The sequence below is a fragment of the Ambystoma mexicanum genome, chromosome 6p (assembly GCF_040938575.1).
Source record: "Ambystoma mexicanum isolate Mex_15411 chromosome 6p, UKY_AmexF1_1, whole genome shotgun sequence".
Classification (NCBI taxonomy): domain Eukaryota; kingdom Metazoa; phylum Chordata; class Amphibia; order Caudata; family Ambystomatidae; genus Ambystoma; species Ambystoma mexicanum.
The window spans coordinates 997,234,298-997,378,476 of record NC_090935.1 but is presented as its reverse complement, the minus strand read 5'-3'; positions in this window follow the sequence as shown (position 1 = coordinate 997,378,476).

Genomic DNA, 144,179 nt, shown 5'->3' with positions numbered 1-144,179 from the left:
TTCATCATGGCAGTATATAGGTGCTATTTGTTGGCGCACCTTTTGGCGCACATTTCTTACAGCCGCAGAGACGCTACCGCCTGCTTTCTTGTGGCGGTCGTGTTTGTGCCTGTGCGCTGGTTTGAGCGTGCGCTTTTTTCCCCTATTCTATTCCATGAATACGTGTTGTAGGCAAGCGTGTGGGCGTTCCGCGCACTTGTGCCCTGTACTTCCCCCGTGACGCCCACGTTTTGGCAAGTTGTTCCCCATTCCGAGTGTTACGCCCGTGTTCCGCCTACTTTTGTTGCGTGCGCCGCACTATGTGCGAATTTCGCTGTGGCCTGTGCGATTTTCGCTGTGACCTGGCGCACGCTGTTAGATGGCCTGTGCGCCAACGTGCGCCGTGCACTTTTTTATCGCACATCCGCTGGTTTTCTCGCACACGGCCTTCCATGAATCGACGTGCGCTGCTTTTCGTGCGATTTTCGCACTTGCACTGCGATTTTCGCTATTCCACTGCGATTCGCACGTTTTTGCCCACTTGCGCCGCGCTAATTATTTCATGAATCGGCCTGTGAATCTGTTGGTTGTCTCCATGATCATCAGTCTAGCTCCAGAGCAGCCAGAGGCAATGAAACTGCTATCCTGAACTCCTGTGAAGATTTGTGCTCTCTAATCTTGATTCCAGCTCTCCCTCTGTCCTCATCCTCCTTGACCTTTCCTCTGCTTTTGATATGGTCAATCACGCCACCCTGATCAATTGACTCCATGAGAACCTGGGCACCACGGACCAGGCCCTGGTGTGGCTGACCTCCTTCCTCCTGTACCGACCCTCCCAAGTCCAATTTGGGTCCTTTCTCTCCACCACCTCTCTTTCCACATGTGGTGTCCCCCAGGGCTCCATCCTCTCGCCCTGGCTCTTCAATGTCTATCTGGCCCCTTTGGCCCATCTGATCTCCACTTTCTCTTCTAACTTTCAGTGTTATGTGGATGACACTCAGCTCTCTTTCAGGCTTCCCTCAGCCTCCTTACCTTCCTCGCTCATTTCTGACTATCCATGATTCAGGATTGGTGCGCCTCCAACAATCTCTGCCTGCATGCCAGTAAGACTGAGATCCTTCTCATTGATACCCTTGCTCCTGATTTCCCTCTCACTCTGGCCGCCCTCCCTGGGCCTTCTACCCTCGCCTTCCTGTGAGGCAAAAAAAACCACGCTCTCCTTCTCTGCTCACATCACAGACTGTGCAAAGAAGGCCCACTTACAGCTGCACCTCCTCAGAGGTGTTCTATCTTTTCTCACCTTCCCCCTGAAGGTCACCGTCTCCAAAACCCTGGTTCTATCCAGGCAGGACTACTGCAACAGCCTCTTTCTCAGTATGCCTAACTCTACTCTTCATCCCCTGCAACTGATCCAGAACAGGACTGCAAGACGTATATTTGTCCTCAAGCCTGGCTCCCGGTGGCTGCAAGGAACAAGCTCAAGACCCTCTGCATCATCCACAAGGCCTTCTGGGGCTGGGGCCCTCACTATATCTAACTCTCTCTGCCTAAATACCTTCTTTCTAGAGTCCTTTGCTCAGCTACTTCTAACTCTCTGAGGATCAGATGCCTCTCCAAGAACAGAGTGGGGGTAGATCTCTCTCCTCTGCAGGTGCCTCCCTCTGGAACAGCCTCCCTGTCCCTCTCAGGCTTGAGCCGGACCACCTGAAATTCTGGAAGTGCCTCAAGACCTTCCTTTTCTCTGCTGCCTTCTCTCTTTTGCTTCCTTGCTAACTTACCTATCTGCTGCGCCAACTGGTTGCTTGGTACCCTCAGAGTCTCACTGGGTACCAGGCTCCTCCATTACCAGTCTTACATGCACTGCCTCCTCGCCTACCTCACATATAGGTACTATAGCTGTAACCTCTACAGCCCCCCTGCCTCCTGCACTTACCCATGGTGCCCTGATCACACTTCTCCCTACCTTTCCCCCTGCACTTTTCATTGTCACCCTTGCACAATCTGAATGTCACAAAGCCTAGTAGGATTGTTTGTATTGTCTTCCATCTGTCTCCCCTCTCTTGTCTTGTGGCACCTAGAAACACTTGTGTACAGGCGCGTTTTAAATATCATATTATATCATATCAGTGTGGATGGACATGTTTGACAAGATAACTTCATATGCTGAAGCCCTTTGTGTGGTTGGAGTGGATTTCAGTCACTCAAAAATTGCAAACACTGCTTGTTTTACATATAACGTTACTGAGCAGCCCATGGCGATTAAGGAGGACTTTTCAATGCAAAGGCTGCAGCGGCCAGGGCTTGTTCACAAGGAAATCGACCCTGCATCGCTGAATCTGGGTCAACACTGCTGTCATGACCTGTCCATTGGAATGTGAAATCAAATAGAATTATTTTTTATAATCAGGTGTTGCTAGTACTGGTACATTGCTTATGGCATTCTTTAGTTCCTGAAAATATGTAATCATTTCTCCTGTCCATGTTGCATGCTCCTTTGCTTTTCTGTGCTTCCTTGAGTCCCTGCAAAGGAGGATTTGTGTAACTAGAATAGTTGAAAATCCATGACATACAATAGTTACACAACCCCAAAAACGGCTGCATTTCTTTAGCTGTGGTTAGCTGTGGTGTATTCTGTACGGCCGCTGCTCTCACTGGGGTAAGACTTTTTCCTGCAGATGATATAATCTGGCCCAAATACACCACCTCCTTCTGACAATATTTCATCTTTTTCTTTTCTACTTTGTATCCTTTCTCTGCAAGCAGTGTCAGCAGTGTCACTGCATCTTCTTTACACTGGTCTTTGGTCATGCTGCACATTCTGAGATCATCTACATACCGAATAATGGTGCTCTGTATGTGTGTGTTATGCAAGTCCATGTGGAGTACTCTGTTGAAAATGCTGGGGGCCTCAGCGGAAGTCTTGAATGTTGGAAACTTTGCCCACGATACGTAACCCTGTGAGGTATTGATAATCAGGGTGCAATGGAATGGAGAAGAATGCATTTTTTCAAGTCAATCACAGTGAAATATACAACCTCACTCGGTATGTTACAAAGGACTATGGCAGGATTTGATACTACTAGAAATTCAGTTTCAGCAATATTATTCAATGAGCGGAGGTCCTGTATCATCCTTGACCCTTTAACTGTTTTGACAGTATATATTGCCATATTGCGTGGGGTCTCTGAGGGTACCATGATACCCTGTTTCCATGATCCCAGAATTGTCTCATGCATTCCGTAATCTGCTTCTCTAGTTAATGGATACTGTCATACTTTGGGTAACACTGGACCCTGCTTTAACTTCAAGAGCCCTAGATCATGGGGATTGTCCATCAATCAAGTGCTTGGTACCTTTGCCATATCTTACTGTACATATTTATTTATTGGTCATTTGGAGATCATCTATGTGGGCATAGATTTGACAATAAGTATAGGATATGATACGTGTCTATGCTGGATCGTTATTTGATAAGGAATGCATATCTCAACAATTATCTCTCCATCCTTATCAACATCTTCAAAAAACTGCCCATCGAACGCCCCCCTTATTGGATTGGTTGGGTCAATGCACAAAACTGTATGCCACTCATCTCCCTCCTCGTCCATCCCTATTACCACTGTCTTATAGTGTGCAGTCATCACCGCTTTAAAATCTACAGTAATAATGGTATCTTGATCTTGGTGAACTGCTGGCCTGAACAAAAATTCAGATGCCACTCTCCATGGCTTGTTTCCGATGCTAGGCATCCAACTCGACACTGTTGCTCCATACAAGAACAAATCCAGGGGCAGCTCCATCACTATCCAATGCCTGTGTCACTGCTACAATCCTTGCATAACAAATTCCTGGTGTGGAACACATTACCCTTTCTTCTGTGAATGAGATCATCATATAGAATTTGCTTAGCAGGTCGCTACCTAATAAATTCATTAGTGTGTCTGCTGAAAATAATTACAGAGCTAACACCTCTTGAGTACCTATCTTGATGGGTAAATCTTCTGTAAAGGGAACCAATTATTTTTCCACAGAGAACCGCTGCATGTCCATTAGCATTCCTGATAAGGCAAAGCACCCTTCCTTTATGCATGATTTTGTTGCACTTGTATCAACCACCTAAAAGGGGTTACTCTTCCGGGTTGGCAGTGATTGACAGGAATGGGCATGTCAAGGCTCTTTGTGGGCTGTACTAGTCTGGATAAGTGTTCGACACTGTAAATAGGAAGGGCTTTCCTCCCATCACACTTGTCCCTGTATAGTGTGTGACAGTACTGTTTGGCAGAGTGTTTTTGTCCTGTGGTTGGGGTGCTGACTGTTGTGATTGATGCTGTACACATGCTGGTGCGGCGTTTGGTGCTGGGGGTTGCATTTGTTGCAGTACTGACACCTGATACTGTGGCTGTTGTCCCTGCTGGGGTGCCTGTATGTGACCTGGATCATGCGGGGTGCTTGTAGGCATCATGCCCTATGGTGGCTGATATGTAAGCAGAACCTCTGGTTTGCTGGGGTAGGCACGGGGATCAGAATAATACACTTGTCTATTCCTACATTCTTGTACAAAATGCCCTATTTTTCTACATGACCAAAACTGTCCCGGCCCTCCAAATCTCAGTCCCATCCCTCCAAATCCTCCTTCTCTACCTCCTGTAACCCCCCTCTTCCTTGTTGATAACCTCCCAGATAACCTCGGTTATCAAGATAACCTTGGTGACCATCCATACATTCCAGTGCTGCCATCTTTGCGTCTACCTGTCTTACAGTTGTAGTCATAATCACTGCTCCTTCTATACTCCTTTTCTAATTTTTTCTGCACTTAGCTTCAACCTTCTGTGCGTTATCCCCCTTCCTCCTTCTCTTAGCTTCACCTACATGGTGTACTATAATTGCATCAATCTCTGCCCATCCCTTAGCGCCAATCCTAACCACTTTGTCCAAATCTTTCCGTACATCCTTTGGAAGTCCTTTCTTTAACATGTGATAAAATATTTCTATTTCTTTTAAATTATTTTTAATTTTCTTAATTTATTATAGTGCATTATTAGATGTCTTGCATCCCTTTCACACTTAAATATTGCTATAGTTTTTACCCATGGTAATCCTGTCTCATTACTCCACATCTCATGAATTTGCTATATATATTGCGCAGGATCTTCGTCTGGCTTCACAGTACACGCCATAATCGAATATATATCCAGTGTGTTGGGATACGCTGCCCTTAAGGCAACCCATACTTGCACACAACAATCATTAAAGTGTGCTCCATCATGATTATCATCACCCAATTGTTCCCCTGGATAACCCGCCTTCCTCCTAATATCGTCTGCTTGTTCTTCTAACAATGCAGCAAACAAAATGTTCATATGTCCTACTGCTTGTGTAATGCCTGCTGTCTGTTTTCAAGTGCATAAATACATTTTCCTGCTCCTGCGGTGAGCGATAGCAGTGCATTCAAAAAAATGTTTCTATTCATGTGTGGCCTGGGTATGTATTGTGCTCTTCCGTGGGCCATTGTGTAGCAATGGAAGCTGTGTTGCCATCTGCTTGGCTGATAATGTTCGCCCCTCCCTCACTTCCCTTTTGCTACCATCATGCCGACTGGTCATTCTCTGAGAAATGGACCCAATAAACTATCTACTCTTGGTGTCAGCATGGGTGGCATCTCTTCCCCCTGCTCCTCATCTGTTGTCTATTCCTCCTCCTCTGCTACTCCTGCATCTCAATCTGTTCTAATCAACTCATATTCTAAACTGTCTGCACGCTGTGGCCTTGCTTGATGCCTTTCATCATTGTGGCTTTCATCCTTCATTTTGATGTGCAAGTCCCTAATCACTGTGCTATCAACTTGAAATATATATCACCTGCTCTCCATTTATCTGTCCCTAATGGCGCTCTTCGCCCTCCTCCCTGTTCCAACTTCACTCTCGCAAGCTCTCCCTCTGTCCTTCGAAGCGTTGTCTCTCTGCGTCCCATTCTTTGTCTCCATAACTCGTGGGTCTCATGTCACATTTGCTGCTGAGGGCTGTGGGACATTTTCATATGCGGTGGGGGATCTCTGTTGCTGGGCTACAGGGGGCACATACACTGGATTAGTATAAGCTATGGCTGCTTGCATGGGGTAACATCCCTGTGGGGCTGGTGGGGCACTGGGTTTGTAGGGGCATCACAGAGTGTGGGCGTAACACAGGGAGCTGGGGTTATAGATTTTCATCCCTTAGATTCATCGGGTACATCTTCTAAATCCTTCAATATCCTCCAGTGCTTGAGGATGCCCTGACTATTCTTCAACTTCCTGCTTTTATACCTCGCAGCTGCATATATGTGTGCACATGACCCAACATGTCATTATTATTAGTTCCTTCTTTGGGCCAAGGTTTATACAGCCCTACTCTCGTACCAGCGACCCACTCGCAGTTTGTTTGTTTGTTTATTTTATTTATATAGCGCATCAGACCCAGGAGTAAAAGGGCGCTTATAGACAAGTTACAGAAGGCACAGTATATGTAGAATTTACAGTTGTACAATCTGTGGAGGTAATATACAATATATACAGTCAGAGTAGTTAGGGTAAACAATTGAAACATTTGAATAGTATGTACAGTATATACAGTATGCGTGGTCTTAGTCGGGCTGAGGATAAGTTTATTGTTTGTCCAGTAGCCAACCAATGACTAGCTTCCTGAACATATGGAATGAGGGGGCAGACTTGATGTTCAGCGGTGGTAGTTTACTATCTTTTCCCGGTACCGTGGAAGTGCAGTACACATATATTCAAGTTTGGTAGTGATACACATGTTTTCCTCTGGTTATCGGCTTGTTACAACTTTTCATTCCCCTGAACACTGGTCCAGCAATGTTGTTCTACCCATGCTTCGCAACACTGCACACACTCCTCATTCCCGCTCCCCTTTATTCTCACCACAGACATCTTACACCATACCTCTATTCATACCACTCAACAACCACCACTCCAGACTACAACAATTCAATAAAACACAATTATATACACAATGGTTTAGACCCTTCCTCAGCCCCATCTTCGAGATGAGGGAATGTATCTCCTTACTCCCCTTTTGCCAGGGAAAAGGATCCTAGGTTCACCATATATTGGACCTACACAACAAAATCACACTTATTATCGCAATGGTTTAGACCATTCCTCTGCCCCCTTACCTCTGGTTGGGTGAATGTATCTGCTTATGCCCCCTTATGTTGGGCGAAGGGATCCCAGGTCCTCTATATAATGGACCTCTACTCTATTTTCAGCAATGTCTTTCCCCTGTAAAGGAGGAGATCCTGTTTCCTCTCTCTTCTCTTTTTCTCATACTATACTACTGTGATGTCACCTTTCCTCTGGCCACTTCTACATACAAAACAATATATATATTACTATGTGGTCTTTTACAATCCACATGCTCACAACCACTCACTCCACACGCACTCTCCCTTTGCTGTTTTTTCACAGAAAGGTGCACTTAAATCTATGCATTCTTCCAAGCTTCTCCAATAGAGGGTCCCCATCAATGTGCCTGCACAACTGGCCACAGCACCCCACTCCAAGCAGGCAGGCCTTCTGGCAACACAGCACCAGTGACCCTCTTCAAGTCATGCACGGGGGACTGGTCATTGCAGATAGGTGCCTCAACCATGGATGCACGGCTGGGACACCCCCGTCCTAACAGAGTCTGGGATCACGTCAGGGGACACCAATTTTGCAGTGAGACGTGACCCAAAACCTGTACAATAAAAATAAGAATGGTGAGGTTGACTCTGCTTTGATAGAACAATGGGCCTTCTCATTATACCAGATGCAGCGACACAAACAAACTGCACCTCCAACATTTGGCTACATTTACTGGCATCACCACGCTCCCGACACAGCTGCCCCTTATCTTCTTCAAGCACCAGGCATCCAGTAATGACGTGATCAGGGCACCAATCTTGGTCTTCAAATTTAAGGATGTATCTGCTTTGTTTATGTATCTAATTGTAATTCAAATAGGAGGACCGTTCCTTGGGTGGGGAAAGTAGTGCTTAAAATCTTTGCCTGGCCTGTTGGCATCACAAAACCTGTGCCCTGTTCTCATGAATTTGTCCTTCAAAGGGCGCATCCCTACATGTCCTGCCCGCATCTAACATTCCATTCCAACCACCTGAAAGCTCTGCCATTGATACAATTAGTGTTTATCTATGTAGCGTGGTTGCCTCTGACTTCGGGTTCTCTCTTGGGGAGTAGAACATGGATTTGTCTTGAGACTGAGCTAACTACAGCCGCAACATCAGGGCCTTCGTTGTTCTCATTGGGTTCTGAGACCTCTAATCCAATATGGCGGCACTCTTGCCATGTAGATCCACTGACCTTGCGTTTACTACAATACCTTTCTGACTCCATCTTCCACCTCCTTCAGCTTGCTTCTTGCACCTCACTCGAAGCATAACTTTGTGTACGATTTCTAAACACAGGGCCTATAACACACAACCCTATCTATAGCCTCTCCAACCACAACATTGATACATTTGTGTTCCTACATGATGTATCTATTATGTGTCAAAGCTAACTACAAGTGATACGTGCACCTCCTGCCGCACACAACTAAACCTGCTCCCACTATGACACTAATAGGTCTTTCTCAGCCCAAATCTTTTTGCCTGACGCTGTAACTGCATCCTAACATGCATGCCAACAAAGTCCACAAAAGCCAAAAACAGCCTAATACCCTTAGACAAGGCTTTAGTCTTAAAATAATTAATTAAAAAGCTGTTATGGGAGGTACCAATTCCCTTAACAAATTCAGTCTGAAAAATTTCAAAACTTCTAGTTTGGTCAATCCACTGACAAAACTGTTCATGAACAAGGGATGCAAATATCTTGCTTGGTACAGGAGCGCAATCGAGTGATAGTTCCATGGATTCTGTCGATCTCCCTTTTTAAATATTATAATTTTAAAAATGTATTTAAAGCAAGTATACTAAATGGTTGAACTCAGAACGGCCTTCTCCGTACAATGTACATACCAGTCAATAAACCTTAAAATTCTCACAAGGTATTTAAGAATAGGACTTCTTTCAACACCCATACAATGTTGCCAGGATTAGCTAGATCAATTTTTTACAAACACAAAAGCTGGTTAGAAAGGCCAAGGAAAATAAAGAACGGAGACCTAACTCTAGTTGAATTACTTGCACCTGAGTACCTTGCCAGAGGGAAAGCAATGCATTTTTGGCACAAAAGTGCTTATAGTAATTACCATTGATAACAGAGCAGAGGACATGGGTCCTTTACAATCGAGTGAGAGAATGTGCCTTGAAGACCAGATGTTGCAGGGGAAGGTTGAAACATAAACCATGGATGAGGACATCACAGAATTACATAGGAACAGGATGGTGGAGGAAGAGCTAAATTAAGGATGGAGGGGTGACACAAAAGCGCTGTAGGGTTGTCCATGAAGGATAGGGAGAGAGGAAAATAACGCGATGCAGTAGAGTGCTAAGAAACATGTTCTTCAGAAAGAAGGACAGCTTTGAGGTTGGATTTAAATAATTATAGAGTTGGAGTAGTTGGAGAGGGAGAGAAAAATCATTCGAGAGTAGAGTAGCAAGGAGGGAGAGCTAGAGCGGAAACGAGAGGGATCACAGGGAGCTCAAGTGGTAGCAAGGAGGTGATTTGAGGTTGATATTAATGAGTGAGGAAAAGAGTAGGGGGTGAGATGAACAGATAGGTAGGGTGGGGAGAGTTCATGGATAGTTTTGAAGATGAGGAGAAGACGTTTATAATTAGTCCTTTGTTTCATAGGGGGCCATCCAATCAGGCGACAGGCAGAGGAGGTAGAGGTAAAGCCAGAAAGGTTGAAAAGTGTGCGGGCCGTGAAGGTGAGGACTTTGTGGAGGGGTGAAATAGCATAGTTGGGAAGACCATAGAGTAGACTGGCACAGTAGTCACATCTAGAAAGAACTAAGGAGGAGATTAGATGTTTAGCAGTATTGAAAGGAAGATGATGATTATTTCTGATATTGAGGAAGTTGAGTTTGGCTGCGGTGGTAGATTTGGAGATGAAGAGCAAGAAGTTGTGTGATGGGTCGAAGCGGAATCAGAATAATGAAGGTATCCAGGAGATATGAGAAGAAGAGGAAGAGAGAGCCAATTTGTCTCGGAAGTAGAGAACTTCATTCTTAGTTGAGTTGAGCATGAGCTAGTGAGACGCCATCCAATATTTGATGGTTGAGAGACAGTTTGACATTTTTTACAACAGCTTGTCGGGTAAGGAGTGAAAGGAGAAGAAGATATGAGCGTTGTGAGTGAAGAGTAGATAAGAGAAGCCGTAAGTGGCGATCGTGGCACCAACAACTGAAGTATAGAGAGTCAAGGGAAGGGGTCCAAGGAGAGACCCTTGGGGAACTCCAACAGTAAGGGAATGAGTGAGGAGTCAGTTTGAAAGCACCTTGAAGGAAACTGGGGGCAAGTTATGGAGCTAACCAACCAAGGGCCTTTTCTCTGATGCTAAGGAAAGATAATGTAGAGACAAGGTAAGAATGGTTGACAGTATCGAGGGGAGCCGAGAGGTCATTAAGAATAGATGAAACGTGTGCATTCTGTTGATGCCTACCCCCAGAGCACCAGGCCAGGCCCTGCACCCCCGGGAGTAGGCATCACGCCCCCGGGTAAAAGCCCAGCGGCCCTTTATAGGGGCTCTTTGGACTCTGTCCTGGCGCCGTTGGCGCCAGGCTCATGTTGGACATCAGTCCTTGGGCCATAAGCACCAGGCTCATAAGGGGAAGTGTTTGGTGCACTTACCTGAAGCAGACCATGCTGCACACTCACCTGTTGCTGACCATGCTGCATGAAGAACCAAGCCAAATGAGGCTTAGGAGGGACTATTTTTCTGAAGGAACTATTTTGTTACTTGGGTGGGGCTGTGGAAGAATACTCACCTGGAACTTCTTCCAAGGCTATTTAAGCCACGCCCAGACAGCCACACGTGCTTCGTGTTGTTCTGCATCCCAGCAGCTGAACGCTCACTGTGTCTGCTCCTGCACCTGGACTCCAGCCACGCCCGCCTCGAACCTGGAACACCTGTAAGGGAATAAGAGAAGAGAAAGGTGAAAACCAAGAACTTATTCAACCTTCTTACCTGCATCCGGAATCTTCACGCCAGCATTCCTGAAGGAAGACTTCCATTTAAAAGCACCGCGTTGCTCGCTGCAGTGCCGCGCTTCACTCACCTGTTCCCGAGACGCCGCCCGGCTCCATTGTGGCTCTCAGCACCAGTCGCCACATCTCTGCACCTAGGGGAGAGAAGAAGAGACAAAAGGTGAGCAAGGGAACACAAGAGGAAAGCCGATTTTTCAGCCATATAACTTTCCGGCTTTTCTTGGTGAACCATTCCACATCTCGGGTCGGCGCCGCATCTCTGGCAGGTACCGCACCCCGGCCCCTATGGTGAAAGGACAAAAGACATTACTGGGGAATTATAAAGACATTTAGAGGGGTCACCCTCATCACTAACTCACCTGATTTTACCACCGGCAATTTAACCCCTCAACGCATCGCCTTTGTTCTTGTTCTGCACCTGAAATCAAGGACAGAAAAAACAACATAAAAGGAGGCTCACACTTGAACTTTTGCATCTTCATACTTACGGCGTATCGCTCAGAAAAGTCAAGTGGATTTGCCAGCGCCATTCTGAAAACCAGTGAAGTAACTGGACGAACGCGCGCCCCTGCACCAGAAGCAGGATGGAGAGTTCATCCTTCCAAACCATAAGTTAATCCCCTTTCTCATCTGCAGAAGGATATTCCTACAGGCCAGACAAGCAAGATTTGGGGGTCCTGTTCAGTCGGTGGTCCGAATTCTGCGCATCACGCTTGAAGAGGCCACAGCAACACAGACCAGACCAGCGCCTCCGTGGGAGCCAGGTGAGCGTTACACATGCTGAGAGGAAGAAATGAAATTGCTGACATTGAGGCAAGCTGTCTCGATAGAATGCAGAGGTCGGAAGTCAGATTGAAGAGGGTCCAAGAGGTTGCATCAAGGAATAAATATGACTCTCTCCAGAATTTTGGAATAGTGTGGTAGAAGAGAGACAGGGAGAAAGTTGACAGGACAGTTAGGATCTAGACCAGATTTCTTAATGAGAGGGATGACAGTAGCTGCCTTACAGCATGAAGGAAAAGAGAGATGTTGAAGAGGAAAGCAATGTGTGGAGCTACTCTGGGAGCTAAGACAGTGGATGAGTGGGGGCACAGGATTGGTTGACCTTGAGGAGTAAGGCAAACATCTCATCAGGGTTGGTGGGGGCAAAGGCAGACATAGTAGCGGAGAGGAGGTTGGGAGTGGTGGACAAAAGTGGGCAGCAGGAGGGGATAAAAGGTAATTAGCGAGGGCATCGTGAATGGTAGAATTCTAGATGCAAAGTACAGAGCAAGATCATTTGCAGAAACAGTAGCAAAGATGGAGGTGGGTTTAAGAGGTGAGAGAATTTAGTGAAGAGATTCTTGTAGGCATCTAAGTCGGAAGGATAGAGACAAAATGAGGGAGAGATTGAAGTCACGTTTGCCAGAGTCAGAATTATAGGAATTGTCTTTAAGAGCAGTGAGATAAAGTTGGAGATCAGAGGAGTGTCTTGACCAAGTGCAAATCTTTCTCTGCATTGTTGTTTTCAGGGTGCGGATGAGAAGTGTAATCCAGGGGCGTGGAAGGGAGTATTTAGGAGTGAGTGTAGTAAGAGGATGGTAAGAGGAAATGGGAGCATAAAGAGCAGTGGTAAAGTTAGTGAAGGCTTCTTCAGTGGATGGAAAGGTGAGTTCAACGTAGGAGAGAGTGGTTCAGAGAGGTAGTCAGGGAGTTTGGAGTAGGGAAACTTGCGCTTGGTAATAGTTGTAGTAGATGGAGCGAGTGAGGAAGAAGCAAGCATGGAGATTGAGGCAAAGATGATAGAGTGATCTGAGAGAGAGATATTAGAGGCAGAGATATGAGAAGAGATGAGATAAAGGCCAAGGGAGTTTCCATTTGAATGGGTGGTGTAAGGGTGCAGGAGTACGAGTCTGATGCAGTGGTGGCATGTTTGTGGCAAAGACTTTTATTTAAAAAAGAAAAGAAAAAACCTATCTCACCCTATTTCTATGAGGGGTCGCCCTACCTCAACACAAATACCAAGGACTCTGTCTAGATTGTCCACTAAAGTAAAATGTCCACAGTCCTGTGTCGAAACCTCTTTCCGTCCCTTACACTCTAGACTAACTAAGGGAAATTGGGTGTCTTTTTGATCCAGAAGGATGCTCCTTTGGTTCTGGATACAGATTCAAATGTTCAGTTCTTGATGAGAAAATACAATGAGAGAATCTTTTAACTTAAAAGTTCTTGGTCTTAAATGCTCTTCCAAATGTAAACAAAAACACAGTTCCCAAAGGCCAGTGGCTCTTTTCCTATTTTCTTCTTCAATTCACAAACGTAGTATCAAGTCTGGTGTACTATCCTACCAGACTTGACTGTAGACATTCATATCACAAAACGCTGTTCTCACGTTTCAGGTGGGTAGGAGTCTCTTCCCCTGTTCTTTCTTCAACTCATATAAATGTAGCATCAAGTCAGGTTTACTAGGCTGATTGCAGAATTCCTGAAAATGTCTCCTCTCTTTGAAATGGGTCCTTGACCCCTTTAGTTTAACTTCTGGCACCCTTCTTTCTCTCCTACATGTGTCCCAGATCCTTCGGGGCTGTCTCAGGGTGTCCCTGATTTGTGCTGTAGCTTGTTTATCTGTTGTGAGAGTCTTCATATGATTCGCATCAGACCAGATGCGAATCCACAACAGTAGTGGTTTGATAATAATAGAATCTTGGTTGGAAAATAGGCCCAATTCCTTGGGGACAGTAATATTTGGGGAGCTGCTCGGTAGGTATAGAAGATGCTCTAGAAAGCTGTTTTCCGTGATTACAAGAGCACCAGGTTTACAGCTCAGTGCCAAACAGAGCCCCCGAAATACCTGTGCTCTATAGATCTCTGTGGCTGGCATCACAGAATTTCATCTTGCTTTGCTAACAAATTGCAAGATGCCATTGCATTTTCTGCCCTAGTTGCATCGTTGGGTCACATGTTTAGTCCATCTCCCATCAGTGGAAATTTTAATGCCCAGGTAGTCAAAGTTATCGACTTCTGTGACAATCTCACCTTTAATATCCAGGGCCATAATACATCGATGACCCTGCAGATTCCCACAACGCATAGCTTTGGCTTTTCAAAATGTACTTCTTGCCTCATGTCTCACAGAAATTTACAAAATGCTCACCCTGTATCTTAAACCCCATTGTGGTGTGGGAGATAAGCACAATATATTATTATAATAATGATGTATGCATGGGTAGAACATGGGAAAATGACTTGATATTTGTATATGTAGATGGCTCCAACAGGAGCAAACAATGTGCATGAAAACTCTTAGAAGATAGAAAATTAATACTGTTATAGTTTGGATTTTGGAACAATGACATTTTGATTGTTGAGCTTCCCCTGAATCAATTCAGGATGTTTCAAACCATAGTTCAATTCCAGAAAAGTTATTTTCACTAGCCAAGTCCCACTCCGGGTAGAACTTAAAGTTCCTTTCATTCAATATGTCGTTCACTTGGCAAAGCGACTGTCTCAGTTCAAAAGGTTTTTCACATTTGCAAATAATAGTTAAAGTTTCCACAACCTTCTGCTTGGCAAACCAAAAAGACTTTCTCTTCACACATCAAGCCTGAAGTCAGGGTAAATGCTCTCTGAAGATCAATCACTTGTTATCACGTCATATTTCTTCTTTAGAAACAACATCTTAGTCAGGATGGTTATACAACAGTTCATTTACAACTTCTTTTCACCACAACCTACTACCACATTCACAGTGCTCCAAGTTATCTTCATCCTGTTCCTTTCGCCTGACGGGACTAACCACTATTTGTCCCTTTCCTGGTTTACTCTCCTGTCAGGATAAAATGCCTACTACTGCAACTTATACTCAGTGGTAAGGCGTGTTAACACAATTGGCATACAGTTTCTTTCTCCAACATACTACACAAAAGGACAATAGTCCTCACATTGATCTGTTTGCGATTGGCAATGCAGGTTACACTTCTCTCCCCCTTGCTCCCCATTATACGGAGGTCTTCTATCCTGCTGTATCTGATTTTCCTTTACACATCCTTTTGGCTGTTGGTAATGTGGTTTAAAACTTCCTCCCTAAAGGTATCTTGTTATGGGAGTGTCAAATTCAAATTGCCTTGGTGTCACTCTCAGCTTTCTTTGGCTTTGGCAATGTAAGTTACAATGTCCCCCTTTTAGATATCCCTCTTCAGGAAAGTTGTATCTCCTTTGTTTTATAATTGTGCCTCTTTGGATTTGGCAATGCAGGTTATAATAGTCTCATATTCGACATCTCTAGATAGGAGAGTTGCGCCCAGTTTACTTAGATTCAAAAGTTTGATATTCACAATTACTCAGCGGTCTCCTTCAGAGCACCCGGGGTCACTTGCATCAGGCCAACTCACTGGTCTGTCCTGGTGTCTCCTTTTGACATGCTAGTTTTGCTTCTTCGTGCACGGGACTCCTGCAACGTTTGACAGCTCCCGCCAGCCTGCCGCTGCTTGTGCTGACCGTCAATGGAGCTTGCACAACCCTGTACGGTCACCGGTGAAAACCTTACACCGGACTGGGTTGCAGGATGCAGGGAGGTTCTCTCTGCCTCTGGGCTGCCAGCCTCAATAACACTTCCTGCTGTGTGGCCCCTGCATTCACCAGGGATCCTGACCTCCACCAAACTGCCCTCAGAGTGTCCTACTGTCAGTACAGCAGCGACTCCAACCTCTGCTTCTTCCTGCTGCTCTTCTTTGGCCCGTGCTTGAAAGGCCTTTAAATGCCTAAAGGAGCCGCTCAGGTGTGGGCCATTACAACAACTAGACCGCACATTACACTTTGGTATCTCTGAACCCCTCTTCCTCGTCTCAGTAATAGGAGTATTATGGGACTAGAAGTCCATAATGTTCCTAGTTATTTTAGCATTAGAATCATCAATTTTACAATAGGCCATTAAAACTGTATGGTCATTAGGGAAATTGCATTCTGCCTGACCCGGGTCTCCTCCCATATGATTCTCCCGCATAGTACCACCCCTAGGGTCAGGATCAGGTAGCGGTTGCCTTTCCCTGGCCACATGAGAAGAGTTCTGGGCTAGGGTTTTTGGGATGATCACCTCTGATTCATCACAGCAAGCAATAGCTTGCAGGGTCCTAATCTATAGGTGCACGTTTGTATCATCTACTATATGTCCATGTGTCTCAATTTGGACTCCGCTCTACTCCCTACATTCATTCAACAATTATACTCTGCTCAGTTGGAAGACACCATCTAAAATTTATGAGAGCCTCCCCTATTTCAAAAGACTACCTTATGCAGCCACAGTGTCTTACCCATTTCCTCACATCATCATGAATACCTTGGCACTTCCCTTTTTCCCCAGGGAGCTGCTACGACTGGTTCAGCAATAACAAAATTCCATGCTGAGCATTGTTTTAGTGTAAGACTGTGCATCAAAGTCTGACAAAATATACCCTGCAGGATCAACTTGGTGTCCAATTTAATGCTACATCCAATTTCTCTGGATAATTTACCTACAATGTTCGTAAAATATTCTTGTACCTGTGAAAAGCCCCATATTATATGATACAAATCTGCTTTTTCCAACCTGCATCCCAAACATTGACTGTCTTCTGTTGTTAAGCGGCTTCACTTCAACACTACAGCTAAGTCAATGCCTAGTCTGGGATGCTGAGGGAAACCCTTATTGATATATTTTTAGGTCCAGTTCATGTACTCTGGATTTCAACCCTTATATAACACCCCTCTCTTAGAATCCCCCTGACCCCACTGAGCCAAGAAGTAGGTCGCTTTTGCAAATTTAAAAGGTTTATTTGAGAAATATAACAATATATATCTATCACACTTTTATAATAAATTAATATTGGATATCACACTTAAAATATGACAGTGATCAACAATGGATAATGTTCTACTGGTAAACTGATTTGGTTACTTAGAAGTAGTATAGAGGAAGACGTAGCTGAAATGCTTTATGGTTTCAAGGAAATGCAAGGTGGAATAAATGCAGTACAGAAAATAAACTGATATGGTTTCACAAGCGATAATATGTTCACTTTTCCCCTGGTGGCAATTCACCCCCCCCCCCCTATATGCAATGCAAGGAGATGGAAGTAACACACACTGGGCCTCATTAGGACCCAGGCGGACTTCGCGGTGCTAAATGCACCGCGAAGCATGGCGGAAAGCCGCCGATAGCGCCATGGGGGTTGGCGGATTTACCGCCCCATTCCGACCTCGGCGGAGCGGTAAATCCCCAATCCCCATTCTGCCCTTCCCCATTCCCATTTTTGCCCCATAGGGTATAATGGGAGTGGGGAAGGAGTTAATTACGCCACCGTAAAATACGGTGGCGTAATTAACAACGAGGTCCCGTAGCGCCATGGTTTTCTCCGCCTGGTAAAACCAGGCGGAAAAGGCCGCCATGGCGCTACGGGAACTCGTAGTATGGCGGAGAGGTACGCCATGCACTACGCTGGCGTAACACCCTCTCCGCCAGGGTCCTAATGAGGCCCACAGTCTTCAGGAATACAATCAAATACAATACGGAATTCAGTCCCCCCCCCCAACAAGCTTAGACAACAGGTATGCTTTTTAAAACACGGGCAAGAGTGCTTTGTAATGTGGTGGCAAGGAAGTGAAAAATGCTAAAATTGCTTTTAATTACCTATAGGAGGTTCAGGGTGAGTGGTAGACACTTTAAATCAGTTCAGGTCAGCCCTAACAATGGTTCAGGGATGATTATTAGGTGGCAAACGAATTTTAGCAGTTCAGGCAAAAGCGGCTATCTTTTTACAGATGATGAAATCAGGCCAAATTGCAAATCGTGGTGAATTTTGCTTGTTGGAAAGCTTCGATTCTAAGCTTTCAGAGGAAAGTTAAATCTCGTTCCTAGGACAAACGGTTCCCGAGATACGGACGATTTTGTGAAGGTAGTTTTTCGGATTTAAAGTAAACTCAAAATGACAGGTGACAGCTTGCAGCTGCAGAATTGACAGGTGACAGTTGTGCAGCTTTAAAAATGACAGAATGACACACACGATTCCTATGAGGTAGTTCTAAATAGGTTAAAATAGCTTGAATTAGATTATTTTAACTAAGAGATTGGTTCTGCACAGTTCTGCTAGGTACTCACAATATAAATTTGAAATAGGCCTCGTCACGGATCTGGTCAACACGTCCGGTGGCGGTTCTCTCTGCTCGGCGGGTCAATCAGGGGCCGGTTCTGCTCACAGTGATCTGGATCTTGCATTGGGCCTTCTAGGTTCAAAGTTCTGTAGTCTATGGGTCTCTGGTTCTGGTCTCTGTCTGGATGGGATGTCGGCTGTTAAAATGCTCCGCAGAAATGGAAAATGAATGTCTCTACCTGTCCCAGCAGTCTCTTTTTATGTGTTTTGGAAAGTGGGTGTGTGCGTTGGTCATAACTAAACCTGCCCCTCTCACTTATCATTGGCTAATTCATCCTCTCTCCCTTGATTGGGGGAAGGAAATGTGAGTCAGAGTGATGCTGTAGGTTTTATGGTCAGAGGAACCTCCCCTTGTCAGATTGCACACAAATCTATTTCTGACCCAAACACATATTTATCTATGTACCATTTTTCTTATATTATAGGTCCAGTTAACATATTTACTGTAGCACCAAACCATTTGATCCCTGTCTTTGTACGATGTTGTGTCCACTGATGACAGAATTCTCCCCTTTTCATCCAGATTACAACCTCTAAACTTTTCCAGATTTTACACAAATGTGCACCAGGGATATGGGTTACAGATGATAAAGTGTCAGATTTTTAACATGCATACATTTGGAGTAACAACCTTTTTTCCGCTACTATCCCCAGAAACATACCACAGGGTCCTAACACCTCTTAAAATGTGCACAGAAAAATCACAAGAATAATGATATTATTTATATAATTTTGACACGTCCGTACTATGAATTATCCATCTTTTTAAGATTATGCCCTGGTCAAAAAGGGGTGTGGCATCTCACATCACATGGTGGAATAACTGGTTTATCCACTTCTCCCAAGCTCAGCTGGCTCTCACAGGCACTGCCCCTCCCAGTTTCTCCCAAGAGGAAACCATTTTACAAGGCTTTGTTCAACCTCCCTTAATTCAATCAGAGAGGTGTGATCTCCTTTTGGTGTGGGCAACAGGATGCAGCCAGGCCTGGGAAGAGGGGCTGAGCAGGTTTCTCCTGTCGGGGGTAGTTGTCAGGCAGAATTCAGCTAAATGTCACTTTAGTTCCCAGTTTTCTACATTCAAATCCAACTTACATGCAGCTATTTTTTATATATACATTAAATAATTACTTCCTTCAAGTCATTTCAGAATATAGTTTTACATTGTATCCACCTCTTAGCAAGTCTTTCCTTGGCCTGGTTTCGGTTCATTTGTTCAGTTTTACACAAAAGTCTGGTGGTTTTAAAACGCCGACTTTCTGATAGTGGTGAGCACTGGTACTGCATCCATTTTTGACATTAAGAAAATGAATTCCCCACAGTTCTGGGTTGCTTTTGGCAATCAGCATTGCCATTCCCAATGGTTTCAGGCTACTGTGTGTGTAGCCCAATGGTGGTTTTAGGCAGTGCCCTCCTGTGCTCACAACATAGGCAAAAATGGGTGGCAGCCTATTCTTCATGTTTTCCCTGTGCACTCTCTGGGGAGTTCTGGCCATCATGATGTTTTCAATGCCAGTACTGCACAGTTTTATGGTAGGGCTTGGCTGCATGGGTAAAACATCCCACAAGCCCCCCCTCTTGCGATGGCCATTCTGACTTTCACTGATGGAACTCGCAAGATCTGGGATGTTCGCCTCCTCTTCTTCCAATTCCGTAGATGGCACAATTCAGCATCTTTTCCTCCCTCCAGTCGATCAATCAGTTCTCCTTGCTGGTCCTGATGGGAGGATTGGGCGGTACCCCGGGCCCCTCGGATCTTCGCCCCCGGTCCCTGGGCGTCCTCCTTGGCCAGTCTCCAGGTTTTCTTTCTCCTAGGACGACAAAGGAAAGTGACAATACCTATTCATAGACATTTCTCCCCCGCTATTGATATAGTGGGGCGACATATACATTTTATACTTTAATAGACATAGCATTCCAATTTTGAAAAACAAGATATAATTCAGAGCCAGTGGCTTACAAGCATCATAATATTTTAGAGACTATATGTGGGATATTTTAGGGTTGAAACTGGATTACTCTGAAGCGGCCCCTTCTGGTGTTGCAGAGGACTCCTCCAGTTGCTGCAGAGTGTGCCTGGGATGGCAACACTTTAACTGATTTATATGGACCCACTTGTCTTCCCCCTCTGCCAAACCGCCTTTGGGGATGCGGATCTTGTAGGCCACAGGGGAGATTTTGTCTATAATTTCAAATGGTCCCTTCCATGTAAGCAGACATTTTTGCTGTTTGGCCTGGTTCCTTTGGAAATTGTATAGATAGACCCGGTCCCCCACAGTATATTCCTTCCTGGTGGTCTTCAGGTCGTAGTGGGTTTTCATGCTATCAGCTGATCTTTCTAGATTCCGCTGAGCAGAGGCAAAAGCATGCTGAAGGTGTTTCCTTAAATTCTCCACATACTCATGAGTTGTGGAGGCATTTATCAGTGTCTGCTCTTGGGTCCTGTAGAGCAGATGCTGGGGAAGCACCATCTTGCATCCGGAAACCCCTCAAATGGTGACATTTTAGTTGCAGATGAAGGGGTAGATCTGATGGCCATTAAGACCAGAGGTAATCGGATATCCCAACTTGGCCCAGAATCTGCCACAAACTTTTTTAATATGCTCACAATGGTTTGGTTGTATCTCTCCACTGCTCCAGAAGAAGCTGGCCTGTAAGCAATGTGTAGCTTCCTTTTAACCCCCAGTATCTCCCACATCTTTGTCATTACTTCACTGGTGAAGTTGCTACCTCTGTCTGACTCAATCCTTTGAGGTAGACCAAAACGGGAAAAGATGTGGTTAATAATCAGGGCAGCTGATGTTTCTGCCTTGCAGTTTGGGGCCGGGAGAAATTCCACCCACTTGGTAAACAAGCATGTAACGGTCAACATGCACTTGTTTCCTCTAGACGAGCGAATTACAGGGCCTACAAAGTTGATTTGCAAATCTTACCATGGCAGTGTCATCCCCCTCTTTTGGAGAGCGCACGGTGTGTGAGGGATGATGGATGAAATTGTGCACACACAAGACACCCCTTCAAGTATTGGTCGAGGTCCTGCCCCATGTGTGGCCAGTATGCAACCTCTCTTAAGATTTTCAGTGTTGTATGAAACCCCCTATGACCGGCGGTGGCTGCATCATGGGCGTGACTTAACATCAGGCTTCGGAATGAGGTAGGGACCACCCACTGATCATGGCCAGCTTGGGATTTCCTTACCAACAAACCGTTGTGGATTCGGAACCTTTTTCGACATTTCATCAACACTCTTAGGTACTCTTTTCCAATGTAATCGGTATCCGTCAGGGGAAAGTTCTCAGGGTCCTCAATGTGTTGGTAAAATTTACCAATAATTGGATCCCCCTTCTGAGCTGTAATTAAATCAGCATCAGGGGTCTCCTTACTCCATTGTGCAGTTGAAAGATCATTGTGAGCATTTGTCTGTGACCTAGTGATAGCAGTGACCTGGATTTCCCCCAACAGGGACTCTGTTTCTATTAGATCCCCTTGGATGGCCCCGGTTTTGGCCAGCTGATCAGCTAAGTCATTTCCAGTTTTGTCTGGTCCCTCTACCTTCGAATGACCCTTGATATTTTTCCAGTAGATGGTCATCCCATTCGAGGTGACCAGATCATCAATGTTTTGGATTAACTTCCCATGTTTCAAGGGTTTATTATTAGCACATAACATGCCTCTGGTTTTACAATTAACCAGGTGCTCCACAAACCCGTTCCGTACATAATCCGAGTCTGTGATTATGACCAGTTCGTGGAGTTGATGTTGGACAGCGGTGAGGATGGCCTGATGCACAGCCATCAACTCTGCCACCTGACTACTTCAGGGACCAATTTTGTATCCAGCGGAGGGTTCTGGAAACTCATTCACCCACAAGTTATTTTTCCCCGTTGTTGTCAACATGGTAAGAGCATCCATCCACATAGGCAGTGGGCATTCCCTCGCACTTGTCTTCTTCAAAGACTTTGTGTGGGGAATTAAGGTATGCCTCCATGTTGTCCTTGATTTTTAGACTTTCGTCCTCGAGACAGTTTTCTCTGGCACAATCATGCAAGTCAGCCAGACCTTGCGCGAGGGGACTCTTCTTGTTTTGGCCATATCTGATCTCCACAGGAAAGCCTTGCATTGACAGAATCCAGGAAGTAATTCGGGAATTACTCACATTTCCGGCCCGGATTCTGTCACTCTGGAGATATTGCAGAGGCTGGTGTGGAGTCTCCACTATGATGTCTTCCCCCTGGATAAACGGGCGGTAATTCTTCAATGCCCACACCGTTGCCAGGAGTGCCTTCTCACAATCGTTGAATTTTTCCTCCACAGAGGATAAAGTTTTGCTCGCGTAGGAGATTACTTTATTGACCTTGTCATGCTTTTGGTATAATACTGCCGTCAAGCATGTATTAGAAAACCCTGTCTCCAGGAAGAACTCCTTGTTTCTGACAGGGTAAGCTAGGCAAGGCGCTTGTGAGAGGCTTCTCTTGAGTTGTATTACTGCCTCGGATTGTTCTGAACCCCATTCCCACTTGACCCCCCCTTCAAGAGATAAATCAGGGGTCTGTTGATCTCTGTGTAGCCCTCAATGAACTTTCTGCTGTAATTAGTCAGTCCCAGGAGGCTCCTTAGTTCCCGCAGAGTTGTGGGATCCTTCAGTTTCTGGAGTGCTTCCACTTTCTTTTCCTGGGGACAGAGACCCTGAGGAGTAATCTCATGCCCCAAGAAATTAACACGGGTTCTACACCACTGTGCTTTCTGAAAGGAAAGTTTTGCTCCGGCGGCCCTCAACTGTGTCAGAACATAACAGATCTCCGCTATGTGTTCCTCCACAGATGAACTTTTGATGAGGACATCATCTACATAAGCCAGGTTACCCCTCGCACCCAGGTCGGGCATGGCCTTATGTAGGAAAATTCATTGAATTCATTGAATTCATTGCCGGAGTTGAGGTATCCGAAGGGAGTCCGGGTCCATGTGTACTGCTGGCCCCCAAAGGTAAAAGCCAGTTTGTATTGGTCCTACCTACTGACCGGCACAGTCCAGTATCCATTGGTCAGGTCTATTGTTGTGAATACCTGTGACCCCTGAATCTGGGCCAGCCCTTGGTCAATGTAGGACAGAGGCCATCGGGAAGTATGGACCCGTTTGTTGAGCTCCCTAAGGTCGGCGCAGAGTCTCCACTGGCCGTTTGGCTTCAATATTCCCGGCACCGGATTATTGAAAGTGCTGTGGACTGGACGGATTATTCCCCGGGACTCAAGGTTCTTAATTATTTCAGTAAGGGACTCCATGGATGCGAGAGGCAAGCAATATTGCTTCACAAACACTGGAGTCATGCCAGGGTCCGTGGGAATTGTTGTTGTGTGGACGTTGGTGCGACCACTGTCATATGAGTCTACCGCAAAGAGATCTTGGAAATCCAAGAAAACTTGTTTCAACTTTTGCTTCTGTTCCAGAGTCACACAGGCATCAGCTAGGTTGACTCTCTCTTCCACCATCTGCCTGAAGCCTGGAAAGACTTCTGGTTTGGCTATCTCAGCGGCCTCCTCCAGCTGGGTGGAGAAGTCCCTGGTCAGAGTGCTGATTTGGACCGGAGGCTTCAGGTGGGAAAGGCAGCCCTCATGGACCTGGAACATCACCTCATCCCTCCTGAAGTCACAAGTCACATCTTCCCTACCATAAGGGCAAGAAGTGTACACCAGGAAGTTCCCCCCATGCCGGGTGAAAATCCTGTCTGGTGTTGTATTGTCATCACTGTCACTGTCAAAACAGTCCTTGGGAATTTGTCATAACAGTTAATTTCCTAAATCAATGGAGAAATGTCGGTCATCAACCGCCATTCTAATGATGGTGCATGCGGTTAGAGTAATACTCTGTAAGTTGCTGTTATCAACCTCTATTGGAATGGTGTCATGTTCTGTGTTGACTAATGGTGTTGGGTTTACCCCCAACCCTTGCTGTTGGAGAGAAGCATTTAGATGTATGTAAGCATCAGGGTTTTTCAATTTTTGTCCTCTTTTAACTTTCACTTCCAGGGAGAATTGTCGGGTCCTTTCTGGGATGGTGATTTCCTCTTTAATCTGAATTTCAACTGCATAAGGTAGCAATTGAGCTGACCTAAATGCTTTTTCTGGATCATCAAAGTCCATGGGATTATCCGCTAATCGGGACCAAGCTTTGAAGTTTATTTGGTCCAAACTAATGGCAAAGCGATTGAGAATGTCACTGCCTAAGTAAAAGGCGGCAGTGACGTCTCGCACGACCCAACAATTATGGACTATGCTCTTGTTGGCAATGGAGATTTTGAGCATACACCTGCTTGGCAGGAGATGTTTGGAATTGGGTGTTTCCAGATCCAAATCCCATTTGTCTATCAGTTTGAATGTGGGAATGGCTGGATCTTTTGGGAGTTGGCAGAGCATGGCTTTGCTGATGAAGCTCTTACCGTTGTTCACACACACTCGAGCGAGAACAGAGTCCTTCCCATCATTTAACTGAACTGGGATGAACAACTGCTCTCCAATTTGCTGAATATCAGCCAGGCTCTGAGCTGATTTCACCTCTTTCTGGACTATAGGAGTGGGAGTGTCTGATTGTGGATTGGTAAAGAATTTCAGAGTGTTTCCTTCCAGTATGGAATACCACCTTAAACTGGAAGGAAGGTTGATTTTCAGAAATAGAGAGAACCCCCCATCACCAGTCTGTTGTCCTACTGCTATTACTGTCACGTCTGGAATCTGGTTGTTCTGGAAGTGAAATTCTACTTGGTCAGATTTCTGTTCAACCATGTGGCAGGTGCCATTTTAACTAACATGGTTGACACTCTGTTTTAATTTTATTGGTCGGCTAGTCTGGGTCCAGAGGACCTTGTTTACACAATCTATTAGGGGTGACAACCTTCTCAGGAGGTTGTTCCCTAGTAAACAAGGGGTGCCCTCTGGAGTCACTACCATGACCGGGTGTTTCACCTTGTGTTGCCCAATTTTAATGTCCAAGTCTGCAGTCCCTTCGACGGGAATTTCCTTCCCGTCAAAGTTCTGCAGTTGCCCAGGAAGAGAGGTCAGAGGAATACAGTAATTCTCCCCCTTCCTGCATTTAGTTCATCAAAGGCCCTTTTGGACAGAGGGTAGCTTGAGATCCAGTGTCCACCAGTGCCAAAATTGTACCCTGCCCCTGTACTTGTACCGGGGCATAATATCTTCCCTCCTTCTCCTCAAGGGGACACAAATAATGCACATTTTTGGACAACTGGTGGGCTAACTTTCTGGTTTTGGACATTGCTAGCGAAGAGATTTGGGCAGAATTCTGTGGAGAGCCTGGGGAATCTGAAAAAAAAAAGTTGGCAACTGGAGATCAGAGCCATTGTGGTTTCCCCTGGTTCCAGTTCTGGGCCGCCCCCCCCTTTTCGGAGGCAGTCACCAGGATGGGTTTGAACCAGGGGATTTTGGTATTGTCGGTTCTAGGATGAGATGATGGGCGGCGGTAGCTCAGTCTCCACATCTCCTCAGTCTAAATTGGCATCCCTTGGGACCCATTTTTCCTCGGGAGGAGTTCCCCCATATCTGAAGGAGAAGATCCTTTTCCCAGGATCTTCTGAGGATCCCTCTCCCTCAAATTGGAAGACCTGTACCTCCTCCACAAAGTGGGTTTGTTTGGGTCCTTTGTTTCTCCTACCCCCCTCTGCTCCTTGGGAGGCAGGCTTTCAGGGGCAGGAGATTTTGTTTCCGGTTCCTGGTTTTCCAGGGGCTGTTTACAAGTTGGGAAGGAAGCTTCCTCCAAGGCTTTACACCCCCCTTCCCCTTGTGCCTCCTCCCTCGGAACCAGTGGGTTATCGGGGTGCTGCCCCCGTCATTGTTCTGGAGCACCAGGCCCAGAGTTTGGGGCATTCTGCGGTGGCATGCTCATCTGAGGGTTCTGGTGAGCCCTCAGTATGTGACCCAGATCCCGTGCCATATTTTGGACCTGGCGCTCAAGTTGTGAAACACGCTCAGGCTGATACGGGGCTCTATTTTCTCCCCTGGGCTGATCCCGAGAAGGGTAGCTATCCCTTCTCTGGTAATACCCTGGATTGGGAAGATTTGGGTACCCCTCCACCGTTGGCCTCCCCTCTCCCGGATTAGGTTGTCTGGGCTCAGGGAATTGGGGAAAGAAGGATGGATGATTTTGGGGCTGGAAATTGGGCGGATACCTGGGGAAAAAGTTCTTCCCAAGATTTGGAGAATTTCTGCCCTCCTGTGGGAAGTTGGGAGGGAAGTTCCCTGGGTTAGGTGCTTGGCTGAATCCCCCCCCCCTTGGGCTGGAGGAGTCCACACATAACCCAGGATGGGTCGGTTTCCCTTGTAGCGGGGACTTACATAATCAGGGGAGCGAGGGACCCCATTTGTGGGACTACCTCCTGGACACCCTGTCTGTGACTGGCCCGAGGGCATTCTGGGCTTTGAATTATTTGGTGCAGGCAGGTTTTTAGGCCCCCCATCTCCAAATCTAAAACGGGGGTGACCTTTACCTCTGCCACCTTGGCAGCAGCAGGGGTGCTTTTGGTTCTGGGGTTTTTCTGCGCATTATTTTTATTTTCGACGGGCTTCTGCACCTCATAGATCCGGGTAGCCTTTTCAATGACCCAGTCTAAAGATCTTTTCTCATGAAATCTCTCACGAGCTGGGTCAGTATGTATTTGGGTAAGGTGTGGAAAACATATTGATAAATTCTCTGCTAGCCGTGCGCACCCTTCTGGTGGTCTGCGCAAAAGCACGCTTTAATTCTTGCACAAACTCTTGTGGGGCCTGATCTTCCTCACATTGCAAATTGTAGGCTGCTTTGCGAGCCTCTTGAGGATTTATGTGCACAGAAAAATGTTTCAAGATGGCCGCCCTGTATGTGGACCACCTTGAATGGTTTTGATCCTCCAGCCCTGCAAAGAAACTGGAGTATTCTGGTGAGAAGGTCCATTTGACGGACTGGATGCAGCTACCGCTGTCCTTCAAATGGAAAGTCTCCATCATTTGCTCATAGAGCTCCAAGTGTTCCCAAACAGAATACTTGGCGTTCTTATGATAAGGCGTGATGACACTCCTTATTGCCTTCATTTGTTTCAATGGGTCCTTAAGCAAGGCCCTTTTTGCCTTATTGGCCTTTTTGGTTCGGGTAACCCTGGTCCATTCATCCTCTGACTCAGAAGCACTGCTCCCAGAGGTGCCCGTCTGATCTTCCAGGATTTCCCGGATTCTGCGAGACTGGGAATGGCTGGCAGAATGTGGGGTCCTGGTCTCCTGTGTCCTGTAATGCTCAGAGGAGTCTTCAGATCCCTCCTTGCTGCCAGGATTTGATGGGTACCTGTCACGTCTCGGCTAAATTGGAAGCTGCCTTGGCGATTGTCTGAGCGCTATCCGGCACGTAAACGTCTTGGAACCACAACTCCCACAACCCTTGCTCTTACAACCACGTGACGTAACCGCATGACGTTGCTGTGTTTTCATTGGTTGGGAACTTCATTTAACTCCCATCTATCCGGAGATCGAGTGCTCCTAAACTGCTCTTAGTTACGAGCTCTGTTCCCGGATTCCTGTTTGACTTCCTGACTACCCGGCGCTGGAATCACGTTATTGTCCTTGTCTGTCTCCCGACGCCTGCCTCCCTCGATTGTTCCCCTTGGATTATATGAACCCGGCTTACCCATTATTGACCTCCTACTTCTGAATCCTCAAGTTTTGGTGACCCGATAACCCGAACATTTGCGAAAGGGAAATAGCGCGAGATTAACGCTCGCTTCCCTGATCATTTCATTTCTTTCCTGGTCCACACCTATTGCTTTGAACCTTTTTTGGGACGCCCTGCTGTTTACATTTGGATTGCTTGGAACCTTAATTTGGGACGCTCTGCTGTTTACATTTGGATTGCTTGGAACCTTAATTTGGGACGCTCTGCTGCTTCCACCGTGGTGTTCCTAGGATACTGGCACACCTTCCCTTCACTCTTCATCCTCCTTGTTTTCTGCTCTTCGATACCAGTAGGTTACTGGTATATCATTCCTACGGAGCAGGTAAGAGTGGGTAATTGTGGGCGGTGTCGGCTGTTTATTCTCCGGCACTACTTGGCTGCATTTCCTGAACAACTGTTTCATTCTTTGTTCCTCTAGCTCTGACGATTCTGCTCCGGCCTTTTCACTCAAGCCCCCGGCCTGCCAGGTGTATTGATCCCTGTAGGCTGAGCTCTTGGGAGGGAAGTCTTTGGCACATCACCTAAAAGACCCCAGATTCCTTGAAAGAAAGGAACTTCCCTAGAAGAGTGGGGAAGGATTATCTGCAACGACCAGAAATCAACCTCTGGGTTGTGACAGATTTAGGAGCCTTACAATAACGCCTATTTGTTATGGAGGCTGCATCAGACCCGATGGCAGCTCTCATGCAGGCTTTTTCCGCCTTGCGCACCGATATGGCCTCCGCCCATGCGACTTTACATCAACGCATGGATGTATTACAGAGCTTCGTGCAGCCATTACCCCATGATGAGGAATTCGGTGATGCCGCTGCAGCAGCACCTCCTCCTGTATCCCCTCCGGCTCCAGCTCCGGTTGTTCTTCCTGGGCCTTTTCCTTTGGCCCCACCCGAACGCTTTTTGGGGGATCCCAAGGCGTATCGGACTTTTGTGAATCAGTGTCGCCTCCACTTTCTTTGTCGTCCCTTAGCATTTCCAGACGCTACTACTAAGGCGGCCTTCGTTCTCTCCCATCTCGGTGGCACCGCCGCAGCATGGGCTAACCCGTTGCTGGAAGCCAATGATCCGGCTCTTTATGACTTCGATATGTTAATTCATTCCATGAACAGTGTTTTTGATATGCGATACAAAGCACAAACTTCAGGTTTGGAATTCTTGGCTATTAATCAAGGCAAAACGGATCTCCTGACCTACCTGGCTCGTTTTAACCAGCTGGCGGCTGAAACCACGTGGCCAGAACAGAAGAAAGCGGCTGTTTTCTACAAAGGTCTGTCGGATGATCTAAAAGATGCCTTATCAGTGGTGCCCGCCCTTCCACCAGGTTTTCCTGAGTTACTCGACCTGGTCCTTCAAGTTGATGCTCGGATTCGGCAAAGAAGGGGCGAACGTCGGTATCCTGATATTCGTACCTCTTCCCGAGCAGATGGCACTACTCCTGTTTCTCAAGGTGAAGCCGAACCCATGCAAATCGGGGCCATCAGGGGTCCATTGTCCAAGGCTGAAAGAGAGAAACGGGTGCTGAACAACCTATGCTTCTATTGTGGCCAGTCAGGACATTATATTCGTATATGTCCTAAAAGACCCGCCAAACCGGCGGGAAACGCCAGGACTCGTCCGTAAACCGGGCCTTCAGGATGAGTCAAATGTACCCAGGCTCGGATATGTGTTTTCCATCTTCACATGTGTATCTTACAATGTGTTTCAAGGCCCCTGGCATCAAACCTTTTTCCAAACCTGTAATGATAGACTCCGGGGCTAGTGGGAATTATATGGATTCTGGCTTGGCCGAACGTTACAAACTACCCATAATTCCCAAAACACGACCCGAGGACATACATGCTGTAGACGGTTCCCGTTTGATATCCGGACAAGTCACGGAGCAAACGACTTCCCTACAAATGTCCACCTTACAAGGTCATTCGGAATCTATCACATTTGACCTTACAACGGCCCCCCAGTTCGGTATGATTCTGGGTCTATCTTGGCTGCAAACTCATAATCCCGTAATTGATTGGGTTGAACAAACCGTGCGGTTCTCATCCTCATTTTGCATACAGAAATGCCTTGGGTCTCACGAGGCAGCAGTCTTCTCTCCTTGCCTGGCCCTGGTGACTAGTATTCCTTCCATCAGTGCCTTATCCTCTATCCCGGGCCCTGTGCTTCCATCGGAATACCGAGAATACTCGGATGTGTTTGATAAAGGCTTGTCAGAAAAACTGCCTCCACACCGAGAATACGACTGCCCCATCGATCTCATCCCTGGGGCAGTTATTCCACACGGTCGTATCTATTCACTTACTCAAAAGGAAGAAGAACACCTGCGAGACTATGTGGACAATGCATTGCGCTTGGGACACATACGTCCATCCCGTTCACCAGCAGCCTCCCCGATTTTCTTTGTACCTAAAAAGGAAGGGGATTTACGCCCATGTGTGGATTATCGTGCTCTCAATAATGTCACGATCAAAAACCAGTATCCTCTACCACTTATCACGGAGCTCCTTGATAAAATGACCTCCTCTACCGTCTTCACCAAGTTGGATTTACGGGGAGCATACAACTTGGTGAGGATACGTAAGGGGGATGAATGGAAAACCGCATTCAAGACGAAGTTCGGGCTTTATGAATACTGTGTAATGCCCTTCGGGCTTTGCAATGCCCCAGCGACGTTCCAACACTTTGTTAATGATATTTTCAGGGACTTGTTGGATTGTTACGTCGTAATATATCTGGACGACATCCTGATATATTCAGAATCTTACCACAACACATATAACATGTACGCTCTGTCCTGCTTCGTCTAAGGGAACACTCTCTCTTTGCTAAGCTGGAGAAGTGTGTGTTCCATGCATCGTCTGTAGAGTTCCTGGGTTTTCAAATATCCCAAAAGGGAGTGCTTATGTGCACCTCCAAGGTCCGGGCAGTACTGGATTGGCCTGTCCCTACTTCAGTAAAAACCCTTCAATCATTCTTGGGTTTCTCTAACTTCTACAGACGTTTCATCGCTACCTTTTCCGAGATAGTTGCGCCACTGACTCGGTTGACCAGTCCGAAGGTCCCTTTCCTTTGGGATGAACAAGCGCAGTCTGCATTTCACAAACTGAAGGAGGCTTTTACCACTGCCCCCGTCTTGCAACACCCTAATCCGGCCCTTCCATTTATCGTGGAAGCCGATGCCTCTGCAATTGCCGTGGGGGCCATCCTGTCGCAGATTTGTCCGGCTACCCATCGACTACATCCGGTGGCTTTCCATTCCCGGAAACTAACGCCAGCCGAATGTAATTATACAATCATGGAGAGAGAATTACTGGCTATTAAGGTGGCATTCAATGAATGGAGACATCATCTATTAGGTGCTAAGCATCCCATTACTGTGTACACGGATCATCGGAACCTCCAAGCATTGTCCCATGTGAAATGCACCAATGCTAGGCAAATACGGTGGCATTTGTTTTTTACCATGTTTGATTTCACGGTGACATATCGCCCCGGTCCGTTACATGGAAAGGCGGACGCCTTATCACGTATTGGTACGGATATGGAAACTATGAAACAATCAACCCCAGTATTGTCCTCAGGGACTGTAGTGTGTGTTTGTTCGGTTTCTCCGTCCATCCTAGATGAGTTAAGGAGATGGGCCAAGGATCATGCTACTATACTTAAAGAGTTGGACGCCGAACTCATCACCGGTCTACCATATGTTAAAGGCCTACTATACCTGCCTGATAATCAAACCCGGAGAAAAGCCCTCGAATGGTCCCATGATCTCCCGTTGGCAGCTCACCCTGGTCGGGCTAAAACATATGACCTTCTCCACCGATGGTGTTGGTGGCCTGGTATGAAAAAGGACACTGAAACATATGTCTCCAAGTGTGCCGTATGTACACAGTGCAAAAGACCACCAGGTAAACCCGTGGGTCTTCTAATGAACATGCCATTACCCCCGTATCCGTGGCATACGGTCACCCTTGATTTTGTGGTGGAACTCCTTTGTATTGGGGGGATGTCCACCATTCTTGTAGTTGTGGACGTTTTCACCAAAATGGCACGATTTATTCCGTGCTCAGGAATACCTACTGCTTCTATGTTAGCGAGTCTGTTTTTTGACCATGTGGTGCGTTTTTTTGGCCTTCCTACGGTTCTGATATCTGACCGGGGGTCTCAATTTACCTCTCGCTTCTGGTGCTCCCTTACTTCATCTTTGGGTATTGATGCCCGCTTGTCCTCGGCCTACCATCCTCAGACGGATGGCCAGACTGAACGTACCAATGGCACTATGGAACAGTTTCTTCGCTGTCTGTGTCTGCAACATCAGTCTAATTGGTTTTCGCTGCTAGGTGCAGCAGAATTTGCCTATAACAATTCTATCCATTCATCGATTGGCTGCTCTCCGTTTTATGCTTTATATGGTCTGCACCCAAGGACTCTGCCGCCTGTCTTGCCTTCTTTAAAACAGTTTCCCGCAGCTAATGCTGTGAAGGATTCCTTGCTTGCCATCCGTAAATCTGTGTTATCTCATTTACAAGCTGCGCAATGTCGTACCAAAATGCAGGCTGACAAGCGACGCGCACCGGCTCCTTTGTATTCTTGTGGTGACCGTGTGTGGCTCTCTTCAAAACATCTGGCCATTAAAGGTAAGAGGAAACTGTTGCCATGTTACCTGGGTCCTTATACGATTATACGATGCCTTAACCCTGTCACTGTTTGCCTAGAGATACCATCTCATTGGCGGGTGCACCCGGTGTTCCATGTCTCCTTGCTTCGCCCTTTTGTTCCTGGCACACGGTTGCCTGCTGTCCCCGCCCCGGTTACCGTCCATGGAGAGGACGAGTATGAGGTGCGTGCTATCATGGACACTCGCCTATGTCGTGGGGTCCGGTCTTACCTGATTGATTGGAAGGGGTACGGTCCGGAGGACAGGTCCTGGGAACCGGCCTCTAACTTGAACGCACCCCATTTGTTGCGTGCCTTTTGGTCTCAACGCTTGCGAAGACTCAGGAGAGAGCGCTCTTTGTGGAGGGGTACTGTCACGTCTCGGCTAAATTGGAAGCTGCCTTGGCGATTGTCTGAGCGCTATCCGGCACGTAAACGTCTTGGAACCACAACTCCCACAACCCTTGCTGTTACAACCACGTGACGTACACGCATGACGTTGCTGTGTTTTCATTGGTTGGGAACTTCATTTAACTCCCATCTATCCGGAGATCGAGTGCTCCTAAACTGCTCTTAGTTACGAGCTCTGTTCCCGGATTCCTGTTTGACTTCCTGACTACCCGGCGCTGGAATCACGTTATTGTCCTTGTCTGTCTCCCGACGCCTGCCTCCCTCGATTGTTCCCCTTGGATTATATGAACCCGGCTTACCCATTATTGACCTCCTACTTTTGAATCCTCAAGTTTTGGTGACCCGATAACCCGAACATTTGCGAAAGGGAAATAGCGTGAGATTAACGCTCGCTTCCCTGATCATTTCATTTCTTTCCTGGTCCACACCTATTGCTTTGAACCTTTTTTGGGACGCTCTGCTGTTTACATTTGGATTGCTTTGAACCTTAATTTGGGACGCTCTGCTGTTTACATTTGGATTGCTTGGAACCTTAATTTGGGACGCTCTGCTGTTTACATTTGGATTGCTTGGAACCTTAATTTGGGACGCTCTGCTGCTTCCACCGTGGTGTTCCTAGGATACTGGCACACCTTCCCTTCACTCTTCATCCTCCTTGTTTTCTGCACTTCGATACCAGTAGGTTACTGGTATATCATTCCTACGGAGCAGGTAAGAGTGGGTAATTGTGGGCGGTGTCGGCTGTTTATTCTCCGGCACTACTTGGCTGCATTTCCTGAACAACTGTTTCATTCTTTGTTCCTCTAGCTCTGACGATTCTGCTCCGGCCTTTTCACTCAAGCCCCCGGCCTGCCAGGTGTATTGATCCCTGTAGGCTGAGCTCTTGGGAGGGAAGTCTTTGGCACATCACCTAAAAGACCCCAGATTCCTTGAAAGAAAGGAACTTCCCTAGAAGAGTGGGGAAGGATTATCTGCAACAACCAGAAATCAACCTCTGGGTTGTGACAGTACCCCCCCCCACTGACCTAACTGGGCAGAGGTTTTCAGGATGCCCTTAATGGGCCTACTCTCCTGGGGTTCCCCACTAAATTGCACTGTGCTTGGGTGCCCATACCCGGATGCCCTCCCATCCATTCCTGGGAGGTACTGGCCTATGAGCCCCATACTTCTAGCTGGATAGTAATCTGCCATCCCCGTGGCCCTGGGCTCATGTGCGTGAGGGGACATGGGGGTGGCAGAGTCCAGGGACTGAGAGAGATGAAGGCCTCTGGTACTAGGGCTCCTGAGGTTATGCTCAGGAGTTTCTCTTTTCCAGCGAACCTCATCTCTATCCGCCCCTGCTCCCTGTTGCAATGCAAGAGCCTGCGCTTTCAGTTCCTCAGTTAAGGCCTTAGTAGACTCTATCAGTCTCTCCTGCATCGCTACCTGTTGCTGGAGCCTATCATTGTGCTGGCAGAGAGCCTCATTCTCTCTCTCTGCCTCCTGATTGGTCCTGGAGTACTGGGCCAGTCTTTGCTGCAGGAGGGTTATCTCCTGAGATGTGGCCCTATTGGCCTGCTCCTTTCTTGCCAGAGCATCCTCCACCCTCCTGGTGTGCTCTAACAAGTTCTGGTGTTCTTTTTGGAGGTCACCCAATCCCTGGAGGGCCAGTTGATTTTCTTCCATTTTCCTTTTTAAGTGGCAGACTTCCTGGCCTAAGGTATCCCTTTCCTGACTAAGAGCCTGCATCTGTGCCGCCAGGTTATCCCTTTGCCTTTGGAAGGCACCAGCTTTCTGGCACTCCTGGTCAAACTCTGCCTGGGTATCCAGGTCTTTCAAAATCAGTTTATCGCTCTCTGCCTTCTCCCTATCTAGGTGGCTTTGCAGGGTGACTACCTGCTCAGCACATGCCCTATTGAAGTCTAACTGTTGCTCCAGTTTTTTCTGGCTCTGCAGTAGGGACTCCAAACCGTCTTGGTACTCCTTCTGCAAGGCCAGAAATCTGGTATCCTGGTCAGCCTTTTCCTGTTGCAGCACATCCATATCCTCCTTTATTTTAATGATGTACTGTCTGCTGTCCTTTTTTGACTCCTGGCTCCTGAGCAGCCTCTGCTCAGAAGAGTCCAGATCAGATTGGGCCTTCTCTAATGCCATCTGTTGCCTATTTGCCAGATCATGGCCTTCAGCACATTTGTCCTGCATGGCTCCCATACATAGGTACAAACATGCTGCTATCCTGGCAATCTTATTATGTTCATCTTTGGCTTTAGGGGCCATATATAGTTCACTCAGGGCCACATGTAGGGGACCCTGATCTCTCCATGTATCTGACCCTGTTTCAGTGACCTGTTGCGCGATTGCCTGCAACCAGACCGTTTGGTCCTGATGAGTCCCCTCACCTCTCACAAATAGCTTATTTAAGAAGTGCTCTCTGGCTATTTTGATGTCTACCAGTGTCGTCATTCTGGAATTTGAGTTCCTTCCTGACTTACAGAAGTTTGTATTTTATTTTTGCAAAACAGACCGTTTCCTTAGAGCATTCCTTTGAGGAGTGCTTTACAGCGTAACACAGCATATTATATGATACAAATATGCTTTTTCCAACCTGCATCCCAAACATTGACTGTCCTCTGTTGTTAAGCGGCTTCACTTCAACACTACAGCTAGGTCAATGCATAGTCTGGGATGCTGAGGGAAACCCTTATTGTTATATTTTTAAGTTCAGTTCATGTACTCTGGATGACAACCCTTATATAACAATCCCACTGAGCCAAGAAGTAGGTCGGTTTTGCAAATTTAAAAGGTTTATTTGAGAAATATAACAATATATATCTATCACACTTTTATAATAAATTAATATTGGATATCACACTTAAAATATGACAGTGATCAACAATGAATAATGTTCTACTGGTAAACTGATTTGGTTACTTAGAAGTAGTATAGAGGATGAGGTAGCTGAAATGCTTTATGGTTTCAAGGAAATGCAAGGTGGAATAAATGCAGTACACAAAATAAACTGATATGGTTTCACAAGAGATAATATGTTCACTTTTCCCCTGGTGGCAATTCCCCCCCCTCCCTATATGAACTGCAAGGAGATGGAAGTAACACACACAGTCTTCAGGAATACAATCAAATACAATACGGAATTCAGTCCCCCCCCAGCAAGCTTAGACAACAGGTATGCTTTTTAAAACATGGGCAAGAGTGCTTTGTAATGTGGTGGCAAGGAAGTGAAAAATGCTAAAATTGCTTTTAATTCCCTATAGGAGGTTCAGGGTGAGTGGTAGACACTTTAAATCAGTTCAGGTCAGCCCTAACAATGGTTCAGGGATGGTTATTAGGTTGCAAACGAATTTTAGCAGTTCAGGCAAAAGCGGCTATCTTTTTACAGATGAAGAAACCAGGCCAAATCGCAAATCGCGGTAAATTTTGTGAGTGCGTAAATCGCGATAGCAGTAAAAGTATAAGGAGTAGGAAGTCGGTTCTAGGCTTGTTGGAAAGCTCAGATTCTAAGCTAGGACAAACGGTTCCAGAGGTACGGACGATTTTGTGAAGGTAGTTTTTCGGATTTAAAGTAAACTCAAAATGACAGGTGACAGCTTGCAGCTGCAGAATTGACAGGTGACAGTTGTGCAGCTTTAAAAATGACAGAATGACACACACGATTCCTATGAGGTAGTTCTAAATAGGTTAAAATAGCTTGAATTAGATTATTTTAACTAAGAGATTGGTTCTGCACAGGCATTGTCACGGATCTGGTCAACACGTCCGGCGGCGGTTCTCTCTGCTCGGTGGGTCAATCGGGCCCCCGTTCTGCTCACAGCAATCCGGATCTCTGGTTCTGCTCACAGCGGTCTGGGTCTGGTCTGCGGTTCCGGCAAAAGTTCTTGGCAAAGAATTCAAACAGCTCGCCCGGCTGTTGAATAGTTTGGTTAGGTTTGCTGGATTCTGAAGGTCTGCTGAGAATACTTTTGCTTGCAGTGGGCCTTCTAGGTTCAAAGTTCTGTAGTCTATGGGTCTCTGGAACTGGTCTCTGTCTGGATGGGATGTCGGTGGTCAAAATGCTCCGCAGAAATGGAAAATGAATGTCTCTACCTGTCCCAGCAGTCTCTTTTTATGTGTTTTGGAAAGTGGGTGTGTGCGTTGGTCATAACTAAACCTGCCCCTCTCACTTATCATTGGCCAATTCATCCTCTCCCTTGTTTGGGGGAAGGAAATGTGAGTCAGAGTGATGCTGTAGGTTTTATGGTCAGAGGAACCTCCCCTTGTCAGATTGCACACAAATCTATTTCTGACCCAAACACATATTTATCTATGTACCATTTTCCTAATATTATAGGTCCAGTTAACATATTTTCTGTAGCACCAAACCATCTGATCCCTGTCTTTTTACGATGTCGTGTCCACTGATGACAGAATTCTCCCCTTTTCATCCAGATAACGACCTCTAAACCTTTCCAGATTTTACACAAATGTGCACAAGGGATATGGGTAACAGATGATAAAGTGTCAGATTTTTAACATGCATACATTTGGAGTAACAACCTTTTTTCCACTACTATCCCCAGGAACATACCACAGGGTCCTAACACATCTTAAAATGTGCACAGAAAAATCACAAGAATAATGATATTATTTATATAATTTTGACAGGTCCGTACTATGAATTATCCATCTTTTTAAGATTATGCCCTGGTCAAAAAGGGGTGTGGCATCTCACATCACATGGTGGAATAACTGGTTTATCCACTTCTCCCAAGCTCAGCTGGCTCTCACAGGCACTGCCCCTCCCAGTTTCTCCCAAGAGGAAACCATTTTACGAGGCTTTGTTCAACCTCCCTTAATTCAATCAGAGAGGTGTGATCTCCTTTTGGTGGGGGCAACAGTATGCAGCCAGGCCTGGGAAGAGGGGCTGAGCAGGTTTCTCCTGTCGGGGGTAGTTGTCAGGCAGAATTCAGCTAAATGTCACTTTAGTTCCCAGTTTTTTACATTCAAATCCAACTTACATGCAGCTATTTTTTATATATACATTAAATAATTACTTCCTTCAAGTCATTTCAGAATATAGTTTTACATTGTATCCACCTCTTAGCAAGTCTTTCCTTAGCCTGGTTTCGGTTCATTTGTTCAGTTTTACACAAAAGTCTGGTGGTTTTAAAACGCCGGCGTTCTGATAGTGGTGAACACCGGTACTGCATCCATTTTTGACATTAAGAAAATGAATTCCCCACAGTTCTAGGTTGCTTTTGGCAATCAGCATTGCCATTCCCAATGGTTTCAGGCTACTGTGTGTGTAGCCCAATGGTGGTTTTAGGCAGTGCCCTCCTGTGCTCACAACATAGGCAAAAATGGGTGGCATCCTATTCTTCATGTTTTCCCTGTGCACTCTGTGGGGAGTTCTGGCCATCATGATGTTTTCAATGCCAGTACTGCACAGTTTTATGGTAGGGCTTGGCTGCATGGGTAAAACATCCCACACTGTCTGTCCAACTTTGTGTAGTTGTTGTATGTAGTTGTAGGCCCTGTGGACATACTTTAACTTAATGAGACTATTCTATGTGTTTGTTTTCAATGCTTTGGGGGTTCTCAAAATGTTAATTCATTCCTCCACTGAAATGCCACATCCATCCTTTATCACGTGTCTCTTGTCTTCATCTGTGGCTTGGCTGAGTATGCTGTGATTAGTTGTAGAGAGCAGAGATGACCAGGTTACATTTTCCCCAGTAATAGGTTTGCTTCCATTGGTGAAGTCGCAGATCGCACTCCACACAACTGAGCACCAAGAGTGTTGCCTAGCTATAGCTATAGGTATTGGTAAAATGATATCTATTGCAGGGTGAATCGTGTTTTTACTTCCCAAAAATGTCTTACGTGCCAGTTATGGACCTTATGGGTCAACCCTTGAATCCATCTCTCCTTCGGACATCCAAATCATTTTAGCTTGCTCACTGGGCTTCGCCCACCACAAAATTACCCATGAGCTTTCTTTTTCCAACTGACTTGATACATAGCTTCCTTACATTGCCCTTCCACTGCCCTTGCCACTTGTGGCTGGCCTTTACTGCCCAGTGACACCTCTGTAGATTCGACAGTCCCAGACTTTACAACCACACCGAGTTATACCATGTAATTATAGCCACCATCAGAATTTTGCCTTGTCAATGCAGGCAAAATATCCTGGCAAGGCAACATCACAAATTAGAATCATGGAAAAGAAACTGTTTTATAGAGCATCACCTGCACTATCAAGGACTGTGGGGGTTCTTCCACCTGCACATATCTTGTTTGAACCTTTCCATAAAGGGTTTCAGATTCCTTTCCAAAAAACAGTGATTTTGCTTTGATCACTCTATCTGAATCTGCATGTACATCAAGAATTGTTTCAACACCAGTACATGTTGCAGTCTTGGGACAATTTCCTTGCTGACTTGGCAAATTACTGATTTGTTCCAATTTATGTTCTGGTCCGTGTGTGTTTCATATTCATTAATGGTCTCTATTACTCATGGCCCAGAAAAAAGGCACTCAAACAATGAATGGCAGGTGAGCCTTTCATTGATCCAGCAAGATGAGCATATAGCACCATTCCATCAAATCTAAAGCTTTCTCTGATTCAAGAGACACACTGCAGCTGGTCTGTATAGATTTGACCTTGTGGATCTCGTCAGAAAATGCCCCCACTTCTGTCTTGGTGCTTTCGAAAAGAATAATTGGGTGATTTTTCCATCCTTTGGCCAATAACTTTGTCTTTATATTAGCGAAAGGGATGGGCCCATAAGGGACACATTGTTGTGGGAGGGGCGTTGCCTAATTCGGAGACCCCAACAATTGCGGTCTCGCTAATATCATCAGGAAGTTTTCCCGTTCTCTAGATTCCACAAACAACTCCTACAAATCTGTTCGGTCCCAGGGTCTTCTCCCTTGTTACTGATAAAGTAAATTTGCTTGTTCTGGATCAGCGACCAGCGATCAGTGAGAAACCCTCCAGTGTTTCTCAATGTGTAACTTACAATCTTGTTATCAACACAGCCTGAATAAATATCTCAAATTCGATATCACCACTGTTTCATTTTACTGTTTACAGATCTTTGTAATATAGGGCAAAACATCACCATTTTGCCTTCCCTCTAGTGAACCCACACTACGTCAGTAACCTTGTCTACTAAATATTTTTGCCAGCCATTAATTCACCTGCTTGTTTGACCCATGTCAGGGATTTGGCATTGTTGAGTGCCCTTATGTGAAGTCCGTCCCATCTGCGATTTATTTCCCTACAAGCTTCTTTCCATTTTCCATTTTTTGTTTAAGGCTTAGGAAGGCCATCCATTTCTTCTGGGTTACTGCTTTGTACACATATGGTAATATCTGCTTATTCAGAGCCATATTCACCTCCAGTTTATTAATTACATATTCATCCAACAGATGAAAGGCATCACGTCTTCCGTGTTCAGTAAGAATCTTCCTGGCCACTGAAAACAAAAGTCTGGGGTGGTGCAGACCATGTGGCTATCTTCCCTGGGAGTGAATACTCAATACAGCCTTGAGAACATGGCATGTGTCACTGAATAATAAGAGAAACCTCTCTATGCCAGTTATCTTCTCCTCCACACATCCTCAAGACCTCCTGAAAATATAATTTAGTCTCTTGCATTGTGTTTGTACATCATTGGGTTCATAGTGATCTTGAAGTGCCTTGCTACAAAAACTAATCTAACCCGTGAGTCAGGTTTTGGAAGAGGGGCAGTACAACTGGATAGACGTGTCTGAATCACAATTCCTAGCCATCATAGAACCATCAGAAATCTAACACTTTGGCCAATGTGTCTTTCTCAATCAATATTGCCATTGATTATTTTAGTCAGTAATGCCTTCCACTTGAAAATCCCGAGTGCACTATTTGATTGTACATGCTCTGCCTGGGAAGCCTTTATTGTTCACCTTGACATGGTGTTGCTCAGAACCTCGTTACTGTAGGAAATGAGCAGCCCCAACCCTCTTCAGTTTGTCACAAACACTACTGACATTCAAAGGCAGCACTCTTATGGATTCTTCCCTAGCTCATACCATGTATTAGCCATTTTGAATGTATTGTTGTTATTGACTGACTCCATGTGTTTCGTCATGCACTGCCTCTCCACGCTGCTTGTTGATCTTCGTTCTTTGACAATTCCCACCACCCCACACTTTCCAAAATGGAGAAGCATCTGTCGCAGCCATACTGTATCCTCTTCCCAATAACGACAATTACAACAACACATTTTCCCCACTACCTCCTGTTCACCAATGTTCCAGTATGTGAAATGACCACAAAGTAAGCCATGCAACACCAAACATCCAGATACTACCCTGCCCATCACCCTACATCATCACACTTGTTTATTACGTTAACCTCGTATACTTATGCCTTTGATGCCCTCAAATTCAGCCACCATTGGTCATTACCCTGGATGTATTTCCATCATCTGTCCTACCTGGGGTACCCACGCTCTGGGTTCAATTAACAATGTTTTGTGGTCACATTTGAGCACACCTGTCTAGACCGCCTTAATGGCCGAAGAGGGGCTGGTGCCTACTATTTGACTGATCTTTCTTCCCCTGTGTCAAAGACCACCCAAACCATTTCATCCATAAATGATACCTCTATTTAGCACTCATAACCCACCTCTTACCTGTCTCTAGTGGCCTCTGCTTTAATTGAGCCCCTAGATCACTCTATCACCCTGGGTTACGCCGCTTTAAAAAAGTGGTAGGAAGGTCAGGAAGGAAAGAAAGAGCCCCAAACCTCTACCTTAAGAAAACACTGGGTTAGGACACATTGGTACTATATACTATACACAAGAAGACACAAGGAGAGCCTAACAATGGGAGTGCTGGTGTATAGTTCATTTAGTAGTATGATGTTACCTATATAGTCTCCGGCTATGCCCTTGAGTTTGCAAGGGACAGAGCCACTCCAGTACACCAACAGTATTCGAGTTTTTATGAAAAAAGGCATCAAAACACACACGGATGAAACCCCAAATATTCCTACTTTTAAAACTTACTTTTTCATCTGCCGTGTTAAAAAATATAAAAATAGTCCTGAAAAATTACAAGACCAATAAAGTGCACTTTACACTTTACACCAGGGCCTTGCTTGTGATAGGCAGCCTGGCCAGGGCTGCCTGCCTGCAGAACTCCATGGATGTCTTGCCCTTCCTAGGAAGCCTGAGCAGCATTAGGAGTAAGGGCCCCCAACAGAGTTCTCCCTCTTCCTGGTGTGGAGCACTGTGTGTATTTGGAGTGTCACGGGTGGGAGTGTAGTGGGCAGCGCCACTCCTTTCTCACAGGGCTATGCATTTAAACAAATAGCCCCTGTGTCATGACGGTGAATGCTTTATGGCACTCCTCCTGGCAATAGGGCACCAAATTGGTGTTTGCAGAGACCTTCCTGGGAACATGGTGCTGCAGACTACGGGCAAGATCAGAATTTCTGAAAGAGGTGTAGAGTGGAGCACCAGCTCAGTCCTCCAAAAGACCAGTTGGGCAAAAATAATTGATTTAAAGGTGCTCTGATCGCGCCTCATTAAACATTCTCTGTTGTGTTTATTTGAAGGTTCCCATGCACAGCACACGTGTTGAGGGACCAGGTTCGGTGCTACCACTAGGCAAGGTTAGGCACCTGCCTATAGTGCAAAAATGTCAGAGGGGAAAATGCATGATTTTTTGTGTTGTATTTATCATAATTTATTCTCTCTCTTTCGTGAAGCGGGCGCCACTCTCAGCTGCACTGTCTGCTGCAGCAGGCAACACATCAGGGCCTGCTAAGCAGGCACCATGAGATTCGGATCGGACTTGGGTGTGGGTGTGGCGTGCTGTGCAATGCCGTGCGCAGGGCCTCAGGCGGCACCTGCTCATAAGCACTGCATGTGTCCACTGTCCTCTTACTGAGTCTTGCTCGTGCAAATGTTCTTTCTTCTCCGACTTCTGAACGAGTGGACGGTCTTCTGCTGACTGGACCGTCCGTGGTGGCTCGCAATGCTGCACACTAGCTGGAGCCTTGTGTATCATGACAGGAGGATTCAAGGGTATGTGATACTCTGAAATGTATGCTATTCATAGAGCACTGCTGAATGCCTTTAAGATTGGAAAAGGCTGCAGTGCCGGGATTGGGAATGTTGTGAGATTTCCATGAGATGGGATGGGTTACGGACATTCGATATCATGGGTTGTCTACGATATCAAGGGAATTTGAACGATACACATTTTATACAGTTTATGGGATGCCTGTTGGTTTTGGTAGTATGAGGAAGATTGTATGGGTAGGTACAATATCACGGCCTGAAGGCGGACTTTACCACTAATAATCGGCAAATACAGTCCTTGATCAGCTTGGCACTGCAATACTGAGTATATGACAATTCTAATATGGAAAGTTGTATTAGGCAGGTTTGTAAAGTGCCACCTCCACCTGGCGGGCGGCTTCTTGGCGCTGCACCCATGGCTGCAGGTCAAATGAAGGGCCAGGTCTTGATAAACTGGGACAGGATTAATGGACATCAATGTTTGTGCTGTTCAGAGGATGTATGTCCCAGCAGGGGCCAGGGCTAGAAGGCATGTAGCATGCGCTTCTCTGTGTATTCTGTGATGGGGAGGATTGAAAGGGACTGTGATGTGGGGAGGGGAGGCTTTTTGAAGGGCTCAAGCTCACTTAGCAACTTCCTGAGTAAACAGCTCTCCCGGCCAGTGGAGGTGGTCGGTGCTCATCAAGCACGCTGTGTTTATTTAACCCTGACTTGAAGCCAAGTCAGCCTCACATGGACCTACGCAGAGCTGGCCCAACTCCCGAGGCAGGGGCAGTCTGTGCAGTGGCACAAGGCCTCGCTGTCAAGGGGTTGGGGTGGAGCTGCAGACACCTGTGCCTGCCCCTACTATACCAAGTCACAGCATTATTTCAAAGCAGGGTTGTGCTGCTTCCTTGGATGATTCATGCTTTTCTGTTTGTCTGAGTGAGGCTATGGTGTCACCTCAAAGCCCCTGTGATGCTCCTAAAACAATATACCCCCCTCCCAGCGGCCCATCAAAAGCTGCAGGACCCATAATTATGGCTTATCACTTTCTTTAATCTAGCAGAACTTTTAAAGTATGAGATATGTACAAATGATGGCTCATTGAAGAGACCACTGTTTTGGACAAGACGTTCTTGACGTTTCTGTGTAAAGAAATGCAAAGGGTCATTTTTATTCTAAAAGCACATACAAACCACCAGTTAGCTGCCTAAAGCTATGCCCTCCTCCAGGTCACTCAAAATATAGCATACAAAGCCGTTTTAAACTAACTACATTATTTTCAGATGTTCATATGTAACACACCAAAAGCATTTCTTTTTGGCTTAATGTAATATTTTCATCACACCATATATAAAGCCTGTATTTGTCGAAAATTGAAACACAAACAGTTAACCTTTTCACACATTACCTTCTGTTATGAATCTAAGTCTTGAAAGTACATTTTCAAAGCTCAAAGGTCATTTTTTGCCTTCTGCAGAATCGCATGCATGTATTTGTGGTCTCGCATTCAAGATGGGGGAGAACAATGACACAATTGTACACTTTCTGCCTAACCTGTTTCTATAAGAATTTATAAACTTTTGTCAATACCTTACAATGGTTTGTGTACATGTTAAGTCATCTTAATAAAAGAGAGTACTGTTCCATGCCAAACATGGGATAAAGGGAAATTATGAGAGGGCAAGCAAGTCATTTATATATGCCCAGGATCTGGTAAGAGGTTGCAATCCTTGATTGGTTGTTTTCCCTCATTGTGGCTATGTCTTGCTTATCAGGCACAAGCATAGAATACATGTGGGTAGGCACACTTTTTTTTAGAGGGCAGACGCTACCTCGTTTGGGTGTTTTTGAGGCTGGCAAAGTTGCTCAGGTTTTTGGCTGCAAGGAGTTCACCCATGTTGTCATGTTCCAAGTGCAGACACCCACAAGACCACATAAAAGTGTCATCAAAACACGTCTTATATTGGAATTGTGTTTTCTATGGAATATTTCACTATAGATTGTTGGGATTAAAAGATGGACACTGTTTATACTTTGCCAATGTATTTTTTGGAAAATCTCCCCTCTCAGGTCATTTTTGCTGATTTATTTTTAGAATGTTTATGCTCTTATGTTTTGTGCACTTACCTCTAAAGAAAAAGATTGATTGAGCCAAACTTGTATATTTCACATCAAGATATGTCCACTTACTCTGCATATATTCATAGGTGCCAGCTTTTGATTTTCACTATGGGGTCAGAAGTTCCCAGACTGAGGAAAGTGTGGGAGTTGTACCCATCCCCAGGTCGAAATACCACATTTTACAGCACATCTTGCAGGAGGAATGGGGAATAAAAGCCACATAATTTCCAGGAAAGTAGAAACATTTCTCAGCAACAGTTACCTAACCTGCTCAGCTGCCATTGCAACATTCTGCTTTAGTATCCCCTACTTGCCCTTCGATTCAAGTGCCCTTCCAAACAGCATTGGCCTGCTCACTGCCTCCAATCAAGACTCAGATGGTACATTGATGAGCCCCCCTTCTCATTTTGAAGTGAGTAGCACTTGAAGAAGAGTTGGAAATTCCTGCATGCTTTAAACCTGATCATTATGTCTGTGTCCGAAGGAAGAAGAAGCAGGTCACATATGAAGTAGATGATGAGCCTATTGAAAATGTACTTTTTCTTTGCCATCATTGACAGCCTTTCAATCTGTAGTAGACAAATTTACTCAATTGCATCAAATAAGTTCTGTGTTTGGCTTCCTCTATAACATACACAGTTTGAATACTAAGACAGCACATCAAATCATTTACCACAACTTCTGGCTAGAGAACGATTTACAAAATGGGGACTTGAAGGACATTAATGCCTCAGAGTCATTGCAAGAAGAGTTCCAAATTGTTCATCACCACAATATGTTCTGACATTTGTATACAATAATAATTTGGCAGAGAGTATCCCCAGCATGTATACTGCTCTCGGAATTCTCTTGACACTGCCTGTTTCACTGGCAAGTGGCGAAAGAAGCTTTTCAAAGCTATAGTTGATCAAAAGTTATATTCGATCTTCGATGATGCAAGAAAGACTTGTTGGGCTAGCAACCCTGACAATAAAGCATGACATTGCGCAAAACATTGATAGCAAGAAACTTGCATCTATATTTGTGAAAATTAAATTTCTAATTTATGTGCATTTTCACTTGTTTTAACACATCTGGTACAAAGTAACATGCAGGCCAGGATATGTGCGTTTATATGTCTGGGTTACCAAAGGCATCATGTACGATACATGATGGGTTTGGTGAACCAGACACATATCTTTCATGGTTTATGTCAACGGGTGGCCCACCACTTCTGCTCCAGTGTTTCTTGGGTTTATTGAATGTTTTGGAGAGTCACACACTATTTTTCACTTTTTTAGGTGTTTTAAGACTATTAATAAGAGACATATTGCAAGTTATTTTGGCATCTATACATATCATACTTAGCAAGCAGTGGTACCCAACTGGTTTAGTATTTCGCATCAGGTAGTGATCCTTACGTGCTTGCGGGTGTCTAGTTTGTATTACCAAAATAGTTTTCCTACAGTCTGCATTGTATTGTCTATATATAATTTACCGAAAGGATTAGATCCACATGCCTCAGTATTACATTTGTTGTTGCTATGGTATCATTGGCTGGTTTAATAAACCTGTATTTATGAAACACAGGGTGTGCAGCAATCAGTAACACAATAGGGAAGGTTGGATGAGAAGGGTTGGGACCCAGAGTACCAGAGTGGGGGTGGGGGAGGTGGTGGGGGGCTGCCAATCTGACACTTTGCCTAGGGTGGCAAAATTCCTTGCACTGGCCCTGGTTAACTTGTGTTTCACTTCCGCCACAAGCCCTAAAATGTCAATGTTCACTTGATTATTTTACAAAATCCATGGATTTGGAAGCTGTGCCAGCTTTGACAACTGCAGATTAGCTATTACATATGTGGCATTCATGGCTCTGGCTCCTATTTCATGCAAGCCCTAAACGTATGTGTGGAGAGACCATGCTGTACCCCTCACACAACACCCACATGAACAGAGCATAAACATCTAGCATCCATGGAAATGAGCAATGCATACATGCCTTCCCTATTCACCAACTTGCTCACCCTAGAATGTGCTGGGCACCCTGCCCTAACCTCCCCTATTCAGGGTCACTGAAAATCAAGATCTCTCAGGACGGCGCAGGAACCAAAGTCTTTCTAAAGGCATCTGACTCCTACCCCACCTCCACCCAATTCCTGACTTTTCCACACACTCAAAGTCTCAGCGGTTGCTTTGCTCATCCTAAAACCACCACCCTCAAAACTCATCTATCCTCCAAGGCTTTGCTTTCCACTCTTTCATCTCACTTTGGCTCTTTATCCCGCACGTTAGAGGCCGCTCGAAAAAAGTCGGCCTTTTTTAGGCTGCCTTAGAGCGGCATGCAACAGGGGGGAGTCTGCTTCCATCGGGGGTTTCATCCCCAGAATCCCTGATGAGCCGCCTCTCTGACCTCCTGATTTGGACATGGCCCCAGTCCACCCTCCCAACCCCTCCCAATCTGCCACTCTCTTAAGCCCCTCCAGCACCCCCATCCGACACATACACATACCTGCTCCTCCGCAACACACCACTTGCAGCTTCTGGCCTGGTTCCAGCAGTGTGCGTCTTCTGTAAGTGTTGTTTCCTGGACATTCTCTTTTAGATGCAGCCCAGGAAATGCAATTTAAAGGGCACATACACCCATCTCAATGTGGAGCTGTGTAATGCAAAATCTCTCTGCAATAAGCCTTTCTTTATTATTTACTGCTTTCACTCTCAGCACCCTTACCTCTCAGTCATGCCATTTACTGAAGCCTGCACTTCCCTTCTTGACACTGCCATGCTTGCTGCAAGCCACACTGATTATGCTACCTTCTCTCATCAATTAACCAAAGGAGGAGGAGGGGTTGCTTCCATGATCACTCAAATCTGACCAGCTAACCCTCATCCTTTGAATACATTATAGCCCCTACTTTCCAGATCTCGATCTCCCCCTTGACTATTTACCCATTGTAGACAATATTATATTGATGGGAGCCTTCAACCTCCAAAAAATCTCCAGTGTCCATGTGAACGTAACTCCACCTTCTCTGGTCACTCCCCTCCCCCATTGCCCTTCACAACCGTTCAACCCATGAGAGTCACAGCTCACTCAACCTCATCTTCCCCTCATCAGCATTCACATCTGCTCAACTTGCCATCAGCATCTTTCCCTCACATCATTCACTCATCAATTTCACCATCGTTGTTCCCCTCCAGTCTTCCTTTCCCTAACCTCCCCTATAAACAAACTCAAATGTTTACCTGCCTCTCTAGCCCCACACCTAGCTTAAGTTAAAATATCTTATTTTGCCCATTCTCCAACAATGGCTCCCTCCATTGAACATGCCTTTCTTAGGCTAAATTAATTCCTTTGCTCTCAATTTGGATTGGGCTGGTTCCTCTTGCCAGCACTCTCCCTATCACCCTCTCTCATCTCTGCCCTCAACCTGGCCCCTCTCACTTGGCAGCTTAAAACATCAATGCAGTTACAGTTTGACTGTTGAAACAAGTGCCACTGTCTTGATCACCTTACCTTCCTCAAGGAGCCCTGTCTGGCCATATTGTACAACTCGACTCTGACAGATCCAACCATTACACACATCTAATATTGTCTCTATTCTCGCAGCACTGCAACCTCTCTTCCACACACCATGATATCTTGTCCCTTCTGTCCAGGATCAACCACCTCCTAATGTTGTCTGATTAAGGCTTTTCACTTTAATTCTCTTACAAGATCTTTTAATTCAGGGACACAATGTACACCCCCTAACCCATCCTATTTTCTCTCCCCCTGTCTTTTCCTCTACCACATCCAGGGTCGTACGGGGGCATAATATTGTCTCGGGCACCAATGAAAAAGTGGCCCACAGTTGCAAATGGCAATTCCTTCCTTTTGTGACAGACTGCTTGAGTGGTATCCAAGGGGGCAGCAGGGTGGGTGATCAAATATGATGCAAATATGCAAATTGCACATTTTAAAGCATGTTTATTCAGAAACACTGGTCAAATTGACTAGTCGCATGGTGAAGTAACTTATCAGACTGGGCCACATGGACCAAAAATAAAAGTGTCCCACTTTGACTGAAAAAACGGACCCACACTCGCATTTTGTGTTTTGGGTTTGGGCATTGCCCTATTGCCCTATAGGCTAGTCCGAGCCTGACCACATCAGGTCTTCCAGTCCTTCTTTCCAACGTGCCCTACTGGGCTGGCTTCCATCAGAGCTGCCAACCCATCAAGTGCTCCCATGGACTCCTTTGCATCCCAGATGATCAGACACCTGGTATTATGACTTGCACTTCCCTCACCCCCTCCTCAACATCACTCTTGAAACAGGTCTTTCCAGCTTGCTAGAAAGGGACAACTGCATTCCCTACCTTCAGAAGGTTCTCTGCTGATCTTGTCTGTCTGTCTCTCCCCTCCCCGTCTAACCCAAACTCTTGGAAATACCACTCCACTCCACCGAGAGATCACTGACCATTTGTTTTAGCTTGGGCTTCTCCGCTCCCATCCTCCTTCCAATGGCAATCCCCCAATGTCTGGTTCATGGATCGCTCCTTTTCACCTTTTGCATCTCCCACCTTGACACACCTTTCTCCTCCTTTGACTTCTCCTGTCACTTATTTGTGATGACACCCAAATCTTGTTCTCATTTACATCCTTCACCACAGACCTATCATCCAACATGTCTGACTGCCACTCGGCCATCCGCCAGGGAACAGCCCTTTGGTGTCTCATGGTTAGTTCAGGAGAAACCAATGTAATGTACTGCCCTGCAATAGCTGGCCCCATCTCCCCCTATTCTCTGTGCACTTTCCACTGATAGCCCTATAGGGCTGAGACCTTGGGTTCTTCCTTATTAGTGACTGCAAGCCCCAGATCTTCATTACTGCAAATGCCACAACAGCCAAGATAAACCGCCTAAACATCCAGAAAATCTGTCCACACCTTACCTACCGCTCCACCCATACCATGTTTTCGACTCTTGCTTTCGTCTCTTCTTGGACCTTCTACTTTACTCTTTCTCTCCTCTAAACAAAGTACTAAACTTTGTTACTCTCACACTATAAAATCTTCCTGATCCTCCCCCACCTCTTCCCATCGCTGGCTGTCTAGTTATAATCGATCCCCCTTCAAATTACTTCCCCAGATAATTAGACCTAGACATGGGGGGTCATTACAGGTTTGCCAGTATTCCGGCAGTAATTCCACCACTATTACCGTCACCGGCACTTGTCTGCTGGTAATACCGGCAGATTACAAGTGTCAGTATTTACAGTAAATCCCCATTCCATGTAGTCCGGTAGGACTCCAAAGGGGGATTTTGCTGCAATTACCGGCACAGTATTACTGTGCCGGTAATACAGGCATTATTTTGCCGGTAAGGGCCATATTAAGGGATATTAGCTGGAGGTAAATACTACACCCCTATCAGCAAACTTGTAGTTAGCTGATCTGGTCAAAATTCTGGCATACGTTATTACTGGCACTTTTACCATGTACCGATCAACTCTTAGGGCCGCATTACATGTTTGCCGGTATCCTGACGGAATTCCCAGCGGGATACCGGCAAACTGTAATGCCATGTCTGCCACATGATCTGACATAATTGGCAGATTCTAAGTGGTGGAAACAGTGGTAAATCCCCATTCCATGGAGTGGACTCCCCCATAGGACTCCATTGGGGGGATTTGCACCGGTATTATTGGCATCGGTTTTACTGGGCTGGTAATGCCGGCAGTTTTTTGCTCAGAGCTGGAGGTAAATCCTCCACCCTACCAGCAAACTTGGAGTGTGCTGGTGCAGTAATGTGCCGGTTTGCGGTAATACCAGCACATTATTACCATACCGGCACACTTAATGAGCCCCATGGACTTGCCCTCCTTATTTGGCTATCTCAGGCACCTGCTATTTTTCCCTCATATTTTGCACCCCTGCTGTCATCAACCCATATAACCATTGCCCAATATCTGCTGCCTCCAAATGTTACCCCTTTTCACTTCTGGCACATTTCTTCTGAAGCTCCTTCCCCCTGAAATCAAATACATCATGACTGTTCAAGAATGAAAATGTCCTCCGATATACCCCTGGACCGGAAAGGTAAATGCATGCCATCTTCTAGCCTCATCTCCCCACATGATCCCCTTGCCTCCACTGTACAATACTATACATATATGCTCAACAACTTATTTATAGATCTGTCTACTCCCAAAGGAGGCGCACCAGATGCTCTTAGTGGAAGTATAGACTTTGGGCCTCATTACACGGATGGCGGTGGACCAAGGTGCTATTAGCACCTTGGTCCATGCCGGTAAAATACCGGCACCGCCTTGGTGGAAAGGGGAATTACCGCCCTATTCCAAGGTTGGTGGGGCGGTAATTCCCCCTTCCCCCATTGCCCTTCCCCATTTTTGCCCCATAGGGCATAATGGGAATGGGGAAGGTGCTAATTGCGGCACCGCAAATTGCGGTACCGTAATTAGCTCCGTGGTCCCTTTGCGGGTTGGTTTTTAACACCTGCAAAAAGCAGGCGTTAAATTCTCCAACCCGCAAAGGGACCTCGTAGTAAGGCAGTAAGGTTTTACTGGTACCGGTAAAATACCGGTACCGGTAAACCCTTACCGCCGTCCGTGTAATGAGGCCCTTTGACTTGGATGCAGACTCAGCAAATGCTGATCCTGTGGAATATTCGTCAGAAAGTGAAACGCAACCTGCTGATCGACAAGAGAGAGAAAAAGATAGCAGGACAGTGTTTAAGTATTGGAATTTAGGAGATCTGCAGAGGAAATCATCAGTAGCCTGTCAAAGAGACAGAAAAAACATGCAGTGATTGCCCACCCCGGAACATACCTTGATGCCATGTGAAAAGCATAGACACACTGGGCACTGTGTTCCAGGATCAAGTATTAAACCCTCAACATCCATTGTTGGGAGCCACTTTCAAATCAACCCCGGAAATATTACATCTGATATCTGTGCAATAGGCAACCAGGAAGCCATCCATGGAAACCAACCAGGGTGAATGAGTGCAATTTTGCTTATGCACCATGCTGCACCATGTAATGAAATGGGTCTTTCTAGCTGTCAGACAGAACAAAGGGTTGCGGACAGGTGACAAATGTGTTTGAAAAAGAGAAGAGTGACAACAGTGCTTCCAGAAGGGCTGTAATACCCTCAGACTGAAGTTGAACATCACTTCATCAGCAAACTAAAAGTAAGATGTTAGAAAAGAAAACACACTATTCCAAAACCCACAGAGTAACTCTAGAAAGCAGTGCTTGCAAAGCCTATATTAATTACTTTGCACCACACCCCAACATCAAGCCAGAAATGTGTTTCTACTGATCACGTTCTGCAATTGCATGAAAACTTGGGAACACATTCATGGTAAATTCTGCCATGTGGGTCAGTAAAAACCACAGTGTCTATTTAACAATTGATATGTGGATTTTCTCGCAAACAGCAGATTAGTTGTGTATCAGTGTCCGCAGACCAAGACGTCTCCTCTTCTAAGACCTGGGCCTCATTACAAGTTTGGAGGCAAAACCGGCAGGCTACCTCCAAACTTGCAAAAAAGTCTGGCACCCACGAATGGGCAATACCCAGTGTATTCTGGCCACGCCGGACCGGGTAATGGCCCTTTTGCGGATGCCAGAATCGGGTGATTCCCATTCCCAGTTGAGCCCCATTGGACTCAATGGGAATGGGGATGCCTGTAGAACAGTGCCGATGATACAGGCATGCTGTGCTCGCGGGTGCCTTTCATTCCACCAGGTCAAACCTGGTGGAATGAAAGGCACCCGCGAGCACAACTCAGAGTCTGACGGTCCCGATACAACAGTACCGGGAGCTTACTGGTACTGTTGTATCCGGACCGGCAAACTCGTAATGAGGCCCCTTGTCTCCAAAATGCACCTCCACCAGCAACACAGGCAATGGAATTCAGAAAATGGCTGCTCGCTCCATCCATTAGTTTGGGGGGAAAACAGAATGCAAATAATATTTTAGAAGAGCTACAAGATGTTATGTCAGAGTGGCTGCATTCACTGAACCTATATGTCAGTTTTGTGGTACCTCAGAGTCTGCTTTGTGAAAGTTACGATATCACCATATATCATCCTTTGCCCATTGTTTGACTCTTTGGGGGTCATTCCGAGGTTGGAGGTAGCCATGGTGCTATTAGCACTATGGCTACCCCCATACTGCATACCGGGTCTGGGTTCCCTGAATGGGGAAATACCGGGCCATTCCAACCTTGGAGGACCCGGTATTTCCCCATTCAGGGAACCCATCCCCATTCGAGCCGCCATAGGGCTCAATAGGAATGGGGAGGGAGCTAACAACGGGCCCATTAATAACAGGCCCGTTGTTAGCTCCCTGGTCTGCTAGCGGGACCTGCTAAGGGCGCCTGGTTTTACCAGGCGCCCTTTGCAGGTCCCACGAGCAGACTCGTAATAGGGCGGTAAGGGGTTAACAGCGCCAGCACAATTACCGGCACCAATAACCCCTTAGCGCCCAGCTCGGAATGAGGCCCTTTATGTCCTTGGCCTTTTGAAGGAGAACAGAAGCATTGTTTCCTTGTTACCGTGCTGTGAGCTCCCAAGAATAAAAGGATTGCCAAAGCCAATAGTTTGGGCGTTTGCACTCTCCCCCTTGGATCCTGTAAAAGCAAAATACAAAGACCAGCAGTCCAGTTTCAAAGGAGGATGTGTTAAGGGGAGGGGGTGTGCAAGGAATCAGATGGGGAATAGAGCAAGGGAGGAAGTGATTTAAAGAGGGTGCCATTGATGATGAGCAAGGGAAAGGTTGACAGTGAGAGGGTAAACAATAAGGTACGAGTGTGAGAGGAAGGATGAGAGAGAGCGTAGAGTGTGTGTGTGTGGGGGGTTAGAGAGAGTGTGGGTAGGGTGGATGGGTGAGGGTAGAGCGTGGTAGTAGGGTGGGTGGGTAGACAGGGTGGGGTGGGTGGGGGTAGAGAGAGTGGAGGTAGAGTGGGTGGGTAGAGAGAGTGGGGTTAGTGTGGGTGATTGGGTGTAGAGGGAGTGGGGTAGGGTGGGTGAGTGGGGGAAGAGGGAGTGGAGGTAGGGTGGGTGGTTGCAGTTATAGAGAGTGGGGGTAGGGTGAGTTGTGGTAGAAGGAGTGGGGGTAGGGTATGTGGGTTGGGTAGAGAGAGTGGAGGTAGGGTGGGTGGGCAGGGTAGATTGTGGGGGTAGGGTGGATGGGTGTGGGTAGAGCGTGGTAGTAGGGCGGGTAGACAGGGTGGGGTGGGTGGGGGTAGAGAGAGTGGAAGTATAGTGAGTGGGTAGAGAGTGTGGGGGTAGGTCAGTGGGTGGGGTAGAGAGTGTGGGGTCAGGGTGGGTGTTTTAGTGAGAGTGTGGGTAGGGTGGGTGCTGGTAGAGAGAGTGGGGTTAGTGTGGGTGATTGGGTGTAGAGGGAGTGGGGTAGGGTGGGTGAGTGGGGGAAGAGGGAGTGGAGGTAGGGTGGGTGGTTGCAGTTATAGAGAGTGGGGGTAGGGTGAGTTGTGGTATAAGGAGTGGGGGTAGGGTATGTGGGTTGGGTAGAGAGCGTGGAGGTAGGGTGGGTGGGCAGGGTAGATTGTGGGGGTAGGGTGGGCGGGTGTTTTGGTGTAGAGAGTGTGGGGGTAGGGTGGGTTGGCGTAGCGACAGTGGGGTTAGGATGGGTGGGGTAGAGAGAGTGGGGGTAATGTGGGTGGAATTAGAGAAAGTGGGGGTAGGCTGGGTGGGGGTAGACAGAGTGGGGGTAGGGTCAACGAGATTTTAGTGATTTGGCAGTTTCATGCCGTGGCATTGTCGGCTGCTATGGCAACCACATATCCTCATTTCAGGACCCCTATTCTCTCTCAACTGTAACAATGGTTTCGGCAATTTTGTAGTGCAATCAGCCTACTAGGCAAACATTCAGGCAGGACACAACTTGAACAACTTTGTACATGTTTCAAAGACTGTTGGACCTAAGAAGTCAGTGCACATCTTGCTGCATGTAGTGTCAGATTGTGTTATGCTTAATTCATCACAGTAGTTCATTTTAGAGCATCTAACACATATTCTGAGACCTTTTAAATACGCCACTTGCCACATTTGCTGAGGTATAAGCCCCAGAATACAAAGCTAAAAAAAGTAATGGACTAGCATTTCCCGAGTGGAATGCGGCTTTTTGACAAGTATGAATTGATATGGCCTGAAATCCAACCCACACCTCTAAGAGCCCCACTGGATGACATTTGCCCTCTATAGGTGCACTTGTGCTTGAGTTCATTCTGAGAGATAACAGTATTCACATGCCCGCATTACCGGTGTCTCTGTAGCTCTACAGACGGGAACAGATGCCTATTCAGTGCCGTAACTTTAACACATTATGGACATACGAGTGGGAAAAAAACAAGTCTCTGATCTTTCTGGCGCTTTTTGAACGCACACTATGTTATGAAATGCAATGCTGCCATCTAGTGTTCACTGTGATGTCCAAGCATTTAAAGCAAAAACTAGGAACTGCACCAAAAGCCGAGGGAGGTAAAGCAGAATGCGACTTTGAAATTATCTTTTTATTCACAGATAACCTTTTGTAAAAATAAAAAAACACTTTAATACGTATCGTATTTTGTTTCACAATCTCATCTTGTGATGAAAGGAGCCCTACAAAAGCGTTAAGCATATTACAGCTTTCACCACTTTCGTTAAAAGTGCGGTGCGTTAAGGAGCAATCGTGTTACCCGCGTTAGTCAATATTTCGCGTCCTTTGAATGAGGTGTATATGTATTTTTTTCTTATATGTAGAATAGGCTTTCTTTAGTATACCATACAATCAATAGCAACCAATAAAATGACGTTGCTGTAGGACTGTGGCAATAACAAGGGTTTCCATGAAAGGTCAGTCAATAAGCGCAAAACCTCTCTGTATTCAACAAGGACGCGTTACTACAGGAGCGTCAAAGTGAATGGGAAAGGAGGCAGGGTAGGACTGGGCCATAAAATTGTGTCGGGCACCAATGAAAAAGTGGCCGACAGTTGCAAATAGCACTTCATTCCTTTTGTGACAGACTGCTTGAATAGTACCCAAGTGGTAGTTTGTTTACTAAAATGTGATGCAAATTGTGCATTTTAAAGAATATGTAAACAGCAACATTGGTCCAAGCTATTAGCCGCATAGTGTAATAACTCATCACGCTAGCCCACGTTGGCCAAAAAAGGGTGCCACTTTGACCAAGAAAACTGGCCCTCCCCAGCATTTCGTGTTTTTGGTTCGGCCATGGGCCTATTGCACTACAGGGCAGGCCGATCCTGAAAGGACGCTGGTTTGTATTCAAATACAGCACTAGCAGCACACACAGTGTCGGTTGGTAGATTTGAAGTGGTAGATCATAAGCGAGCAACCCTAAAAACACTCAGGAGGACTGGGGTGCAAAGGGGGTCACCCCTGAGATTTACTTTTAAATAATTGGCTGATATGTTCTGTTTATCGCAGCTTTGTAGGGGAATACATTAAGTAAACCTGTAGTTCAGATGCCGGATCACCCACAGTGTACAGGAGCATTGCAATGCAGCAAATCACAAAGGAGCCACTCAGAATATGTGGCCCAGAAAAACAACCTCTGCAAATCTAAGCTGCCATGACACAGCTGCCACCCCCAGACTGGGAACAATGCCAATCAGTAAATGGCATGCCAGTAGGAATGGCATCAGATTAAAATACTGAAAGGTTTGTGAGAGCTGTAACTCAGACTGTAGCTTTCATTCAACTTTGAGAGGTGACTTTCAGTATTGCGTTTTTCATGCAAGGTAACCTTGTAAGCACTTTTTTGAAGTGGAGGTGCAAGGTTAAGCTGCACAACTACACTGGGGGTAGAATCTCATAGGAAAGTGAACTAGCGGTTTACTACTAATTGTTCCAGATATTGCAAAGCTCTCAGGTGTGTCTTCCTTGTAGTGGTAGGCCACGGGCACCGATGATGCTTTAAATTATAAGTAAGGCTGCCGGTTTTATAGTATTTATTTTTGCACCATGCCCAGCTGTATTTATCCACATTTATTCGTGGGTCATTTATTCTGTATTTACCCCCCTTTATTTTTTGCTATGTAATAAAAAAAGTCATACGTATTTTTCACATTTGATTACATGGAAAAAGCACCTTGGCATTTGCATACCTGTGATGGGAAGTTCGCAGAGCTCTGTTCCTGCACAACAAGTCAAGGGCTGCACACCTTCGGCCATTTAAACAACTTAGAAAGGAATTCAAATACTTTTTTAACTTCTCTGGTATGTTACTTTGCACAGACATTGACCTGCAACGCATGTTTGACAACTTAAAGACCAAACCAAGAGATATCCATTTTCGTTTTTTATCAATTTTTTGCAAATAAATACTGAAAGTAAAAGAGCGATTTCCATCTGCATTTATGTGTAAAAAATCAGTAAAAACCGAAAACAGGGAGCCTTGGTCAAAAGGCAGTTTGGTTTATCTGGTTGAGCATGGAATCATCTTGTCTGTTTATCAATAGTGTCAACGTCTATTGACCTGTGTTCCTTCCTTGAGTAGTTGCCAGTGGAGGGGTTAGGATCAGGGTTGTTGTGATGAAACCAGCCGACTGGACTTGCTGCAGGGTCTGGGGACACTTTGAGCTTGTTGAGGGATTTTCCCGGAAGACAGCAGAAATGGGGTATTGAAATAATGCAATCTTGATTCATGACGCCAGATCTATGGCTATCCTGCAATTAAGCTGAAGTCTTTCAGGGTGGCAGCAAATAAATAAATAAATAACATACCGCTTTTGCATTTAATTAATGGGATAGTAACTGTTTCTCTCAGTGGGCATGCCATGTGTGTTACATGTTTGCTTGCACTGCTTTCTTTACCTTGCTTTAATATTCCATCCCTTTGTGCTGTTTTGCTTTTAGTTACTGCAGCCATCTTTGTTTTTCCTTGCCGCAGCATATTGCCCTGCAGTATGCATGCTGTCTGTGGCAGGACAGGGGAAAGGGTGTGTTCCAAAGGCTTTATGGTTGACACCCTTTAACCCTTGCCTATGCAAGAAGGCACCTCTGTGTTTAACAGGATTTAGCAGCACTCAGGCATTACAGAATAAACTGGGCCATCAACCAGCCACCCAGCGTCGTATTTCAGCAGAGTGGTTTCTGAGGAGAGTATTTTCCAAATACATGCTCACCACACTATCTCATCTATTTGTGTAAAGCTGGCAGCCATTTTGTCTTGGCATATGAGCAATTCTCTTGTAGGGAATTGACTGATTTATGTGTGATAATTCTCATTGTGGATGATATCCATAATTGCATATACTCCACTCAGAAGATCATTTTCTACTTTCATTCCAAATATGTTTTCTTGATCGTTATATAGGGGGGCTTCACCTTGAATCCATTCATAGTAAATCAGAGAAGCGGCTAGACCCTGGCATTGGGATGGGTAGCCTCTGTAGGATTTCACTTCTGGGGGGCTGTCAAATACCAAACGTAAGAGCCCGCTTCTCTGAGGGCATTTACTGATAACATTTTTATATTGCTAAGTTCATATTCTAACATTAGCCATTCATGCTCAATTTACACAAGAGGTAGTTATACCAATTCAGGACGTTTTAAGATACTTTATTGCTTCCTGCTGGTTAATTCCGAATGTAACTTGGTTGATGGCCTGGCCAGGGTTTATTTTATTGTGTGAGTACTTTTATTGAAAGTAACACCTGACTGCAGAAAGGGACATGGGGGCGGGGGTAAGCGATGGCATACATGGTTTGCAGTTACCAGTCATCCTTTCATCAACAAAGAGTTACCCGCACACAAACACGCACACCCAAAACTCGCCCTCGCAGACATACACACCCCTCATTGACACATTCCTTTAGGATATGACATGATATGGCATTTATAACGCGCCTATACACAAGTGTTTGTATATGTATGCATATACAAAAGCCTACCTCACAAATACACAAGTGCCTCACTGTGCCGAAATGACTACTGTTCTTCAGGAATACAAGGTTGCATAGTTGCTCAGGGGCCTACTCGGCCCTCGGACGGTTTAGGACGTTTTGACCGCATGCAAAAGCTTGAATGGTCAAAAAGTCCTAAAAGTGCTACCACCAAAGGTTCCTGTGTGGTATAGTGAGCGGGGTTTGCGGGGGACATCCCTGCAACACACCCGCAAAAAAAAAAAAAAAAAATGGGGGCTGCAGGGGTGTCCCCCGCAACACCCCGCTCACTATACTTTACAGTATAGTGAGCGGAGGTTGCGGGGGTAAACCCCTGCAGCCCCCGTAGTAAGTACGTGTGTTCGCATGAGAAAGGTGCAAACTTTTGGTAGTTCCCACCTTTCTCATGCAAACGATTTGCCCGCGGTAATTTCAGCCGCGGGCAAATCACTTGGATTACCTCAGGCTACTACAAGCAGTGATCACAATCATGCATGGAAACCAGGCACAGCCAAGAGATATAGCTCCTTACCCTCCTAGAAGGGGTGTGAACATGAGACAGTAGCAACCTAAGCAGCAATGGCAGAATAGTTGCAAAATAAAAGAATGTCCAACCAAGGTTCGATACAAAATGGCACATTAATTAAACAAATCGATCATACAACTAATTGTTAAAAACAGTATAAAACCACTCTTGTAAAAGAAGACAGAACAGGTATGTGTAAGAACTCTGGATACTTTAGCATGGAGGAAAAAGGCAACAATGCAATAATGTCATTTAATGGACATGTTCTTCACGAAAAAAAGAATCAACAAGGGGTTTAACCTGTCACTAAGGCTAAAATAAATGGGCAAGTAGACAGAGGCTTTCAATGGCACCTGATTCCAATTCTTAGCTGGTTCAAAGGGGTTGAATCAAGCTTTGAGGTGTGATGCCTGCGAGTCGAATCGGGTTCAGAGGCGGTGAGCAGAGCTGATCCCAGGTGGCGACTCAGGTCGAGTCGGGTTTGAGCGGTGTTCCATGTAGGTCAAAGACACCAATGCAAATCAATGGGTCACTACGAGAAGTTCTGTGATGGAGCGTAGTTCTAAACGATAAGCAGTTCAAGTCAAGTAGAGCTCTGATGCAACATCATGGTGGTTAGATGCTTGGTTGGGGGACGCACTGGTTTGAACTTGTCTACATTAAGGCTGGTGCTCGAGCCAGACAAGTGATGGGCTCTGCTGGGGGGAAGTGGCATCAAACATGTTCAGCGGATGCAAGTGGTGGTTTGGATTTGGAAGGTGAGTGCCAGAGGAAGCACCAGGAGTTCTGGTTGTTCGAAAAGCGGTAAACACATGTTGAATATGGATCAAAGTGGTTTGAGTGATGGAAACATGAGACCCGGCCGCATTGACCCTCTGGATATTGTGCGGCCCACTGCAGGGTGCTCCAGGGCAAGGTGAGTACTTTTCTTTCTCTGATCTCCAAGTCTAGGGAGGTTTGCTAGTAGAGTATTATGCCTTGGTCCTCAGCTAAATGACCATCAATGTGACCTAGGGATGCATAGGGAGCAGAGCTGTCCTGTGCCTTGTAACATCTGTCTTCACCTATGCCAGAGGGCTATTGAAAGTGCTTTTCCATTGGGGTCCAGATGAATTCTTACTGATGTCCTAGGAGGTCCAAAAGTGAATCAAGAAAATAGCGGGTAACCTCTTCCTTATAAGGACATCATGCAAAGGGGATTGGATAAATGCAAGCCTGCTTTATGGGGTCCAAAAACAGTTTATGTACCAAGTGCCTCTTGTCTTCTTGCTTCACACCCAAAGTGCTTTGCTGTGCAGGAGGTGAGGGGGGCAGGAAGGAAAGGGAAGTCCACAGAAAGCCAAGATGGAGGAATCCTTTCTTGGTGTGTTTCTGATCTGTCTGGCTGCCTAATACTGCCCCCTTGCTAGTCCTGCAACTTCAATGGCTCTTCGGTATGCAACAGTCTGGTGTGTGGCTGGTACGTTTGTTTAGGGTGTGCGTTTTGAAACCCGGTTCCCAGGAATCCCCTGCTGAGTGGTTCCTGGATGGAGAGAAGTATTACCATACCTGAAATGGATCAAAGAGAGGTGCAGTCTTCCTTCCCATCGTCCTACTGGCTCAGCAGAGATGGTACTCTGACTATAATGCACCCAAACCTTGCACAGCTGGCCTGGGATAACGGTGTGGACAAGTGTATGATTCAATCAGGGTTTGGCTTTAACTCTGCACTTGCACATTCTTAATGCTCACAAGGCCTAGTAGGTCCGCCTCCATCTTTCATTGTTTTTTGATTTTCCATCACATATTCCCTCCCTGTTGCCCTGTGGGTGCTTTGAAACACAATTTACTTGTTGTATAAGCGCCTTATAAATGCACAATAAATAAGTAAAAAGGGAACTGCCAGACACATACCAAAACATAGGTATAGCTTATATTTCAAGATTACCCTGCCACCAGGCAATAGTTTATCATAATGTTTATGGCATTTTGAATCAGAGGTACTAAAAGTAAATGTAGCCTCTACCGTTGCTGCCCCATTAGCTGCCAAACAGGGCACATGTGACCTTTGAACCTAATCTGTGCCACAGCAAAGCAGAGGCTAGTGATCAAGATACTGATGCAGCAGGGCGCATGAGTTCACTATGCTTTTGACATGGCGCTTTCTGTATGGGGCTCCATTCAGAAGACTACCCTTCCTGAGATGATATTACCTGCTTAATTGTATTTAATAAAAAAGCCAGGGATTCTATAGCCTTGTCCAATGTCAATTGCTCACCCTCACACACTAACAATTCCCTCTGGCACTGAATGGCTAAGTAGGTGAACCGATGCTCTCCTTGCTATGATAACGAGTTATATCCATTCCTGTGGCAATTTAGCATAATTGTATCTGGCACAGAGAACTGACCCTGTAGCTAAATTGAATTGAGTCTATTTTCAAGGTATGGCGACTGTGCAGGCACATGGAGTTTTGATGTGAATACCTGGTAATGGGGAGACTTGCTGGATAGTCAATCGTGTAACATGGAAATGGCATTAGTATTTGTAATTATCATTCCAGTACATTGTATATGAAATCAATGACTGTCATATGATGTGGGCACTAAAGCATATGGCAATATCTGGCAACTATGTGCACTTTTTATAAAGCCTGTATCGAATTATTCAGGCAGAAGCTGGATCACCCTAATTTACACTGCATTCAGGTGATGCAGTTTCCGCCGTACCTTTACTAGATTCGGGTGACAGATTTGGATTAAGCACATGGCAATTCATGTTGATGAAATATTGCTACAAGCGTTAGACATTAGTCAAGCCCTTTACTGCCAGCAGATGTTCCAAGGAAACAAAGTAGAAAGTTAGTGGAATAGGTCAAACATTCAGAACCGTTCCTGCCTGCGATGATCAAACAAAGCAACCTGTCTAAATAACCAATGACTTGAAGCCTGGCTTGTGGCCACATTTGTCTTTATTAGAACCATGGGAGGGAGAATACCACTTCCGCATTGGTCAATTTGCAGGCTATGTGGGTCGGTATGGGCTCAGAGTTTTTGTATAGCCCAGAGTTTTCGTAGCCTGCAAATTAGCCCTTTGCTTTCTTTTTTCAGCTTGGAAAGCCGTGCACTAACAGTGCTTCACCCCCCAATATTGCCCTCATTTAAATGACATTCTCATCCAAATACCTTCCTCTTTTCGTTTGTTACTTCAAATTAATGAAAAGAATAATGTAATATGAATGAGCATGACATTTTTTTGTCATGTTATTTTTCATGTTTTTTGAAAATGTATATATTCCAAATGGAATGTTTATGCCCCCACCCCCAAAAAAGAGAAATATTATTGGCTCTCATATCTCGTTAACAACCCTCGCTACCATTGGGCCTTTAACTCGGTCTTCAGGGCCCAATACGTCAAGTACAGCCCTTGTGTAAGGTCTATAAAGCTATATTTATTACAAGCCTGGGCAATTTGCAGGCTATAAGAGTCGGTATAGCTTGGAGTTTTCTTATAGCTGCACATTTCACCATTGCTTTCTTTTTCTCAGAAAGTAGTGCACTAAGTATGCTTCACCCCCCTCTTGTCCTAACAGAAATGGACATTTTCCTACAAACACCCTCCTTTTTTGTGTGTTAGTTTAAATTAATGAAAAGAATCATTCATTATGAATAAGCTTCACTTATATTTGTATCGTGTTATTTTTCATGTTTTTTTTTAACTTAAATATTCCACATAAAATATTAGTCCCCAAGAAAAAACAATACAATGATACATTTGTTTTACATGAAAACATTTTTCTGGGTTCTAATAGCTCTATAAATATCGCACTTGGGCCATACCTTGATTATGGGCCATCATAACCTGTTAAATGCCTTCGCTGCAATCCGCCTTTAACTTGGTCTTCACGGCCCATAACTCCTAGTACAGCCCTTGGGCTAGGTGTATAAAGCTATATTATAGAAATTCGAAAGGGTGGCCTGCGCATTTCAGACGTCTCTGCTGCTGTACCAATGATGCGTTGGCCAGCCATCTTGCATGCATTAGTGTTGGGAGCAGGTATGGCATTCCCTGCACCCAAAGGCCTCTTACTGTAAATATGTTATGAGTTTTTTGAGAGCTCATAACATTGCAATCCAACCTGACTGAATGGTATTCCTTGAGCGAAAGTCAGAGTCCAAATAATAGTGACTTTCTCTGACTCAGCCATACTGGCCTTTCTGAGGTCGTGGACCTGCAGCCATCGACTCTCCCTGTTATTAAATAAATGCCCTCAGCAGTCCCCATGGATGCTAAATCAGCAAGATGGAACTTCATGCACCCCTAATGCATGACTTCTCCTTCCCCAATCCTATAGGCTTTTCAAAGGTCCATGGCCCTCATTACGACCCTGGCGGAAATCGAAAAACGATGGCGGAAATGCAATACCGCGATCGAATAGCGCTCGGTGCGATTATGACCCGTCACTGCAAAGTACGATGCCATTAGCGACACCGCAGTGAACGCCAACGCTAACTGCACCAAGTACGCGCGCGCGCGCCATGCCAAACCGCAATTACCACCATGGCGCAACGGTACGCGAATTCTGACCCCAGCGGACATGCACCTAACGCCATCAAGCACGGCGGAAAGTACCATTCCGCCATGGTGAGAAGTACGGCATCGCGAACCAACCGTAAACGGCCCTACTGAGTGCCTGTACACCGCTCCCTGGCCACATTGTACAACTCCCCGTAGGTGCAATGAAGCCACACAATGCAACCAGTGAAATGTACAAGTCATCCATGCCTGCCAACGAACAAATGAATCTCAAGAGGGGCCAATGGAAGCTGCAGGGCACAGATGGCACGAATACAGAAGCCACACAAATGGACATGACCTCAGTCTCCCTCCAAGAAACGCACGCAAACACAGGCACCTGTGACCAGCCATATTCTGATAATCACATCATACCACCAATCCAACTGGCTGACCGGCATCTGTTACACAAAAGCCATTCCCCCGCCCCTGAGCATCACATCATCAAAACAGTCACATTGGCAGCCCACACCCCTGACCTCACTGGGCTTCGTAGGCAAACGCGCCCAGCGCAGTACCACGCAACTATACTCCGAAGCTGGAACCCAATGCAGATCTCCTCACAATACATCACTCCCCAAATAGGAATATGACACATCACCTGCAAAGAAGAACGCTACACGGTTCATATCAGAATAGGAATTTAATGCACAACAAATTCACCAAGCCCATACAGCCATCAGGCCATGAACTCCAAAATACATTTCACCATTGTGGCCTGCATCCGCAATAAATGACCAGCTACTTCTTGTGTGACGCCCTGTACCCTCATGGCACACAGGGGCTACATTCTCGTACGAAAAGGCAACATGGAAGCGCCTCGACCCGCAGGGCCGTCCCAATAGGGAGGCACTAGTCCAGCTGAAAGGCCGAAATGTTGCTCCTAGCCACTAGTACTGCGTAAGGGCATGTGGCCCATTGGCGATCGTCCCATAAGATCGTAATGCTGCACCACTGATTAACACGAAGCAGCAGGTGTCGGGAGTAAAATCCATCTGCAGGAGTGGCATACAGATGGCAGTGGCAAAAGGGGAGGAGATACCTGTCACCCAAACGAAATGAAAAAGAATAGAATGGCCATCAGAACTACATTTGAATAACTCACTTCAATGATCACACCAAATCCACAGCCATATGCATGCTAGCCCACTCCAAAGGATCATCACCAACCAAAAACCACTAGCGAATCATAACTATCTATATCGAGGTGAAAACACTATCACAAACCCCTGCTTCCATACTCACATGACATGTGAAACTTCCATTGAGTCTGTGCGTAATGCAGCCTGCAAAATCCACTGTTCCCCCAGCCCGTAATTCCAGTGTTGTGAAGCAACATGTAATTGGGAACGTCCGGCCTTATCGCCCACTTCGCTATTGCGCATCCCATACTATTCATATCAATCATTGCATCCTCGCCATGGCCCCTGTCCCAAGGACATTGAACAATAGAACGTTATATTTGCAGTCAGACCTGTGGGCATCTCCTCGCCGCTAGCTGAAAACCGAAAGCGCCGTCCTTCGAATTCCTCATTTGCAACATCACGTCGAAAAGGCATCTGTGGCCGCTTGAAATCACAAATTAATCCATCTAGTGCGGCTGTGTGTGAAAATGGCAACTGCCTTCACTCACAAATGGGACGCCCCGCCCGTCGGTGAACCTCGGTGCAGTGTTGCATGAGGGTCCACCGTTACTCGAGTACTACGTTCCACTGACCCTTCACAAGTCTGTTCGCGACTGCAAAGATAGTATGTGAAACAATGGGACCAAAGCAGAATGAACATATCAACCAATGCTACACTGCCATCGGGTACAAATACATGATTGTAATGGCAAGATGCCATTCGTCGAATTGCAGCGTTGTGTGCGGGACGTGCTCGCCCAAAGGGGAGAGCAGCTTGCACAGGTGGAATGAATCACCACAGGTGGAGGCCATACAGCCTGGAAACACATTAATTGCACACCCAACCCCCTCCCACAACCACACCCACTCCGAAATGCTACCGGCAGGACTAGCCATGTTGGCCCTGGGGGACCTGATAGCACTGCAAGTACTCCAACTTCAAGAAGAAGACGAACACCAACTACAACCGGCCGCACGGAGGAGACGCAGGAGGAGGAGGAGGAGGAGGGCAAGGCAGGGCCAGCAAGGGCCGCCAGCACAGCCACTACCACCACGCAGGCAGCCCGCTATCCCACGCCTCCGAGCACATCCGTTCAACCTCACTGATGAGCAGATCCACACCCTCTACCGTTTGGACCGGGACACCATAACCGCCATTGTGGACATGACACAGGCTGACCTTGTCAGCATGATAGATAGCCCAACCGCCATCCCACCCCTACTGAAGGTGGTGTCTGTACTCCACTTCCTGGCCACAGGGACCTACCAGCACACAGTCGGACAGTTGCATGGCATTTCACAGCCACTGTTCTCACGGACACTATTGCAAGTGCTCGATGCCCTCCTGCTGCACGCAGACGACTACATCTCTCTACCACGCTCGGAGCAGGAAATTACGAACGCAAAAGTGGGATTCCATGCACTTGGCGGCATACCGGGTTGCATTGGTGCCATCGACTGCACCCATGTGGAATTGGTTGTCCCACATGCCATGGAGGCCCAGTACCGCAACCGAAAACAATTTCATTCCCTGAATGTACAAATGGTGTGTGGCTCCAACAGGATCATTACACATTGTTGTGCCCGATTCCCAGGATCAACCCATGATTCTATGGTCTTGAGGAACTCTACTATACCACGCTACATGGAGCGACACGCAGGGAACAGATCCTGGCTACTCGGTGAGTCTCATTTCAAGCATGATAGTGTGGGGTATGTGATGCGGCAATGACCTGGCAGGAAGGGGGGGGGTGCGTACGTAGCAATGGCATTCCTCAAAATAGCTTCATTGTTCACATACAGGTGATGCCGGGTATCCACTGAAGAGATGGCTCCTTACACCAGTCCGCAACCCACGGGACCAGCATGAGGAGGACTACAACCATGCCCACTCACGTACCCGTGTAGTCATTGAACAGGCATTCGGCCTACTGAAGACTCGTTTCCGCTGCCTCAGCAGGTCTGGCGGGGCACTCCTGTACCGACATGAGAAGGTTGCAAAGATGGTCATGGCATGTGTCATGCTACACAACATGTGCGTACGTAGAAATGTGCCCATGCCCCCTGACGCAGAACTGCAAGCACCTGAAGATGGTCATGATGGGGTGGGGATGTGGCAGCACCTCAAGGAGTCTGCGAGGCACAGGAGGGCCGTGACATTCGTCAGCATATCATAGATGCATGCTTCTAGCACTCACGCCTGGTGGCTGATACATGGACACGGGACTTGTGGCACTGTGTGTGTCTGGAACATGCACAATATGGACTGTACGCCTATAAAGGCCTCCTACACAAAGATCAATGTCCACACATCTCATTGTATGATCGTGCATTGTTCATGGCATATGTGATATCATGTTAAACACCCTATCGACCCGCCACCCAAGTAAGCCCAACACACCCCCTCCACCCTCCTACCTCCCCCCCGAACACCAGTGTCCAAAGATGCTCATTGTCAGTGGGCAGACGCTATTGCAAGCCCCCTCTCCGGGTATCAGGGGCACCCCTGCCTGTGGAGCGCAGGTTCCTCCCAGATCTACGTTGGGGGCTGCCCTGGACGGAACTTGCAACGGATGATGTCTCTGCCTGCTCACGTCCATGCATGTCCCTAAGGGTTTGTGAGAGCTCAGTGAGCACACGGCGCACAGCGGCAAGTTCAGCACATACGTCTTTGGACGTCGCATGCAGTTCCCCCTCAGGCTCTCGGTGCTTCTCTCCATTTGTACTCTCAGGCTCTCGGTGCTTCTCTCCATTTGTGCCCTTAGTGTCTCTGTACTTCTCTCCATTTCTGCCCTAAGTGTCTCAGTTGATGTTTCTATGGCTGCCTTAGTACCCCCACATTCATCAGCATGGTCCTTGAGGAGCGTGGCCAGTTGCTGCTGTTGCACGATCACCTGGTCGAGGGACTGTTGCCTCTGCTGTGCCATGGCCATTTGCGGTGGTGTCACAGAGGGGCTGGTCACCTCATGTTGCCTTGCCACAGGGCTTGTGGGGGATGGCCAGTCGTCGTCTTGTGGGTGCCCCTGCGTGGTATCCTCATGGTGTACGGGATGAAACAGACAGGGGGATTGAGACAGGTCATGGATGGATCTAACTTCGACATCCCCGTTTTCTGTGTCGGAGCATGCTGCCATTAATGCAGTGTCACCTATGGTGCTGCTGCCACCAGAAGCAGTGCCTACTGTGGCATCCATTGGGGGGACCTGTGGTGGTGCTGTTGTGGGCATGCTGGCTGCTGGGGTGCCTGTTGGAGTTCCCTCCTGTGTGCTGCCACTCGATTTGTGCTGCTGCCGTGTCTTGATGCGTGCAGCTGAGGTGGAGGGTCTTTGGCCGTTGGTGTTGGACCTCTTTGCAGGTGTGCTGGTAGGGGTGTCCTGGAGCTCGTCGTTTGAATCGGACCCTGTGGTGGAGTAAAGGAGGGCGAGCGTTATTAATGGGTCTGTGGAAATTGGAATGGCAATGTATCACATGCATTGGGGTGGTACCTGAGGGTGATTTGGGTTGGGGCCTTGGAGGTGGTTTCATTTGTGTGTGGAGTGAGGGTGCAGTTGTTTTGCAGCCTGCAGTTAGGGTGTGCCTGCTGCACGTGTAGAGGGTGTTTTTAGGATTTTTAATTATTTATGTATTTAATGTGACTTTTAAAGTGTGCTATCAGGCCTATGCATGTGGCCGTTCTCCTGGACATGTGTTACTGTTGCACTATGTGGACACGTGGTACTTCACATGATTGGACATTGTGGTTTTGGCATTGTTTCATTTGGGGCACCTACCTGATTCTTCGGTTGTCTGCACTCCTTTCTCCATCCCTCCGACTCCCTCTATACTCTCCATTCCAATGGTGGAGGCACAGATTTCTTCCCAGGGGGTCAACTTGATGGGTGATTCCGATCCCCCACCGGTAGCTGTGGCAATGTTGCGGTTGGCAGAAAGTATGCTACGGACGCGGATCCGCAGGTCGTCCCATCGCTTTCTGCATTGCTGTGGGTTGCGGGGTGCGGTCCCCACCGCACTTACCCGCTGTGCCACCAGGGCCCATATGGCCTTCTTGTTCGCAAGTGCCGTCCTGGTCATTTGCGTGGAGAAGACGGCGGCAGCATTCTCCTGGAGGGTCTCTGTGAGCACGGTGAGTTCCTCACGGGAGAAGTGGACCTGCCGCTTGCGGTCGCACGCTTTCTTCGCTACTTTTCCCATTGTTCTTGGTTTCACTAGGGTGGCTGACGGGTTGGGATGTGTCTCAGGGTAGTGTTTTTAATGGTTGTGTGGAAATAGTGTTTTTATAGGTGTACGGCGTGATGTTTCCCGTTCCGGGACCATGTTTTTACTTCCGTTTCCGTATATTTCCGGTCACCGTACTTTCCGGTTGCCGCTCATTGCGGTGACCGCTAAGATGGGTGGCGGAATTGCACCTAGGGCGCCGTACGGCGGCGGTGTGGGCCGTTTTGGGGTCATTTCCGCCATCGCGGACTTTGCACTTCCGCCATGGCGTGGTGCTCGTGCCCGATGGGTCGGAATGAGCCGCACTTTGCTCCGTCGTGCAATGGCGGAAACGCTATTTACGCTATGGCGGTCCGGTCGGTCGATTTCCGCAAGGGTCGTAATGAGGGCCCATGTCTGTTATGAATTCCCCATATTCTAATATTATAAACTTTACAAATACACAATGCGGCTCATTACGAGTTTTGTGGTTAAATGGTGGTAATACCGGTCTGGCAGTGTTACCAGCAGAAGTACTGCCATATTACGACCATGCGCGGGCATGCACACCCCCCGCCAGTAACAGTAATAATGCAGACCGGTATTACTGGCATCAATGGCCATTGGGCAGTATTGCCAGTGATTTTTGCAGGTAGTACCATTTCTGCCACCAAATGCGCTGGTATTACCAGTGCCAGTATTATCGCCGCCGGACATGGCACCACCACCGGAATGGGAAGCCTGGCGGTGGCCATCTTGAAAAACCCAATCCACCTGAATCACCCATTTTCAGCTGGCATCCAGTCCCTAAAGTCGTGGCAACAGCATGGCACAGCAGAAGAAGGCCTGTCTGCCAGATCTCCGGCTCCGCAAGTCCAGATTCACTGAGCTAACTGCACTGGCAGATGCAGTGGTGGAACATGCTGCTGCACTATTTAGCAGAAGGCACAGGAAAACCAGTGTCCAGCAAAAGTATGCCATATGGGCAGAAATCATGGCAAAGGTGACGGCAGTGGGAACTGTAACGCATACTTTCAGTGATTGCCGGAAGCGCTGGGATGACATGAAGGCAAGGTTCCACAGCCTCATCTCTAAACACAGGAGGGAGAGTGGCAGCACACGAAGGGACACACTGGAACCCCTCTGCCTTATGCCCTGGGAGGGAATGGCCAGCTCCACACTCCACATGGAGGGCATCAAGGAGATTGGGAGTGTGGAGCAGGGACTCAAGGCAATGGTGGTGAGTACAACTGACACCATGTACATGTGCATGTAGTTACCGAATACATGCGTCACCCTGCATAGATGCACAGAATGGGCATGGGAAATGGTTCAACACATGACAGTCACAGCAAATGGCCAGTGAGAAAACACATGTGCCAGGGGATGTGGGTGAACGTACCAATGCACCTGCATGAAATGTGCATGCCGATAGATGGGAACATGAGAAGTCCATGCCAGAAAGTGATGCCCCACCACACACACACAACATCCCGCCTTGGAAGGGCAACAGGCAATGTGCACATGCATGCACCATGTACACCCTCTGCAGGCACTAACACCAGCTACATGTAGGAGCACTCATTGAGCAATAGCCCCCTAGCCATCGACATGAAATGTGCATCTCCGGGACACATACAATGCCACATGAGTGCAATGCAAACCCACAGATCTGTCTGCTAGATGACTAACAGCATGTCATTTCATTCCCAACAGGTGCACAGTCCACGGACAGTGAATAGGCCGGACTCTCAACTGCTGGCACATCATCTGCCCCAACCCCTGCACAGGCCAAACCACTCTCCAGCAGGAGCATTAAATCGGGCAGGGCTGCAGCAGCACCACCTCCATCACCACTACCACTTCACACCATGGTGGAAACAACGGAAAGATCTGGGGGGATACAATCCCCAATGCAGTGCTCACTGGCCCCTCCACCAGCCATGTCACTGCACCTTCCAGCGCTATGCCACAGCCATCACCTGTAGTGGCACACACCAATGACGTACCAGTAGTGGACCACAGACCTTGGAGATGCAGCATCTACCCATCCTCATCACGTGGAGTTTAGCCACTGGCCCATCACAGAGGTGGTTGACCAGACTTCTTGACAGCCAATATCTGTTTCACTGCTTGTGAGAATCAGATAACTGCATAATGACAAAACGTAGTCACTTAGGGGTCATTCTGGCAATTTTCTTGTATATTTACATATATAACAATTGAGCTATCTTGCCTTCTGTTGGACTTTTTCCGACCGCTCTTGGCCGTTGCCCAGTCTCTCAAGATTGCTGTCAGAAGACTGGGTGAGTTGATCGGTGTAACTTTACTGGTGCAACACTAAACTGATTTGCATATATATATAGATTAGTACGTTCTGACACTATTTTTCTCCCCTATATTATCGTTAGGTCAATCACTGGACCCTTTCTACAACCTGGGAGAGGTTAGTAGCTTTTACTAATCTCTATTCCATCCCGCTTTTATCTAATAATGGCAATTACTAAAATAGATGTCAATTTCCATTCCCCACAGGGTCTTACTAAGAAAGTTATTCGCAATAGAAATCTTGAAGCTTTAACCCTGAATCGGAACATTGAAGCCCCAACCCTGAAGATGGATCTATGATCCGAAACGCGTTGGTCACTTTTAAAACCCTGAAAGGGCTTCCTTGGAGGCAAATGATTATTTCAAGAGACTGATGATGTGAAAGTTTGTAAACACTAAAGCGGCTTTTCGCACTACCTGATTATTAAGGATCGCTTATGTTTGTAATCGCTTGTTATACATTAGACTGAAAAATATCAGTCACGTTGCAAACTGTATTTTGCTTGATTTTTGAGAATTCAAATCTAATGTTTGTCTTTACAAATCAAATATTGACATAAATATACGTGCCACATGAATGTGGGATTTAATTAATTGTCATTTTTTTGGATGTTACGTGCCGAAAAGCACACCAATTTAAATTAACAAAAGTAAAAGTGATCCCGTTATCCACCAGCTTGCCCTTGTGGCCAAAATGTATATGAATAGCAGTTATCTGTGATTGGGACATAGGTTCCCTAAGGAGTGCATTTGGGCTCACTGTGTGGCAAAACACAGTTCTGGTTTTGTTCGATTGTTTTGTCCCAAGTGGCCTTGTGACGTCAGCCCGTCTGCACCTTAAACAACCATTACACACCCATTGGATCCCATAGGGATATATATCTAAAAGGAAAACAATTTGTAGAAATCATAAACTACTCATGAGACAGATCTGTACACCTCTATTCCCTATTTTCCCTATCTTACATCACAGAGGGGCCCATTACCCTACCATGTATGAGGGGAGGAGGAGTATAACCATGACATGGCCGATACCACACCATATTTCATCCCAGAGCCACCACAAAGTACACCAGCACCTCCTGTGACCAAAATGTCCAAATACGTGTGAGGCGGGATGGCTTGAGAGGCAGCAGGCAGCAATACATACGCTTGCGGGCCACCAGCTGCATGAAATGCAGGCCATGCTGGACTACTGCAGGGGTGTCCCAGTAGAATTGCCCGGTCACTCAGCCATGCCACCGCAGCCATGGTCACACTGGGACAGAGAATGCATGAGCACACAGATGCATCCTCAGCCACTCAGGAGTCTCTCAACCAGGCCAGCCAGCTAACCCTGCATTACATCCCGGTGCAGGGGTCTGAACTATCCACCTCTGTGACCCCCACAGAGGGCTCCCTACCCAGCATGCCATGGTAGCGATCACTGTGTCACCTCACTGCCAAGGATCAGGAGAAGGGGCCCAAGCCCAAGAGGGGCAGGAAATGACAGTTACACTGCTGGGGTGTTTTAAGGGTGGATTATTGGGGATGGTGTTTGGAGGGTGGGACATTGGGGAGGGTGTTTTGAGGGTGGGTCATTGCGTGTTGTTGCGAAGGTCATTACATGTTGCAAGTTGCAAGATTAATTATATTCACTTGAAGCAATGACTGGACATTCATTATTATGTGCAAGTGTTTAATGTGTGCAAGAAAATAGATATATACAAATGTGCAGGGGGACTGCACTTTGGTGGCTTCATCAGAAGAAGTTCTCAATAAGTTCCTGGCCAGCCAGTCCCCGGGACTCCACATGCTCAGTGCATGCATGCATGGCACCCACAGCTACCACGTGATTCTCTTCAGGGGGTAGCATGGCCACATCTGGGGTCACGGGTATGTTGCGCCAGATGCAGATGTTATGCAAAATTGCACATGCCAGCACAATCTGGCCCTCCTTCCTGGTCTGTACAAGAGAGCACCCCCAGAGCAGTGTAAACATCAGAAGCAGAACTTCCACAAGCCAAAGATGCGCTCAATCGACACAGTGGTCCGGACATGGGCCCGGTTGTATACCACCTCCTGTGGCGTCAGATGATTTCTTAGATGAGTCATGAGTCACAGAAGCTCTGAATATCCAGAGTCACTTGCAAGGGGAAGAGACATAGGTGTCAATCATGGTGTTCTGTGGAGGTGTTGCCTGTAACAGCAGCATCTCAATAGAAAGTCTGTGCATGCATGCCCCATGTGTCATCACACTACACTATTTCACATTCCAGCACTTACATGTGGAGTCAACTACTCTGGGCGAGCATCCGGGCTGTCATGGTACATCTTGCACAAAGCTTACAACTTACACTAGCGGCTTCTATGGACAGTAATTGGCAGGACAAAATGCCATGATGGGTGGTTTGGGGCTGTGCACTCATCCCATGCATGGTTCCCTGATGGGGGTCGTGGTTACATGTGCAGGTCATCTGGGTGGATCAGTTGATGGATTCAAATACATGGTGCCCTGGTTACATGCCATGCCAAATGCCAGTGCCATGTTCCTCAGATGAAGTTTATCAGGATGCTGGTACATGTATGGCAGTGTTCTTCAGGCCTTGACATGATGGACACCCCATGGGCGTAATTGGTGTTGGTGGTCCCTAAACCCTGGTCGTTCCCCAGCTGCTCAGCTCGCACCAAGGGTCTCTGGGGCTGGGCAGGCCATTCCGACTTCCAGGGTGCCGTAGTAGCAACTACTCTCCTTGTGCATATATTTTAATATGTGGTTTGACTTTGCATGGATGGTAACCTTGGTCATTTGGTATGCAGCCATCTGTCATCTTTGGAGTTCTTCTGTGGCTCTTGTGGCACCCCCTGGACATACTATGCATGTATTGGGATGTGTGAAGTTGCATTCTGGTACCTGTAGTCCAGTGTGTGTGGCAGGCCTGTCTTGTCTTTTGGGGAAGCATGTCTTGACCATTCACTGCTGCATCGTGAGTCATGTCCTTCTCCAGTGGGTTGCAGCATATCATGTGTTGGGTGTGCGGGTGGTTCCAGCATGCATGGGGCCTTATTAGGGCATGCAATTTCTATGTGTGGGTACCCTCCATTGCATGCCACTTGTACAGTAAGGTTAGTGTGATGAAACATGTACTCACCCAATGCCCAGGTCTGTTTACCTCTATGCTCCTCCATGTACGCTGGCAGCGTGCTGTTCTGGAGGACCATGGCATCATGTGCTTATCCTGGGAACCGTGCACAGCAACAGGTGATTGTGAGGTCGGCATCACAGGTGACCTGGACATTAAGTAAATGGAACTGCTCCTGCTTCGTGTAGACTTCCTCCATAGCCTGAGGTGCCACCTCTCTGCATGCGTGCAATTCAGTGCTGCCACCAATGGCATAAAATCTTGCCTTCGTGGCATTCACCTGTGCCACGGTGGTGGGGAGTGCAATGTGCTTTCTCACATGGCGCAGGAGTGCATCGAGCTCTGGATCCAGCACTTTGAAGAATGCAAGCTGCGAAATGCCATGCAACTGGCACACAGTGTGCTGGAACGTGCCTGTGCCAAGGAAAAGCAGGACCGACATCAGCTTTACCAGCGGTGGTATGGCTGTCCTGATGCCGATCCTGCTCCTTATTTCATCCTGCATCTGGTTGAGGGGGCCTGCAATGTTCTCCCTGTTGGGCAGTAGAGGGTGAAGATGTGTGTGTCAGTGAGGATTCATGGTGCAGCCCTTTCACAGGATATCGGTGCATGGCTTTTGTGGTGTCTCCTCCTCACAATTTCCCTCCTCCTCCTGCTCCCCACTGCCTCTTGTTCCCTCTGGTGGTACTCCAGCCCCTGCAGCTCCTTGTTGGCCTTGAGCAGTTGCATGTCAATGCTGACTGTGATCAGTGGCAGCATGGTGGTATAGAGAAGTGTGTTTGGGGACGGTGTGGCCATTTTGTACTGTTCCTGGGTGCATTGGGTGCACCTGTGGCCTCATTTCCATCATCTGTATGCATTTACCACCTGCTTTCTGGCGTAGGTATCTCTACCTTGATTCTGCTGCTATTATTGGTGAAAGACAGCAGTGTTCCCACCATTTCCTGATTCATAATTGCCTGTTAATATGGTGGTGCCGGTTATACCAGCGCTGGTTGCACCACTGTCGGATATTCTGTTGCCGGTTTTATCGGCACCGGTATTTCCATCACTGGAAACACCGGCAATGGTATTCCCACCAACTTGTACTTCACTGGAACGGTAAAAGTGGATGTAACCGGAATTATACCAGCAAAATCATAATGACCCCCAATGTGTTGACCTCTGAGAGATGAAAAGTAGATTCAAGTATGCCTGACACGTCACTGACTCAGCTGTTCTGACATGCAATCTTACAGTTCCCCACTACAACTTTACTTATTTGAACAACTTTAGAAGGATGAAAGGCAGATTTATTCTTACCCAGATTGAAACCTGAGATATGCAGGTTACACATAGATCTGTGCAGTAGGTGCATTAATCTACTGAGATATCTTACTGCAGAGTTTTATGTGTTGTCCATCTTGGATAACATTCACTGGTGCACAGGCTCACATTTCCTCTTGCTAACTCCCCACCACCCACCCTCACCCAACCCATCCCTTTCCCCTAACCTTTCCTTCCCTTCCTGAAGCGTTGTAGGTTATTTTGTGTCTTTCTTTTTGCACAAAGCAGCCCAAACCTGCCCAAACCTCTTTAAGATGTATGTCTCTTAAAGGAGATTTGGGCAGATTTGGGACGGGAGAAAAATCGTCAGGAGCCTGCAGATTTACTAGACTCTCACCATGAGATTTACGGAAGCAGGAAGGTCTCGTTTGAGAAAGTTAACTCAGGCTTTCTGTTTAGGCATATCATGTTAGTGCAATACCTGCTAAAAGCTGAAAATCTAGGCATTTGTGTCTAATGCCTGCAAAATGCATGTAGAATGCCCATACTACAGCCAAAGCTATTAGTATTTCCAATTCCTATTTTACCTTGGCCTCTTCCCTATATGCCATCACTTTGTGCCTCATTAAGGGTGTGGCAGTGCAATACAAATGGCAGTAAATTGGCAGTAATTGCGTTGCTGCCACTTTACAACCACATTGCCTCACTTCTGTATGTAGTTTCAGCGGCAGAGTGGGTCATGAACCGGCAGCAAGATCTAGGGGCACATCCTCCACCTTAACTGCTGAAGTTCATCAGAATTAAAACAACAGAATTACTGCTGGCGGTAATTCGGAACAAAACCCCATGGAGTCTTAGGGGCTCCAGAATTGCGAAATGACACCGCTTTGCCGCCAATCGTAATCCCACGGGAATGCCACTGGACCGCGTGGCAGTGAGAGTAAATGTGTTTGGCTGAACTCCTGCGGATTTACTGCCAGATTACTACCAAACTCGTAATGAGTCCCTAAATTCCAAGGCAGTGGGCCTCATTATGGCTCCGGCGCCTGGGAATGAGCAATTACCGGGGCATTGCGGAAAATATTACTCCCGATTCCCATTCGAGTCCCATTGGACTCAATTGGAATGGTGAGGTCGGATGCACCGGCACCGTTCGTGATTGGTGCCGGTGCATCCAACATGGTCAGCTCGGGGGTTGCCGGTCCGCCCGGCACCCGCAAGCAGACCTCGTAGTTTGCCAGTCCGGTAACAACGGTACTGGCTAGCCTAACGGTACCATTGTTGCCGTACCGGCAAGCTCATAATGAGGCCCATTGACTTTGCCTCTCCTTTCTGTGGTCTTCTCATGACACTCCCCAGTCCACCTTGCCAGTGCTGCATTCTGTTCATGCAGCTCATTGATGCCACCACGGTGGCCCCCGCGCAGCTCTCTGCACTCTCAGCGTACCATTTGCGAACTGTGCTAAACTGTAGTCTCATTTATTCGCTTCATCAGTTAATCCGATTTTTACACCAATCATTGGACACTGGAGGATTTTTTGCTTTGCTCTCAGCATGCTGCGGCAGTGATGCTTGCTTCAAAATAATATTGTCCAGCCTGACTTTCTCTATGGTTAATTCATGAGGGCAGGCTTCCACACATCGATCTTTCAATAAGCCCTATTAATCATTTAGATACGAATACATATTGCCAGAATGCACTTCGAATTTTAACACTGTGCCTGCATAATGTGCATTACGCGTTCCGACTGGCCATCCATCCCCTTCAATTCCAACATCCGGGTGCTTTTCAGACACCCTGCACCTGTTCACCTGCAATGCTGTGGGGTATGGGGAGTGAGTAGCAGGGAAACTGTTGTCCCAGTGCATTAAGCATATTTTTTCAACGCATTTGTACAAAAGGGCAAAATCCGCTCTAGTGCTAATACTGTTCATCTGTTTGAATGCCTGACTTTCACATATTGAAATTTCCCCCAAAACACACAAGGCGACTGCTTTATTGTAGGCCTATTTCAATCTGATACACATTGGAAATGCCGTATTCATATTGGCCTTGAACATGATATTGTGTGATGCCTGTGCTTCAGCTGCTCATTCGCATCATATGTTCATTGCGGAAACACAAATACAGATCAATTCATAATCACACCTGCAGCGGGACAGAAAAACCGGAAAAACCAGGTAAATACAAGATGGCACAATTACAATTGCAAAAGTTTCTTTCTAACATTTAGTTCTTTCCGAAGATCTGATAGTACTGCCCAGCTGGAGAGGATGGACAAATATATAAGCACATGAAGGAAAATGATTGGTGGTGGGGGGGTTGGAGTAGCAGAGCAGGGAACAGTGAAGAGGAGAAAGTGGAGAAGGATTGGAAGATGCTGGAGGTGATGGAAGTGCAGTAGTAAAGGAAGGAGCAGAAGGAGACGTAGGTACAGCAGAGGGTGGAAGGTGCAGAAGGAGGTGGGCATGCAGAAGGAGTGGCAAGAGTAAGTGGAGGTGCAGAAGGAGTAGAAGATGCAAGAGGAGGATCTTCAGAAGAAGTGGAAGGAGGAGGGGAGAGAGTAGCAGAGGTTGGAGAAGGTAAACATCAAGGAGGAGGGCAGGGAGCAGAAGAAGTTGGAGGAGCTAAACAACAAGCAGGAGAGGAGAGAGCAGAAGAGATTAGCAAAAAAGGTTGGAGGAGGTGAAGAATTTGAGAGAGTATCAATACCTTCTAAGAAAGGAAGAAGATGAAGGGATCAGGAAGAGAGGACGATAGTTGGCAGTGATGAGAAGGTGCCGAAATAAGGAAGGAGGATGGTGGGACATCCCTTGGCGATGTATGAACAGTGAAAGACAGAAACAATTATGACACAAGCCTATCCATTGTCTGTTAGAAGTGGGAGAAGGGGACAACCTTATGGCAGAACATTGAATAGGGTGGACCGAAGCCAGCCAGCATGAGAGCTATCAACAAGGCATAGTGACAGAGCCCCGGGCCTGAGTAAGAATTAGTGTCATAAGGAGGGAATTAAAATAGCCTTGGGTAACTATTTCAGGGCCCCAAGAGAGGGGGAAAGGTAGAGGTCAACTAGATATTATGAGGCCCTCCTTTCCTACCACACCTCTGGGCAACTCTGTGGAACATGCTGTACACATCCTGTAACTGTAACATGAGTGCTTGCAATGCCTAAGGGTCTCTACCCAACCTGTAGCCTAGGATAAGAGGCCCACTCAAGACCAAGAGATCATATGACAGAGCGGCTGTATGGCTAGAGGCTATAAATTCCATAGAGGCGAGACATGGAGAGACGTGGGAGAGTCCTGGCCAGAGACTATTTGTATCACATTCAATATTTGCTATGTGGAGAGGAAGAGAACAGCTCATGGGCTGGTCTCACCTTTTGAATTTGCTCCCCACACCACAACCAGTAAGTAAAGCAGTCCCAAGTGGCATGTTGGGAACCTTACTGTCAGAAGAAAGGTTTTTAAGCAGTCCGAGGGAAGTCCTAAGAGAACTGAACACGCAAGAGATGAGTTACAGAGGAGGCATCTTGACCAGAGACTTAGCTGCTTGTTAAATGAGCGTGGGCAATTCAGTAAGACTCCTATTAAGTAAGAGGAGAATTAACAGGAAGACACACCCCTTGAGATTTTAATTTGCATATCATTCTGCCTGGAGGGACATTTCTTTTAAACTTTATTCTGATCTACATTTATTGTGAATTCTGAATACCAACTCTCATAGCCTACAAGATAGGCAAAGCTTTCAGGGATCAATTAATACAAGCAGAAAAATCAGAAGCTAGTGGTCAAACAACACTGCAGAGTAAAGCGGCACATACGCCTGCCTCCATTGCAGTAACTGCAATAACGTCATAAGGGCAGCTAGGTCAGACACCCAAGAACTGGGTCCAAGTTAAAACTTTGGGATTTTGCTACCTGCGACACTAAGTCAGTGATCTATGCACTCACCTGCCCATGTGGGATGTTCTATGTAGGACAAACTGCAAGAAAAGTGAAGGATAGATGCAATGAACATAAGAGCAGCATACGGACTGGAAACACACGCTCCCCAGTGGCCAGACACTTCTTTGAAAATAGACACACAGTGGCCCAACTTAGATACATGGTGCTTGAAATTGTCCACAAACCCCCCAGGGAAGGAGATCACACGAGAAGACTGAATCAGAGGGAACTGTTCTGGATCGATAGGCCAGATAGCCTTAACCCGAATGGGATGAACCAAGATTTTAATATGGGTGTCTTCTTATAGAACTATCCCTCTAACGCACTGCTATGACACATCCGGAATGAGCCCCCTAATATTTGGTCTAGAAACATGACGGTACATATTCATCTCTTTGGTACACCTTATAGTCAATGTTGCACATTGATCAGGTATCCGGATTATTATCTATTTAATACACACAACACAGAACCTGGTATACACTATGTGGGATTGTTTTCTGTATCTGTATGATTGATCATTATTTATGTACATGCTTGTAAGCAATACCTACATTCGATTGTGAGCATGGACACACTTTTGCGTTACTTACCTGATAAGAGCCTACATCATATCTATTTACTGCTCACCATTACCCACATTATGCAAATTGCAGCTTATAGTCCCTTTTCAGGACAGTAACTGATTTTAAAGTGTAAAAGTCTTATGCAACCACCACGTTATGCAGTACTTTTATTTACAAAATGGGTACGTCCGTGCGCGTACCTGATGTCGCCGCACAATGACATCACCTATTTAAATGTGACACCATCGCTCGGTGACCCACCGTCGCATTGGAAGTATATTATCTGCAACCGGATTCTTTGTCAGTACGCATGTTTGCCAGCAATGCTTCCGACTAGAACACGACATCCAGAACACGGTTGGTAAGTTTCCCTACACGTGCCGACATTAGTCCATGTGCCGCTGGCATCTACACATACCCACTAATGGGATTACACACTTTTTTCAGAAGTGTTTTTGGGGACCTTGCACGCATTTCTGCCTGAGAAGCCAACACTTCCAAGCCTTACCTATCGATTTTTTTTACTGGATGATACGCTACAGCATAGGCAAGGACTGAGGTAATTGCAGGGGATCTTTAATGTAATCCAGAGAATTGCTACCCGACCAAAGTCGCACATCTGAGTGTATGTTCATTACACTTAGTATTCTTCTCTAGAACACTGGATATGCCCCCCAGCAACTGTGCACTCGAGAGAGAAATGATTCGACGCACCTAAGCTTCCCTCATATGTTTGTTATACAGGTAAGATGCCTCAACTAAAGAGAACCTTTCCAGCATCTTATAACATGGGACAGTTAGTTACACACTCTCCTCATTGACCCCAGGCATACAGTACTTGAATAGGAGTTTCTCCTTAAACACACACATTCTTACCGGGTAAATACTGAAGTGGTAACATGAGAGCCATTACATACAGTTTGAATTCCTAAATCACCATTTTGGCTATTGAAGACTTTGCACCTGATGAAGGGACTTTTGTCCCGAAACGCGTTGGGCACATATTTAGAACATGACATGTATATGCACCTACTGTAAAGTGATGTAATTTTGAAATCGTGATGAATTTAAGTTAATTGGTTTGGGCACTCATCTACACATGTGATGTATATGTATTGGAAGAAATATATATGTATTTGATGATAAATGATGACATTTGAGACATTTAATTGAATTTTTCTTTATACATGCAACCATTTTAAATCAGGTTCCCACTAATATAAATTGGTTGTTTTTTCACAATCAAAAACTTAAGGGCTGAATTTTAATTTCTAAAGTTTTTTTGCCCTGAAATTCTTTTGTGAAATATTGTTTCTTTATACAAGCTCATTTGGGATGCGGGGGATGCGAGTTTTCCACAAGTTGTGGACACCGGTTTCTGTCTCCTAGTGAATACATGACCCAGTGCCAAAGTCATGTACCTCTCCCCTGCATCCTCCTACTTTCTCAAACATGGTACAGTATATTTACCCCTGAGAGTGCATCTATATATATATATATATATATGTCCCTTTTGTATTGTTAATTCTGAATAAAGAACTAATCTCTTAAAACGTATTCACATGTCAAAAGCCGTTGGAATGTAAGAATAGAACATTGCGGATCAGGGCTGTCACTAAAGCACCCCTCAATCTCTTATTTCTCATTAACATCCTGGGCAGCGCCATATCCCAATGAACATTTTCAGAATGTGGGCTGCATTAACCAAGAAAAGCCCACCCTCTGGGCATTTTCATCGGTTTAGGGTGCTTCCCTTCCCCGCTCCCTCTTCTCCCTTTACCACCCGTGTAGTTTCCGACATGGGTGTTAATGGTGTAAAAAAGAAATTTACCTTTGTGGCGCAGCCCAGGACCGCGCAGTCGGTTTTCATTTTGATAACGTCACAGTGGTAGGCATGGAGGGCCTCAGCACTTTTCAAAATCTGCAAGGAGCTGGCCAATCCGGTCCTCCCTCTCTTCCTCTACCTCCTCTTCCTCCTCCTCCACCACTCCTAGCCAGTCTGAAGCCGTCTCTCCTCCTCCTTTCTCCTCCTTTCCCCTGTTCACTCATGATGATGTTTCTATGAGTCTCATCAAAGCAGGTTGCCCTGCTCATCCAGAACCATCAAGGACCACATGTCACCCTTGCTCCAGCCTTGGCTGTTTTCTGCAGTCACTCGTTTGCCACTGGAACTTTCCCTTTCCCCTTAAGCACTCTCTTGTGCACCCCATTCTAAAGAAACCCTCGGCCGATCCTTCATCTCCGGCTAACTATCGCCCGATCTCCATCACTCCTTTCCTGGGCAAGCTCTTGGAAAAGCTGGCCATCTCCAAGCTTAATCTACACACTGAATCTGTCTTCCTGAACACCCGTGAAGATTTGCTCTCCAATCTTGACGCTAATCTCCCTTCTGTCCTCATTCTCCTCAATATATCCTCTGCTCTTGACAACCATGCCATCCTGCCAATCGCCTCAGAGGCAACCTTGGTATTACTGATCAGGCCCTGGCTTGGTTGACCTCCTTTCTCACCGACCGACCCTCTCAGGTCCAACTGGGGTCTTCCCTCTCCTCTATCTCTCTCTCTACTTGTGGTGTTCCCCAGGCATCCAACCTCTGTCCCTGGATCTTCAACCACTACTTGGCACCTCTTGCCCACCGCATCGCTACTTTCTGCTCCAATTTCCAATGTTATGCGGATGACACTCACCTCTCTTTCAGGCTCCCCTCAGCCACCTCAGCTTCTTCTCTCATACCAGACTGTCTGGCCGCAATTCAGGAATGGTGTGCCACCAATGATCTCTGCCTTAATACCAGTAAAGACTGAGATCCTCCTCATTGGGACACCCGCTCACTCCTTTCGCTCTCTCTCTAGCTGCCCACTCGGGGCCCTCTTCCTGCTGCTTCGTTTGAGGCTGGGAACCTTGGTGTCATCTTCGACTCCACCCTCTCTTTCTCTCATCACATCTCTGACGTCTCTAAGAAGTTAAACTATCAGCTGCACCTCCTCAGAGGTATTCTTCCTTTTCTCACTTTTCCCCAGAAGCTCACTGGGCCTCATTACCAGTTTGCCGGTCCGGGAACTACGGTACCGGTAAGCTTGTTGGTACCATAGTTCCAGACCTGCAAACTACGAGTTGAGCTTGCGGGTGCCTTTCTGCAGGTCTGACCTGGCAGGACCCGCGAGTACAGCATGTCGGATGCACCGGCACCATTCTGAATGGTGCCGGTGCATCCGACCTCCCCATTCCTATTTGAGCCCTATGGGGGTGCCGGAAATTTTCAGAAGTTTGGCGGCAGCCTGCCGGTTTTACTGGCAAGGTTAACACCAAACTTCTAATGAGGCCTACTGTCTCCAGAGCTCTGGTCCTCTCTAGGCTGGGCTATTGCAACAGTCTCTTTCTAAAACTTCCTTCCTCTACTATTTGACCTTTACAAGTTATCCAGAACAGAACTGTGAGACTTGTCCTTGGCCTCAAGCCCGGGGATCGTATCTCTCTAGCTCTGAAATCTCTTCACTTGCTCCCTGTGGCTGCAAGGATCAAGTCTAAGACCCTCTGCATCATCCACAAGGCTTTCTGGGGTTTGGGACCTCTCTACCTCCAATTTTCTATTCCAAAACATCTTCCTTCTCAAGCTCTACGCTCATGCACCTCCAATTCTTTGAGGGTCAGAGGCTTCTCCAAGCAGAGAGTTGGGAGGCAGATCTATCTCCTCGGCTGGGGCCTCCCTCTGGAACAGAGTGAGGCCTCCCTTAAAAAACCCACCATTAGCACCCATGTAGGGAACTACACGGCTGCTAACGGCGATATTAACCTCAGTGGTGGGCCAAACCTGTTGGTAACTGCACCGCCGCCTGCGTTAAGGGACCCTTGCTTTCCTTGGGCCCTTAACTTGGGAGGCGGGCTGTTACCGACAGGGTCGGCCGGCTGCCTCGGTTAATATCACCTCAGTGTCTACAATGGAATGGACCATTTCTTCTGGAATCAAAGAAGCCCATTTAACGGTTTTCCCATTATTACAAGATTCCTCGCTCTTTTGATCACCATACATTTTGATATATGAGTGAGCAAGGAGAGGCACATTAAATTAGAAGAAGTGATTTTCACTATAACGGTGAATAGAGGATAGCACAGGGGCAACACGCTGTCTTGGAAGCAGAGCAACCGAGTTTCAAATCCCGGATCTGCGCTTAGAAACCAAACTCAGGTATGGTATTAGGCGGTTTACAAGGTTGGACTGGAACAAGAAATAGGCCCAGTACCCCAAAAAATGTAGCCACCCCTCACCTCCACAAAGTGGCCCATCCCTCGCCTTACGACCCTCAACCTCTGATGACATCACCGGAAGTGGTGTCATTTGACCCCACCCCAAAGTGACATCGAGGGAAGCGATGAAACATGACCTTTCACCTCTTGACAAAACAGGAAGTGGCATCAAATAGCATTGTGCCTAAGTACACTAAATTACTGTGAATCCAAGCAGACGTCCAAGGCCAAATGATAATGTTATTGTATATCACTTACACTTAAGCTCAATTTTTATAGAGCAAATATGCATACAATATCACTCAACCTGTGTTGGTACTCATTTATCTACCTAAGAAGGATGAAAGACTTTTTGAAAAAAGAAAAAAAAATTGAAAAAAAAATATTTTTTTCAATTTTTTTTTCTTCCAAACCGGCCCAGGCATGGCCAGAAACCGGCCCCCACTCTCCAGGCACGATTTCGGCCCGGCCACGGGCCCAAAGGCCAAGAGGCCAATCCGACCCTGGCGGTTTATAAAAATAAATAAATAAACATGCAGCTCACACACAGGAGCCCGCGGTACAGATGATGCCCCAGTAAATATGTCTCAGAAGGATACTGTGTTCTGGGCCGCTACACGTTTGGGCTCCTATAATAACATTTGACACACTCATCCAGATTATTCCTATTTATAAAAACGGGGACAGGAACATACCAAAATCATTCCGACCTATTTCGCTTTTTGACTCCAGTTGACAGATTTTTCGAGCTTGTTGTATTCCAGACTGTCAGTGTGGGTCCATGATGATGCATTCTGCCTTCTACACAGGATGGTTTCTGGAAGACGGTTGACACTAAGGGGCAATTGGCTAATTCTATTTCCTGGCCGCCCAATATATATATTTTTTTTGTATATGGCTCCGATGTTCATAGTCTTTATATAGCTCTCCTCTGCCTTCAACGCGGCCAGCCAGTTGCGAGGGCCTGAGGGCCATGAACATACCTGAAACTAATTATGTTCATTTATTCTGATAATGTAGCTTGGGTCAGGCATGGTTGTGGGGGAGACAGCAGCAAGGACTTTCTAGTGACTAAGGGCGTCCAGCAAGGGTGTGCTCGTGCTCTAGCACCTCTCCTGTTCAAACTCTACATAAACACACTGGAAAAGAGCTGGCCGATAGGTACCTTGATGTTTAATCTGCAGGAGGGGTACCAGTTCCACTTCTTAGTTAGGTGGTCAATAGCGTCCTAGGTTCTATGTTATTACATCAATGCCCTTTTTTTCGATGGTATAAAAAAATCTGCTTATGAAAAAATCTATTGCATTTTGTGTTTTATTTTTGTTTTTTTTACCTATCACCGAGCCCCCACCTCTTAGATGCTCTTTGCCACCCCCTATATTTTTTCCACGAGTTTTTTCGTTAAATAAAATCGGAGAAAAAAATAAAAACAAATGCCTGTCGTTGTAACAAGGTTGTTCCCTCTTCCTGATAGCAAAGGCACCTAGAAGTCTACAGGGTCTAATTCATGTGTATTGATACTGAAAGAAGGCGATGGAACCTTCTTGTACACACTATAAAGTCGTCGATGCTAGAAAAGGACATTAGTACTTCTTCGCCTTGGGTGGGGCACATTTAGAAAAGTTGAGGTAAATCAGATATTTGGAAGTCGTTTTCCCAGAGAAACGGTGCGCCTTCAGACATACACAGACACAAGAGTTTGCTGGTATGATGAAGTCTAACGGGGCTAGTAGCCAATCCATGAAATACTGGGGGAAGCAATCAACAGAAGCCATGATGCGAGCATACAGCGGTAGATCGTGAGCGATTGGCCTCTGTAACTCAGGTACATGGGGCATTAATCTTATGAAAAGACCCAAACTATTCATAATCCATTATTAGACCGATTGCTCGGTTTATCCAACCAGGCATTTCACTTTGCGGTACACAGTGAAAGAGGGCTCGTTTTCATTGCAGTTTATGTGAAAAATAGACCAGTACTGTTAAGGATATCTATCTCTGCGGGAAAATCTTTATGCAACATTGTCAAGTGCATTTTGGGGCATCTTGCCCGAGAGAACACTTATTTATTTATTTTCTTCGATATGGGGAATAGGAGCACAGATAGCCCCCTTGAAGCTGTACAATGGCTTAAAGATGCTACTTCAAGGATTAATTTGGGATGATGTTCTCTTTCTTTCCCTTGGTCCATGTTTGTTTGTGCTGTTATGGTTTATCGAGTAAGGGCTTCTTATGGGGCTGTTTTGTTATTGTTTTGTTATTAACTGTGTGTATTTATTTTATTTGTATTTATTTTATTTCATTGGACATTCGTATGGCGCGTATACACAAGTGTTTCCAGGTGCCACAAGACAAGATTGGGGGGGAACGGAAGGGGGCCGACGGCACAACAACAAAACAAAGGACAATTATGTTAGCCTTGTGACAATCCTACCGTGCAAATGCTTGAGAAGGTGGTACGTGCAGGGGATAAAGGGGTAGAGTGAGAAGTGCAGGAGTGGGGCTCCCCCAGGGAGGAAGGCAGGGCAGTGCTAGTGCTGGGGGGCAAGAAGGCCAGCGCAAGGGAAAAGGGGAAAGGGAGGATGAGTGCGGTAGGCAGGGTGTACTAAGTTGGGTTGGTCTGGGAAAGGGAGCCTGAGTGCAAGTGCTGGAAAGGGAGCAGAGGGAGAGTTAGCACAGGAGTCAGAGGGGGAAGGAAGAGGAGAAAGGGACATTCTTGAGAAGTTTCTGGAACTTTAGCAGATTCGACTCAAGTCGGAGGTGGGAAGGAAGGGCAATACAGAGGGAGGAGCCGGCGGCAGAAAGGGATCTACCTCCCACTCTCTGTTTGGAGAAACTGCAGAGAGTTTGAGCCACAGAACCGAAGGACTCTAGTCGGGAGGTGTTTATGGAGGGAAAGATGGATGTAAAGAGGTCCCAGGCCCCAGACGGCCGTGAGGATGATGCATGAGGGTCTTAAATGTGATCCTTGCGGTCAACGGGAGCCAGTGGAGAGATTTTAGGGCCGGAAAGATGCAATACCTGGGCTTGAGGCCCAGGACAAGTCTAGCTGTTCTATTCTGGATTCGTTGGAGGGGACAAAGGGAGGAAAGAGGCAGATTGAGGAAGAGGCGGTTGCATTAGTCAAGCCTTGAAAGAACCAGGGCTCTGGAGACAGTGAACCTCTGGGGGGAAGGTGAGGAGAGGTAGAATGCACCTGAGAAGGTGGAGCTGAAAGTTGCACTTCTTGGCAAGGTCTGTGATGTGTGGAGAGAAAGAGAGAGAGGAGTCAACAATGATCCCAATGTTTTTTTGCCTCACATGTGGGTGTGAGGATGGGACCCAAGGAGTCTGGTCAGAGAGAAGGGGGGGGCACAGGGAGCATGCGTCCCAATGAGTAGGATCTCTGTCTTACTGGCATTAAGTCAGAGATCATTGGCAGAACCCCATGCCTGAATCACAGTCAGGTATGAGGGAGGAGGAGGTAGAAGATGGCAGCTTGACGGAGAGCTTTGTGTCATCTGCATAACACTGGAAATGAGGTGAGAAAGTGGAGATCAGGTAGGCCAGAGAGGCCAGGTAGATGTTGAAGAGCCAATGGCGATAGAATAGAACCACAGGGACGCCACAGGTAGACAGTGTGGTGGAGGACAGAAAATGACACATTTGCACTTGGGAGGGTCTGTTAGACGTTAGAGTATCACAGAGATGGATTATGAGGATGGAGTGGTTAATAATGTCAAAGGCAGAAGAGAGATCAAGGAGGATCAGAACAGAGGGGCCTTTGGAATCCAGGCTGTAGAGTAGGTCTTCACTCCTGTTAAGGAGAGCAGTTTCTGTGCCTCTGTCAGCCCTAAAACCAGACAGGTGATCGTGGAGGCAGCCAGCCATTTCGGTGTGGCGGGTCAGTTGGGTGATGCCCAAGAAAGGGGTAATTGAGATCGGGCAAAAGTTAGTCGGGCACAAAGGTTAGCTGGGCAAGAAGGGTCAGCAGACAGCTTTTTTAGGAGAGGGTGCACAAGAGAGTGCTTGAGGGGTTGGAAGAAGAAGCCAGCAGCAAATGAGTGGTTGCAGAGGTCAGCCAAGCCTGTAACGAGAGAAGCAATGTTGTACTGGATGTTTCCAGAGAAGCAGAGGAGCACCTGTTTAGAGGAGACTTTCATTGAGCGGACGATTCTAGAGATCTCATCTGGTTCAATAGGAAAGAACGAGGAGAGTATGAGGGTGAAGCGGGGGGCAAGGGAGGTCATAGAGCAGACGACATGAGAGTGCTCATTTGGCGCAATAGGAGAGAAAGAGGAGAGTATGAGGGAAGGGGGCCAAGGTAGGACTTTGACTATACATAATAATATTACAGGCTTGATTTTTACGGTTGAAATGCACTGTTTATTTTGAAGTCCATTGTGTTCTGCTGTTTGAGATGTGCTCTCTCGAGCTCTGAGTTGGTCCTTTTCTCATGGATTATTGTGTCCATTGATTGGCTGTTTTCACTTTGCATGTTCTTTCCTCGACTGATTGCGTCATCGTAATGGCGGACGCATATGGTACTACCGGAGTGATTGTGGCTTTATGTCAGATGGTACAATGCGCTGTGGTGCATGTTCTAACTTGGATTGTATAGGCACTCTACAGCGTTATGCGGCACATGGTGTTCATTAATATAATTGACGGGTGGTGTGGGTCGGCGCCAGCCTCCGTTAATTGGATTAAGCTTGGCTCACTTTTAAAACTCCAGAATATTCCTCATCCGGTTCCTCTGAGAGTGTGTCTATTATTGGCAGATGCACAAGCCTTTGCCCATGGCTTGATCCGTATGCTCATTCAGTTGCTGCAGTTGGCGCAAGCGTATCACGGTATAAGTGAGAGTGACACTGCCCCGCTTGGATATGTCTTGCCTTATGTTTGATACATCAGTTGTGAAGCCACGCAAATAATCTGTGTTGCCTGGAGATTTATATACTATGAATTGCTGTGCTTTTGTATGTTTCAATGCATCACAGGCGTGATAGTCTGTGTGTGAGAACAAAATTCAAATGGAGGCTGTCAGCAAGTATTCATTCAGTTGGTGCCCTCATACTATGATATCACTGCACCTGTGTTGGTTTTTAATGTATGAATCCTGTCCATGGCGGTTAAGATTCTAGCCACAGTGATGTTGATTGATTAGATGGATCAGCACCTCACTGTTAGAGGGCATTCCGCCAAGAACAGGAAGTTATTGCTGTCGCTTATCAATCATGGTTAGCACATAATAGAGATGCTCCAATGTGTCCAAAGTATTTAAGCTTAGTGTCAGCTATTATTCGGATATAAGTGGCTTTGATACCTCAATACTTCTTTCGGGCCACTCTGACACACACATGTTCTTCACCAATCATGTGGTTTGACTAGTAGCAAAGTGTATTCTATGTTTGCCATTGTTCATTGACCCATCTTCTGAGAATCTGTTTTATGTATGCTTGACTGTGTTCATGTGTGGTATGTTTGGATGTGCATGTACACTTTGGTAGTCATTGTTTTTGTGATTTTTGTATAACACTGGTGGTGGAAGATGTGGGCCCTTGCTACTTTAGATTTCGGTTGGTAACGGTTGGACATGGAGCAATGTATTACTGTACACTCAGGAGGTGATTTGACGGTCTATCCAAGGGTGTTTCCTTGTCTCTTTGATTATTTTTGAAATTTGGACCTGTACTATAGGCTTGGGGGTGGTTTGGATGTTTTGGGGGCGGAGGGGGTTGGAAATATTCGGTGCACAATTGAGATTGTCTGGTCCTTTGCAGCCTGGTGTGATAGTACCAGGAAGTGTGTTGGTGTTTTTGTGTTCTTAGTTGTTTTATTTGTGTCTCTGTGTGTTTGTTATTGTACGTCTGGCTGGGAGGGTGTTTTTTTAGAGATGTCAGTCTCAGGCAAGCACAACCTGAAAATAATTTCATGGAACGTAAATGGTGTAAATAACTCAAACAAAAGGAAAAGGGTTCTGGATCATATAGATGAGTTGAAGGTGGATGTGGCCCTCCTACAAGAGACTTTCCTGGTGGATACTCATGTGGACCTTCTGAGGAGAGGCTGGGTTGGTTCAGTCTACTCCTCCTACAGTTCAAATTCAATGGAGGTATGTATCTTGTTGAGGAAAGGTCTGCCTCTGACTGTTCTTTCTTCAGAGACAATGAGGGCCGGAACATTTATGTGACCCTGCAGATTCAAGATTTAGTGGTTGGAATTTGTAATATTTATGCTCCGTAAAGTGGAGATGGTTCATTTTTCAGGACACTCGTCCAATTCCTCTAGGGGATGGGACAGGGAAATATCATTCTTGGGGGTGATTTTAATGAAAAAATGGGCCCATTCATTGATCAGAGTGGTGGTTCTGTTGTTTGCAAAGGTGGTAATCACAATTCTCTGCATGCATTAATTGACAGGTTCCAGTTCAAAGATGTGTGGCCACTAGCCCATCCTTCAGTGAAATGTTATACATACCATTCTGGATGTTACAATATGTATTCCCAAATTGATATGCTCCTGATTGCGGGTCAATGTGCCCAGATTTTCCAGAAAGCAGATGTTGATGTTATTGTTATTTCTGACCATGAGCCAGTGTCGATTGAGTTATATATGTCTTTCTTAATACCTAAATCCAGTTACTGGAAGACAAATACCGCACTGTTGAATAATTCTGAAATAGTTGATAAGATTGTGAATGAAGCAGAATTTTTTGTGACTGTGAACTGGTCTCCAGATGTGAATGTGGAATCAGCCTGGGAGGATTTTAAATGTTATATGCGCGGTCTGCTAATAGGTCTTTCTAGTAAGAGACGGAAGGTGATGGAGGGTGAAATGGATATGCGACAAATGAGGTTGAAATGTTGAGGAGAGGCTATATGTCAAACCCTACTACTAACACCAGGGACGACCTAGTCCGCAAAAAGTTTCAACTGAACATGCTACTGTCTGACAAGGAGGGTAGGCTTCTTTTCAGGACCAAGTGTAACTATTATGAGGGAGGGGAGAGATTTGATAGGCCGCTAGCACATCATTTGAGGATTTAGGAGAGTGAACGGATTATAAGCACCATCACATGTGCATTTGTGCGCTATGACCAAGCTTAGCTAGTGTCCTCAAAAAAGCCATACGAGACCGGATTGGTCCTGGTCTGATAAATATATGCATCCCGTGTCAGCGTTTATTGCCATGTATTCACTGTAGATTTACCACAGTTATCGAAGTAACAGATGGAACCATCACTAATTCAAAGAGTCATTTGCAGGGCCACTGTACCTGCTATGTGTAGTTACACATATATGGCTCAATCTTTGTGACAAGCATCTGCCACTGACAGGATCAACCCAGTAACTGCACCTGCTGGAGAACCCTTGTCCGCCTGGGTTGGGGTGCTGGGGGGGTGGTGTTGTGGCTTTGCCATGGGGCCCGAGTTGGGTAGCAAAAACCAAGTGGAGCACAGGCAGGAGGCATACACACTGTCTACAGTACTCTGTGGGAAGGTGGCTAGGCTTTCTTGTTGTCTGTGTACCCTGAGTGGCAGGGGAGAAGGTCTTTGCAAAAGTGTGCAGCCTCCTTATAGATTCAAATGGAGTAAATGTACTAACTGGTGCAAATCCAGACTTCCATAGCAGGCTTGTCATCCGGTCCTTCCATCCATTCATATGGCCCACTACCAGATGGCCAGGCTCGGAGAGCGGGATCTGGTAGTGGAATGCATTCCAATGGGCCCAGGCAGATAAGGATCCTGGTACCCTGGCAGACCTACGCTTCCCACTGCGTGGCCGTGGGAGGCAACACCCAGGTGGTTGGGGTGGGGGGCTGAATGCCCTTGGGAGGATGGGAAACTGCTAAAGGCATTTGAGCCTTTTCAGGGTTGGGGGCCCAAGTGCGCTGCTGGGTAGACCATAGCTGTCAGGTTTTCAAGTTCCATGCAGGAGTCCTCGGTCCAGTCCTTGTTTCATTCCACACTGAGTGCCTATGTGAGCGGGTGAGGAGGGTTCAAGAGCCCAGCTCATGATATCTCCCCCTGCACAATTGCTGCTGGGCCTGCTCACCTGCACACCACAGCCATGTACATGCTCCTGAAATGGGTACAATCAACAGCTACCCATCCTCCACCTGCACAAACGTGTCTCTAATGACCTCAACATGTCCCCTGTACAATCAAGAAGATGCTCTCCAGGAATACCTGAAAGCAAACTAGCCAACCACAGGATACACAAACATAAATGAAAAAGGTAAGGTCACACACCCCTCTCCCTCAACATTCCTTGCCCATATTAATGGGAACACATTAGCAACATGGCACATGACACATGACACTTGAAAAGGGCATATTAGCATCCAGCACCTGCACCTCAGCAGCAATGTACCACCACACTACACACATCAACCACATGCATACATGTAAACTGGATCATCCACCTATGTCTAATGAGACAGTCAGCTGTTTTGCATGCCCATGCAACAAGAACGGTGTGGACTGGGAACCAAAAGAGGCCATGGAAATGATACACAAAGTGACGCCATATCACAATTCAACTACAAGGCCAATCTAATTCCGAAGACAAAAAGTAGAAACACCACACAGACAAGGGCCAGTGTGCAGAGGCCAACTGTGAGTTCACCAATAGGCTATTCCACCGCTGATCATGGAGTGGCCACTGGTCGTGACACATGGCAGGAGACAACAAGCACGGCTGACATGACAGGAGTGTGCTCTAGCACCTTGAAGCATCTCTTGTGCTAGATGGAATTACCAATAAAGATCTCAGACCAAATAACTGGATAGAATCAAAGAATATGGCAAAGTACTACTTTATTCCCAATTTAATAAAGCAGGGTCAACTGACAGACAGCGGACTGATGCTTGCACACTCACTCGCAAACGTGATTACACATAGGTTTTATACCACAATATGTGTCATATATGACATCATCCTACGTGGCAAATTATAAAACTTAATAGCGAGAGTGATTGGTTAGGGGAACATGTCTACTTATAAAATACATAGGGGTTAGTACACCATTGGCTGTCTCTTATCTGTGAAGCACACCTTGAACTACCTCTAAGTATGTATAATACTGATTATAGTGAACAAACTGGTAGCAGATTGGTCTTTGCAACATTGTATACAAGGTTGCCCCATAGACCCACTGATTGTTTGACATTCTCACGCAAAGTTGACTTTTATCTCGACTAGCAGCACGTAAGTCAAACAAAACCCAGGTGCTTGAATCACATCAGATTACTACCCACTTTCCCAATAAGTCCATCATCTCTCATCAGCCTGGCCATGAGCCAAAGTTTCCCCGTATGTAGTTGACTTTGTAGCCTGCACTCTCTTTTCTGGGACATTCAAGGACGTGTAAGCATATGTTATGTTATGTTATGTTACTTTGCTTTTATATAGCACCTTATATACAATTGGTATGGTCTGAAGGCGCTGGTAGGTTGAACGCCCTTGGGAACCGAAGTTCAGGTCAGTAGAGAGAGTAGAGAGAGTCAAAGGTGCGTGTGAGCACCAGATATGTGTGCAGCTGGTGCGGTATTCGTGTAACAGCTGCTTCTTAGCGGTAGGTGTGGTGGTTGAGAGGTCAAGAGAATGTGTTCATTCTTGCAGGATTTATCCAGACCGATTGTGGCTGTGTTAGGCCTGAGGAGAACGCCTGGCTGGGGGGTGAGTAACCAGCAGTGTTTAGTTAGAGTGATGGGGAGTATGAGGCAGATGTTGGTATGAGAACAGGTATACCCAATGGTGTCATAGTATTTCTGTGTTCTAGTTAAATGGTGGTGTAAAGAAGAGAGTAAGTCTGGTGATGTGAGATGGTGGGTTACATGCTCATCAAACGTTCCATGCATTCCAAACCATTCCAGGTAAGTCGCGCAATTCTATGCACTCCCGTTTGCTCCATGCCATCGAGTCCGCTCCATGCACTCCAGTCCGCTCCACGCACTCCAGTCTGCTCCACGCACTCCAGTCCGCTCCACACACTCCAATCCGCTGCACTCAGTTGTTTTATGCACTCGATTCTCGTATTTCACCTGTACCATCCACATACTTCTCGGTACCTTTCACATATTACACCAGTACCCTCCATATACTTAATTTGTTCTATCCACATATTTCACCCTTCCATCCACATATTTCACCCTTCCATCCACATATTTCACCCGTTTCACCCGCACATGTCACTCATTCCATCCACATACGTCACCCGTTCCATCCAAATACGTCACTGGTTCCATCAACATACATCACTCGTTCTATCTACATACGTCACCCATTCATTCCACAAACTTCACCCGTTCCGTCCGCTCTAGGCACTCAATGGCCCTAAGTAGTCTTCCGCTCTACGCACTCATCCGCTCTAGGCACTCATCTGCTCTAGGCACTCATCAGCTCTAGGTACTCATCCGCTATGCATGCACTATGCATTCATCTGCTCTATGCACTCATCCGCTCTACACACTCACCCGCTCTACGCACTCACCCGCTCGCACGCACCCCTCTGCTCTTACTCACCCATCTGCTCTCATGCTTTCATTCGCTCTTACGCACCCGTCGGCTCCATACACTCGTCTGCTCTACCCACTAATCTGTTCAACGCATTCATCCACTCTACACACTCCTCCGTTCTTACTCACTCCTCTGTTCTACACACTCCTTTGCTCTGCGCACTCTCCCTCTCTGTGCACTCTTCCGCTCCGCGCACTCTTCCGCTCTGCGCATTCTTCCGCTCTGCGCACTCTTCCGCTCTGTGCACCTATCACTCTCTGCGCACCAATCACTCTCTGCGCACCTATCACGTTGTGTGCACACATCCGTTCTGCGCACCCATCCGCTCCACACACTCACCCGTTCCTGGCACTCATTCGCTCTATGCACTCGTTCTTTTCATGCACTCATCTGCTATATGCACTCATCTGCTCTACCAAGTCGTTCGCTCATACGCACTCATCCGCTCTATACGCTCATCCGCTCAAAACACCTATCTGCTCAATACACGCATCTGCTCTATACACTCGTCCACTCTATACACTCATCCGCTCTATACACTCATCCGCTCTGCACATTCATCTGTTCTATGCACTGCTGCGTTCTCCACACTCCTCCGCACTTACGCAGTCATCCGCCCTACACACTCGTCGCTCTACACACTCATCCGCTCTATACTCGTCCCCTCTGCACATTCATCTGCTCTATGCACTCCTGCATTCTACACACTCCTCCGCACTTACGCACTCATCCGCTCTACACACTAATCCGCTCTACACATTCATCTATTCTACAACCTATCCACTAAACACACTCATCCGCACAACATACTCATGCGTTCTACACTCTCATCTGGTCAACACACTCATCTGCTCAACAGATTCATCTGCTCAGCGCACTCATCTCTTCCACGCGCTTCATTCATTCTAACGATTCTAACGATTTCATCTGCTCCATTCACTTCGTTCATTCATCCGTGCATTATCGATTTCAGGCCATGTCACTCGTCATACGCACTGGACCCGTTCCGTGCTCTCTATCTTTTTCATGCACCACACTCGTCTCATGTACTTGAATCATCTTTTCTGTATTTTCCATTTATGTCATGCATTCATACAGTTGGTGTCATCTGTCTGTGTACTCATATATCACTATCTTCATCCGAGGCTTAATGAATTGCCTGTGTTTTCAACTTCTGAGTCACATGCAAAGAGCCCACAAATGTGTCCATTTCAGCCTCTTATTTACTGCTATTTGATTTAATTATACTGAATGCCATTGGTCCTCTTGGCCTCTATAGACTTGCTCTGCTCAAAGACCTCATCGGTTGGCACCATCTTACCGTTCCCACCATTATGAGCTGTCCATCGCCAGTTCAATGTTGCAACTCCTCATTGGAAACATTACTTGCTTCCCTTCAACACCTCCTTTCTCATGGTTCATGCATGACTTTGTTGGTTTCTGCATTTGACCTTATGGGCTGGGGGCTTTGGTGTTCACCAACCTCATTCTCTTGAATTGATATGAATATATGTGTAGCTCACAATATTATAAATGGACTCCTAAATAATATTATACATTATTCAAAACTTTCCAGAGGAACCATTGATGCCTAATTAATTCTACTCAATTTGCACTGATGTTTTGTATGATTCCTATCATAGTAATTGGACTTCTGTCAGTGAGGTTCTCCCTACAGAGGGCAGTGTTGTTCCATGATCATTCTTCCTTAGCATGCATACTTCTTTAATGCTCATTGTTTTACCCCCACCTTCACTGTGATATGTTTCTAGGGACTGGCTAGGAGCATAGGTTTGTCATAAATGGCCACTTGACAAAAGATCTACCACAGAGTACAGCCACCCCTTAAGGAACTTGGGATCTCCCAAAGAGTGATGTCACCTCTTTAGGTTCACAGCCCACCCAAAGAGAGCATCCATCTCCTCCACCTCTCCGGCTTGCCAACAGAGCACCGACAAACCCCAAAGGCCACAGTCACTCTTACAGAGGGAAGCGACCTCGAAAGCTAACAGGCTCTCCCACTGGATGATACTACTCTTACATGTCTAGAGACTCCCCGAGAGGTCATTTGCTCCCCATGACTGCCTTATTTGTTTCCCCTTTATAGCCATTTATTGGAGGGAAGGATGATACTTCAGCATTGCTTGTCCACAGAAGCCTCATTTACCATGGTGTCCAGGTACGCCTGGATGAGAGGAGGCAGATTCTGTCTGAATGTGGGCACTGCCAGTACATGGTTGCACCAACCACTTTTTGGAGCAGCCCCAGCAACACATGCCTGCTCTTGACCACAGTTGCTGGTGTCACTCACACTATGTGGCGAGGCTTGGAGGTTGCAGTTATTGCCTGATGCTTGTCATGGCATGTCTGGTGATGATGTAATAGTGTGCCTTGGTTCTTGGATATGCTAGCACCCACATCCTCACCACTGCTTGGGAGAGCTGCAGTTGAAGTTGGTTTTCTGAAGTGGGGGGCTAAGCCATGGGTTGATTTGAAGACAATGAGAAGAAACATGAAGAGGGAACAATTCTACATAAAGTGTCATCCAGCGTAGAGATGGTAGGCTGAGGTGGGAGGAGATTTGATTTGATTTGAGGTATTTACATAGCGCTTTTATCACAAACGAAATCGAATCCCAGCGCAGATGTTAAGTCTAAGTGTATAGCTCAACAATTTGTCAGCCGATTATCAATAGTTCTTTTCTATCGTGGTGCTAAAATGTTCAGGCATTTAAATATAAAACTTCCTGTTTTAAATTTAATTCGATCTTCCACCGTCAGCCAGTGGAGAGGTCGGCATAAACCTGATATTGGAGACGTCTTTCTTACTCCAGATACTAGGTAAACTGCCAGATTTTTTGCCTTTTGCAGACCGTGGATTTGTTCGGCGGGGGCCCCCATCAATAGGCTATTGCAGCAGTCCAATTTAGAGTTGATCAAAACTCCCAGTACTAAAGCGTGATTTTTTTAGGGAGGTAGCGAAGGGCCTGGTGGAGCAGCTGAAGAGCGCAGAAAGCGGCCCAGACTTTAGCTGTCACTTGACTGTCACATCTCAGATTTCTCTGCCATATGCATCCATGGTTCTTGATCTTGGATGCATATTTTAATTCTGATCCAAAGAACGTTGTTGCCGGCGGGCACCTCATTTCGTCACTTAGTTGTTTCGGACCAAACAAAATTACCTGTGTCTTGTTCGGATTCAGTTGGAGCCGATTAGCAGACATCCAGGCTTCAACTTCGTTCAGGCAGTTATTCACCTGTGAGAAGTGGAGAGGAGGAGCCAAATACCTCTACCAGAAGTCCCACCCCTATTCTGCCCATATGTTGGAAGGGGGAAATTGCGACATGCACAACGCCGATAATGATACATATACCGCGAAAGATCTTCGAAGCAAGGTATCCATTGAGAAAGCCCTATAAAATGTATACGCAGAGAGATGATGGTCTCCTGAGAGAGAGCCCTGAAGAAGTGTGAAGATGTGAACAAGAGAGGCTGGTGGCGTCACAAGAAATGAGAGTGACGCACTGAAAAGGATGACCAGAGAAGATGGTGTACAAACCTTATGGAATCAGATGCCGAAATAAAGAATGGAGTAACTTTTAATGTGCGGAATGAAGATTGCATGTGCAAAGAACACTAAAGAAAATATAAATCACTTTATAACTGTACAGATGCTGCAATACAAGTAGACTAAGTAATCATGAAGGCTGGCTATACATAGTGAATAGACTGCAGGTGGTGCCGCAAATATATATATATATATATATATATATATATATATATATATATATATATATATATATATATATATGTGAACCAATTTAGCTAAATTAAGACGTTATGTCTTTGCGATTGTGCTATTACATATATCTATTTTACAGATACTTGACCATTCCAATATGGAGGCTATTAAGTTGGAGAGATTTCTTCTCTTGCACTTGCAGCAGTCACATGACCGCAACACGCACGTGATGTGAAACGCACGGAGACGCTCTGCAATTGCTTTTTGGTTTTATACTCCATGATGTGCAAACCGCATTTGGATTTTAAAAGGTCTGAGGAAGCCTGAGCATTCAGGCAGAACCCGTGACTTTCATCCACCCGTGGGGTGAGTGCTTTGTGACACCTCGCGTCTGTCACAGGGGTGAACCATTTAACCCCTGTTTTTGTAATGAGCTGTATTATGCCTAAATAAAATGACATTTTAGAATAGCTAAAGTCTTGTGTGCTGGAATACTCTTTGCATATGCCTGCTGGGTGGTTTTTTGGAGTGCTACAACCGGGCAGGTGCTTGTGCGTTTTCTTTATATATATATATATGTATAGAATCTGGATATTCAATGTTGCATCTTTAGTAAGCCAAGACCCGTGAAAGAAAAGGGCAGAGAAAACTGCTAATAATCGAGGAAGGATCGAGAAGGCAGTCTGACCCAGTGTCAAGGGTTGGGGCAGCCAAGAACTGGTTATCTATTCAAGAAGGTACAAAGAACGTAAGAAGTGAGGCAAGCTCTTGTTAAGGTGCAACGAAAAGACACTATGAGTACCAAGTTTTATTCATTTAATATTATTAAATGCAAAGAAGGAGCTCAAACACAGTCTCCTGTCACATGGGGTAGATGGAAATAGAACATGGGCAAGCAGCACCGGGACTTGAAGATAAGAACGTGCTTGCACTCCCTTCTATTCTCAGGAGCGTGATACTTTGCCAGGCCAATTTCAACTGCAAATCAAGGGAAATGTGCTGACTCCAGAAGGATGGGCTGAAGGCTTGATCATATGTAAAGCATCAGCACTAACAGGATATTATGATCCAGTCATAGATACTGCAGAGAATGAATGCAAGCATCATTGGCCGAAGATTGGGAAGCTGCTAATGTGGGTCAATGATAAAGGAGGACCTTTACAGATAGTACCTCTAGCTAGTGCATCCTTGTGTTTCAGAAACAATGGCACAAGAAAGGTTGGAATGTATCAGCAGTGTGGCTGAATTTTCGATGTACCAGGCATGAAGGATGGAACAGTAGTGTTAGTGGATCACTACTGGACCTGTGGATCCAGAGCTTATATGAAGTTGCCCAAAGATTGGGGAGGGCTGTGTTCCATAGTACGTATTAGTACATAGTACATGTTCCAGCATTAGTGATTCCAAAGAGTGGCCTGAACATTGGAGAGTTTCCAAAAGCAGATGCTCATATGAGGAAAATAACATCATTTGGATCTCTCAATCAGATAAGAAGAGAGAATTACTTTTCAGCTAAGTCAATAGAAGCCTTTGATGCTATTCTGTAAGAATACCAGTTGTTCAGTCAGACTGCTGCAGTCATGACTATCTTTATAGCAGATAGCAGATATAGATGATGGCTAATGCTAAATGGCTATAGATTACCAGATGGGAACTCCTGCAGACAATGATTTACACCACTCTAAAGGGATTCAAAGCTATCAAAGAAGAATTGAGAGCCATAAGACTGATGATGCTCCAGAATAGGTATATCCTGGACATGATTACAACAATGGACGGAGGTGTTTATGCCAAAATAGGGGAATCATGTTGCACATTCATACCTTGTCACAATGACGAAAATGGGACCCTTACAGAGGCCATAACGTTGCGATTGAACTTGCACCTCAAGATGCAAGATGAGACAGAAGATATTGCAGATGACAACTGGTTTGCATCGATCTTCTCATGAGTTCCACAATGGATGGCGAATATCTTCAAGTTTCTTGGAGCACTACTGGTGATGATCATGTTTGGATTCTGTGTGATCAGGATAATAATCACACAGTGTAAGAAGACAGCAAAGAAAGCAGTAGGAATATGATCAGTGTTGAGTCTGGGTTTGGACCCAAGGAGGTGACAGAAGAGGAAATCCATAAATATATAGAAGAAAGCATTCTAGCACTTGAGGGAACGAAGTTCCTGTATCCGAGGAACCACAGGAGGTATGTGGGAAGATGGATTTACTGCAGCCCGAATGGACAATGTAGTCACATGACCTGGACTGTTGATGACCATGTCAGATCAGCAGGATCTCTGAAAGGCATAGTGAAGATAAGGACTCCAAAGAAGCACTTTTTCAGATGAGGATGTCTAGATGTGAAGACTAATGGGGGAGTGGTCAATGAATCAACCACAGGGGGTGTGTAGAGGAGGAGCCAAATGCCTCTACCAGAAGTCCCACCTCTATTCTGCCGATAATGATACCTATACCGCAAAAAATCATCCAAGCAAGGTATCCTTTAAGAAAGCCCTATAAAATGCATCCGCAGAGAGATGACAGTCTCGTGACAGAGAGCCCCAAAGAAGTGTGAAGATGTAAACAAGAGAGGCTGGTGGCGTCACAAGAAATGAGGATGACGCACTGAGAAGGATGACCAGAGAAGAGAATGTACAGCCCTTATGGAATCAGATGACGAAATAAAGAATGGAGTAACTTTTCATGTGCGGAATGAAGATTGCATGTGCGAAGAACACTGAAGAAAATGTAAGTCGCTTTATAACTGTACAGATGCTGCAACAAATGTAGACTAAGTAATCAAGAAGACTTGCTATATGTAGTGAATAGATTGCAGGTGATGCTGCCAATAGGTGTATAGAATCTGGATATTCGATGTTGCATCTTTAGTAAGCCAGGAACCATGAAAGAAAAGGGCTGAAATTGTGGCACAGCAGAAAAAGCAGCTAAAAATTGAGGAAGGATCGAGAAGACTGTCTGGCTCAGTGTCAAGGGTTGGAGCAGCCAAGAACTGGTTATCTATTCAAGAAGATGCAAAGAATGTGAGAAGCGAGGCAAGTTCTTGTTAAGGTGCAACGGAAAAACACTATGAGCGCCAAGTTTTATTAATTTAATATCATTAAATGCAAAGAAGGAGCTCAAACACAGTCTTCTGTCACATGGGTGGATGGAAATACAACATGGGCAAGCAGCACCGAGACTTGAAGATAAGAACATGCTCATAGTCCTTTCTATTCTCAGGAGCAGTGATACTTTGCCAGGCCAAGTTCAAAGACAATTCAAATGGCAGACGGCATGAGTGATGATGGATGGTGGGTTAATTGGACGGGGAAGCATGGTCAAGTCCACCCACCAGCACCTGGGGTACCAGCTTGCGTGCTGCTAGTGAGTTGTATGTTCCAGAAGGGTACAAGTGTGCCAACCAATTATAGAGGGCCATGTATTGCAGAGCCCTATAGTTTGCTAGCTAATGGTGTGTCATGTATCTAACAAATATTGAAGATGACTTGCACAAGGAGTGTGCATAAATTGTCCACCTGACTATAGACACCCAATCACAATTCAATCGCCTACAGAAAGTATACTTAGATGTTCCCCTTAGACCAACCATAATCTTAAATACGTTTTCTTAGTTTGCCGCGTAGTATGATGTCATGTATGACGTGTTTTCGCTTTAAAAGTGTTATTTTTATGTCATGCGTTGAGATTATGCTGTGAGACATCCATTGGTGTCCGTTGTACTCCCTTTTTTAGACAATTGAGAATAAAACAGATTACCTTTGCCAACTTCCTGAGTCGGTCTTGTTATTAGTGTAAGAGTTATTCTGCATCCCATCCATCTAATGATGCGCTACTTCATTTAAAAGGGCCTAATGGTTTAGAAGGATTCTTCGATGTTATTTAATCTGATAAACACCTCTGTGTTATCTGCATATGACTGGAACCTAATGTTATGCCTTCTCAATATATCCATAAGAGGGCGTAAGTACCAATTAAAAAGCAGCAGTGACAGGGATGATCCCTGTGGGGCTTTGCAGTGCTGCCGGCAAGGGTACAAGAGAAAACCTCCCAATTTCACCCTTTGTTGTCGACCTGACAAAAAAGACTTGAACCACGTTAGGGCATTTCCTGACACCTTTCCTACTGTCCTCAGTCGTTCAGTCAGGATGTTATGATCCACAGGGTCAAAAGCTGTGGATAAATCAAACATTACCAGGAGAGATAGTTCTCCTTGATACCCTGGCTGAAGTAATTCATCCCAGACTGCTACCAGGGCAGTATCTGTACCGTATGTCAGAGATCTAGGTAGGTAATAGACAATGTGTGAGGCAAAGTAAAGTATTTTATTGAGGGAAGCAAAAGAGTTGAGTGGGATATCTGTGAGTATGTTCTCCAGTCTACTTAGTAACAGGGTAGTGATCGGACCTTTGGCAGAGGTGAGGTTGAGGTGTGGATGATTATTCTTTATGCAGGGTGTCAACAATGTGTTATTTTATGATGATATGAACAAACAACTGAATGAGGCATTGTCTATGGATACTGAATGATACACTATGTATCCATACAGGGGCTGTGTATATTATTGCAAACCATGAGTAAAACGTTAGTGACTCTACTACCAACGTGGTAGAATGCTTTCATGGGTTCTTGATTTCGGTGTTACTCATACAATCAGCAAACCTATCATCACCCTCTTGGCCAAAAAGGGTAATGACTTACAATGGTACGAGTCATATTCCTCTCTCGCAATCCTTAGCTGCGTTGACAGAAAACACAATGAATGGGCTCCAACATTTATGACCTAACTCAATTGATTGCGATCATACAGTATATCATAGAAATGCAGATCGAGCTTAATTTTAGAATAGTGATAAACATAAATAAACAGAAAGACAGTCCGATTTAGACAACTCCACTTTTTCTGTTGGAACCCTGCAACTCTTTTGTGTGCCTATTGCTTTTGATCTGTGAAATGATTGTATTTTAGGGAATATTTATGTGTACTTGTTTATGCGTCTTGATGGCATTTTTGGCTGTACAGTTTTGTGGATCTTATTTCAGAAATAAACATTTTTTATGTATTGCGTTTGATGTGTTCCAGTTGTCATGTTTATTTAACAAGTAGGCGTGTCATGTCTTGGCCAATGTCCTAAAAGTATTGAGAGAAGATTGAATCGAGTAAAAAGAAACATATCAATTGTTCAACCAGAATTGTATCAAGTCATGAAAACACATCAAGGACCAAAGAGAAATAAAGTGTTTTTTTTTGTAAACGATTTGTCATTCCTAAGAATGATGTCAAATAGTATGGCATACATGCTAGTATTATAACGTCCTTTAGGCAATCATTCCATTTGGTGATGGCCCACCAATCCGCAGTAAAGCCATGTGTGAAGGGAGGGCATTATTAAGTGTGAACAGGGGTTCCAGGGTCCGGGCAACCCCCTGTAAATGCTATTTTTATGAAAGTCGCTATTCTTAGAATGGGACGATTTTTTATTTTGCAACCGCCCAGGTAGATTACCAGGCAGGTTTGTATTTTATAAATCTCATACATACATTCCAGAGTCATAAAGGGATTCCTTCTGGGATGTGTTAGGTGCATGCATCTGTTTTCCCTGTACCTTACTAATGCAACGAGACTGGCAAGGATGCTTATGCATTAGCACCCTTATGGGGTAGCCAGATAATCAGGTGGCTAGGAAGGAATTCTTGAACCACTGGTGAGAGCCTGCGTTCCATCCCACCTGACGGCCGGCTCCCCCTGCCGCCATCTTCCCCCACCCTATGTCCCATTATTTGGTTGTTGTCCCTTCCCACCCCCTCTTACCTTATTTCTGCAGCACTCCCCACCACTCCTTCCTCTCCGCTCCTGCAGACTGCCATGTAAAGGGGGGCTCCGTATGGAGCTCTGCTTCCCTTTCCATGGCAGCCATCTTGGAAAACACTATTCTTTTTAGCACCCCGCACTACAGATTTGGCAGCCCGGGGTGCTAATGGCCTTAAGCCCCTGTTTCAAGTGCTGGAACGGCGGTAACGGCCTGGAGCCCTCGAAAATGGCCCTTGCTCCACTTGGACCATTAACTTGACTGCCAGGCCGTTACCCCCATTCCAGCACTTGTGGCTTAACACCACAGAAAAACCTTGTGCATGACTGCAATCAAACAGAATACAGATATTCCCCCAAAAGGAGAAAAACAATTAGTCTCCCAGCATCCTCGAGTAGAGATTCAGCCGGGAAATGCTGTCTTCACAGGAAATGTTATAATAGAAGCATGCACAAATTTCAGTTATGACTTTCCTAGAATCAAAACAATGTAGCAAACTAGCCAATTTAAGTTACACTTCCTTCTCGCTGCTACAGTTTGGTATTTGTAATTAGGTTGGAATGCATTTACAATCAGAGCGGCTGAACGCTTGCAGTGTGAGCACTTGCTTTTCTACTGAGCATCAGTGAAATATTATTCAGAGCTCGGTTCATGGTCTGGAAAGTGTTCTTGGTTATAAGAACATGTGACGCATTTGCAAATGAACAAAATTAAGAGATAATAGAGAGACTTGCATTGTACAATGTACGCAAATAATCAGCGGTGTATCTAGATACAGCTCAATTCATAGGTCAATGATGACATGCTGGCGAACTTGGATCGCTGAGTTTGAAGAGCAATGAACATGGTATACTTTGATCATGAAGGCACCCTTCCTATGATGCCTCAAGGGCATGGACTGCGGCCATGTTCTGTAGTCATGCTTCACTGGCACGATAAAACGACAAGCAGTGACCACTCGGCGTGATCTTTGTCGATGCCCAGAGGTTACTGTGCCTCGGCATGCTCGTTACCCTTTATGTATTGTTGGACCGAAACTTTATCTTCTTGCCAATTAGTGATGTTGGAGTGCCAATGGTTGGCTGCTCTTTGTTCTGCTGCATTCGGTCACTATTTTCACTGACTTTCAATGCAGATTTCTAATTCAGATTTTGAACACATGATTTTTATTTTGGACATTAGGTGGTGCTAAAGCACCACCCATAAACCGAAACTATTGCATACGACTACAGCTAGGGAGAAATGTCATAGATGGGATACAACGCTTGTAGGTGTTGCTTAGTTGTTTACCCACTGATTGACTGTCCATGGCCATGCAAATCCATGTGGGAATTGTTAGGACAGTGTTTCTAAAGTCCAACTAAGGGCTTCATAAAACCATATTTGAGGCAGTACAAAAGCTCCACTCTTAGTATAAGGCTGTACCACCTGAGAACATTTGGTAGCATCAACAGAGCAGCCGGGCTTATCTTAGGAGAGAGGGCTGTAGGAAGGTACAAAGACATTGTAGCATACATATGGTCCAATGAAACACTGAAACACTAAGTATTGTGAAAATAATGGTTTCTTTTAACTACAAGTAGGCCCAGATAAATCTTGGGGAGGTAAGCACTATCACATAAGTCATGGCCACAATTATAAAAACCAACTCAATACTTATGGAATACAAAACAAATATAACCTAATTAAGAATAGCAATAAGCAGTTCAAGGTGAGTCAACCCTAATATAAAACATTCAGAATAGCATTAAGCAATTCTTGGGGAGTAAAACCAGGTTAGGTATACTTTCAGAATACAATAAGTAATTCATGGGCTGCAGACCCTATTGGTCATAACATACAGCAGTGTTCTTCAAACTGTGGAGCGCGCCCCCTCCCCCGTGGGACGTGGCACCTTGCCAGGAGGGGGGCCCGCAAATCACTCAGCTTGAAGAACAATTGGCAGCCGTTTATCGATGCCGTTGCCTGCCTTTCAGTCGGGGTGCACTTTTCAAGAGATAAACACAGCGCGGTGCTGCGTTTACATCTTGAAAGGAGCACCCTGACTGAAAGGTAAAATGCAAAGGCAGAGCTTGCCTTAACAAAACCACTTATCAGCTGTTCATCGGCTCCTCTACGGCAATCACTGCCTTTGCATTTTGCCTTTCAGTTGGGTGCCTGCCTCCCGTTCATGAGTGTGCTGCAGATAACGAAAGTAAACACAGCGCGGAAGAGTGCTGTGTTTGCTTTTTTTTACCTGCAGCACACTTCTGAAAGAGAGGCGGGCGCTGTAACGTGTTCCCTCTCCCCACAATATGTTTAAGAAGGACTGCTGAGGGTTAGAGACGATCATCTTCCTTAACCCGCAACAGTCCTTCTTAAGCATGCTACAGGGAGAGAGAACTGGTTACAGAGCCTGTGAGCAGGTGCGCAACTAGGCAAACATTTCAGAAGGTTGGGGGCGGAATAACCCTTCAAATGGTGAGTGGGATTAGCTTTAGGGACTGTGGGAGGAGGGGCAAACAAACTTGTGTAGGTGCACCTAAGCTCTTTGCATATTCTGAGGCGACTATTTTAGTGCAGCTTAAATGTTACAAGCCATTAACTCTCTGTGTCTGAAACACACACTTAACTTCTGCGAGCATGAGCTGTCTCCTGTCCCCACCGTGCTAATCAATACCCTGACATGAAAATACTAACATCCCACCATGATTCAATTGCCTAAAATGTATGCATATGAATGCAGGTGCTAACAATGAAGCTCTTTAAATTAGTAACTGCTGGGCCTTTGCTGATAGTGCAGACCCAAGCACTGTGTATTCTCTGTGTATTCTCTGTCCTGCCAGGCTCATAGTTCAGCCAGGCCCAGTCGACATAACTCAACATTTCAGAGGGGGGTGTGTGGGGAGTGGGCTAAAACCCAGTCTATATTTGAAAAAGAACAGGACCGACACAAAAAGGGCTAAGGCAGAAAGGGACGAGAGCAGTACCATGACAAAAGGAGGTAAGTGGGAAGAGGCCCATAATAAGGCTGAGGGGGGATTGAGAAGGAAAACAAGGATGCAAGAAAAAAATAGGACGAGGGAGAGAACATACATGTCAGACAGCAGAGAAGAGAGAGCAGTAGGTAAGTAAAAGGGTGTTCAGGAACAGAGAGAGGCACCCACAGAATGGGACAGGGGAGAGGGAGACAGGATGGTTTTAGAGAGGTGCAGCTGAACTAGGAAAGGAGGATGAGAATGCGAGGGACAGAATAAGAGAAAGAGGAGGCAAAAAGTGAGACAGAACAGGAGGGAGATGGAGTGAGAGAATAGGAAGGAGTGAGTGAGACAGTGAAGGAATGGGAACAGAAAGAACACAGATTGAGAGGGGAAAACTGTGTGGGGAGAACAGAAAGAAAAAGAGAGTGAGGGAATGGGGAGAGAACTTAAAGAGGTGCTACGAGGACAGAAGACTGAAAGACGAGAATATGGACATGAGAAAATAAGACAGAACAATTGGAACAGTAAAGAAAGAGACAGGACCAATGGAGAAAATCTAAAAGACAGAACTGAAGTGGAAACGGGATTGGTTCAGTAGCAGAGAGAGAGAGAGAGAGAAAGAGAGGGCAGAAACAAAAGGAGGGGAATAAAGGAGAAGACACAAATCAAGAATGATAAAGAGCTAATAGAACGAGATGTTTGGAGAGCCAAGAGACCGAATGGGTGCAGGGCTAGATAAATAAAACAGAAATGGAAGAAGAGGAGAAACTGAATGAGAGGGATGGACGGAAGGGAGAATGGAGAGTGGGAAGTTTGTACAGAGGAGTGATAAGAGACTGAATTGAAGGGCATGAGAAGGAAAAACATTTTGCAAGTGGTAATGGCACTCAAGCCCAGAGAGGAAGACGGGAGACAGAACAGGAAGAAGAAAGACAACAGCAGAGAGTTAACATTAGGAGAGACTGTGTAAGGAAGACGTTTCATACTAAAGGGTTTAAAGGAGAAGCATCTGCCTCAACCCTCCCACCACATAACCAAACTTCTCAACTCTCTCATTTGGAAACTCAAGAGTTTGGAGGTGAGTGTGGCCATACTCCCTGCTCAGAACCATGCATGTGACCATGGGTATATGGTCTCCGGAAAGCTATGTCCGCCTCTCATCCAGTGAAGCCAATAGCCCAGGGGACTGGGGGGCGGGGAAACTGCAAAACATTTTTCTGAAGGGGGGCTTGGCATGATAAAGTTTGAAGACCACTGACATACAGTGTTATTCAGTTACATAATCACTTAATAAAACCAATACTGTTACAAGGGTATCTTTCAAAATATGTAACTGTCTTCTATCATGAATGGATACAGTAACACCACCAGTTTTACTCAAAGAACACAGTTCAGAGTTAGTACCGTAGCGCATATACTTTTCAGAGGGGCATTCAGCTACTCCTGGACAAGTAAGAACATAATAAACTATTTGAGAAGTGCTCTAAAGCAGCTCAAGGAAATAATAATCCATGGTTACAGCTAAGAAGAGCAACAGCTATTCAAGGTCAATATGACCTATTGGTATATAAACCTATCACACTATTTCTATTATAGGAATAGACAGTTTAACCAAGGATACTTTTCAGAAGTGTAGGATACAATTCTAGTGTAAGTAAGAACTCTAGTACACTTTTAAGAAAGGCAATCAGCGGTTCAGGGTAAGTAAGGTGCCATGTACTTTTCAGAGGGGCTACAGTCTACTCACAGACAAATATTAACACCAAGACTGTTTTAGAAAAGCACTAAATAAAATTAGGGAAAGCAAACCCCAGTAGTACACTTTAAGAACAACACACAGTAATTCAAGATGGGTAAATCCTATTGGTAAGATTGTACACTCATTCAGTTAAGAGTAATAAAACAGTACCAACACTATTACTTTTAAGAAGAGTGAAACAGAGTTCAAAGTAACTTATATAATTTTAAAGGAGCAACCAGCAACCTAAAGGTAAGTATAAACTTCAGGACACTTTGTAACTTATTCTATTACAGAGATAGTTACCACACTAACTTCTTTAGCAAGTGAGTCATTTTAACACTTGTTATTTTTAAGACAGAAGCCTTATCTTCAAAGTCCTTCCCTAGTCTAGAGCATACGTTTTCTAACAGGCAGAAATAGGGCCCTGGTGGTCTAGAAGCCAGCTGTGGGCAGGTCAGGATAGGGTTCAGTTGCAGGAAAGTCAGAGTTCCTGAGAATATCACTTCAAACAAGTAAGTATTCACTTTAGAGTTAGTTGAACGTGTTCAGGGACTTCACAGAAGGCTCCCTATATGCGTTCCAGCATTAGGCCTGGAATGGTATGGGAAAACTCCAAAACACTTGAATCACCCACTCAGCCTCACAGGAGTCACACAAAACTTGAGGTAAGTATTGCCCAAGCCAACACAGTACCTCAGCTAAGAAGAAGAAATTGAAGCTGGTCGCATTCCCGAGGCAGCAGCAGGGGACCCGGTCCCTGGATTCTTGGTCTGGAGTATGAAGAAATGGACACTGAATGGAAACTGGCAGCAGCAATTAACAGGAGAGGCTTCCAACAAAGGATTCTTCAAAGCTTCTAGTTGGTCTCTGGATTTGGCGCCCTTTTACAGGTACCTGATGAAGTACGAATATTGCTGGTCATATTCTCATCACTCTCTGGGTCCAGCACTCTAGTCAGGGGACTTCAGGGATTTGAATCATGTCTCTGGATGTGCAGCAGGAGTCCACAAAAGTTTTAGCAGGAATCAGACTTCAGAAGGCATTGCACAGCACTCAGGCTTGAGGTTCCCTGGTATTGGCGGTTTGCAGCCTAGCAAGGTCACAGTATGAAGATGGATGGATCGTTTTGCAGGTCTTTTCAAACCTAGTGAGTCTCATTACACTCTGGGCTGGAGCCATCACATTTGGGACCCCCAGGTCAATTGAAATGAAGTGTTACATCAGGCTCCAGTTACACAGCAGGCTCCCTGGTCGCTGGAATTCATTACAGCCGTTGTTTCTTCATCTTCCTATTTGGATTCAGCTACAGTGATTGACTTGTCGCCAGTTTCCAGAATCCGAGTCTTTATCAGGAACCACAGCTTAACTTCTGCAAACTCTCCCTGCAGTTTACAGAAAGGGGGGCCAATCAGGACAGCCAGCTCCCTGGTAGGAACTGGTTCCTTTCAGGCAAGCTGGGGGACAAAGGGCTCTAGAGTTTTGGACTCCTCCCTTTCTTCCTGTCTTCACAGACACTCCGGAGCCTCAGCAGGAAACACAAAGGGCTCCCGCCAAAGACAGACTTCAACCAGGATCTTTCCCACCTAGCACAGCAGAAGAAAACCCAAGAAACAACAAGGATACTTAAAAATGGTGAAAAAGAAGGAAGCCACCATTCTAGAAGAATCGTGACCCTCCTGTACATTAACACAGATGATTTGACAGCCTGCAAGTAATATGACTAAAAGGTACTTAAGGTAAAACCACTACCACCAGCCATTTAAGTTAACCTGCTACTGGAACACAAGTGTTGACCAGGACAGTGAGAAAGGGGATACAGTGTATTTCATTAGCACTCCACATAAGGTGCTGGGTCACTATATAAAATGTAAAGGGGGTGGAAATCCCACTTTACTCTTGGGAACAGTAGTTCACCCAAGTAATAAAGGGAAATTAGAAAGGGGAGCCCAAAGGCAACCCATCATTGCTGCATTTGTTTTACTTTATTTTTTATTTTTAGGGCTTCGCTTTCATATATTTTATTGAATAAAAGTGTTTTGCATTCACATGTTTATTAACTTATGTTTAATAATGCAATAAAACAGTGCAAACATATAAACAGAGTAGGGAGAAGGTTTGAGTAAGAACAAGAATCACTGAAGCGCTGGGTCAGTAGGATTGTTGGCTGTATAGTTTACTTGAGATATCAATCAATAAATGCAAAGTCTTATAACTTATTTTTTGTGGTGATTTAATTACACACTTAAAGCCTACACGTGTTTCGACCCGACATGGCTCTTTCTCAAGGCTGTGGTGAGTATACAGGATGTACAATAGTGTACATTGTTGGTAGTAAGTAAATGCCTGAGTGGTTGGAAGCAAGGTTGAATATCTGTGAGGGTAGTAGTGTTCATGGTGTGAAGTTGGGTGGTATTGTGACATTGGTACCACACCACATCGGCGTACTACTATTCCAGTTATGAGTGCATGGTATACATGATGTTTACATTGCAATTATGTGAATGGTCACAGTTGAAGATGCCATAGTTTAGTGAGTCGAAGTTAAACATAAGTATAAGAAAGGTGACATGGTGAGTTGCATAAATATAACAGTGAAAGCAAAACATGTCAATTGGAGAGTAGCAACAAGGAGAGAAAGGAGAACAAGTAAGGATAGTCAGGTTAGCTGTTGATGGTGTGGGTACCAGGCTGTGTGTGGCCATGGAGATTGTGTTTCATGGATTGGTGGTTCCTTACCTCTACCAATTATTACTATGACAGGACCACCACAGCGGCCACTCTATGGGTCGGGCTTCCCTACTCTGGCACACATGTACCCACTGTACTCCACTCAAATCCCAGTGAGGCCACAAAAAAGGCTTTCCATCGGTTTTCACATACGTTCTCAGCCAGAGAGATGACCTAGACTGAAATGTATGAAAACTAGTCACTGCAGAAGCTGCGCACCCCTTCATGTTCGTAGATGACAAAAGAGCTTCACAGGCCAATGGCGCACTAGGCCTAGATTCCGCCTTCACCCAAACGTCAGGTGACTCATCCAGGAAAGGAACCAGGGAGACTACAGAAAACGGCAGGTGGTACATTGCAAAATCTGGAACTCCGAGACCACCTCTCTCATGGGGGATCTGCAACTTCCAAAGCTTCAGACAGGGCTACTTGTTCTCCCATAGAAAACTTTGGAACATGCTGTCAATGGGCCTCATTACAAGTTTGGCAACATACATCCAGCGATGTAATAAGGGCACAGCTACCGCCAAACTCGCTACCTGCACCGGCACCCTTAAATGGGCCATTACTGGACCATTACGAGATGAAAGAGCCGGTAATTACCCATTCATTGGTGCCAGTGTGGGTGGACTCCCGATTCCCATTCTGCCCGCTAGGGCAGAATGGGGGTGGGGAGCATGGTTGCACTAGCACCATTTATAACGGTGCCGGTGCAATCACGAGTTCTGCTCGCGGGTGCCACTCTGCACGCCTGATCTGACCAGGCGTGCAGAGCAGCACCCGCGAGCAGAACTCATAATGTGGCGGTACCGTAACAATGGCGCCGGTAGCACTACCAGCACCGTTGTTGCCTTACCGCCACATTCATAATGAGGCCCAATGTCTTCGAATGCTGTCAATGTTTCTTATTAACATGTAGCGGCAGCATGTTCAGCACATAGTTGATATGCAGAACTGAAGACATCTTAATGGTGTTAACATTTCCCCAAAGAGACAGCTTCAGTCCAGACCATCTAGCCAGCTCCAACTTCAACTTCAACTTCATAAACACGGACTGCATGTTCACATCCACCATCCGACAGACCTCATTGGCGAGCCATATTCCCAAACAACTCATCCTATTTGAGCACCAGCGGAACCCAAACCTGGTGGTACACATGCTGTTGCAAAAAGCTGAATTTAGCATGGCTTCAGACTTGGCCCAGTTTATTTTATATCCAGAGAACAATATAAATGTCTCTATTTGCTTCATCAACGGTGACAGTGAAGAATCCAGGCCACATAGCACAAGCAGCATATCATCGGCATATGGCCACACTTTCTGCAGTGTGTCTCCATAGCAAACTCCTTCTACCTCTTCATCAGAAGAAATCCTCTCAGTAAGCGGTTCCATCGCCAGCATGAAGAGCAATGGTGACAAAAGGTAGCCTTTCCTCGTACCCCGAACCAGTTGAGAGCTGTCGGAGGACCAGCCATTTGTGTTTGCAGCAGTCGTAGGTTTCAAATACAACAGCGAGATCCATTGCAAAATCTCTAGTCCGAAACCATAGCTTTCTAATAATGCGAAAAGGAAACCCCACTCAATGCGATCAAATGCCTTCTCGTCATCAAGAGAAAGCACGGCCACATCAGAGTCCAGTTTCTTGCTTCCCTGTAGCGTGAGAATCAATTTCTGCATATGTGTAGATGGGTTCCTTCCCTTCACAAACCCAGACTGATTAGGATCCACAGGGTGCAATAAAGTATCTTCCATACGCAACAATAATGCTTTGGTCAAGATCTTATTATCCATACTAATCAAACTGATGGTCTATAACTCACGAGAGAGGTCAGGGGCTTCCCTTTCTTCAATAGAAGTGATATCGAGGTGTGCCTAGTCATTGGAGGAAGTGCACCTTTCCTTCTTGAAGCATTCAACACCTCTAGCAACAGCTCAAAGACCACGCTCTGCATGATCCTATAAATCTCTACCAGCCGGCAATCCGGGCCAGGGCATTTGCCACCGTTTAGACGAGCCGCCACCCTCATTAGCTCATCCACTCAAAGGGCTGAGTCCAAAGCCATTCTCGTCGAGTCATGCAAACTCTGCAAGGCACAGCCATCTAGTTATTGTTTTACGTCACCAACATCAGGCAACATCTCAGGTGTATACAATCCAGAAAAGTAGCCACGAAATTCCTTATTAATCACAGTGGGGTTGTACGACAGCCCACCAGTCATCCCAGTGATGGCAACAAAACATTCTGATGTCTGCCCTTTAAACTTCTTATGGTACTTACTGTGCCTACTATGGTGATCGTAGGTAAGGCGAATCGGGATTCAATTCCAGAGAGGGAGCCTGAGAAACTAAGCCAGTCGGTGTACAAATTACCCACTCCTGATTCAAAGAGGTAACAATGGAAATTAATGATACAAGACACTTTGGAGGCCCTGTAATTGGAATGTGTACACTTCACATCCTTCAACGAGGATTCATAGAAGGGCAAGTCTGGTGTCAGCAGCCGTGGTAAATCCAGCTCCAATAGTGTATGTTAAATTTGCTGCACTTAATTAATAAGCTCATAGTTGGATCTTGTGATCGAGCTAGGGGTCCGGCGGGAGGTGTGCTACCGCCTGTCCCAGTCCCTGCCTCCTTCGCCGTGGGAAGCCCCTTGTGCTGTCACCGAGGACGGCGGTGGGATTCACAGTCTGAGTGCCTGGAACCCGTTTGTCATAAACCACAATGGTCTTGGACGACTCCCAAGTGGGTAAGCTAGACGGGGCATTGGTCCGTCTCACCGTGTGGGCAGCAAGGGCGGTGCTGCCACCCCCAAGCCTCTCTTGCACCAGCAGGTTCAGGCCAATGTTTGGATAATTGAAAGTTGACTGTGACTCTTGAGGGTGGATCACTTGGCTTGTGTGTCAATGAAGAACACAGCTAGCTGCAATGATTAGTGTGATTTGCAGGACACATTGATCATTGACACTTCAACCTCACCTTGCAGCCCGGGTTCCTCCTGGGGCTACACCTGTCTGAGGGTAACTGGGGCTGTCACAGGGACCCCGTTCCCTTTGTTCCCCTTAGGTCACACTCCAATCAGCACCATCGCTGGATCATGGACATGGCGTGGAGGCTTGTTGCTGGCACCTCCGGGCATCCCCATTTCCCCACTCATGGGATCAGGAGAGCCAGGCGCACATCATGCACTTGGTGGTGTTAAGTGGGTTGGGGTTAGGCTGGTAGTGGCCCTGGCATGCCGGGATCAGGTCTTTTCTGAGTCGGGTGCTTGAGAATACATCCCAAAATGGGTGGTAGACGCCATCTAAGGCATCTATGGACGTGAGACCAATAGCCAGCAAGTACCTTAAGGGATAGTTGAAAAGTACTTTGAAGAGAGATTTCAAGAGGGAGTGAAACCATAGAGAGGTAAATGGGTGGGGATTCAACATGCGGGGCAGGCTGTTCACCCAGAGCAGTGTATCCCCGTGCAGGACTGCCACCCGGGCACATCTGGCCCCCGCAAGGTGCATTTCCTCCATGGTGGTGCACCGCGATTGGCTCCAGGTCAGCTGGGAATGCCCCAGGGGGCAGGTGGCTCTCTGCTCTGGCGAAGAGTGTTAGAACCCCTGGCTACAGTTTTTATCATATCCACAGGGCCGAGGGAGATTGACCACCAGTGCACCCCCTGTAGCAACCGTCCTGGCCCCTCTCGGGGGTCACCGCAGCAGAGATTGGGGGTCAGGGCCCCCTGCTCCATATGCAACTGTTGACTGGGGTGGACAGTCCTCTGTGTACCCCTACCATGTCACACCGCTGGGTGGGGGGGCCCATAAAGGGCACCAGTAGTCTACAGTGATGTTGGTTACCCACCCAAAAACACAGACCAAGGAGTCTATCAAGTGCGCAAAACAAAACCCTGTGGCACAATGAAGGTGAGGGCCAGCACATGCCAGCTGAGGTGGGATCCTGTTGTGCCGTGCACACCACCGGCACCTCTCGGCCGTTCTGTTAGGGAGGTGGAGCATGAGCATGCGTGATATGACCCAAAAGATGGTGAACCACCCTTAGGCAGAGCATAGCCAGAGAGAAATCTGGTGGAGGTCTGTAGCGGTCCTGTCATGCATATCAGTCATCCAAGTGAACTGGGTATGGGGGCAAAAGACTAATCAAACTATCTAGTAGCTGGTTTATTCATTTCATTTGTGTAGCGCGCATACAACCCGTAGGCATTGAGAGGCTGTTGCAGGTACAAAGTACTAGTCAAGCTAGTGTGAAACAGGCATAGTTACATACAAGGGCAAGGTAACATAGGTATAAAACCAAATGGCAATTATCATACAAAACATACCAAATCATACATAGGTATAAAACCCAATCGCAATTATCCTACCAAACAAGCAGGGAATTAGGTTTAGGTGAAAAGCTGAGTTTTCAATGCTTTGCGGAGGATCCAGTAGGATTTATCTGCCCACAAGGAAGGTGGGCTATCGTTCCAGAGCTTGGCAGCAAGGTACGGGAATTTGGAGCCTACGTTTTGCATCTTTTCACTTTGGGAACAATTAGTCTGTCAGTTTAAGGGGCCCTAGTGGGTCTTGAAGAGTGGGCTTTGGCAATACTTTTGGAGAGGTATGATGGTGCCATGTTGGAAAGGCACTTGTGGGTAATGGAGAGTGTTTTGAAAATGATCCTCTCCTGGATGGGGAGCCAGTGTGCGTCTCTTCTAGCTCTAGAGATGTGCTCTCTTTTTGGGATGTCCAGGGCTGCTCTGGGGGCGTTATTCTGGATGACTTGAAGTTTGACGATATATCTGGTTCAGTTGCCATTGAATAAGACATTGCAATAATCGATCTTGGAGACAATGATTGCACAGGAAATGGTTAGGCAATTGTTTATAGAGAGGAAGGTTCTGGCTGCATTAAGGACATTGGTAGCATAGGCTGCTGAGGAGTCAATGGCACTTAATTGTTTAGTCATGGTGAATTATGCGCCTAGGTAGACCACAAGGGTCTTTACAGTGTTTGAGACAGGAATTGAGCAATTGCCGATTATGAAGGCAGAATATTGATTATTGAGGGTCTTTAGGGTGCTTGGTGGGCAAACAATCAGAATTTCTGTTTTGTCGCTGTTGAGACAAAGATGATTGGATGCCATCCAGGTCTGAATTGTGGAGTAGGCCGTGTTAAGGGTGCTAGAGTCTTCTATGTAGTTGCCTGAGAGGGGATCAAGATTTGAGTGTCGTCGGCATAGATAGTGTATGCTATGCCGAGTGAATCTAATACATGGAATAGGGGCCTGGTAAAAATATTGTAAAGTGTAGGGGCGATGTATGATCCTTGTGGCACAACACAGGTGATCGGAGAGGCATTAGCAATCTCTGAGAAAACCCTCATGAATTTTCCATTCAAGAAAGATTCAGTGGCTGAAGGTAAGAAATGAGCGTGAGCGGTGAGGTGGCGGCAGAGAATTTGGTGGTTGACCAGGTCAAATGCCGAAGATAAGTCTAGGAGGAGGAGCAGGACAGATTTGCCTTCATCCCTATTCTCGTCTAATTGGTTTTTAGATCGAGCAGGGCAGATTCCGTACCATGCATTGGGCGGAAAACCGTATTGGAGCATTCCTAGGATGGGATTGTTCTCCAGGAACTGCTGAACTTGTAGGCAGGCAGCTCCGTCCAAGATTTCTAGGAGGAAGGGGACAGTGTTGATTGGCCTGTAGTTTGAGGCGATGGCTGAGTCGAGGGATTTTTTTTCAGGAGAGGGAGTAAGCTTCTTTGAGGTTGGTTGGAACAGTACTTTGAGTGAATAAGGTGTTTATGATGGCTGTGAAGATGGGGGTTAGTATGTCAGCACATCTTTGACGAGGGGTGCAGGGCATAAGTCCCCCTTTGCATTTTGAAGGTTTTAGGCTATTAATCAGTTTGGTGACATTGGTTTCGAAGAGGTCTCTGAACAAGAACTGAGTGGTGGAGCACGTAGGGGTAGGAGGTGAGCAATTGTTGCTATGGGTCATGGGTACTATATTGAATGCTGCTTATTGAGATATGATATTCCTATTCAAGTTGTCAATTTTGCCAAGGAGTGCCTCTTTGATGCTTAAGCACCAAATCCTGTCGTAAATGATGGTTGTGGGGGGGAACTGCAGGGGATTCAAGTTCCCTGTATATGGTGACCATTTCTTTTGCATCTGACTTGGCATGGCTGATTCTAGTGTGGAAGGAGTTGGACTTAGCTGTGATTATGGCTGAATTATATCATTTGGAAGCTTTGGTGAAGTCCTGTTTTGCAGAGATAGTAGGTTCTTTTAGCCAGGTTAGCTGGGCTTGTCGTTTCAAGGTGCGTAGTTCTTAGAGGTCAGGGGTAAACCATGAATTAGAATGTCTGACCATCTTCAATTTATGTGGTTTAGGGGGGCTAATGTGTTCACTGCCTGAGAGAGGATTGAAGTGTAGGTATCCACTAGTGAAATAGGGTTAGAGGCGAAGGGAGCCTGAAGGTGGGGAGTGTTGATCAGGGGTAGGATATTGTCTCTGGTGAGCTTCCGTGAGCTCCTTGTGGCAGCAGGAGGAAGTGGATAGGGTAGTGCTATTGACTTGTTTGGCTGTGTCATAGCAGAGTGGATACTATGGTGGTCAGACCATGAACAGGGTGTGTTGGCGCTGGTGGAGATTAGACAGTTGTGATCTGCGATCCAGTCCAGTGTGCAGCCTTTGTTGGGTGTGGGATTTCTGATGCATTGAGTGAAGCCAAGTGTGTTGAGTACGTCCGATAAAGATTTGGAGGGTAGGTCATTAGGGTCATGGAGGCCCAAGTTGAGGTCTCCTAGCAAGATTATTTTTGAGGAAGCTTTGAGGTTATCCTGGAGAATATGAAGTATGTTTTGCTCAAAGTTTAGAGATGGGCCAGGAGGGTGGTAGATGAGGTGAAGGGTGATGGTATAAGTAGGGGATGGTGAGAATTCGAGTGAGAGAAGGTCATTATTCCCATCAATGGATGTTTCCCTTGGGATAGCTGGACTCAGATACCCCAGTTTTATCTGGTGAGGCACAATTAGAGCTCTTGGGGATAAAACAATCTCAACCTATTCTCAGACATCATATGGGTGAGGACCCTGGCTCACTGGCATGAAGCTGGGCATCAAATGCCAGTGCCCAGTGTGACACTTTTGGTACGCAGAACTGGTGCTGCAGGATGAACTGAATGCCAGATTAAGGTTTTGGTTAAAAATAGACAGCAGAACGATGGCCATGGAAGTCAGAATCTGTTAGGGAGTGTGTAACAACTCACCTGCCAAATCAACTAGCCCTAGCCTTAGGCCTTGCGATGAGTGGGAGGGCTGCTATGGTGTGCATGGTAGCCTGGTGGAAAGTGCCTGGGTGGAGCTTGGTGGTAGTAGCAAATATTCAAACAAAAGCTTTGAAGGCCGTAGTGGACGAGGTTACCATGTGAACAGCTGTTGAACACAAGTCAGTCGTTTCTAATAGGTGGGAGAGCACCATTCAGAAGGAACAGGCAATAGCCTCTGTTGCCGTCAGCCAATCAAAAGGGAATCTTGTTCAGATCTGGAAACCCATAGTGGCATAGACATGCATGCTTGCGATATCCATTGCGGTAACACAAAAGGACCCTGAGAATCCTGCATGTGCTCTGGAGAGAGTTCTATTTTCTTTGTGATGGGCAGGGCACCTTGGAATGGATTTTCCCTGAGAGAGGAGCATGATCCTTGGATACCATTCATTTCGGGCGACGTAAAGTGAGCTCTTGCTAGTTCTTGTTAATCTAGGAGAGATGGTGTAATTCTCGCAGAGGCCTGTACACATATCCACAGCAGGGCTTCACAGTGAACCTCCTCTGGCATGTTGGAACAAAGTAGATACGGGAAGTCAGCAAGTCAGATCCGTAACTTCAGGGTGAGAGTCAGGTTGGTGCACATAGCGGTGCTGGTCACACACCAGGGCTGGACGAGGCATCTCCACCCCTGGGAGCACCGCCGACTCTGGACGCAAGCCCGGCCCTTCCTCTGGATCTCCCCAGCTCGGGTGGTGGTCCCTCTCCGTTACTCTTCCACAGTTCAGGCCGGCATTCTGCCTCACCGACACATAGCAGCTGATTTAAGAACTGGTGTGGACCAGGGAGATCCGATGGTTTAATTGAAACAAGGCATCACAAATGCATTCTGCGCGTATTGACACAATGTGATTTCTGCCCAGTGCTCTGAATGTCAAAGTGAAGAAATTCATTAAAGCGCGTGTAAACGTCAGGTGTAACTATGACTCCCTTAAGGCAGCCAAATGCTACATCATCTCATTGGTGGCACGCATGAATGGATGAACAAGATTCGCACTATCCCTACCTACTATCTAGTGAACCACAGCCAAGGGAATGAGCTTGACCGAATTAGCGTGGATAGGAGACCCTGTTGAGCTTGACTCCTAGTCTGGCACTGTGAGGAGACATGAGAGTTGTAGGATAGGTGGGAGGTCCTTGGTCCAGCAGTGAAATATCACTACTGTTATCATTTTTACACTTGCCCATTGTGGCCGGGGCAGGGGGGAAGCCCCATGGGGCTGTCACTTCTGGCTCCAAGCACTCAGCTCCAGCCAGGCGAGACCTGCTGCAGGGACATTGGCAGGTGGGGAGCATGACTGGGGCAGTACAGCTGTCCTACGATAACGCAGGTGTCCCAAGGCAAGCACAGGGAGGACAGAAACATCCAGCGGAGACGAAGGGCAAATGCTTGCTGGATCTCTATTTTATGTATGAAGACAGACCGTGTAAGCGGAACCTCATGATCCTTCTGAGCTTTTGTGTTTCCAGCTGAAGGTGTCAGAAACCTACCACAGGAATAACTGTCTTGTGGTGGCAAAGCATTCATAGCGACTTCACTTTTTGATCCTTCGATATCGGCTCTTCCTGTCATTGTGAAGCATGTTTCAGCAAACGTTCGATTGTTCACACACTAATGGGGAATGTAAACTGGGTTTGGACCGTAATGTGAAAGGTTAGTTTGACCATTCTGATGATGTGTTGTGGCAATAGTAATCCTGGTCAGTATGAGAGGAACCGCATGTTCAGACATTTAGTGTATGTGCTTGGAGGAGGAGCAAATGGGGGGAAGCTGTCATCTGTAGGAAGAATCCCCCCTAAATTGTAAAAGTAACACAGCGTTGTGGAGCCTCAGTTGGCCTAGGATAGCCAGCTCTGGGCCAGTGCATAGAGTTGATTACCTCAGGATTCGAGTGTGGACAGAAAGGGGTCTACCTCACTCATTTGTAGTGCACCACATGTTCATGGGAAATGTGGTGCATAATCATTTGTAGACAACCTGATTCTGGGGCAGTTTCCTAAGTAGCAGAGAAGCTACCTTGCTTCAATCCATTGGAAGTCATCCCCTGAGCCAAGGTTTTGTCAAAGGTGCTGCCCTGGTTCTGGTGCTGCAAGGGCCTCCATATTTCCTCCTCCTGCTGCGCCATGGGATGCACGGGAAGGTCTTACCCACTTTGGGTGTACCTGCGGAGATGTGGGCTGGGCAGCCTAGCAAACCAAAAGGCCCTGGCCCAGCGGGCAGAAAAGTGGAATAAACCAGCCTGTGGGAATCAGGGAAGAGAGGCTGGGCCTTGGTTGCAGATGCTGGCTCATGCCCCAGATCCAGGCTGCAGAGGTGGAGCCTTGAACCCCAGACCCAGGGTGCAAACGTGGTGGCCTGAGCCCTGGGCCCAGGACACAGAGAGTATGGCTTAAACCCGGGACCATGGACGGTGGCCTTAAGGCAGACACAACCTCATGGCTGCACAGCCATGTGGTCAGGGAGGACCATCTCGGGCCCTCTGGTCCTTCGACTGGGCCCAACTAGCCACCTGGGAAAACAAAAGAGTTGATGGCTGGAAGGTTTAGAATAAACCACACCTCTGGCATTGCTCTGGGCAACCCTCCAGACCATCGTTCTTCGCCTGCCAAGCCATCACCAAGCCATCACCTCTTTGTTTTTGCTTTGTCACCCCGAGTGGGACGGGTATGCCCAGACGTGGGTCCCGTGCTTGCTGGGCCTAGAGACCCAAGCTACTCCTCACTGATGAGCCCCAACAAGGGCGAAACATGTTTGGGGATGCTTGTGGTCTCGTGCAGAAGGGATGTGGCCTAGCAGTTCAGGCTTGACTGCCCCTTTTGGGGTGGGGCCAAGCCTGATTTGCATATGGTCTTTCCCCTTCTGTAATGGCTTGGCAGGCGAAGAACGGTGGTCTGGAGGGTTGCCCAGAGCATTGCCAGTGGTTAAGATTCATTCTAAACCTTCCCGCCATCACCTCTTTGTTTTTGCTTTGCCAACTAGCCACCTGGCCATGGCCTGAGTCACGCCTGTCTCCTACATTTGTCTGCAGCCGGGCTCCATAATAGTCAGTAGAAAGTGTATCCTTGTGGGACAGACATGTGTCATGGGAGCTGGATGGGCTCCTCCGTGCTCGGACTGTGTTCCCAGAGCAGTTGGGGATCAAAGGGCCCGGCTGCAGCGGTAGAGGCTAAGCAAGCCCGGCAGCTGAAGGCCGAAGTGGGACCCTGGGTCTAGCAGTCAGGGGCCCCTGGGCCACGACAGAGGGCATAGCTCAAAAATTTCCCCGAAAGAGCCCCAGCGCACAGGGGTACTGACTCAGCCATTGTGCACCAACCTCCAATACAGGACGCCGGCCACCTAACTCAGCAGCAGTTCTCCACAGGGCACCAACATGCTCTAGAGGGAAAAGCTCTAAGGCATCGAGGGCAGGGCCCCAGATGGCCAGGGGTTCCACCCCACCCTTGGGTGCCACGAGTAGACCAGAGCTGTCAATTTTCCTTGTTCCATGTGGGACACCTCAAGACAGTCCTGTTTTCTTTCATGCACTGCATGTCTATGCGAGCAGACAAGGTGATTTTGCAAACCCTGACGAAGATGGCAGCGAGCTGAGGTCTTTGTTGCAGTTGTTGCATACCTCTCTGGGGAGCCCATGGTATGGTGACATTGTACCTGGGGATGCCTTCACTGTGTTCTGAGACTTGACCTGTGTTGGTTGGAGGTGAGCAGGTCCAGCGACAATGGTGTGGAGGGAGACATCATGAAGATGGTAGCCAGGTGAGGCCTTTGTTGCAGTTGTTGCATGCCACTCTGGGGAGCACATGATATGGCGATATTGTGCCTGGTAGTATCTTCACTCAGTTATGATGTTTGTGGACTTGATGTGATGGGTGTGGATGGGGTGGCATTGTAGTTTTGGTGTTATGGGGCATATATAGTTTGCCTCCCACAGACTCACATTCTTAGGGTGTTATTATGGGCAAGCTGGATTGGCCCTATTTCATCATTGAAGGGCATCTATGTACAACCTGATTGCATTTGTCCTGTCCCTGTGGCCTTTGGCCTGCTAAGGGAATGGGTGGTGCCTGTGGACGAGGGCGGTGTCCCTCCTTCACCTCTACTGCTATGCCACGACATGTGGCAATATTGTGCAGGACTCAACATGCCAGGATGATTTTACATACAACAGGGGGTGCCTAAAGCAACACACCACCTGAGTGGTGAAGGGAACAGAAGCGTGACTTGAGCACCCCGAATGTGCACTTCACTACCACCTAGTGGCAATGTGTCCTATGTTGTAGCTTGTCTCACCTGGGATGGTTGGATTCCTTAAGGGTGTCAACAGGAATGGTGAGAGTGGGTAGGCACTGTCCCCTGCAAAGGGGGAAATGGTTGGTGTTAGCTTTGATTGCCATTGCTTTTTTTTCTGTGTGTCATGTGACTGCTTGCATCAATGTTGATACTCACTCACCAGCCAGATGTTTCCAAAGATTTCCGATGCAAGGTGATGGTATCTGAAGCAATGGTGGCGGATGAAGTTGTCATGCGTGCTTCTTGTGTAATTTGCATTGACATGCATGATGTGTCCCTTGGCATCACAGATCACCTCTGCATTAATGGAATGCCAATGTTTCTTGATGCGAAAGATGTGCTCTGTGTCTTGGGGGTGTGGGGCTGGAATGCTACATGGGTGCAGTCGATGGCTCCCTGGACCCCTGGAAAGTGGGAAATTGCGTAGAATGTGTGGAACACTCTCTGCCTTGCCTGCAGTGTCTCATTGCATGTATATGAGCCTATGCACACATGCTAGGATGCAGCATAATACCTCGTGGAGGCACCTCGATTGTGTGGGCTGTGATATTTGCCTGTCAATGGCTGTGGTTTTCTGGAATTATCCAGTTGCCTGGAAGTGTGAGGCTGATAGTACCTTCACTAGCGGTATCTGTGTGTTTGAGCACACAGTGCGTGATGCATGTCATTCTCCCACTCCCTGACGAGGTCCAGGATGACACACAAGGTGTTGGGATGCAAGTGCAGTATCCCAATCGCCCAAAAAGGTTCAGGCTGTGCAAAATATGTTAGTAGACCTTTAGTGTTAGCATTTTATTATTTGGCACGGTAGTTGCGCGTGTGGTATTTGGAGTTAGCGTTGACATACATTAGAAGCATCACAAGGCCTTACAGAAGTAGTAACAATGCAATGACGCTGTGGATATAGCGGTCAGAGCCAGGGTGATGTGGAGCAGGTTGTTCATTTTCCAATAGTTACTTATGTAATGCTTTGAGATGTATTCAAACAGGTAGTTGAAATATGGTAGAAGTAAGACAGGGAGTCAGAGAGGTGTTGCATTGAACACAAGGGTTGGTGGCCGAATTAGCGATTCCCACCATGTTGAATTTTGGGCCTGGTAATAGTCTGTGGCTTTCTTGGTAGCGGGAGAAGCAGGCCCTATTTGAAGCAGAGGATCTGTCCATTTAATTAGAAGAAATCAATTTCTCTCCCCTTGAATATTCAGACACCCAAGGTCCAGGAAGACGTGCTGCATAGATAGTAGCTAATTGCATCAAGCCGTGCAGCTCACAGGAGCTGGAAACAGAATGTTGGGTCCCGGCCTAAAGATCAGGGCTGCAACTGTACACACCAAATCTATGAGAATGAAGAATGGTGTTCAGGGTGACAAGTGGAACAACTAGATTCAGGAGCAATACTGCTCCCATTGAAAAACGGTCAGTGTAAAGACTGGAGAGGGTATCTTTACTCCTGCTCTCTATATGGCAGAGTAGAGGCACAGAGCACCCCAGCCAAGATTCTCTATTAGGTAACATTGGATAAGCAATCAAAGCTTAATCTCTCAGGAGGCGATGCAGTCTGGTTCTTAAGTACAGTGTAGTCCCCAAGCCCCCACAAAGGAATGTCCACACACTATGTTAGTGAAAACACAGTTCTTTATATAAATAAGGCTTTCATTATGTACACATACAATAACACACTTTGTGCTCAGGCAATTCTAAAATGATAAATATATACAGTCTCTATGTGGTACCATGATTACTTCTTAGATTACCATAAAATGCATCAACTGTAGACAGCTTTAAATGTCATACAAATCAGTTAATAATGTGAACCAACAATAGACTTGAGGAGGAAAACAAGTGGGTTAAGCAATTGGCAGAATACTGGGCTCCCACCGTCAGGCACAGTTCTGCATGAGGTTCCCCCCACCTGGGCAACCTGCAAATAAAGATATAAAACAAGCCCACTCCATATATTGTTCAATATAGTCTTGGTTCCCTCTAAAGAGGCTCTACTACCCCAATGTACCTGGTTTGGCAGAGTTCGACGTCGGGTCATCGACGGATCCTTCTTGAGTGAACTCCCTTTAAGGCAGGAGCCACGGATCGTTGAGATCCCAAGAAGAAAAGGTGAACAAAGGCATTGAGGCAGCATCTTCGGTCCTGCGGTGCTTGTCGATGATCTGTTGTGAACGTCCTGGGAAGATGAGGCATCCAGTGCACCTCTACGATGATAGTTTGTTGCTGCAAAGAGTCAATGAAGAACTTTGGCCCAGCAAGGGCGTCGGTTCGTTCGCGGCTGGCGTCGGCGATCGGGACTCAACCACGGCTGGCTTCCATATCTTCATCAGCATCTTTGAGGACTTTGGGTGGCAGGAAACCCAACAGCTGATTCTCCTTGGTTCGTCAGCGACCTTCACTTTCTCCGGCGGGACAAAGTGGTCGATGGTGATGCAGTGATGAGCAAAGGAGTCCTGGATTCAAATGTCTTAGGCAATGGAGCGGTGCTGCTCCGTTCGTTGAGCAGCATAGCGTCAAGCTGTCCACACTTCTGGGCAACACACTTCGACGGGCTTAAAGCAGTTATAGCAAACCTGCAAACCCTGGTCAACGATGATGGACTTGGATGTCCGGGTGCTTCACTTTGGATTCTGCGGTGGTCCCCTTCTCTGGTCGGCAGCCTTTCAAGGGTCTGACGTCCAGGGAGCTTTGGCAAAGATCAGCTGGTGCATGATGGTCCCTCGTAGCTCTGGAAGAGGTCTCCTAGCCAGGTCCTCTCTTGGATCAGTTTCTTGAAGGCACAACAGCTAGCTTTCAGATTGCGTCGAAGAGAACATCGGTTCACCTTCTTCTTCCGGCTCGGCTTCGAGAGTAAGCATCAAGTTTCGACTTCAGCTTCTGAACGATTTCTATCAGTGAGAGGTCCCCAGATATACTGTTTGGTCTCTCATTCACTATGCTGGGTCACACTCAGGCAACCAATCATTCAGAAGGGCATTCGGGCAGGCAGCCAACCAGGCTCACAGTGCATTCAGGCCACTCACTTCCCTCCAGACACCCACAACAAGGAATGTGTATTGGGACAAGTACCCAGCCATTCAGCACTCTACACTGCATTCATACCAGTTTCGGGCAGGGCTCTTTCATTGTGTTTCATACCAGAAACCAGACACCCATAACATGAGGTGCATATTGGTCACACACTCCATTCATCCAGGTCCCACCCCAATGGCGTACCCACAACAATAAGTCATTGGGAAGGCTCCAGCCAGTCTTGCCTGGACTTCCCCACAATACCATATATGTAACTTCCACCCAACCGCCAGGCAGGGGGAGGGACAGAGTCAGGGCTTCCCGGGACTTCGGGAAAACAAGGTAACAGGCAATAGAAAGCAAGAGGCCACAGGGGCCATCTTGTCTCCTATCAGGAATTAACTGATTCCAATGGCAGGGCCAGGGTATCCAAAATGGAGGATACTCAGAGCACCTGTCAAATACAGCATGGAGCTGCCACCAGCCCATTCCCTCCTCTGTGGGCCACACACAGGTGTCCAAAAACATACACTAGGGGCACAGGGTTGTACCCTCACCCAGGTATGCCGTAAGGGTATCCCAAGGGTCTGTACACCAAACCAAACAACGGAAGAGTTGCACTGCCAGGAGTCCCATATGGACTCCTGTGCAGAAAATAACACAGAAAACACATTATAAAAGGAGAACAGGACAAGGACATGGAGGTCCTGTCCCTCCAATGCATTTCCAGCATCACAGTCAGCACATTTAAACTTCAGGTGCTTGTGTAAACAGTATAAATAAATATGAGAAACACAGGCTCGACCAGTGGTCCTCCAACCATGTAATTCGTGGGCACCTGGGTACCACGAGAGATCAGGGAGGATACGTGCTGGAGATGTACAATGTTCTGGGATGGGAGTAGCAAGAGGTGATGCCAATACATTTAATTGCAAGGTCAGGGGAACTATTTGTGCGTGCCACAGTGTCTAGTATAATGAGAAGGACATTGTGTTACCAAGCAGGGTTGGCCCCATCAGTCATACTCACTCTCTGATTGGGACCTGTTTGGGGTATGCACATTGCGGGATTGTCCACAGTACCTTCACCAATAAGGGAAGTTTATTTTTGTACAATGCACCAATCAAATTGCTGTGTTGTTTGACGATTACATATTATGTCATGTCTCAAAGGGTTATATTTAGATAAGCATGACCAATAGGGGATGGTTAGATTTCATGTATAGGTGTTAGCCAATGGGGACTGTGGGATTATGCTGTAAACAATATGCTTCGGTGCAGTTAACCTTGTGGTTTTATGCTATAAAAGATGTAGACCAAAATAGACAACCAAGTTCTTAGTTTTGTTTTCATTTCCAAACGATTGTCGGAAACTCCTGTCCATATTTGCATGTAATAAAAACTTTTTCTTGCAAAGGGTGCACTGCTTATTTGACCCTCTTGGTAGTGTTTTTTATGGATCGGGTTTTGGGTCTCTGCATACACATTTGGCGACCCCAATGTAATTCCAGATCCTCTGTGAGCCTGGGGGGCTTTCCCGCTATGCATCCTGGGTTGCGGCACCCGTCTGCAGTGACCAGTCCCACATGTCAACCTGCAGAGACTGCCGGTGCTGTTTTGCCAGAAGGCCTACCCGTTCCTTGGAGCAGGACGCTGTGCCCAGATGTGAAGGCAATTAAAGGGGGACACCACATCGGAGAAACTCGGATGAATGCATAGAACGTGTGCGCACTCTTGCAGGTGAAACAAATGGGGGTGAATGGGTCGGAACTGAGTGTGAGGGGAGAAGACCAAGTGGGGATATTATATAAGGTTGAAGGAGTGGCCAAGTGAAACTCGTCCGTTGTGAGGGAAGATGATGTCATAAGTAGTGTAGTAGTGATAAAGGAGAGGGGTTGAAATGGGATATCTCCTCTCATGAGAGAAAAGACAGCGCTGTAGTTGAAGTGACAGTCCCATATATATAGGACCTGGGTATAAAAACTGGAGGGGGGTATCTGTATTTCTATCCCTATAGAGTTGGGGAAGAGGCACAGAGCACCCCAGTCAAGGTTCTCTAATGGTAGAAATAGATGTGCAACCAAGGCTGAGACTCAAGGGAGGTGATGCCAGCAGGTTCTTAGGTACAGTGAATCCCCAAACCACCACAAAGGAATATGCACACATTATGTGCTGTGCTAATACGGCACATTTATATAAAATAGGGTTTAAGTAAATATATACACATAAATAACACACTTTGTACTCAGCAAAACTATCTGAATAATGGCAATAATATACACTCTATGTGGTACTACAATATACTTGGATTCAGTAAAAATGCAGATTAGAGAAGATATGCAATACTCTCTGAGGATTCCCCCACCTTGGCAACCTGCAAGGAACAGTTAAGGTGTATTTCATCTTGTATATTACAGCCCAGTCCAAATATGTTCATTAATAGTCTGTTTCTCTTTCTACAGATCCCACTACCTCAAAGTACCTGGGAAGATACAGTAGAACAGGATACAAGACAAAGTTGGGACCCCTGGATGAATGCAGAGAATGGAAGATGCTCTCCCTCATTAGAGTACATTGAGTGCCTTGGCAGATAAAGTGGTGGAGGTTCTTGGCTTTACTCGATGAGATCACTCGAGGATGGTCCCCCCCCCTTGTAAATCGAGTCACTGGGATGTTGATGTCGAGAAGAAGAAAGGAACCAAGCAGTGTCAGAAATGCAGCACTTTTTGGTCTTTGCAGTGGTCTCTGTTTGTCAGGTTGTTACTCCGGCTGTGGGCCTCTACAAGGTCTACCTGAAGAAGATAAGACCCTTCGTGTGTTGGATTACTTTCTGTGGTGACGGGTTTTGGGGATTCATGGTTTACCGCCTTTTGGTTCTTCTGTGCTGCAGCCAGAGCACAGACCTTGGGATGGCTTCTAGTGCTTCTAGTGCCCTGAAGATGACCAGTGGTCTAGACTGCAGACCTTCACCATGTCTTATCACTTGGGACATCTTCTCCGGATTTTGGTGGCAGGAAGCCTACCAGAGGGCACTCCACTGCAGGCAGTGACCCTGGACCTTCTATAGTATGGATAAGCAGACAGATGTCATGGTGGAGAGGCCCCATGAAGGATTATTCAATGAATTGGAACTTTCAAAGCTCTGGGTGTCAGGCAGCACTATGCCTGGGTACCCCCTCTTCCGGGCGATACTCAGCCACTTGGCTTCCAGAGGTCATGAACACTCCTTCTGACCCTGGGAAACACAGATAAACTTCTTGGCTTCAAGATGTTCAGGCACTCCACTTCTGAACCCATGAAGATCCCGTCTCCAGATGGCAGGCACACTGGACTGGCTTCCAGGACACTTTGGGTGAAGAGCAGCAGTTGCACAATGTTCCCTTGTTGCTACAGGAAGAGGCCACCTATCCAGGTCCTCTCTGGTTCAGTCCTGGAATCAGCACAACAGTTTTTGGATTTGATAAAGAGATGCAGCCGCAGACTTCTTCCTCCAACTGGATTCCAGGAAGCAAGCTTAAAATGACTTCAGCTTCAGCTTTCTTGTTACAGCTTCTGACAAGGAGGTGAGTGTGAGGTTCCCATTTATACAAAACGCTCCTCATTCACACAGGCTGAGCCAGGCTCAATCATCCAATCACACACAAGTGCATTCATGCAGACAACACTCAATCAGGCTCACAGGTATTCAGGCTATTCACCAGAAACCAGACAACCCACAGCAAGGATGTGGATTGGGGGCTACTCCCTATCCTTTCAGTGCACCACCCTGCATTTATTCCAGTTTCAGGCAAGGCTGGCTCAGGTATTGCGTCATACAACCAAAACAAGACACTCACAACACAGGATGCACATCAACTACTCACTCCATTCAGGTAGGCTACACCCAAAGGTTGTACCCATAGCAAGCAGCCTCTGGGAAGGCCATCAAAAGGGTGTACACACAACAAGCTGCCTCTGGGAAGGCTCCAGCCAGTCTGGCAGAAGGCAGCCCCAGAGCCATATAACATCCTTCCACCCAACAACCATTCAGGTGAACAAGACATAGCCAGGGCCTCTCAGGACTTTGAGAAACAAGTGGGTAGGCAACGGAAAACAAGAGGGCACCAGTGGCCCTCTTGCCTTTGTATAGGAATCCGTTGATTTCTATGGCAGATCCTGGGTATCCCAAAAATGGAGGATACCTAGAGCCACTGTCACATCAGCATGTAGCTGCCACCAGCCCATACCCTACTCTGTGGGCAACACACATGTGCTCAAAAACACACAGTGGGCCTCATTACACGGTAGGCGGTAACCATGGCGCTATTAGCGCCATGGTTGCTGCTGGTATTTTACCATGTCCGCCTTGGTGGATGGCGGAATTACCGCCCTACTCCAAGGTGAGCGGGGGCGGTAATTCCCTATTCACCAAGGCACTTCCCCATTCCCATTTTTGCCCCCATTGGGGCTCAATGGGAATGGGGAAGGCGCTAATTACGGTACCGCAAATTGTGGTACCGTAATTAGCACCAAGGTCCCTTAGCGGGCCCGTTCCTTAACGGCTGGTAAAACGAGTCGTTAAGGTCGGGTCCCGCAAAGGGACCTCGTAGTAAGGTGGTAAGGGTTTACCGGTACCGATGCCTTTACCAGTACCGGTAAACCCTTACCACCTACCGTGTAATGAGGCCCATTATGTGTACAGAGTTGTACCCGTACCCATTCGTGCCCTTAGGGTATCCCATGGGTCTTTGTCCACCAAGAACAAAATGCAGAGATGCACTGCCAGGGGCCCAAATTGGACTCCTTTGCAGAACATAAGCAGTACACACAGAATAAGGAGGTATAGGCCAAGGAGGTCCTGTCCCTCCAATGCATTTCCAGCATCAGAAAAGGGGATCCCTCTGTCCCACAGAAGAGGGCATGAGCAGGGTTGAGTTCCCTCATATTGAGAGTAAGGAAACAGAGGAAGGGTCTACACCATTGTGTAAATAATTGTGTGATATTTGATGTTGTTATTAATAATGTATATATAGAATTGTGTTGGTGGGGGGTGTGAGTGTTTAGCTGTGGGGATAGGATGTTCACCTCATGGCCCAAAGAGGGCTCGAACACCAAGGAAGTGCTCCAAGATACCTCCAGTTTTGTCCCCTTATATTTTGATGCTATTTACGTGTAGAGTAGGCAGGGTATCTTGGAGCTGTGGAAAATGAAGATTTAGAGGATGCCACTCACAGTAGCTGGAGAACAGACCCAGTGTCCAGAATATATTACCCTTTTGGCCCCCATATGGGTGCTGCCCATTACAGCCTGCTGCGGGGTACACCAACTCCCAGTAAGCACCCATCCCCGCACTGAAGTCCATAGCCACAGGGGAATGTACCAATACAACATGGGTCCCATTGATTATGGAAGTAGAGAATAAAGCACAGTGATAATTAGAAGCAGCACTGAAAAAAATAGAGTTGAAGTTAGCGCGAGCAACGCAGCGACCTAGGGAAGGGTAGAGCACAACCATATGCACAGATCAGTGGAGAGCAGGTGAGATTTTAGTTTGAGTTGACAGCAGAGTCAGGATATTAAGGTAGTGACAAGTGAGGATCGGCCCAATTCAGGGGGCCTACCAGAAGATCTGCAGTGCGCCATTAGTGCAGATTATGACTCAGTGAGTACAGACAGGGAAGCAAAGGTTGCAGAGGAGGAATGGGTGAGGGATGAAGAGCAGGGGACAGCTCAAGAGGGAGTACAAAAGACAGAGACCCCATGGGGGCTGAGATTGCATTTGGGCAGAGTGGCTCTCGTGAAAGGGATGAAGGGAGTGAGAACGCTGCAGTCTAAACAGATGGGCGCATAGTTCCCACTGCTACACAAGGGACTAAGGAGACCACACTTTGTGCTATGGCCACATATGAATCGGAACAACTTAATGAAGGCATTACCCTCACTCACAGTGGGAGCAAGTAAATGGATATATGCTTTGGAAAAGCAGGCAGCAGGGATCACATTAGTGGTGGGGGACAGGAAGTGTTTATTTGTAGCATTGTTGGGGGAACATGCGGATGACATATGGAGTGAGGCAGGTATCCAAGGTTACAGACGAAAAGTGACGATCACGATGGAGCACCTTTTAATAACTGTAGACCACATGTATGGAATACATTGAGGCTGACATACACAGACATCCCTGATATTATTTCAATCATGGCCTGCACTATGAAACCAAATGAAGAACCCACAGTCTATATAAATCAGATTCAGGAGTTGTGGAAGGCAGAGACCGGGAAACCATGGAAAAAGAGCATAGCAATATTTTATCACATGTTGCGGAAGGGTCTTCCGAAGGAGGTGCAAAATTACTTGGACAAGGTGGTAGGAATCGAGGGGAAGGGATGGGCCATGAGTAAGGTAGATATAGTGCACCATTACAGTAGAAGGAGAAGGAGAAGGAAACAGCTGAGAAAGCTCACAGGCAGAAGCCAAATTGGTACAAAAGAAGCTAGCCAAATTAAGTGTGGTAGGAGCTATGATTAGCAGAGCTACAGAAGGGCAACCAAACACCACACCAGCACAGGACTGGGCCGAGGGGGTATTAAGGATGCATAGATGACAGAATGGACATGGGGCATAACCAGAGGGAAAGAGGGGGGGGTCCAAAATGGAAGAGGAGGAGGGTTTGGAGGAGCGAGGCAAAGGTCTGGAGGACCGTGCTGGACGTGTCGGAAAATGGAAAATTTTGCACAAGAATGTATAAGCAGACCAACATATTTTTATGACCCCTGAGTATACCCTGGTGGACCAGCGTTCGTGCTCACATATCACCCGCCATCCAAGATGCAGTCCCTGTTCACCACATATGCCCCTGGCACCACACAGCCTTATAATCCCATACAAATACAGGAGGTCCAATACCCAACACCTGCTCCACAGCCAATTCTGTACCCACCTCAAACACAAACACTGCCCAGTCATATGCACAACAACTGCCCTCCCAGACCAATACTGAGCCCTGGGACAAAAAAGCCTTGCCACATGGTACTGTAATACATTATACAGGAGCAAGTGTCTTAGGGGCAACACCTTCCCACTACCTGGAACACACTCCTACCCCCAATAGGACAGCCCACAGAGAACTCTGATGTGCCCTTGTCAGATGGGAAGGAAAGTTTCCCTTGTCAGTTAAGGTTATGGACATGCAGGGATTCTCTGAGGCAATTATGTAGGTTCCTTTTACTGAAGTTTTAAACATCAGGGTAAGCACCCATGAGTTGTCTGCCCCCTTATTGTATTGCCAGGACACCCCAGTAAACCTCTTGGGTAGGGACCTCCTGAGTAAATGAGTAAATTAAACATGACCATTTCATTCACAGAGGAAGGTGTGATTTGTTCAAAACCAGGAATGTTTAATGCCAGTGCTGCTGCGAGCACACAATACCACAAGAGGAGTGTCCCTCCATCCCGATATATTTCTTTACGGGTTAACAGTTTTGTTAGGTTGGGTGTCAGCAATGAAAAACAAGACGTTCAGGATGCCAACAGAGGTTTTGTTTAGGCCAGGCGTTCCCTAAGAACATGCCCCAGGCACCATCCTTACCCTAGCTTTAGAAGCAGCGGTCGCAAAAAAGAATAGGATAATACTGTTGCATGTAGAAGGGGAAGGAGAAGAATTGTGTACAGTCCTATTCATTGACCTGACATTGCCTTTAAAAATGCTGAGCTGTATGCAAATCTCTGCCAATAGGACAAGCATACTCGTCCTTAGCACTTAAGGGGTTAAGAGAGGTACCTTATGAACAGTTGTTCGAAGATGCAGAAGACACAGCTAAATGATTTTTTAAATTGACATACCCTGTCAGATAATGGTCCAACGCAGACAGGTACCCCACACTACACTCATTGCCAGGACAGTGTCATCAAATTTACAGGAGGACATGGCCAAAGTACCCAGTAACCTATGGACTAATAATCCCCATGATGTAGGATTGTTGAAGAGCATAGGGGCCATCTGCATTAAAATAAAACAAGGTGCAGTGTTACCTATAATGTGACAGTATCCATTGCCACAAGAGGTGAATGAGGGAATTTACATCACCATTGAAGCACTATGGCAGCAACACAAAATGTGGCCATCAGAATCCCCATGCAACATGGCTATATATGCAGTGAAAAATGCTAAGGGGTCCAGTTGGAGAATGATACAGAATCTCTGCCCTCTGAAGATTATTGTAGAAGCCGAATTCCCTGTGGTACCCAATCCCACCACTATTCTTTGTAATATCCACACTGAGGCAACATATTTTACTGTTATTGATCCCAAGAATGCATTCTTTTCCATTCCATTGAATCCAGACTCCCAGCATCTCACAGCATTTACTTACCGTGGGCAGAGATTCCAGCACACAAGATTTCCTCAAGGGTACTATGAGTCCCCAAGTATTTGCACTAGGGTGCCACAAATGGATGTAGGCAACATACACGTACAGAGCACAATAAGTGGGCCTCATTCCGAGTAGGGTGCAAAGGGATACTGGGCACCGTTAAGGACATCGGTGCCGGTAATCCCTTTGAGCCCTATTCCAAAGTCCCTTAGCGAGTCCCTTCCTTAATGCCTGGTCTGACCAGGCGTTATGGACGGGACCCGTTAAGGGACTTCGGAGCTAATAACGGTACTGCAACTTGCGGTACCGTTATAAGCTACTTCCCCATTGACATTGAGCCCTATGGGGGCTACAATGGGAATGGGGAGTGGATTTTTCAATGGGGACTTACCAGTCCCTCCAGGGTCGGAATGGACCGGTAAGTCCCCATTGAACCAGGTCACACCCGGACCCGGTATGGGAGGTAGTCATGGCACAAATAGCGCCATGACTATCTCCATACTCGGAATGAGGCCCAGTATGTTTGTTGATCTGTAACTCCACAGAAGAGCAACATAGGAGCAATTTGCTGACATTTTTAATATTACTTGCAGAAAAGAAGTGCAAGGTCGATAAGGACAACATGCAATACTGCCAGAAGGAGGTAGTGCACCTAGGACAAATAATATCATCAGCAGTGAGCAACAGCCTGAAGAGAAACACACCACAGACAGCCTCAGTCAGCCCTACCGATAATGGGTGTACCGGGCACTTTTACTCCCTATACTCCCAAAAAATTCAAATAGGGAGTAGAAATACTGCCAACAAAAATTAGCTTTCACCCACAAAGCTCCATGGATATGTTTGGACGAGTAGTACCAGAGGAAGAAACTACTATTATTACTGCCTGATAGGAAGAAGTAAACCTTTATATTTTTATGTGCATGGATAACTAGGCACAAATAAATAATTATTACAAAAATATTTCCATTTCACAGTTTAAACATTTTTACCCACATATAAAATACTCCCATTGGAAACAGGACTTACATTTTTACTCCCTAAAAAATCAAAACTTTAAAAAATAGGGAGTAACATACTCCCACTTCCAAATCTTAACTCGAGCAGTGAAATGCAGCAATTCTTTGGATTATGCAAGTATTGGAGGTCATGGATCTTTGACTACTCCAGTTACACCAAGCCCATATTGCAGGGACTAAAGGATGCACAAAAAGTGAAGGGAACCATTATCTGGACTGGAGAAATTATCATATACTTTCAGGAACTAAAGTAAGTAATCAGCCACTCCCCAGTGTTAGCAACTCCAGATTATGCTAAACCCTCTTTTCTGTTCTTGAATTCTAATATTTTTGGTGTTTTGGAAATGCCTAACTCCAGCGTTTCCTTTTTCTCAATGATTAGCTGACTGTAGGTGGCAAGTGTCTAGGTCTTGTTATGTCTTTCATATTGTGAATGTATTTGTGTTTATGTTTCTGCGCCCTGATGTCCGTACAAGTCATGATGGCTGTTCATACACAGCACACCTCCATGAGTCACAAGCCCCTATCTTACTACATCAGGCTCTTAGATCCATTAATGCAGGGTCACTTCCCCTGTGAACAGGCTCCAGCAGCAGCGTTCACAATATGACAATCCCACACAACCACCATGGGTTGGCAGTGCCATTATATGTGGAACACACTCTTTTTGCCATTCTAGAGAGGTCTAAATCAACACTCACCACACAGAGAGTGTCTGGCTATGAGGTCATATTGTCTAATTCTTCCATTCACATTGTCAGGTCCTGCACAGTCAGCTCGTCAACCTTCATTGCAGTACCTATCCAGCCAGGTGAAGAAGTTAATGACTGTGTAACATATGAAGGGTTCGAAGATGACCCAATCCATGCAAGGGAGGATATGTTGGAAGAGGGGTAGGTGCTCTTCGTTGATGGGTCATCAATAATTGTTCAGAAGACGGGATGGGGGCATACTGGTGCAGGAGTAGTAGTTGGGCTAATAGATGAAAAATATGAGGTCATGGTAGATTCTAATGTGTTTGGTGTTTCGGAAATGCCTAACTCCAGCGTTTCTTTTTTCTCAATGATTAGTTCACTGTAGCTTCGAAGTGTCTCGGTCTTGTGGTGTGTTTCAGATTGTGAATGATTGTGAATATCTTTGTGTTTATGTTTCTGCACCCTGATGCCTGTGCAGGTCATGGCAGCTGTTCATACACAGCACACATCCATGGGTCACAAGCCCTCAGTTTACTACAGCAGTACTACAGGAATGGTGTGCCGCCAATGACCTCTGCCTTAATGCCAATAAGACAGAGATTCGCCTCATCAGCACACCCACTCCCTCCTTTCCTGTAACCCTCTGGCAGGCCTCTCTTGGCCCTGTTCCTGCTCCCACCTGCAAGGCTAAAAACCTCAGGGTCATCTTCGACTCCACACTCTCTTTCTCTCCTCCCCACATATCTGATGTCTCTAAGAAGTCACACTACCAGCTGCACCTCCTCAGAGGTATTCTTCCTTTTCTCTCCTTCCCCCAGAAGCTCACTGTCTCCAGAGCTCTGGTTCTCTCTAGGCTGGACTATTGCAACAGCCTCTTTTTAAATCTGCCTGCTTCTACTCTCTGCCCTCCGCAACTCATCTAGAACAGGACTCCAAGACTTGTTCTTGGCCTCAAGCCGAGGGATTGCATCCCTCCAGGACTGAAATCTCTGCACTGGCTCCCAGTGGCTGCGAGGATTAAGTTCAAAACACTCTGCATTGTCTACAAGGCCTTCTGGGGCCTCAATAACTTCAACTCTCTCTTCCTAAATATCTTGCTTCTCGAGCTCTTCGCTCTTCCACCTCCAACTCCCTCAGGGTCTGTTACTTTTCCAAGTAACCAGTTGGTGGTAGATATTTCTGTTCGGCTGGGGCCTCCCTCTGGAACAGCCTCCCTGCCTCCCTGAAACTTGAGGAGAACCACCTTCAGGTATGGAAGCACCTTAAAACCTTCCTCTTTGCTTCTGCTTCCTCTCACCCTCTCCCCTGCTAAATTCCTGGCTGATACTGAGACTGCACTGGTTACCTGGCCACCCTTCTGATCTCGGGCCCAAGCCCTGCCAGTTGCATGCCTGCATTGCCTCCCTGGCAACCCCTGCACCTGGCGACTGTTGTCTGTATCACTACAGTCCCCTCACCAGAACTTACGTCTGCACTCACCCTGCACTTGCCACCTGCTGGCCATTCTTTTATCTTGTTTATTTATTATCCCATGTACCACACTTTCCGTTCTTTTATTTATTTAGTTTATTTATTATCCCATATACTGCACTTTCCCCCCCCCCGCACTTTTTCCCTTCCCTTGCACTTGCGCGATCTGAATGACACCTGGTGTGGTAAGATCGTTGTCTGTCTTCCCTCTGTTCCCCTCCCTTGCCTCATCATGCCTTGAAACACCTGTGTATAGGTGCATTATGAATGCCATATCATGTCATATCATATCATATCATATCATATCATATCATATCATATCAGGGTCTTAGCTCCATTAATGCAGCATCACTTCCCGTGTGAACAGGCTCCAGCAGCAGCAGCATTCACAATATGAAAATCCTCCACAATCACCATGGGTTGCTCAGTGACATTATATGTGGAACACACTGTTTTTGCCATTCTAGAGAGGACAAAATCAACACTCACCACACAAAGAGGGTCTGGCTACGAGTTCATATTGTCTAATTCTTCCATTCACATTCTCAGATCCTGCACAGTCAACCTGCCAACCTTCATTGCAGTACCTATCCAGCCAGGTGAAGAAGTTCATGACTGTGTAACATATGAAGGGTTCGAAGATGACCCAATCCATGCAAGGGAGGATTTATTGGAAGAGGGGGAGGTGCTCTTTGTTGATGGGTCATCAATGATTACCAGAAGACGGCATAGAGGCATACTAGTGCAGGAGTAGTTGGGCTAATAGATGAAGAGAATGAGGTCATGGTAAAAAAGAGATTGCCCACACACTACACTGCACAGGCGGCTGAATTTATAGAATTAATAGAAGCGCTAGAAATGTCAAACAGTACTAGTGTTACTATCGATTCAGATTCAGCATATGTTACATCCACTATACATTCAGGTTTATTCAGATGGCGAATAAGGGGGTTCAGGAAGTCTAATAGGAACCCTGTTCAGCATGCAGCATTGTTGGTGAGACTGATTGAATATTTAATGCGCCCCCACGTGGTCAAATGCGCAGCCCATGTCAATTATACAGATGCAATTGCTTGCGGTAATGATGCTGCGGATAGGGCCACAAAAGAAGCAGCATATTTGGAAGAAGATGATGACACAGCCTACCCCAGAGTGGCATTTCAGCAAGTACAGGTATCAGTGGTTTATGATACAGTTCCCCGCACCCACATCATTCAATTACAGGGACAAGCACCGCAACAAGAGAAATATTTATGGGTCAAAAGAGGATGTTCCCTTTCACCAACTGACTTGATTCGGAGACAAGATATTACAGGTACTAGTATTGCCTCAAGAATTGCTCATAGCTGCTCTTGAGCAACTGCATTATCCGATGCATATTTCCAAACAGTATATTGCTGCCAAGATTCAGGAGGACAAGCTTTTAACAAATCTCCAAGAACAAGTGGACAGGTTTGTAGCAAACTGTACCACCGGCCACCTCTACAGCTCAGGCCACACTCCAAGGATGTTATGAGGAGCCCCATATTGACTATGTTGACATGGTTATCAGGTCCATTAACTATCGTTATTTACTTGCTGTTGTTTGCTGAAATCAGCAGCTACATTTCTGTTGCGCAAGGTATTTCTTCAATGGGGAATATTTGAGGTCCTGAAATTTGACAATGGGAAACACCTTTGTAATGAGTTATTCAAAGAAATGACATCCCTATTAGGGATTGAGTACAAATAATGCTTGATTTGTCACCCCAAGTTCAACAGCATTGTGGAGCATTTAAATGAGTTGTTGAAAAAAAGTTGTCAAAATTGTGTCATACATTAGGGAGAAACTGGCTGCGCTGTCTCCCTTTGGCACTATTTAGACTCAGGAATCAGCTAGGAAAGGACCACCACGTGTCCCAGCACGAAATAGTGATGGGGAGAAGGATGCACACACCACTCACAACTGCACACACTGCACACAGGCAGCAGATATCTTGGGGGAGGAGTCTCAGGACTATTTCAGGGACTTAACCAAATGTATAAAGAGTATAGCTCAACTACTTGCACCAAGAAGACAACAGCAGGCTGCACCTGACATGGTCGACCCAACGGCTTTGCCACAACTAGAACTATTTCCAGGAGATTTGTTTTTTGTCAAATCGATTGTACGCATGTGTAATGAAAGGAGGTACCAAGGACCATACAAGGTCATCCATGAGACTCCACATGCAGTGTAGGTAGGTGGAAGAATTGGGCTACGGGGTACACTTTGCTGATGTACGAAAGGACACCAGCACAGGCCCTCCGCTCAAGGACAGCCAAGAGGATTAACTTTCAAAGATGAGTCTGCGTCGTTTCCTAGTTAAATTTTTGCAGGTGATTAGTCCTTGTTTGCGAAAAAATATTAACATTCCCTGGCAGCTTGTGGGATTAACACGTTGTCTCAAGAACATGTTGTATTGTATAGGATGCTTCTGTCTCTGTCTTCATTTTTCTTTGTTCATATTAAAATGTATATGGTTAGGGCATATATATGGGGGTATGACAATACGGAAGTAGAAAGTGTGTTAGTGACCAGAAACAGAAAGGAAACCGAAACTGAATATAAAGGAGTCATTTTGGATATTGCTGCAGGTGTGCATCATCCCAACACAAATAATATGTTGCACAATCATATGTATTAACACACAAAACAGAAACCCGAACAAGCTTCTCTCGAGCTAGTCAGTTGATAAACCATCAAGGTGTAGCCTAATACTCTCCTTAAATGGAAAAACACCCTTTCCCTTCATGGTGCTTACTGGCCCTAGAAAGCGCTGTAGCACCGCCTATCTGAAAGAGATCGATGAAGGGAAACTCACCCTACTCCTACAATGAATGAAGTAACGTTAAGGCAAAATACTGACAAATAGTTGTCTTATTCAAAACATCAATGTAGACAACGTTAGTTAAAAATTGAAGTTGGGATTTTGGTCTCCCCAAAGCTGCACTCTTTGGTCAAACAGGCAGTTCACATGGGACTAGGCGTCACAAATCGGACAGTTTATTTGCCCTCCGTGGAGTATGTCTGATCTTCTCAAAGTAAAGTGTAATAAAATAATTAAGAATATAAATAACACTCTCAAGTTGTTGTTATACTTCTTCAAATTACTTCTCTCTCTGGAGTACACACAATAGTTCGTTTTCTGAGAGTATATGGTTTCACATAAAAACAATTAGAATGTCAACATCATTGATTAGCGTTCCAAATTACTTAAGTCCACTGTGTGTCACCCTTAGTCAGGGGACATCAAAAAGTCTGGTTGACCGGTTTCAATGATTGTTTCTTTCATACATCATCTTCTTCAGGACCAATTGCTTCTTTTATGAAGACCAACAGGCCGATTCATGGAATAATTTGCGCGGCGCAAGTGGGCAAAAACGTGCGAATCGCAGTGGAATAGCGAAAATCGCAGTGCAAGTGCGAAAATCGCACGAAAAGCAGCGCACATCGATTCATGGAAGTCCGTGCGCGAGAAAACCAGCGGATGTGCGATAAAAAAGTGCGCGGCGCACGTTGGCGCGCAGGCCATCAAACAGCGTGCGCCAGGTCACAGCGAAAATCGCACAGGCCAGAGCGAAAATCGCACATAGCGCGGCGCACGCAACAAAAGTAGGCGGAACACGGGCGTAACACTCGGAATGGGGAACAACTTGCCAAAACGTGGGCGTCACGGGGGAAGTACAGGGCACAAGTGCGCGGAACGCCCACACGCTAGCCTACAACACGTATTCATGGAATAGAATAGGGCAAAAAAGCGCACGCTCAAACCAGCGCACAGGCACAAACACGACCGCCACAAGAAAGCAGGCGGTAGCGTCTCTGCGGCTGTAAGAAATGTGCGCCAAAAGGTGCGCCAACAAATAGCACCTATATACTGCCATGATGAATGTCCTATACTGTGGCCCTCCAGGACAAATGACGTGCAAAGGGGTACCCACAAACACGGACCCGCTGACAAAAAATACGTGTGCGTGTATACCGGGGTGCGCGGGAAGTCTCACACGCGATTTGGCCGGGTACGTGCATTTCAGGGGTGCGCGGGAAGTTCCACACGCGAATGGGCCAGTGCGAGCAGGGTACGTGTATTACATGGGTGCGCGGGAAGTCCCACACGCGATTCCATCAGGGTACGTGTATTTCAGGGGTGCGCGGGAAGTTCCACACGCGAATGGGCCACTGCGAGTAGGGTACGTGTATTACATGGGTGCGCTGGAAGTTCCACACGCGATTCCATCAGGGTACGTGTATTTCAGGGGTGCGCAGGAAGTTCCACACGCGAATGGGCCAGTGCGAGCAGGGTAAGTGTATTACATGGGTGCCCGGGAAGTTCCACACGCGATAGTCCCAGTGCGAGCAGGGTACGTGTATTTCAGGGGTGCGCGGGAAGCTACACACGCGATAGTCCCAGTGCGAGCAGGGTACGTGTATTTCAGGGGTGCGCGGGAAGTTACACACGCGATTCCATCTGGGTACGTGTATTTCAGGGGTGCGCGGGAAGTTCCACACGCGATTCCATCAGGGTACGTGCATTTCAGGGGTGCGCGGGAAGTTCCACACACGAATGGGCCAGTGCGAGCAGGGTACGTGTATTACATGGGTGCGCGGGAAGTTCCACATGCGATTCCATCAGGGTACGTGTATTTCAGGGGTGCGCGGGAAGTTCCACACGCGAATGGGCCAGTGCGAGCAGGGTACGTGTATTACATGGGTGCGCGGGAAGTTCCACACGCGATAGTCCCAGTGCGAGCAGGGTACGTGTATTTCAGGGGTGCGCGGGAAGTTACACACGCGATAGTCCCAGTGCGAGCAGGGTACGTGTATTTCAGGGGTGCGCGGGAAGTTCCACACGCGATTCCATCAGGGTACGTGCATTTCAGGGGTGCGCGGGAAGTTCCACACTCGAATGGGCCAGTGCGAGCAGGGTACGTGTATTACATGGGTGCGCGGGAAGTTCCACACGCGATTCCATCAGGGTACGTGTATTTCAGGGGTGCGCGGGAAGTTCCACACGCGAATGGGCCAGTGCGAGCAGGGTACGTGTATTACATGGGTGCGCAGGAAGTTCCACACGCGATAGTCCCAGTGCGAGCAGGGTACGTGTATTTCAGAGGTGCGCGGGAAGTTACACACGCGATAGTCCCAGTGCGAGCAGGGTACGTGTATTACATGGGTGCGCGGGAAGTTGCACACGCTATTCCATCAGGGTACGTGTATTTCGGGGGTTCTGGGGAGTACTACACGTGAATTGGCCTTGTGGGTCCTCCCAGGTGTACGCTCCACAACCTCCACGGCCCCTGCAGGCAGCCCACACCACGGGGGACTACCCTGCACCCCTGCTCATGTCCCGCAGGCAGCACATCCACCATGGGCATGCCCCCAGCCAACCCACATGTCACCTTGCACTACTGATCAACAATGCATGTCTCCCACCACCCACACCCCCCAGCAGTGCAGGGGCAGCCTCCACCAGGCCCCCACTCATGTCTCCCACCACCCCCACCCCCCAGCATCCA